Below are 144,179 nucleotides of genomic sequence, written 5' to 3'. Positions count from 1 at the left end.
TGAATGAGGATCTTGCTACCTCAGCTTCAAGGTTATGGTATCCTTTCTCAGTTTGTTGTACTCTGAGTTCCCTGGATTTGAGGACTTACTACCTTCAGCAACGCTATGTTTTAATCACCATTAATTATTCTCACTCTTAATTTACCTTTGGAAAAGTATTTTAAGGAACTTACCTTGGCTTTTCCCCCAAAGCACTTCTATGGGAAGAACAATTCAGTTGCAGTTAGGAGAACTTCACTACAGAAGGAGAAGGTTTTTCTGAGATGATGAGCAAGTCTCAAGCATTGCATAAAAGTCCCCAGAATTCCTCCTACTTAGTCAGCCTCCTTTCTCTCCATGTCTCCAAAAGTAGATGCTCTTCCTCCTGCAGTTCTGATGCTGCAAGCTGAAGCAAGTTGCAAATAGTGAGAAACTATGCAGGATTAGCAAACATCAAACTTGTGATAGATTACAGTTTCCAATCATAATGATAAATAAGTTGCTAATAAGCTCTCAAATTTGCTCCATTATGAATATAGAGTAAATTCACCAACTGTAGTAAAGCTATTTTGGAAATACCTCACTGTAAATAAGACAAAGTTTTGACTCTTTCTTTTCTTGATTTCTTGATGACACCAGTAGAGAATGTCTTAGTGTGAGAATCTAAAAACCACACAGTATTTCTGCTCAGTATAAATGCAAAGTATTTCTTAAAAGCAAAATAAAGAATTTTAACAAGTAAATACTTGAGAGCTACGGTGAAAGTCACAGGCTTCACTTCTCATTTAAGCAGTAGTAACAAAAATCAGAATCTGGCTTGTGCTTATTAGCAAGGGGAGAAGCAGAGGCACTCATTTTAGTAGCAACTGCAAATACAAATTCTTTGAATTTTCATGGCCGAGTTCTGCAGATGAAAATAAGATCTGAAGATAATTTTAAATGACAAGTGTGAACATTAACAGTGACAATTATTTTTAATTTTCGTAATTTGCTATAACTAGACATAAGAAAAAGTTGTGTATATATTTTCCAAACACTCCACTATGCCCAAATCCTGCAATCTTACCTAGATAAGGTCTGGGCTAGTATGATTTATTTCACAATTTCATGCATTTAGGATTTGTATCACAAAAGTCTTACCAGTGCTGTTTATTCTTTTAAATATCCTCAACACATCAACAGGAACGCAGGGCATATCTTGGGTTGCATCATTAGCTTCAGTTTCAGGAATTACTAAAATCCCCTGAGCTACAATTTGTCATGATTCTCATTCTTGGGAAATCCTTTAAAAGAACTGTTAAAGTAATTAAGCTAGTGTCCTCGATTTAATCTTTAGGGCTGCTTAGCCAACATTGAGTCACCGAAGTCTTCTAGGTCAGACAGGAAAGGAATTGACGTCATTGCAAAACGCCGCTGCGTAAGTGTCCCTGAAAAAAATGGCAGCCAAGTGCACACAGTTGGATAATCAGATGCTGAGAATAACAGTCAGCTCAACAGGTGAGCTTAGGGAATTGGGCACTTCAGAGCTGAACCAAGTGTGTCTTTATGCAGATGATAAAATATCTGCGATGCACTTTCTCTGACATAACATATTTAGCAAACTTATCAAGATGTTTCCTCTGTCCAGAAAGTCAACCAGCCTATTAGGAGTGATAATTTGGCACAGAATATGCTCGAGGGACAAATACGATAAGGGATGTTTCATACAAAGGGGCTTCCACTACTAGCCAGTTATGTCAATCTGCAGCTAAAAACAGAGCAGCACAAAAATAAACTTTAACTCTTCACCCTGAGCAATTAAGCTGTTTTCTAACTAAATAAGCACAGCTTAAGCAGGCACCAGGAAAGACAGATACAGCTCTGCTGTAACACTTACTCTTTAAAAGTCAAAATCAAGCATTTAAGCAGAGGACTGCATTCTAGACATTTTCCCATTCCATAATTAACGTTTCCAAATTCCAGATGAACAGGACCAGAATCACATAGTTCAAAAAGAGACCCCAGTTTCCTTAGAACCTGAAGACCCTTCAAACCTGAACTGTTCCCGCTCAGACTAATTTTTAGAAAAGTCACAAACAGGAAGTGCATGTGCTGTTGTCCACAGGCAAATGAAGGGAGAATAAAGCTGTGTTTAGGCATACAGTAACCTTGAACCTTATCCCAGTGACTTATACCAGCCCCAGCACTAATCAGAAGACTTTGCTCATGACTAGCAAAAGACCAAAATCCTTGCAGTAATTTGAATGATTCAGAAATACATCCAGCTCTGGCTGTCCAAAATCCTTATCCCAATCCTCAATAAAGACTCCTTGCATCTCAGAAAAGCAGAAGTAAAAACAGCACATATTTGTTCTTTAAATGTTAATGGTTCTGGTCTTCAATTTATCTCCAACAGCTTTATCTATCTAACTATAAAGCTGCCCCTGTTGGAGCCATCCTAAACCTAAGCCCAGACCCAACCCAAAGCCCAGGTAACTCACGGCTGTCACAAAACTCTTCAAGCTGTTGTCCACCACAATTCCTCCTACAAGAACAGTGACACAGCATCCAGTAACAATCTCAATTCTTCAGCTTTCTTTTAGACAATATAAAATAACCAGAATTTAATCATGGCCCTACAGCATCTACCCACAACAAGGAAACTTCCCCTGTCAGTACCTAGAGGGGCTGTGACTCTAAGAAGACCTAGTACAAGCACACATCCATCTTCATGAGAAACTTTACCAAGCCCTTTCTTTAACCTAAGATTTTTAAATGTTATATTTTAAAACATTCCTTAAGTGATTCTCACTCATCAGACTGAACTTTCATGCTAGCTCTGCAGGGCTTGTGGGATCCAGCAGTGAACTGCCTTCACCTTTGTGGCACAGGGTTAGGGTATAATCATAGCAGAGTGTCTCTGTGTAGCTTGCAGCATAAACAATGATACAAAATGCATGCTTCAAAGCATATAGCTCTGCTAACTCTGCCATCCTCCTTCTAAATATAATCAGGGTACAGTCACACCTTGAGGTTAGAGTTTGTGTCCAGAACAGACCTGATTTCATTACCAGACCTGCACAGTTACAGTAGGATGAAGACTAAGCAAAAAAAAGGTGAATGAGTGCTGAGTTCTAGCAGAAACAAGCTTGCTGTGCTGTACCTTACGGTACAGTTAGAGTTGGGCACAACAAGAGATGAAAAGATTGCTTTATCACAGAATTTTACAATACCTGGAGCTCTATGATGAGGGCAGGCACCCAGAGAGATGCCTGAAATGGATAAGATGCAGACTGGTGTTGAAACAACCAGCACTGACAGGGTTGGGCTTAATGAGCTATAAAAGTGGGGCTAGAACTGGCTGAAGCAGAAGGTGGTATGCAAAGCCCAGCTAAGGCTGAAAGCAGTAGCAAATGGCCCTGGATTTCTTAATGTGGGTGGTGTCAATAATGTCACAAGCCTAAGTTAAGCACAGCATTGAAGAGAGAACTCTAAATCCAGGATAGTAGGAATTAAAAAAATAAAGAGATTGCAGGATCCTACAGAGACAGCCTACAATCATCTTAGATACAAATATAAACCATCCAGAATATATTTACTGTTAGGACTGAGACAGCAGATTGCCTATTGACCCACATGTATTTCCACAATTTACTGTCTGAATTTGTAACTAGCAACCATGCAGCTTTTATGGGATCCAGCAAAAAAAGCCCAGAACCAAAAGCCAGAAGCAAACAATTAGTAAAAGTCTTATTACTAGCCACATCATCCTGGGCCCTACCTCTCTCTCTAACACTTTTGTTTTAATTGTGCCACAGAGATTTCTAGCAGTAACATAACCAAGTGTGGAGCAATTAATGCTGGTCTCTCTAACTCTTTTCCTAGCTCTGCATGTTTTTCAAGATCCACCAACAAAGCCAGTTCTTCTTTCCCCCCTACTCTGAAGTAAAAATTCTTTCCCCAGACAAAATGCTGGCCTTGCCCATACAACAGTGACTCACTATCAAGAACCCAGTTGCCTCTGCCTGCCTTGGTCCTTATCTTCAGGGTGCCAGTCTTGCTTTTCATCCCCCAAAGCAGAAAGAGTTCACAAACTGGGATAGGGATTTTATGAGGAGGACTGAATAAGACCACAGATCACAGCAATGAAACATTTCCCACTTGATTTTGCCTCTCACCTAATTTCCATTCCTAGTTTCTGGTTCCTCTTCCCCTCCCCTCTGGCCCACCAGTGTTCTCCTCTTCTCTGCAGCATTCTCATCACACAATCCTGCTGCAGTGTGCATGGTGGAGTAGCCAGGTGAGTTATGCCACAGGATGCTTCAACACATGGGTTTGGCAGCAGCTGATTTGCTCCTTCCTTCACTTCTTTCTTCCCTTTCCCCACTTCTCCTTTCTGAGTGTTGGGAAACCACAGAGCAGCAGCTGCCTCTGCCACACGGCACCAGCAATTTGCCCAGGGGGTGCTCAGGATGGTCAGGACAGTCAGAACATCAAAATATACCCTCAGAGTCACATTTCTGTGGGAATGATGACTCTTTGTGGTAGTGCATAAGCAAGAGGGTCAGTGACCAGGGGAGCTTGGAGCCAGCTCTGGCAGCCCTGGTGACTCTAAGCAAATCTGGCTCCCAGGAAAACACAGAACTGGTTATTTAACTCTGCATGTCCCCACCATGCTGCACTGAGGATCTTTGGGAGGAGGGTGCAAAGCTGCTGAAGGGACAAGCATTTCTTGGCAGTGGAAGGCAGTGCTGGTTAAAAGAGAGGCTGGAAGTGCAGGAGCAGGATCCACAAGCAGTCACACACTGATATGCAGGGGTGACAGTTGGATAATGTGGGGGTTGTGTCAAGCCATAGAACAGAAGGGAGGACATACTCTGGAAATTTTGTATTTCCCTGTTAGGAAAACTTGATTAGGGGAATAATCAGGAACATAAGTGACTGACACTGGGGTTTCTGATCCAGACATCTTGAGCAACCATGGACAGGTTTCCCTACAACACATAGCAGCAGCCTTAAGTGATACAGAAGAAAAACCTTGATTTTCTAATGAGTGGTGAGATAATTAAGAAAACACTGCGAGGCACTCAGATAGAATTGCAGGGGATCCTCTAGCCATCAATCAGCTGATTCTATTTACCCAGTGTATGAGAATTCTATTTAACTATCCCAAAAAATAATATATACCTGCATCAGAATTTCCAACCAGAGAATTCCCCAAAGCTTTTGAAGCTTTGGTGAAGAAATTATTCAAAATACTTAAGGTTTTGTTTCAAACTGACAGCTGAAAAACAATGAATCATAAAGCACATGAAATATATGTCTCTAGTGATATTCCTCAGTACTACAAGTGATTCTTTTACAATACAGATATCTGATAAGTTGTTGTTTATGTGGACTTGATAATCCAAACCGACTTTTTTCTAGTTGCCTTTAATATCCAGCGCAGGATGAAAGCATTGTAAATTCCAGGCACAGTGAGTTCTGGCTCCCTCTTTTCCAGTTTGCACCAGGAAACTGCAAGGCAAAGATGGGTGAAGTGATAATAAAGGCATCCTTGAGAGTAGGTGCACAGAGCTGGTAAAGCCCAGCACAGAGAGCAGCTGAGATTTATGCTCAAAGCCTCAGTAACTCTCCTCCCTAACCTTTAGAAAATCAGGTCTGAAAACACTGTGTAAACAAACCAAACAAAAGAAATTCTAATGCAGATAACTTAGTCTCTAAGAATAAACAGACATTAGCACTTAGCCTCATCCTTCATTAGATGAAGCAGTATTCTTCCTACAGCTAGGTAAGAATGACATTTAAGGTGCATTAGTATTTGGCAGAAAAGATGTTCTAATTTTCTAGAATAATCTCCTAGATTTGGACAAAGAAGTGGCCAGAGTCCAAAGAGAAACAAGCCCTTTGTAATGAAGCTCATCGTAGGTCTGGAGAAAAATGTCCCATGGGGAGAGCCTGAGGGAGCTGGGATTGTTCAGCCTGGAGAAAAGGAGGCTGGGGGCCTGCTGGGGAAGGGAACAGACCATGACCTTATTGATCTTTACAATGACATGAAAGCAGGTTGTAGAGAAGAGGTTGTAGAGAACTTTTCCCAAGTAGCAGGAGGCAGGACAAGAGCAAATGGCCTCGGGCTGCACCAGGGGAAGTTTAGATTGGATATTAGGAAACATTTCTTCCCAGAAGGGCTTGTCAAACATTGGAACAGGCTGCCCAGGGGAGTGGTTGAGGCACCATCCCTAGAGGTGCTTCAGAGATGTGTAAATGTGGCACTTAGGGACATGGTTTAGTGGTGGACTTGCCTGTGAGGTTTACAAGAGGACCTACATGATTCTATAATTCTGTGTTTCGTTGATTTTGAGGCTTCCAAGCCAAGCCGACCAGCCAGGGTGTCTGACGCTGGCTCCCCCTTGGTGGCCGTGCATGTCAATCCACAGCCCCTGCGTCTGCCACCTCCCAGGCACCTGATTTACATGCCAATGGTTTCCACCCTCTCCAATCACAGATAATAAGGCTGTCTGGTGACAAAAAGTGATGGCCATTTAAAAGGCAGGCCTATATTTTTCACTATCAAGCCCATAAATATCCAATGTCATTTTAAAGCGCTGCAGAAGGGGAGGGATAAGTGGGAGTTATGCGAGGACTAGCAAGAGCTGTGAGATTTGGGCTGGTCTGCCTCTCTGCCACAGCACCTAAATTAGCAGGGAATGTGAGCAATGAGTGAGCTGCCAAGTGCCATGGGCGAAATTTCTTCTGATTTTGAGCTAAGATTCTCATTTCTGTATGTCTTAAAGGTAATAAATTTGCTTTCAGGAGATTCCACAGCTTCTACTTTTAATTTTCATCTTTTCTTTTGACTGTTAAATAAGGAACATAGGCAAATGCATTACTTCCTCCTCACTCTTGTACTTGATCAAAACCACGGTCATCCTGAAGAGCTTTTCAGATCATTCTGACTTGGCCAATCACACCAGCAATTACTTCTACTTCATAAGTTGCCCACCTTGAAATGCTAGCTTGCCATTCCTGCCTCAACCAATGTGCAAACTCTCTTCTTAGGGAAGCAAGAACGGGCTTGTCCAACAGACAAGAATGACCTCCTATGTTTAGCAGTCCTTTCTTTTTTCTCCTCTTTCTTTCCCCCATTAACGCTGCACTTTACAGTGGCAGACAGAAATCTGAATCATGACCTGCTTAGCTCCTGGGAAGAGTTTCTATCAGATGAGCTAAGTAGTGTTTACCTCTAATTAAAACCTTAACTACTAGGAGGGACTGTCTTGCCATGCTATGGATTTGCTCTTTGGAACTGCAGCATGTCAGCACTTCTCCAGAAAATATTTTTCCAGTTGAGAGCCTCCAGAGACTGCCATAAACAGCTATAATTTAGGCACATATTTTATACAAACATCTATTTTCAAATTTTTCTTTAGATCTTGGAAATGATTAAAGCTCTTCTAAATTCAGCTCAACTAATGCACAAACATATTTTTGTACTTTTTGAAGCCCTGAAATTTCCTTTTTTCAATTGATGATATTTTAAACATTTACATATTTTCAAATGGTCACTTTTGTTCAGGTGATTGTAGGAGCCACTGGCAAAATTTGAAAGAGCAGGCAAGCTTATAAAAGCAACTGTTTACAAGGCAGTTCCCATTTAAGAATTAAAGCAGAACAGGGTGTTTCTGGGGAAAAACTTTGCCATTTTTTTTGTCCCTGCCATTTCCTGTCATACTAGAGGAGTGCCTCTCACTATGGAAGGCCTCTGCTTGGCTGGCAGAGCACATTATGTATGGTCAGGATACTGCATCCTGGATTGTCATACCTTTCCCAGACCTGCCAGCTTGGCTGCCAGCCTGAGGTAATAGGAGGTGCTCAACCAATTGCTAACAACAAGCAGTACTTTTGGGTCTTTGCTGGCTGGTAGATGAAGGACAGTATGTGCTGGAAATTGCATTTCTTATTCAAAAGGAGAAACTGTCCAAGCAGGGAATAGAAGGTAGGCACAGAAGGCAATTAGGCAGAATCAGGTTTCGCTCACAGTCCTCCAGGTTTCTAACTTTTCCTCAATGTTATTTCAGTGTCACCTGAAGCATCTGACACTGACAATTTCAAATGGTACTAATTAGCAATACCATTGATTCAGGAACCCATAAGAATCCCAGCTTTACAGCAGAGGGTAGGTAAGCCTGTCAAAGACCTAAATAAAGTAGATGAATGAATGCAACCGTCTGTCACATGTGCATTGTGTGTAACAAAGGTAAATTTAAGTTGAGCTAAGGATGTTTTAAGAGCAAGTGTGCAAAGCTGAGCTTCTGAATAGGCATTATGTCCTATCAAGGACTCATTGTTTAGCAGATCCTATATCTAACAATGCTCATTGTGAAGGCTCCAAAGATCAGTGCATTAAATACCAGTTTTTCAGACCCTTTCACATTTTCAGTGTCTTCCAGTGCTCCAACCACTCGGATCTTCCTGCTACACTCACACCTGTATGTGGTCTATTGGCTGTCTCTACGCTGTTCTGGGAATGGGAGAAATGCCTCAGATCAATGGGTTCAATTCTTCAAGAATTTTATTTTGCCCCTTTCCAAACGAATCCTCTTTTTGGAATACTGGAAAGCAACTGCACGCAAGAAAAACAAACTCTGGATTTCACGAATAGTTCCATCTGGATTGTTATTTCCGACAGAGAACAGGAGTTACAGCACTGTGTAAGGCCATGGGCTAGCATGCATTTACAAGTTCTGACTCTGTGTGTGCAGCTGGAGGGGGATATGGCCTTTTGTAGGAGGAGAAATTCCGGTTCATTATGCTGCGTCTAGGAAGTGGCTTTATGCAATGCTGTCAGGAGCCCAGGGGGACAAGAAATGCTTCCCTACTGACAACCTCAGCACGTGAAAGTGCTGTGATCTGACTACCAAAAATGAGTGGAAGGCTGGTGGCAGAATCAACATCGGAGTAGCATTGTGGTGCAGCAGTGCTGGCTGAGGAGAGATCTGCAGAGAAGGTGAGACCTAGCTCTGGATTTGTAAAACCAGTGTCATGAATGCCAGCCAACATTTAATTGTTGATAATTCCAACAGTTCATGGGACAGGTCTCTGACACAAGTGGTAATGATGGGGTGTGGGTAGCTCTCCCAGCCATTAAAGGGTGATGAAAATAAGGACCTGCATTTTCTTTCTGGCACAGCCTCCAGCTAGGAACCCATTGGGGTCAGGCTGGAGGAGGAAGACAAAGTGAAGGGTGGGTAAAGGATGTGTGTAAGGGGAGGAGGTCTTTGTAACCACGGCTTACAGATGTCAGGGGCATGCCTTTGTGCCTCTGGCAGCTCTCTACATCTCTGCACAAGAACAGGGAGTCTTCTGGGTTTCAAAGATAGCTGAAACTACTCCTTCTTTTGCTGGCAAAGGTGAAAGATTACTATAAATGTCCCTCACCCTTGAAAAGTAATAGTTAATAAATGCCATACAGAAAGATTTCTCTGGGTTTGTCTCCCAGACTAGCTGTTTTCAGGTTTGAATCCCAGATCTTACAAATATGAATCCCTGCTCCATCTTTGTGTCACATCATACTGATGCATTAGGGCAGGCAACTAGCCACCAGCACCATAGCAAGAGGAAACAATGCAATCCAGTTTTGTCAATGGATAGCAAACCAGCTTGCTGGCAGTTTGAACTTACTCAGTTCAGCTGGGTCTCTGAGCAGCTCAGGCTGCATTCAGTATCCCTTTCACAATAAAGTTATCCTTTCAATCAAAGCCTATACATTTTACACACACCTGATGCTCCTCTAGAATAGCTGAAAACTAGTGACTTAAATATAGCAAAATCTTGCATGTGTTAGACTTGCTGTTTTCAAGCATCTTCAGAGACTAAGGGCAGCCAGGGTCTGGTCTACATAAGGATAAGATGAAGTTCAAAAGGCACATCTGTAAAGCACTATAAGTCAGTGCAGAATGTGCCCACATAGCAGTGAAATCAGCCATGTTAAAGCACAATTAAGGTTGCTTAATTTTCTTCACCTTTATGTTCTACTGCTCTTGTCACTATGTTTGGTTAATTAATTTACAAAGCTCCTCCCATTCGGAAAAAAATTCCCATTCCAGAAAATCAGTGTAGCAGAGTTACTGTCAATTCCCCTTATCCCCACACCAAGCAGCCTTACATTAATGTGAAGAAGGAAAAAAAGAAAACATCTGAGCTTGTCTGAGTTTGAACATAACAATCCCCAGCATTCAAAGGTTTACAAACAGATTTTACTTCCAGATTATAACTGGTGAGTGATTTGTCTCATATATTGACCCCAGGGTGAAGTAGCATTTAAGCTCAGCACCAGTTTTGAACTGCAATTTAAAATTAAATGTCAATCCTTCCGAGCTGCTCAGCTCTGCAAGTCACCTGTGGGTTTTCCAGCATGAGTCAGATTAGAATGGTTCTGACTGTGATTTAAATTTTGTCAGCACAGAAATGCTTTCCACTATGTCTTCCTGCAGCAGTCAGTGGCCCTGAATTTCTGGTACTCTCATTCTTTCCCTCAAAATTGTAGAGTTTTTATCTGATTAGCTCTAAGTGATCTCGATAACTATTCAGATCTAGTTATTTCTTGAATCCATTGCTTGGAGATCAAACATTACATCCCAAGAACTCTATCCTGTTCCAAATGAAGCCAAGGAAAAAAACTTCCATTGACTTCAGTGTGTTCAGGATAAGGCCATAAATCTTTGAAAACTGAGTGTCCAATTTTCAAATTAAAACATAATGAACTTAATAATCACAGATATAAAGACTTGCATGCATCTTGCATGAGATTCTGTAGCTGGGTTACAAATACTACAAGAACTTTGATGCTCTGAGGGAGAGTCATTTTCTGGGAGCTCCCATCATTATCTATCAGGCCAGTACACAAAACACACAATGGAAGTGATACTGCCCCCGATGGCAAACAATGTCTTTGGAAAGCTTCAAACAATTTCTTTGTAAACAACTGATCAGGGTAATTACATTTTCTAATCTGAAACTGTGCTGTGACATTGTTTCAGGTAACACATGAATCATGCTAAAGGGTTTTCCTCTGCTAGCGCTGGTTACCTTATCTAAGCAAGCTCCAGCCTAAGGATGGAGGCCTAAGCCTGATGAAGTATTGTAGTGGCACTGCAGGTAGTGGCTCCAGCACCTGCCCCCAGGACTCCTCCAATCCACTGCTACTGTTGGGCAGACAGCTCTCCGGGGCATTGGAAAACCTGAGGAAACCGTGTTGCTGTGCCTAATGTCTCATAATCCCAACTCATTTTCTTTAAAAGATGAGGTGTTAGATGGGACAACTTTGCTGCATATCTGAATGATGCTGAGTCCAGGTGAGAGAGCTGCAGCTCCACTTAGCAGAAGGCAAACACGGCTTTGATGACTTTGCACTTGCTAATGAGCACAAATGACCTAAAGCACAATGAGTTTGTCTCCCACAGCCTCTCCGCCAAGTTGCGATGTAATAACGAGGCTGTCAAACCCTCACCACTTCATGGGATTGTGTTAAGAAACTAGTCCAAGTATATTACACAAATCATGTGTAATCTTGCAGAAGAAGCAGCCCTAACTTTCCCACTTGTTTGGTTTTGTTTTCAACAGCAGTTTCAAAAAACAAACGTGCAGCATGGCCTGCCCCTGCAGTATTCTTTTATTCTTCAATCTCTTGCCATAGATGCGATCTGTACACTGCCTAATTTTTGTTATCATTTCCTTGGATATCTACCAGCTATGATTGTCATGATTAAATCAGTATTAACTTAATTACAAAGGGCTTTACTCAAGATAAACAGCAAAGAAGTGATCCAGAACAGTGAGAACTGCACTGCTGAGTGAGAGCGTCTGGCAAAGGCTTTTCAGACGCTCCAAGCCATCTTTTTTTCCTCACATAAGTTTTTGTTTTGTTTTGCTTTTTAAACCAGATGTGTTGTTTTTGTCAAATCCCAGAAATTAGATCAGTCTGTCACCTCTGAGTCTGACCCCTGAGCCTTGTCAGTGCCTTTGGCCATCTTTGCTGCTGTCAGAAGCTACATTCTCAATTTCACTCCAAAGCTGATGCCATGAGTCAGGCACTGAGGCTTTCTAGAGTTTCCTCCTCACAGTGTCATGAACAAAGGACAGTTGGATTTCCTGCCCTTCCCACATTTATCTCCTGTTCCATGGTATTTCCATTCTGCAGGATGAACACATGGTCATTCAAATAATTATGATGGAGGGAACTATTGCATCTTTGCTTGCCTCTCTTTTGACCACGCAAAAATTTAGTTATAATTTAAACACTGAATCTGTCCCAGGTGAATTCTGCAGCAGAGCTCTCACAGATATTAGTATGATTATCAGCCCTTTTCTAATTAGGATAGTGTTCATGTATTGCTGATAAAAGAGATGACAATCTAACTTTTTTAAAGTCTTCAAAAAATCTCAAATATTTTTTGAGAATACTTTTGAGAATAGAAAATATACCTAATCACATATGAGGAGGCAGCAAGGAAACAATTTGGGATTTCAAATGAAAAGCTGAGAGTTTAACACAAATTATAGAAGATTTGCTTAAAAGTTTAGGATGCAAATTAAGCTTTTAAGAGATTGTGGACTATATATTCAGCTGTTTGATACACAGTTTGTGGGTAACTACTATCTATTGGCCAGGGACAAACCTGGCAGAATTGCCATCAGGTGTGCAAATGTCCTGGTTTTCCTCAAAGCCTTGCCTTCTCAAAAGACTCCTTTAACATTCTTCTGAATATTATCACCAGAATAGGAGACATGGAATGCAGTATAAAATTCAGTCCTCTGAGGTTCTTTTTCTGCCACTTGTGATAAAAAACCAAACTCCCAGATAATGAATGTTTCTACATTTTTTACGTGCATGTGCTCAGAAATTTCTCTTGCTTTCCAGGAGGAGAAAAAGCTGCTATTACACTCCTTCTCACTTTCAAGAGCAGAAATAGGGTCCTGTTTATGACGTAACATACACCACAGAGTCATAGAATGGTTTGGATTGAAAGGCACCTTCAATATCTTCTAGTCCCTCCTCCCCCTGCCATGGGCAGGGACATTTTTCACTAGACCAGGTTGCTCAAAGCCTCATCCAGCCTGGCCTTGAACCCTTCCAGGGATGGGCCACTGGCATTTCCATAGAAGAAAGGTCAGGGTGAACTAACTGATACCTTCTGGTGGCAATGTCTCATATGCTAATTTCTTGTATGCCAATTCTTATATGATATTCCTCAGGTTTTGGTTGGGTTTTCCTTTTTTTTGTATTTATTCTGTAAATTTTTCCTAACTACTCAATATTTTCTCCAGGTGATTGAAAATAGCTTAATTAGGTTTGTGTCCTTTCTGTTCATTGGTTTTTTTCTTCATTTTGTTGAGTGAGACTATCACAATCTCCTCTGCTGCTTTTTGGCCTAACACAGGGTAGTCGAACGCACTACAAGAAGTGTGCTCCTCTGAGGGAGTTAGACCTACCCTCATCTGTGAAGGACCTGAAAAATCCTGTCTCAGACTATGTATAGAGAGTGAAAAGTGTTTTAAAGCATGAAGATTTTGTGATGCAGAGCCAAATTTATGGGGTGCAAGCCAGTTACTTGTCCATTGGCTTCTGACAGAAGTCAGAAAGTTAAAGCTCAAAGACAGACAGGAAAGATCTTGTGAAGGAAAGGATGATGGATTTGCTGATATACACCTTATATCCTTTCTGGCTGACAAAAACTTCATAAAATTCGTCAGAACAGATGCAAGGTCCCTCACATGGGACCGAAGAAGCCCCTGCAGCAGTGCAAACTGGAGATTGCCTGAGAGGGCAGAGCAGGACCTGAGGTGGAGAACCTGCAGAAGATGAGTCGGCAGTGCGCCCTTGAGGCAAGGAAAGCTAAAACACGCCAGGCTGCCTCAGCAGAGAGCAGCCAAGAGCTGCTCCCTTCCACTGAGGCCACCTTTGGGTGCTCTGTCGTGCCCACTCTTGGGATTCCCAGTAAAAGGCATAAACGTGTCAGACCAAGCCCAGTGGAGGAGCACCAAGGCTGTGGGACACGATGTGCAAGGAGGGCTCGGGAAATCGAGGTTGCCAGCCTGGAGAAGGAAAGGCTGGGGGTGGAGAGGACTCTGAATATGACTCTGATCCTCAGCTGCTTAAAGGACAAGAGGGAGTCAGACTTGTCTCAGAGACGTGCAGGCAAAGGGCAATAAGCAATGCCCCCAACTTGCATCCAGGGAAATTTTCAGCATGGATAAGAAGAAAAATAATTATGGTAAGAGTTGTTAAACCCAGCTAGAGAGGTGGGGGAATCTCCACCCTCAGATACTTTCAAAACCTGATGAGGCAAGGCCATGAATAACCTCATCTGGCTTCTAAATCAGCCTTGTCAGGAGCAAAGGGTGGGACTGGATGACCTTCAAGGGTCCTTTCCAATCTAAATTATTCTGCGATTCTATAAATAAGGTGGAGGTTGCAAGAAAAGGGAGCTAAATCAGATTGAGGAGGGGCATGAGTCTTTCCTGTGTTGAGAGGAGAGAACAAGCCTGCAGGCTGTTGCTACTACTGACCTCTTCAAGAGCTGGGTGATTTTCAATCACTCCTGGATGCAGTGGAGCGTGTGTTCCTGGCACAGCACTTGCATTGAGACATTCCCGAGTTTCTCTAAGCAGTGGCCTTATCTGGGTGGAGTGCTGTCAGTCAGGCATTTTTTCCTTCAATTTTGCCTCACCCCTTGCCATCACAGTGTGTTAAACAGAGGCTGTTAAAGGGACTCACCAAACTTCCACGCTCCAGGAACAGGAATGTGATTTTTGCAATAATTTTAATATTGTTTAATATAATTTCTAGGGAAATAATTTCTGCCTTTGAGGAAAGAAGTGTTGCTCTAGTAAAATGACCAATGACACACAAATCTCACTTCTAATCTCAATTAGAACACTGGTCAGCAAGAAGAAATAAATAGACTTGCATTGAAAGTATTTTCCTCTCTTTCTATTAGCTAAGAATGATTTTAATTATTCAGATGACTTCAGGAAGTCAAAGGTTATAGTATCAGTATTTTATGTCTTGGGTAGTTAAAATGGTGGAATGTGTACACTAATTTTCAATTAAAAAAAAGTTCTCACACATGCCTTAGAAAAGCTTTATTCCTTCATCACCCCACACATACAAACCCACATATGTCTATTGACTCAAAAAGTTGTATACTAATTTAAAAAAAATTAGTTTGATTTTCAGACTAGTTAGTTGGAGACAGCAATAATTCTCCTTTGCTAATATCCACCCAAAACACTAATCAAGCTGCCAAAAAATAGTGTTGGGGTTTGGATTTTCTTTCTGTAAACAAGGACATGTAAACCAATCAGCAACCTTGCACATGCAAGCAATTCTAATAATGTGATTTCTCTCGTGTTTGAGTTGTTCTCTGTTGATGTTTCATAGGATTAGGGCCTATGAGGAGAGTTACAACATATGGTAACAATAATAAGAAAAAGTCATTATGCATAAATTCAATAGATTTTTTTCCTACATGTTTCATGAGCAATGTGTCAGTCCATTCTTTCAAGATTACAAATTTTTGCATTTCAAAGATGCTTTTAGTTTTTATTTCTCAATCATTTTGTGTTATTGTCACATTTCCTTATATTCAGAATTTGACATTGACATGTCACAGTTAGTAATTTTCACATCTAGGCAAAATGACAAAAGAAACATCTATGCTATGAAGTTGCCATCAGGCCTGAGAACAGGCTCGGGATTGGAAACTCCATTTTCCTGGTCCTCATTCAGAATTCCATCCCATTGCCTTTTTGCCCAGGTGGAGCTCCAACTCCAAACCCCCATACATGATGAACCAGACTCAAGAAATCCCCCAAGGTCTGTAACATCACACCTGATCTGTCCAGCCTGTGGGAAGGGAAGCTCAGATCACATCCCAGGGTAAGTGTGATCCACCTTTTCCTCAGCACACCACATCTGGACCCAAGCCTGCTGTGACCATGGGTGTGTGCTGCTCAAGGAAAGAGCCTGGCAGTGAAAAAGCCTCAAGATAGTCCAAATCTCAAAATGTGCCCTGTGTTTAGCAGATGACCATTTAATGATCTTCATTAAAATATTTTATACTCAATCTTTTTTGTTTTTAGCTTGATTTTGGGTCATGTGTCTAACTAGTCCTTACATATAGTGAAATGCCAGCTCTTTAAAATACACTAAGGTGAGCACTTTCAGATAGAAAATTCTCTTCCTCATTTTCAAGGGGACCCAACATTTAGCAATTTTTTAGCCATTAAACCAGAGATCTCAAAAGTCATGCAAAATCTACCTGAGATCAGATGTGGAAAGGAAGGGCTGATGATGGTAGCTCACATACCCCTAGCTCTTGTCCAAGTAGTCCAACAAATCACAAAGATTTTAGTACATGCTGCCACATCCCAGACCCTTTACAATGCATGGCAAAACTCCCAGTGATTTCAATAGGAGTAGGCTTTAAGGCAAAGTTGGCAAGCTTGGGGAAAAATAAAGCAAAAGTATTTTTAAATCTTCATGTTAGAACAACAACAAAAAAGCATCTTAGAGGGTCTATATCAAAAGTGAAAACTGAGGCTGGAACTTAATTCCAGCTTCATGCGTACTTCTAACCTTTATGCCAGTATAGTGACCAGTTTCTTTAAATACAATAGAAACTCTGTCACTTTGAAGATAAGCCCTCACAGTTAGCTTAAAACAATAATTCAGCACTTTCTTTCCTGTTTCTAGATTTATTTTAAGTATTAGTATAAAATGTCAGAGTCTGATAGCAGCCAGATCAGTTTGTATAAAAAATCGACTGCCTGTTTGTAGTATATTACAGGCTATATTTGACACAGGAAAGCACTTAATCATGAATGCTATCAGCACACCACACCCATCTTTGTAAGTGCCTTATAAGCTAGATTTATCACCATGAACTCGGACTGGATAGAGACAAGTAGTAACGAATAATGCAACCCCCCTCTGCAGAGGTAGAGTTAAAGGTGTATTAGCCACAAGATGACCATCAGACTACAGTTTGGAGGCTGTGCTACAATCTATCAATGTCACAGAGGCATCAGGAGAAACTTTGGCTTGATGTCCAGAGCATTATTTCCACTGGAGTCATCAGGCTCAGATAAGCAGATAAAAGTGAGATGAATCTGCCTCAAATACATGATCACACAGGTTTTGCCCATTTGGGTATTTTAAATCTCTCAGCTCGTTGTGTTTGCACAGCACAACTGATCATCCTTAAAAATTTTGAATTAAAACCAGAAACACCTTTGCCATGTGTTAAATTTGATTTTATTTTACTTGCCTAACTTTGTGTCTCTATTGTAGATTTTGAGCTAAAATATGCCACTTCTTGGATGTGTGGACTTCAGAAACATGCTGAAAAATGTACATGGTATGGAGGAGTGAGGACCTTTCTTCTTTTCTCTGTTGGCTCATGCAGAGAACACTGCTCCCCTCCAGAGAGGCTGTCCCTGTAGCTGCCCACTCTGGGTTCTGCGCCTGTCACTGTGCAAAGCTTTTCCAAGCCCACGTATGGAGTCACCAGTGGAGAGGGAGCTGAGCCAGGGAGGCCAAACAAACTTCAGCCATTCCCCCAGCTCACTTCTGCCCTTCTGGTCTCTCCAGCTCCTGACAGCAGCACTTCCCAGAGAAGGGAAAGATCTGGCTGGCTGTAGGGACTGCCTCTCCCTTGTGCTGCCTGTGACCCCCTGCCCACCTCTTTCCTGCAGCCACTATGCCTCACACCAGCCAGCCCACAGGGAAAGGAAGGCAGAGAGTGCAGCAGGAGGTCCATGGGGCTAGACCAGAGATGTCCTTCTCTCCTTTTGACCAAGAAATCAAAATCTTTGCTAGCAAAACAAGCAAAAAGTGCTTCCTAAAGCCCTCAGCATTTGCAAAAGCCAGCTGGAGAGCAAGATGTGACAGTCACTGGAGGATGTGTTGTGGCATTCACATTTTTAATGCACAGTCACTACTAAATATAGCCAAAAAGAAGCCCCTTTGCCTGTTAATGCCATTTGCTCTCAGCAGCCCAGTTAGGATACAGTTTTATAATCTGAGTCCTTAGATATTGTCTTGATTAAACAAGAGGAATTTTGGCTGGGGTTTACTAACATATTAGTTAAACCTAGCTCAATCTCTTTTTGTTATACAGGGAAAGAAAGACTTTTGCCTTCTGTATCCTCTCAATTTAAACAATACTCACTGGAGTAGTGCTAAACCCTCAAATGTGCTACAAGTTAATACATCTATGGACTGTTAATAATTTATGGATCTCCTGAACAGAGAAGGTACTGAAGTTACTGATGTGTGTGCTTGTATCTATTTCGGCAGTTCAAGAGAAATATTCATAAACATTAATGACAATATTACTTAGGTAGAGCACTATTTGTGTAACAATCTGGAGAAAACACTCTGGAGTTTCCAAGGGTTGGTTTTCTACCTCATCCGACAGATGCCACCTCCTTCACCAGATGGTGCCCAGGTGCAGTGCTGAGGGATTTTTCCACGGAGACTCAGAGGGCAGCATGCCAACTGCTGTGCTGAATCACCAACACTTCCCAAAGCGCCCACGAGATCCCAGGTGGCCCAGCCTTGCCAGCCTGGGATGAGGTAATATGGCTGCAAATGAAATAAAGACAGAAACCATTAAGTTGAATTTAAAGAGATACGGCAGAGTGACATACTTTGGTTTTCAATAGATAAAGATAATTTTCATCCAGTGACCATGCAGAACAGACACTCATTCACTGAATAACTTCTTTTTGGATGCTGCTAATATTTTTTAAATTAAATTAATAGTCCCATAAGATATGTATTCAACTGCATAATGCTGTACCTGAAAGGAATAATTTGGTACACCTACTGAAAACTTAAAGCACTGAAAAACAAGATGACATTAGGAAGTGTGTCCTTTACTTCATCACTCCAGCCCTAGCTTTTTAGCTGAATCTGCCAGCCAGCACTCTAGACTTCCAATTTATTCATTACAGGTAGTGACCCACAGTTACCAGATCTAAGGTGAAAACAATGTACAAGAAAGAAAAGATCTATTAATGAGATACCATTGGTATTCAGAGCCTTAAATTACACGAAACATTAAATTAGCAAAGGAAAATCAGGAATAGGAAGATGTATAGAGCAACCAAGATCCCAAATCAGCTCATTCCAGGTAGGTGAGACTAACAAGTAGATTCAGAAAGACCTACTGAATTTCTGCATTCTAAATTCTGAAAAGTATCATGGTTAAAATGAAAATAATCTCAGAGAAAGCTCAAATAGAAGTTAAATACAAGGATTATAAAATCACAGTACCACAGAATGATTTGGGTTGCGAGGGACCCTAAAGATCACCTCTTTCCTGCCCTTCTGCCATTGACATCTTCCACTAGACCAGATCACTCAGAGCTCCATCCAACCTGGCCATGAGCACTTCAAGAAATAGGGCACCCACAACTGCTCTGGGCAACCTGTCCCAGTGCCTCACCACACTCACAGCAAAGAATTTCTTTCCAATGTAATTTAAACCTATGCTCTTTCAGTTTGAAAACATTGCCCCTTGTCCTGTCAGTAAAGTCTCTTGCAAAAAGCCTTTCTATTTATATCTTTCTTGTAGGTTTCCTTTAGGTACTGGAAGCTTTCAAGTTGGAGGGTTCCATGACAGACCTCAACCTTCCAGTAATCCGTGAGTTTCCTCAAAATACTGTTTAATAAAAGAATTAATGTAAGATGCATTATACTTTAAAGTAGATGAAAACAATATGCAGAAAAATAACAGAATATAAAGGCATGGAAAAGTTGAGCGTGGAAAAGCTTAAATTTGCTACCAAACTAATGGCAAATGAATGGATATCAAATTAAATGGCAAAGACCTATATGTTTCATACAGGTAGCACTAGAAAGAAGTATTAATCAATCTTAGCACATTAAATTGCTGAGCCAGCTGTTTCCTCATGGATTCCTATGCCTGCCATCCTGCCTGTGAGCTGCTCTTCAGGATTCCCTGGACAGATTTATCCTTATGGGTACTGCTGTGACCTACAATCAAAGACACAGGTACAGAAACAGAAAATAAATTATTATGTCTAATAATCACTTCTAAAGATATATAAATTTATTAGCCCTCTTGGAGATTTTCTTTTTTGTTTTACTTGAAATGAGCTTGCATCACCTATTTGTCTATTCTCTTTTGGTGTACAAAATGGATCAAATGGAAAAAATGCCTCTATTTTTGTTATGGCTTTGAAGTTCTCTGGAGAAACAGATTTCAGCTGGAAAGAGGTTTTACAACACCGATGCTGGGGAAACCAGGGCCCTGAAATGAAGACCCAAGACATTCTGAATCTATGTTTGCATGCTGCTGTTCTTATCTACCATGTCCTTGCCAGATAATATTGCAAAGACCCCTGTCCCAAGCACTTAGTGTACAATTCAAGGAGTGAAGCAATCATGAAGGCCCTGAAGGAGGAACAGAAGGAAGTCAGAAGACATCCCCATGGAACAGGCCCACAATGGTCCAAAGGTCCAAAACCCACGATGAGCCAAATCCATGTCCCTACCTCAGTGCTGATGCTCTGTTGCCCTGCTCAGTGCCACAGACTCTGGTGCTCACTCCAGACTGTGACACACCTCTATGGGCTGCCCCAGGGTGTGCCCAAGGAATCTGTTCTGTGTGTGAAGGTGCCCACCACCCACAACAGCAACTCCTTCCTTCTGTAGCTCTGGCACGCACACTTTACCCAGCCAACATTTTAAAGCTCGCCCAGCAGGAGCAATGCACTGACCTGCGGGTGAAGGCCATGATCACTCAGCTGGTGGCTCTCAGCAGCCCACAGCTGCAAGAAGGAAAATGCTGGAAGAGTTTCCTCTCCAAAGTCACCCCTCTAGGCTTCCTTCCCCTTGGAAACCTGGAGGTGGTGGCTGCTGCTCATCAGATCACACATATCTTCCACACTGCCTTCTCATGGAAACAGCCTGTGCTCTAGGGAACAAACATACCCACGGGCATCTCCACAGAGGCCCAACAAGGAGAGCTGGCTGGATGCACGCTGCACTCTGCAGCTGTGACCTGTCTGGGCTGGGGGACAGCTGTTTTGGGTTTGAATGCACAGCTCCTTTCAGCCTTTCCCTTGTGCTGGCCTGTTCACCCAGCCCTGAGCTCAGCACTGCACCCATTAGTGGGGGCATTAGAGGTGCCAACACTCCCAGCTTCTATTTCTCTAATAAGGACCTGCAGCTGGATGTGGTGCTTGGGGCCATGCTTTTGCTGGAGCTGGACAAATACAGAGAAAATGAGAGATGGTGTCTAACCCCAAAAAGCAGTGATGTGCCTCACAGAAGTTTTGGGCATTGTGCTGGCAGCCTCCATGCAGAAGAAATACTCTCCACATAGTGGTCTCCGTGGTGTCCTGGAATGTGATGCAGCACTTCTAGCACAGGGCAAGCAGTAGAGAGGGAAAAATCAAGTACACCTGACTATGAGAATTTTAAAGGTGGAAGTAGATCCTTTCACAGCTAAACAAGGAGCTCAACTCTCTTGGCCAGCATCAAAATGCTTGAATAAAAAAATGGCTTATAGATCCATCATAGGGTACCTAACTCTGCTAGTATTAAGAACTGGCCACCCCAGAACCCCACAGGTACATGGCCAAGAAATTTAGTATTCCAATTGTCAGTGCAATGTTAGCAAAGGCAGAGGTGGCTCCTAATGGGCTGACATTGCCCCAGCTGCAGAAATCATGCAATCACTTAGGTTGGAAGGCCCTGAAGATCGAGTGAAACCATTTATTTAACGCTACTACATCTACCACTAAATTCTTCCTTTTGATTTCTCAGCATTCACTACAGTATTATTATTAGTTCAGCTTAGTCACAGAGCCTTCCAGGGACAAACAAACCCAAATTCCTGATGTTAAAAAACAAATAAACAAAAGAAACACAAGCAGAGAGGGGAAAAAGTCAGGAGGAAAATGTGTCCTTTGTGCACTGCAGCGCAGTCAAAGCAAAACACACCCATGCTCCCCCCTACTTTGCAGTTCACTGTTAATTTGTGTTGTGTCCAACAACTGAGAGCTGTCTCACTGCTGGACTGGACACAGGGATGTGCCAGAGATTCCCTCTTGCTCCCATGGGTGGGATGTGAAGAATTCCTCTCTTCATAGCTGACATTCCTGCTGCACTGAGACAATAACGAACAATCCTTGTCCAAACAATTCTAGATAGACACTGTGATTTTTTTTCTAATTATATAAATGTGAGAATGCCCATTGGATATGAAGCTTCCTGGCCAAAACCTGTATTAAAAACAGAATATCCCATGCTAACCACCTGCAGTTAAGTGACATACTTGAGGTATTCTTATCCTGCCTTCCCAAGATTAATTATTCAAGACTGGGGAGAGGATTCAAATTCACACATAGCTATTCAAATAAATTTTACTCCTGGGAGATGCAGGAGTCAGTAATATGGTCAACTGCTCATTTCCCCTAACAGCAACTGGCACAAGCACTAAAGTCAGTGGTGGTGTGTATTGTATCTGAGCATAAGCCAGATGCTTTATCATAAAGCCATAACACTTTATCAGTAGCTTTAGAATAAAGTGTCATTCTGTCTGACATGTTTGGGCTGCAGGGATGGGGTGGAAACAGAAGGGTTTGTGGTTGTTTGGGGTCTTTTTTAGGTTATTAGTTGGAAATACAAGCATGAGTCAGAACTGAATATGGGTCACAAACTGCCAAAGTGCAGTTTCTGATCTGAAGACATTACTGTAGCTAGTTAAAAGCAAATGTCACTGTTATCACTGTCATCAGCCTTAGGTGAGGTTCTGGTGGAACCCAGTGCAGACAAGTAGAGGAAGGAGATGACTCTGATCTTCACTTCAGGTTCTGTGTGTTAACAACCCACAAAAATGGAGATGTTTATGTTTGTGGTTCCAGAGCAAACCAAAATGAAAGAGAAGTCTTAACTGCAAAATTAGGGCTGGGAGGTTGGACAAATTTCCCACTGCCTTGCCAGGCTGAGGTTGTCGATATCAGTGATTAATGTCCATCTGGGTTCTGAGGCTGTTTTTAATCAGGGCAGCATCAGAGCTCTGCATGCACCAAAGGAGCACTGGGCTGTCAGACCTGTTTCCTTGTGTGAAGTTGTCACCCCTGATTAGGTTATGCCTTACTACACTCCAAAGATCTCAGATTCTCCTTGTCCCTTTGCTCACATGAAGCTTGCTCCTTTTCTGTGCAGATTGCCCCAACAGAAAACCCTTTATTCTCTCAAGATTAACTAAAAGTATTAGTTTTTCACTATGTGAGGTTTATATATTTTATTCAGTTTTTAAAATCTTGATCATTTTTCTTTGCCCTGGAATCTTATGGAGGACATTTGGAATGACAACATAGCAGATCCAATGTAGCTTGTACTCTGTACAGAGAAAGGTTATTTTGCCATTCAAAAGCAGACCTTTTGAAAACAACAGAATTAATTGCTTAAAAAAAGTAAAAAATTTTAAGTCAATCTAGTGATACTGTAGCCCATGTGAGTGAGAAATTCTGGCTCCTCTACAGAGCTACTCCTTTATGGAGCAGACAGAGCTCAGTTGATCACAATATACTCTTGAAATATTCCTTAAATTCATGGACTCATATCTCAGGGCCACTTTACATTGATTCAGCCTTTCTGATTTTACGTACTCAAAATCCAACAGCTTCAGTCCCTCCACAAGGTCTTGGTTTTTATAGTGCAAAGCAGGAGTAATTTGAAACTGCAGAAATGTTTACTGGTAATCAGACCACTAATTTTTCATGCAGTTTATCCAATTCCTGTAGAAGAGACAAGACTCTCCAAAAATTGACTCTGCATACAACCACTTGTCCACAAAGTAATTTGGATTCTGGATGACTGGAAATACATCACCAGATGTTTTGCAGAGATATGAGTTCTATCTTCTGCAAGAAACTATAGGCTGAGTATCCATGGAATAAGCTTTGGGAGCTATTTTGCTATAAAAGCAGATATTTATTTATAAGTGCACACTTACAGACACTAGAACATGTAAGAGTGTTTTGGTGCACAGTGCAAGCTGATTTTCACAGAACAGAGATCACTTGTGTTCAGAGTCTTTCTAGGCAAATCACTGGCTTTCAGCCAAGTAAATTTCTTCAACACAAGAAAAAATGAAATCACTTACTGGAACGAACCTACTGATTCATTTTTGGTCACTTTCACCACTCAGTCCAATGTCCAGGCACAAATGACTCCTTTTCCTGAGCTGGTCAGGACTTTGAGATGCCAGACAAAGCCAGATTCTGCAGAGCTGTGTGGGAAGGGGAAGCCTTCAGCCTACAATCCTTAAATGAGGAGCTCACTGGGAAGTGGGGCTGGACTGAGAGGCACTGCATGAGAGGATCTTTACTTATCTAACCTCTTATCAAAATACAAAACTTCGGATACAATGTACAAACACACACCAAAGATAAACTCATTTTTAAAGTAACATTTACTTACCTAATATTTAAAAAATCCAAAACTTTGTTCATTTGTTCATTTTTTGGGTTTTTTTTTCCTTTTTTTTTTAAGAAAAAAAATCAAAGGCTGGAGTGCAATGTAAGCAGTAGTGATATACAATACAATAAGCACACATACTTTACAGAAAACTTGGATATAGCTTTTAAAAGCACAGCAATTACAGCTTTACACCCCATAGAGACATGACTGTCATACCATGGACTGAGATAGGTTTGAGCCATTTGGTTTTTCCAGTCATGATTTCAAGAGTCCACATATAAAATCTCTGCCTTGTCTCACTGTGTAAAGAAAAAAAGGCTTCTCTGGTATTTTTGCTGTTCTTCAGCCTCCTTTCTAGTAAATTTCCTAGTAATGTTACACCAAGTATGAATTTGATGTGGTAAGCAAACCTCTATAAAAGAAAAACTTTGCATTGTTCATTTTATTTGGATTCAGAATTAGGTAGCTAAGGTGTTGCAAACAATTCTATTTGGCCACTAAAATTACATTATACTGATAACAACTGCCCATCAACATGCAAATGTAAAATAAGTGCCACCTCTGTTTTTTCTTAAACACAGAATAATTCATATTAAGTTCTTCTAGCGACCATGTGTAATAGGGAGAAGGGATTCATGGCTAGACACCACTTAAATTTCTTGCAGTTTCTTGCCTCTGTATGTTCACATTTAATTTTGAGGCCTTAGCTAACACTGTTTTGACTAAAAATCATCTAGCATTTTCTATCTAAGTAAAAACCCCTTTACATTAAAACATGGTGCATTTAAGACCGTAAGATCTTGTCTCTTTTATTTAAAATTTTTTGCTTTTATCCCTCTTCAAAAACATAGAAAACATTATTGCTGCAAATATCTCAAAACTACATGGGGTTTTATTTGTAGATTGTAGAATTTTTTTTGTAGATTGTAGGTTTGCAGATTTTGTGAGCTCCTTCATCGCTAACTTTTTCATGAGCCTGCAAGCAGGAGCAGGTCAGGCAAGGTTCCAGCTGCTTTATCCACAGCACTGTCTTTCTAATGGAATTGTGGAGCAATGCATCAGCAAGAGAGCTAAGAAAACCTAGATTTCTTTGTTGAGGCTCTGATGCACTCATTTCATGTTGACAGTAGCTTTAATGCTGGGTGTTTCTCCAAATACCTTCCATCACTTGACCCTCTTAAATAGATGGTGGTGGGTCTGTGGGAGTGAGCAGCTCCTACATACACTTTCTCTCCACAGTTAAAAGTCCAGCAAACAAGGAACAGTCATGGTATGACTCAGTGCTGATTCCAGGTTGCTCCATAGATGGGATCACAGAAGGAAGCATCAGTGGTGTTTCACTAGGGAGGCACTGATTACCCTGTTGATAATGATGATCTGACCACTACTTTAGGGAAAAACAGATAAATCCTGTTTTGAAATGGAAATCAAAGTCTTGTGATCACCTGAACATTTCTTCAGCATCCACCTTCTCCCTTTGCAAGATGATTTTTTTCACATATCCCCTTTAGATAAGCATTTTACAGACAGCTTTACCTGCATTTTGTTTTAGAACCATGTCATGCTCGTTGCTCCCCCTTTTCTGGTGCATGTGTGTGTGCTTTTGTTACTTGTATTGTATAAGGTGCCTTGGGATATTCGCATCCTGTGCATTGTGTGGCATTGTGTTGAATAGGAGGTACAGAAATTAAAAGCAGGTCTCCTCCTACCCACATATGCCTTTTCTTTGCAGGTTTTCCTGGAAGTTTTGTGCGGGGAGGGAAGGGAAGAGGTAAAATATGGCTTGGCTGAGGCTGCCGGATGCTGAATCAGCTGTGATTGCCTCACGTTTTCCTTTCTTTTAAAATAAGGGGTACAGTTTTCAAAAATGCCCATCTGACTTCTCTACAGGCCCTACCCAGCCCATCACTTCTCAGTAAATCAGTTTTAGAAAATGGTGCATGTGCCTCTAAATCACATGGGACTCTGGATAACATCTCTTATAATGCCTTTCTCCTAGGTCTGGAAATAGGATGCTCTGGGGTTATAAGGACCTGGTGCAGCTGCTGCAGGTTACCACAGTGCTCATTATCAGCCACACATAATTTTACCCTCCCAGAAGTGTTCTTTGCAAAACACAGGTCAGGCAGCCATACTCGTTAACTCAAAAAAATGCACCACCACCTAAATCCCAAACCACACAACATCTTAAAGCATAATTTTGTTCCGCTGCACTGCTCTGGTTAAAGGAGCCAATGCCTGAAGTGCTGGAAGCTTGCTGCTTGCACCTGCACACACTGGCACACACTGCCCTGATGAGGCTTCTCAGCCTTGGTGTGGTGATGCAAAAGTCAATGAACAGGGAAGAACTGCAGAAGAACCAAACAAGGAGCATGGCATCAAAATCCTAAAAGCTCCAGAGATGGCCCTTTTCAGAGGGTTTACGCATCCTGGGGTTGCAGACAGATGAAATTAGGCATTGATTAGAGGTTAATAGCAGCTCTCTGGAGGTGCGTCATCCCTTTTTAGCAGGGGTCACTATTTTGTTTTCACAGTAGTTTTATCATCATAAAGAAGGGAGGAGTATGATGTCTTTTAGTTACAGGCTGAGCAGCCCCACAGCATCCAACCACATGCATGGTGTTCATCTTTTCCAAGGCTGCTTCCCTGCTGTGCACTATCTCACACAGATAAAAGTTCATTCAGTCTTGCTTGCTGCTGGACTGAATGCTTGAAACCCTGGCAAAAGAGCAGAGGAAAATGGAGTGTTAAGGAAGGTTGTGCCCTCCAAGTTGTGCAAGAAAAAGGACTGGCACCTGCCAAGCAATGCCTTTGTACTCAAAGGTGACAAAAGTAATTGTCAATTGCTTTTTTCCCTTTTTTTTCCTCCTTTGTAGAAATGGGTATATATTAACCTGATAGCATTGGAGGTCTTGAGAGCTGGTTTTATATGCTTTCCTAGAGGTTATTAATTCTTCCTACACTGTTCCCAGTTAGATGGGGTACCTTATAATATAACTTCCTCATTAACATCAAGAGCTGTGATTATACAGTTGTGTTACCAAGGGCTTCAAAGACACGAAGCCTAAATATAATCTTGCAGTACCTTGTTACAATACAAAGCACATCCTCTAATACATTTTTTTTTGTTTGCATAAAATGCAGCACAATAATGGTTCACTCGACCTTTGCCCCTTTGTATAGTTCATTTTAACATTGTTTGAGGAGCCCAGAGTTTGCATTTTGCAGGGCACAGGTGCTCTGCCCCGCGCTGGAGGCTGAGGCTCAGCCGGGCGGCGCGGTGCACCGCTGCTCCCCGCCAGCAGCAGGACTCAGGGGATTGCTTTTGTGGTCCACCAGGAATTTCCTGTGATAGAATATCAGAAACCTACTGGTGACTAGTAGGAGGTGACTTCACAGGGCAAAAGTTCTCTCCCTACAATAAACATTCTCAGCACCACTGCGGAGATTTCCTACGCAGACCTGACAGCCGCCAGCGGCTTGTCATCCCGACGGAGAGCGGCTCAGGGAAGGGATCCTGGCTGCCTGCAAGCATTTGACACTGCAGAAGAGAAGCTGCACCCCCACTGCCATTTTATTAATGACTCTTGAGAACAGGGAGAAATCAAACTACCCATGCTATTTTAAAAAATGCCCAGAATATTGAATGAAAGGACTTTTACAAATATACAAATCCACAGTGAAAGACAGAATATACTGGTATCTATATAAATGTACAGTCCATACATACCATATATCTTGGTGTCTGCAGGTACCATACTGTCATATATGGTATATATGGGCACATGCTGTCCATATATACCATATATACTGGTACCTCTATGTACCATGGCACACATGTGGTCAGAAAATTAACACAACAATTAGGTAAACCCTGTACTCCTTCCATACAGGGCTGCTGGGGGAAAAAAAATCACAGGGATATACATCCACCAGATCCCTTGCAGGGCACTGTCATTTGGAGGATCCAAGTAGTAAATCTGAGCCTGACACAATTCCCTTGGCTAGCACTACTAAAAGGACTGTCAGGGGCACTAGATTTGTTTGGCTGGCTGAAATATCGTGCAACTGGGCAGACTGCAGTGAAGTTTAGGGACTGAAATAGCTTTGGGGAAACAATACATTAATTTCCTGTGGAAAATACATCTATTAAAATGGAGACTAGCCTTGGTTGAGTCCAAGCTGGTAAAAAAGTGTGCTGTAAAGCCTAGAAGAAAATATATCTCAGTGATGGCTTGGAAATAAGAAAGTGCTGAAAAGTAATATTATCCTCAGAATCAGAACCCTGTGCAAAGGTCCACCTTGGGAGAGGAGTGAGATGGAGCTAAGACTTCCAGAAGGTTTTTTTAAGCTGTCTCACCAACTTCTCTACATGCTTGAGCACTTAGGAACAAAGCCTGTGGCCGTGGTCTTCATTACACACTTTCTGAGGTTTCCAGTCCACAAAAATTTGACAAAATTTGGACAAAAAATTTGGACAAAAAAATTTGGCTCAAAGCAATGCTGATTTATTTTACTTCTGAAATCTCATAATCAGCTGGTGGCCATTTTCACAGGTGAATCTTCATAAGGGCTGGATAGAAGTTACCCATCCCACACCTCACTTGACCCTGCAACTTTACATCAGTAAGAAGGAAGGAAAAAAAGGCAGTAAGAAATCTGTAGGATTTCTCAGCAGGACTGGGGATGTTTGATGCTGCACTCCTTGCGTGCTGTTCCTGAAGTACTTTTGCATTCATTGGGATTTCACAGAAATCACTGCTCAGCCTGGTCAGAGTAGGCAGAAGTGTGAGCCCTGTGGGGTCAGCCCTTCAGCTCTTTTAAGCACTGCAGTGGGGAGGGACCAAGCCCTGATTTTAAGAGTTTTTTCTTCTATATGATCAGATAAACTTTTCTTTTTCCCCCAGCCATGTACAAACTATAAACCAGGAGCTATATTCCCATGACAGCTCTGACCATTCCCTCTTGGAGGGATTACTTTGAAGAAATAACATCCACCTTATCCCAGGGTCCGTCAATAATGTGCTGGGAGACAAGACCAGTGAACTCACCGAACTTCTAGTGGCAAATAGATGTTTGTGCTGAAGGAAGACTAAATCCATCTGTCAGGTGCTTTTTTTTTTTTTTTTTTTTTTTTTGTGATCAAGGCTGATATTTTTAGTCTCAGTGATTGGATTTCCAGCCAGTCACTATGTACTCAGGAGGAAGAAACCAGTTTGGTTAGCTTTTTTTCTGTTTCTCAGCAAGTAGAACACTGTATTCTATTTCTGTGGACCGTGACATCCCATGGCACATTAAAAGCCTTATTCAAACCACAAGACAGCCATATTTTACACTCAGCAGGAGATTGTAGGAAGAAGTATGAGGCCAGGGTTGTTCTGACTCTAGACAGTTTGTCTAAGTGGGAATTAGGAAGAAAGTTTAGGACATTCTCTACCAGTTCATGTGATCCTGAAATAAATAAGGAGAAGATTGCCTCAGTAGGGAATTCCTTTATATTACAAGAAACTCTGCATAAATGATGATTTTTATTCTGAAGGAGTTGAATCTGCTCTTGTGCTTTTGTTCTAAGTCTCATCCATTGTGAAAGTATCACAAAACCTGTGGAAACATCAAGGACAGTTCTGAAATAAGCAGGATTTAATTTTCTGGTCTGCACCTGAACAAAGCAATTGAACAGTAAGATCTCAGCTTAGTTCATAAACCAGATTCATGATATCTGGGAACTCATTTTCTAACCTGGGCCATATTTCATGTGCTGATCCATAGTTTTACCTCAAAATCTTAAGAGATTAATCAGATAGCTGGAGAGCTCAAGAAGTCCTTTATTAGCCTGCTCAGCATTTTATTCTGATTGATCTTTTCAAAGAGATGATTACAGGAATTTCAGGAATCATTTCTGCCTTCTGAAACAATAATCTGCATTTACTGAACTCTTCATCAAAACTCTCAGGTATCATTCATCATATATATGCAGAGTAATCATACTTCCTATGGCTACTCAGTCTATTAGACTGGAGAGGGGTTTTACATATATATCAAGAGGGGTCTTGACATATACCAGCAGCAGAAATACACTGCTTTTACTTTTTGTCATCCTCAAATTGGCAATTTTGTTCTTGGGTCCACAGAATAGCGCACTGCCAGATTTTAGGGTGAAAATTATCCTTTTCTGTAGGATATTTAGAGTATCATGCTATAAACAGGGACTGCACATCACAAAACAGGTTTTCCACACTTTGGTTATGGAAATGAATATGAAAATTATGTGTATTTGTGTTGTACCTGATTTTCCAAGGCCACTTGTTCCCATATTTGACTGCTTGGTGGTGTTTTCCCACCCAGAAAATTAGGTCTCAGCATACCTTCAATTCTTTAATTTGCAAGTCAGAGGAATAAATTTACTCCCACCAAACAGTAACTTCACAAGCAGGTGAGTGGGGCTGTTTGGAGAGTGATGTGGCTTAATGTAATTCTAAGCCTTTTGGAATGTGGTCCAAACACATTATGCTTAATGAATACTCCCCATCACCGTTTGAATCTATTAAGAGAAAGAAAAGGTGTCTTTACAAGAGAGCTTTGCTTTTTTTGTATTGTAACGCTTCTTTCCTGGCAATCTTAAAGGATTCACTACCACTTCATTTTTTCAGTGTAGTAAGATTATTCATCTTACCCTTGCTGACTTACAGATATCCTCGAGGACTGAAGCTGTAAACACCAGGAAATGTAAAGGTAATATAATGGCATCTTTCCCATTTACTAACCACTATCTTTCGAAACTGTCCTTCCCCCCAAAGCTGCTGCTTCATTAATCTCCACGCGTGACTGAAAGCGTTAAAAGCTTTCACGGGTAATTCGTTACCAAAAAAAGACTTCTGGGGGACATTTCCCACGTTTTAAAGAGCTCGCTCTGCTGTGGTGCTAAACACATTTTGAGGTGTTCCCGCTCCGGAGCCCCCCCGAGACCCGAATGAGCCGGGTTTGGCGCGGGGCTGGCGGGACGCGGAGCGGGGGAGCCCGGGGGAACAGCGCCCCCCAGCGGCCGCCGAGCCGCCCTCCTGCTCCCCGGGGCTGGGACGTTCAATTGGGGGAGGAAAGAAACCCAAACGAACACGCTCCAGCCTTGATTACAATTTCTCGCAAGGCGGTGGAGGTGATGGGTGTACCTCTCACTGCGTGCATCTCGTTGCCGATGGCCGCCGGTACTGCTGCACTCGCAAAGCCCTGCAGATCACCACCGCCACTGGCAGGGCTGTTCCAAGTAAATTCAACTCAAATTCAGCCCTGGGAATTCAATCTTTTCACGCTGCTTTGTGCCTGTCTCCACTCTGCACATTTTTTTCACTTGCCATTTCCAAACAAGAGCAACAGATCTTGTTAATCAGCGTCAGAAAGAAACGCACTTGACCACCTTATCCACCAGTGGCACAAGCCCCACAGTGAAGAACAGCACGTCTGCAAACTGGAGACTGCTGCAGCCTCCCCCACTCCTGGCCCTTGTGGGTCTGGGAGACACCCAGCCCAGCCCCAGCCCTCACAGGGCAGCTGGCTGCTCCCCATCACTGGTGCTGGTGTTTCACCATAAACTTATTTTGATGGCTAGATCCCCTTGGCAAATGCCAGCAATCACCAGCCGGTCTCTTTCTCGAGCAGTGGGACATGCTGACCCTGCTAGCCCCATGCACAGCTCACTTAGCTCCCTTCTTGCCTCCCACCGGCTCACCCAGGCAGGTGCATTCTCCCAGTTCCAGCCAGAGAGGAAAAGAAGCCGGTTCCTCTCATAAAGTAGACTATTGGCATCAAAAGAAAGATATTTTTTAGGCAATTTGAAATCAGTCTAATCTGCAACACCAGTTTAAGCAAAACATTATTCTTTATGATTGTCTGAGTGATGAATAAAAGTAACCACCAAGTCTTGCATGGCATGAGTTAAGAAAAAGGAGGAATGCTCCCTTCACAGAAATTTAGGAAATTATCTTGTTAAGGACAATCTTCTAGGCTGATAGCAGCTACCAATTAGAACTTTCATTCTCTATATTGATTTGTGCTTTATCTCTATCTGTTCTGACACTGACCAACAAAATGTCTCACTTGTTTAGAAGTGGCATGTGAAAAAAACAACACAGCAGCATATAAGTGGAGGCAAAACTGGAATAAGGCAGCGCGTGAAAATTCAACTTACAGAGCTGAATTTGTGTTAAATACACTTACAAAATTTTCAAAACTTTTAGGACTGTTGATATGAAATGACAAGGTTACAGTTCTAAATTTTCTCACATTAAAGGGTGTTTGTTAAGTCTGTATAAATCAGCAAAGCTGAAAGAATAGTTCTTACTCCTGTTACAAGCAGTATTATGACTTCAGCAGCTGTAAAATACTTGGGGGGGGAAAAATGTTTGTTTTACTTTTGATGGAATATTTTGGGGATCTGATTTCATCCTTCCCCTCTCCAGTCAGTACCTGTGTGTATCCTTCCAACAGCACGAAGGGCAGCAGACATGTGCCCTCACCTGTGGCTTAGGAGCAGCACCCTGCTAATGCCTGGATTCTCCAGCTGAAATCTGGGAGCCTGTTTGCTGTCTGGTGAAGTAGTGTCTGATGAGAGGAAAATAACTCACTTTTAAGCCCCAATCTGTGGGGACACGTGAGATTCCACTCCCAGTCTTCCACTTGTCTTCATGGGGCTTGTGGGACCTTCCCCTCTTTAACACTTCTACTCTTCCATAAAGCAGAGCTGAGACAGTTCAAGAGGTTTCAAAAGAAAGGTTGAGGGAGCCACATGCATGCACAAACAGGCAAGTGTGTCCTGCTGCACAACATTTTTCCTTAGGAAATCAGATTAAAACACAGGAAAACTTGGCTCTATCATTCCCTGAACCCAACTAAGGGAATCAGCTTCTGACTGTAAGTGGATATTATAAGAAGCTATCGTGTTCTAGGAATGCCAGCTGGCATTATTGTTACCTCCCAAAGCATATTTCCCCTCCTTCCCAGGCAGGCCTGCAGCTGAGAACCCTGATATCTAGTGAAGTCGTGGCAAAGCAAACATGGCCAGTTCTTGCCCTGTCTGTGCCTTCCAAACTTTGTGAGCAATGGAAAACTAGTTATCAACCTCCCAGAAATGCTATAGACTGCCAGGCATCCAGATCAAAGCTTTAATTGAAAACTCTTTAAGACTATATACAAGGATGGTGTATTTTTGGCCACCAGGCTGCAGTTTGATTAAATCAGTGATTTGATTTAATTGATTATGATTCCTACCAGAACAAAGTAGTAGCCAGGGAGTAGCTTGCTGATTGGATTTTGATTATCAGTCAAGGGGAAGCAAAGTATAGTATTTTCATGGTAAATAAGGGGACACATTTGTTTTCAGATTGGATGGGAAAAACCCACAAAGATATGTAATCTAACTGATCTGAACAAATTAGTACAGATAGGTTAATCAGAATAGAAACGTGCCATGAGTCAGGACGACCTACGTCCTGCAGGACTCAGTCATTTCTCTCATTTCTTTCCATGTCATAACAACTTTTTCTTTAATAATAGATCTGTGACCTATTTCTTTTAGTGAGCACTTTCTGTTCATGTTAATAATTTGAATAAGCTGATCATAAAAAAAATAGTTGATCATACATACAAAAAAATTCATTCATTCTCCAATTACCATAAAAGTTCACATGATGTCTTTATTTAGACTAATTGATAAGCTTTTATAGGAAAGTGGAATTAGGAGTTTTCAAAACTTCCTGTTTCAAAAAGGAGTCAATAACATTCTAGGCAGAAATTACCACAAACTGCTGACTACTTCCGATAAAGAGTATTAGTGAACAGAGATACAAAACAGTTTTTTAGTGTAAAATTATATATTTCCTGGAGTTTAAAAAAAAAAAAAAAAAACAAAAAAAAACAAAAAATAACCCAACAAACAATCTCAACACCATAAATTCTTCTGCCTAAGGTTCCATCAATTGGTATTCTTAGAACATAGCTGTGTGAAATACAAGGGAATGCACAGTGGGGATACATCCTGAGTCACTGGAAGAAAAATTAAGATCAAATAGGTACATTGAGCTTTAACTTTCATTTAACTGCAACTTCAGCTGTGAATGAAATTAGGAAATGCTATTGTACTTCATATTTGCAAGTGTATGATGAGTTCAATAGCATTATCAATTAAATATAGAAAAAATCCAAGTGAAGTGGTGGTAAAGCTTATTATATGAAAGGGAAATATAAGTGGCCTGACTCCTTGTATAGTCAGAAGTAGCATTAAATCTCTGGCAATTTTGGATACAATACAATCAGAAGAGCCACAGAGCTACCTGCTTTACTTGTTGGTTCCTACAGGACTGCATGCAGACTTCTGACAAAGGCATGTGAGTCTGAAAGACCATTCTCTGCTTTAGCATGATGGCAGGTGGGCTTATGAGCATGCAGAACTGGCCAGTGACTGTCCTGGCTGGGTTTGACGCTGCACAAAGAAAGAAAAGTCAATTCTTCCCCTATTGCCATGTGGCAGCTGATAGTGCAGGTGAGTTCTGTCAGAGAACTCTTCCACAACCCTGTGTTAGGACAGGAGGCAGGTCAACCCTTCAGCTCCCAACCTGGCCAACAAAGCATTTCAACGCAGAGATCCAGGGCAGGAAGGACACAGGCTACTCTCCATCCAGCCCACAGCAGTGGAGAGGACATGGGAGCACCTGCCTGGCTCACAGGGCTCTCTGTGTGCCACCATCTCCAGGCTGAACAGTGCTGGAGGTCACCACATGAAATAGGTGTCGGGGGAGTTTTGAGCACAGCAGATTGCTCTGAGTGATTTCCCTTGTGTCTGGTTAAACCTCAGCCAGCAGCCAAGCCCCACACAGCCACTCACTCACTGCCCCAACCAGTGGGACTGGGGAAAGGTCTGGAAGGGTAAAAAAGAACTCACAGCTTGAGACAAAGACTTCAACAGGGAAAGCAAAAGCCATACACAGAAGCAAAACAAAACAAGGAATTGATTCAGTGCTTCCCATGGGCAGGCAGGTGTTCAGCCATCCCCAGCAAAACAGGGCCCCATCACATGTAACAGTGACTTGGGAAGACAAATGGCATCACTGTAAATGCCTCCCCACTTCCTATTTCTTCCTCCACTTTCTGTACTGAACATGATGCCACATGGTCTGGAATATTCCTCTGGCCAGCTGAGGATTCCCCCTGGCTGTGTCTCCTCCCACCCTCCCATGCACCCTCAGGCTCCTCACCAGTGTGGCAGCACAAACAGCAGAAAAGGGAATAACAAAAACATCTCTGCACTATCAGCTCTGTGTTCAGCACAAACCCAAAACAGATCCTCATACCAGGCACTGTGAAGAAAATCAACTCTATCCCAACCAAAACCAGCACACCTTGGCTCTGCGGGCACATGTTCCCATGTCTGCACTGCTGAAGCTCCACACCAAATGCTATTTTGGAGCAGACTTGGAGCTGGATGTACCCTTGGCCACCTGCTGCTTTGGTGGTACTGTCACGAGTGCAAGAGCACAACTGACAAAGACTGAGGCTCTGAGTAGGTTTTCCAGAGGTGATGCTTGCCAATACATAGTGATGGAGCTTTAATAGATGCCCCACATTTTTTGTGGCTGCTAATTTAATACTTTGCTCTGAACAAAGGCAGGAATCCTGTACTTGGGGTCTGAAATAATGAAAACAATTGGGTTAGTCTGATTAAATTAACAAAACTTCCATTACCTACCAAAAGAAAAAAAAAAGAAAAAAAAAGGTAATTTTTGTATAAATAATTTGTTATAGACTCAAGGATCGCATTTTCACATTTAAAGCCTTCCGGTCTTCAGAGTCCCCAGAATTTCTCTTTCGACATGAATAATTTGAAGTCTATTACATAGCCCTGGTCAAAGCCATGTTTACTTGTTCTGTGGCTCTTGTTCAGATTATTTAATTAATTAATTAAAATTAAATTTAGAAGTCAGGTTTTGTGAATTTTAAAAATAATAATTCAAAGTACCTATGCAAATAAACAACCCTATAATTTTGTTTGCGATAGACACAAAAGATGGCTGCAAGCACAAATAAAAAACCACAAATTTCACCTCAGACAAACAGTACTGGGTGAATGGTTTTGAGATGTGGAATTGGACCACCAGTTTTCAGAGAGGCAAAAAATCTTCAGGGTATGTATGTGTTCTATAACGTTTGCTATTCTCATTCCTGGTGCCACAGCACTCTGAAGGAGAATTTGCCTTGGGAACATGCTAGCCTTCTCTCCAGAGGCTCCTATCCTATCAACAATAGTTAGCAGAGGAAAAATCAGTAGATTTTAAAATACAGAACCTTTATTTTTTCATGGGCTAATTAGAAACATGCCACAGATACAGAATCAGAGCTAGAATAAAGTTCTGAGTGAGATATAAAAGATTATCTGAAGTAAAAAAGCTTGCCTTTTCCGTTCAACAACACAGAGCTTGTGCAAGTTCCCAGTTATTTCATTCAGGAAGAATCAAAGTTTCCTTTCAGGCACAGAAAAACATTTAGCTCTGACTCTTTGTGTAGTCATACACAGTGCTAGTCGCAAACACAACCTTATTTCCAAGACTTCGTTTAAATGACAAGAGACATTTAAAAGATAAAATATTCCTGCAATCTCAAGGACTGCTCCAAGAAGGCTCTTTTAGGGCTTCAGTACAGGCATTAGTGTGAAATCCATTAGCATGGACAACCACTGAGATCTTCTACAGTCTACTTTTGGAGTCAACATGACTCCTTTTGTTCAGGTTGGGGGGCTGGTTTCCTAAATTGGTATGTCTACTCCTTTTGGTAAAGGTTAAGAGCAAATCTCATCAATATGTTATGCTCCTGAAATGCTAATCTACATAACCAAAGAAAGCATTCTGTAAGAGTCTTTTAGCTGGATTTTACTCTTCCCCTTTCATATCCCAGACCTCAGAGCATTTCCAGCAGGATCTGCAGTGATGATGGAACAGGTAGTGCTTTCCCAGCACATTTGTGGATTGTGCCATCCAATTTCCACAATTGTGGATTGTGCCATCCACAATTAGGTGGCAGCCTAATTGTAAGATGCTACCTCTGGCCAGCAGGCATCTGCAGGAAGAAAATTCTGCAACTCAGAATACGTTTGATTTTGGATTCTTTACCACAGGATGAGCAAGAATAGTATAAATTCTGCAGTCAGCCATGCTTTTATTAAGGAAACGTCAAGAAACAAGATGTTCTGAAGTTACTGTTGATTGCAATCAGCCACCTCAGTTTGCTCAGCACAGCTGGCACGAACAGCTCCCAGGGGAACTACACACAAAATCCTCCACAATATCAGGTGTGAACAAGCCTGCAAGCTAGCTGAACTCCATCTTCAGAAGAGTATACTAGAAACAATGAAAACAGAAGCCAAAAATGACGATGAAATAAACTAACTATTCACTTTGAAGTTTTCACCTTCCAGACCTAGGTAAGAGTGAATAGTGACAGAACCAGAACACAGGGAATTCCCATAGGAATAAACACGTCTGGTCACTAGGTGTCAGCCTTGCCTCTACCAGGACACTGGACCTTCTCCTCCCTGTCCCCACTAAGCAGATGCAACTCCCAGCACCGCAAATGACCGTAGTAGGCTCGTAATTGGGGCAGAGGAGCAGGTGGAGAAGGATGTTTGTGCGGGGTGCCTGTGTAATATCGTATTTGTTCCCTTCAGGTTTGGATGCTGGAAACAAAGACAGGTTTCATGCTGAGGAGATGTGACTTGATGTCACCTGCAGAGACAGCAGGGAAATTATGTTCTCTAACAATGAAAATATCAGCAGGCTACTAGCAATGAATGAGTAAGTGTTTTGCAAGCCTCACAGTATTTACTGTTTATCCTAGAGCACCAGCTTCTGGAATATTGCCATCACATGAAAATGCTGGCTCCCACTTCTTAAATTTGCTTCTAGTCTTGCTGGATACAGGAACAATACTTGGAAACAAGATTCCTGCAGAGCTGAACACCCTAAGGACAACAAAGAAAACCTAAAATGTATATTCTTTGAATAATTTCTTGACTACTTACAGTTCATAACAGTATAGTCAGCAGAAACAAAGCATAATTAAACGTGCAGCAGAGTTCAGTGGTGTTGCAGAATACATATTTCTGACTCTGGAATCTTTTCAGGTAGATTTTCATACCTTGATTCTCAAGCCTCCAAAATTATTTCTTCTTTGGCCCCAGCCTGCCATAGTACCATAGGTGCATATCAGTATCCATGGTGGGCTGATGCCATTGCAGTTTCCCAATATGCCATAAGCAAAGGCATCCAGCTCAGTCAAGAACAGCAGCTGGAATTGGAACAACATTAAGTTTTCACAAGATGCAGCAGAAATTACCTGACAGGTTTTTACCTCCCATTTTCTTCTTAAGTTCTCTTAATGGACAGATAAGCTTTCCCACATCAAAGACAAAATTAGAACACCCCAGTGCTTCAACTCCCTCAGAGACATACAAATGAATGCACAAAAACAGACCCAGGTAGAACTTTACTACACAATCACATCCTCACTATGGTAATTCATTTCATGATCATCCTACAGTAAATATCTGCTTTTAATTATGAACTTGGAATGGCTGGAGCCTTCCAAAAACAACAATAAAAACAAAGCCCAACAGCAAAGTCACATTTAGCTCAGAAATTTTACCTAGAAGTCAGGGCAGCAGCAACATCACATCACCCAAGTCCAACACAAAACCAGTAGAATTGCCTGTGCACAAAAACCAAGCACATCACTACCAAATCTGTCTCTTATACAAACATCACAAGCTGTCCCAGTAGCTGCAGGGGGTACCTTGAGATATACTGGATGCATCTTCTCAGATAGCAGTGAGACAACATCTGTGTTTAAGCATCTCAGTCACCTTCTCCAGCCATTACAAGCAGCACATGTGAAGCAGACGCCTCAAAATAGGCACCATCCTGCTCTCCCATTTTTTTCATTCACAAATGAAGGTGAGTTTAATTTCTGTTCTTTCCTTATGGAGTAAACATATACATTAGGACTACACAAACATCAGCATGTATCACACAAGGTTGAAGAAGGCGGGCAAATTTTGAAATTTTGAGCAGAAACATCAGTGGAGGGCTGGGAACTGGGAGTCATCCACCTTGAAACACCTTGAATGTCAGAGACTTCCAGGGAGGATGTCACCAATTTCTGTATCCTGGAGAAGCTGCTCTCTCCAATAGTTTAAAAATAACACTGTCTGATTGCCAGCATCTCACTTCTTGTGGCACCAAGAGATCCTCTAGACTGCTTTTTTCACTAAGTAATTTTAAGAGCGTGCTTATTTTCAAAGATAAATACAACCAAGTAGATTAGGTTTCACAAGTTCCCAATGGCAAAGCTCAGCAACACACACTGGCAATATGTTGATCTTGTGGAGGAATTCTGACCATTAACTTCAAGCATCTTGGGTCACTGAAAAAAAAGAGTAGGATTCAGCTCCAGATGCTGAAGTTTTGGGTGCATATGAGAGTGCTATGTTACAACTCCTGTCACAGTCAGTGGAGTGTAGGGTGTCACTCCACTGCTTAGATGTCTGCCCCAAGCTGAACATGGCTTTTCTCTAGGCTCTAGACAATGATTGTATCAATCACATTACTCCAAAAGCAGCAAGACTCCTATGAGAGGAGTTTGAAGTACTGTTTACATGTGAGTAATGTAAATTTAGACCTGCATTAATATTGAAACTAACACAATACCTCACTATAATAACTGCATAAGGAACTTGGATGCCAATTTTTGCAGCACTGAGCCACAGCTACATCCAACTAAAAAAGGCATCTTCCTTGCCAGACACCAAGTGAATTTATTTTCTTAATTTAAGGTACTCTGCACAGGGAGCAAACTACACCAGCCTCACAAAAACCCCTAGAGAACTACTTTGCCATAAATTTACATATCAACTTATTTTTCATAGGCCACTCTATGTCCACAAACTCCTAGCTCTCATTACCAGCCCAAGGAATGAAAATGGCAGATTTTCAGGCTAAATATGGACTAATCTGCCCACATTTATGGATTAAAGCCCAGACAGGACAATGGTACCCTGAGACAGAATGAATCTTACAGAGGCTGAAGAAAAGTCTGTAGGACTTTTCCTACAGAGAGGATAAGGAGACAGATTTGGTCATTTGTCCATTGAATGCAAAATTGTCTATCCTTTCATACTGGTATCTAGTGTGTGCAATTCTGATTTAAGTGCACAGGCACTATTCTATGAATGTTCATTGACTGATAAAGACTAAATCTATTGCTCAAAGGGCCCTACAAGTTGCTTGGCATGTGGCTTGGAATCTACAAGGTTAACAAGTAAACAACATTTCTGTTGACATTTTTAACAACAAAAGCAACACCAGTCCAGGAAACTCAAGCCAATCCCCCCCAACCCCCCCATATAAACAGATGCAGGAATGATCAACACTTTTCCTGCTCCAGAGGCACATAAAACAACCAGATTTTCAAACCCAGAGTGGGCCAGACAGGATGACACTGTGAGAATGATTGAGCCCTGTAGTTCCCACCACTCCAACGGGAAAGGTAAGGAGAGACCTTGGGAAGATGCAGATGCTTCAGAGGGAATATTAAGCACAGGAGACAGAATACATCTGAGGATAGTTTGCTTCCACTGAGAAACCATCCTTCTTTAGACAATACTGTATATTTCTACTACAAAAGACCAAGAGGAGCCACCTGGGTGGCAGATAAAGGAGCTTAAAATGTGCATAATTTTCCTCTAATGGGCAAGAACCCTGTCACATTTGGACCTCTCTGTTCATAGAGAAAACCATAACCTTAAACCGTGCAGATTGTGAGCTACATAAAATTATTCCTGACTGATAATATTTTTAGAAAATTTTAAAATATACTGTTCCATATAGAATATTAAACTGGACATTTTGGATATACACAGCATCTTTCATGTTTTAGATATACATAATGGTTAAATATTTAAAATATGGGACCTGTGCAACAGTTTCAAATTGCTTGAAAAACTTGTGTTAAGAAGTGCAAAATTAGTTTTGCATTAAGCCTTTAAGGTTTTAGTATAGAAAATAATAGAAAATAGAAATAATAGTAGAAAATAATTAAACAATAATGAGAAGGTACCTTCCTAATTGATCACTTTTATATGACTTCCTGGAGGACTAACATCAATTATGCTTCTATGTCAAAACAATGCTGGCACACTGCCAGCGAAGATTCAGATCACAGCCACTGATTTATACTATTCCTTTTTGGAAATCAGTGGATTGTACAGTCAACTTTTGACAGTTAAACACAAATTTTATATGAAGTATAATGAAGCCAGGTTATCACTGTTATACATATGAGAGAAAGGAAAACACATATTTTAATCCACTTTGAGTCGGCAGTCAGCCACCTGCAAGTATAGCATTGCCTGGCTGCAATCAACAGAATCTGTTCCCAAAAAACACAAGATTTCTAATTATCACAGGATGAAACAACAAGGTATGTACATGTTTACAGACCTTTATTTAGATTGCAGTCTCACATCAGTAATCAGTTTCATCAAGTAGTCATTCAGAAGTATGATGTAGCTGATAAAAATTGACATGGCTTTCAGCATTTTGTGACACAAAAGTTCCTTTCCTCAGCTACCCTATAACACTTTTCCACCTACAGTAGATTGAGTACTTCTTGCTGTGTCACACCTTGTTGCACATGAAAAAGTCCTGTCAAAATAGGATATCCAAGACAATCCTTTATCATATGAGCATGAAAACATGGTCCATATGCCTAAGTAATGAGAATGGTTTAGATGCCAGCATTGGCTTAGTCTTACCCCATTAAGCCTGACATATAAACAAGAGTCCTTTGGGACACTATTTATTATGGATTTATTAGAAACCTTGTCAATAACTTACTTGTGCTTTTGATAATTCTGTATTTGGTTGCTAGGAGACTTGTGTTCCTGATGAGATAAAATGAACAGGAAATCCTCTATAGCTTTGTGACTTTTTACACTAGTAAATAAAAATGCAAACAACTGATACAAAATACTGGCTACTGTTAACAGAAGTGAGAAAAAAAGACAAGCATTGCACATCTTAAATAAAGGAACATATAGCCCCTTTTTGCCCTCTCCAACTAAAAGATGATAAAAGATCACCTTTATAAAGTAGAATGACCGGATTTTGTGGAACGTGGCTGTTTTGGCTCCAAGGTATTTGTAGTGCTGTAGTATCAGAGCCAGGATACAGCTGCCTTCTGACTAAGACATCGTCCACTGAATAAGTGCTATCCAATCCCTCAACGTCACCAGACATCTGTTTCCTGTTTTCATTCTTTCTTTCACTGTTATCGTTTTATCCAAGTTACCCTTTCACCTGAAAACCATTTAGAAACCTACAGAAACCAGCGTGTGCACGCGTGTGTGTATCAAAGAAGTTGATTCAGAAAAAAACTTGCTGAGAGCAATTTGTTCATTTTAATACAAAGAGCAGAAATGGAAACAAACTTGCCTTCCCCCGTCTTCTCCTCCCCAAAATACACAATGATACATAAACACTTTTGTCTTCTGGTCTTCACTAATATGAGTAACTTCCTTCTTCACTTCCAGTTAAGTAGCTTTCCTGTTGAGTACCACCACCTCCACAAAATACAATTGTGAATTGATTCATAAAAACAGAAACATTATGGCACAAATAAGGGAAGGCAATAAATACTCTTCCCCCTCTCCAGCTCCTTCCCAAATGGAGGCAGTAGTAATATTGTTATTGTAAAGTTATTGTAATAACAAAAACTTGAAAAAAAAAAAGAAAAATAAAAAAGTATTGCTTGTCATTTAAGGTTCCAAACCAACAATCATCAGGATGCAGAACAGGATACATCTAAAGTGAGAAAGTTATTTACTTCACATTCAAGTTAACACCAACTGTACTTTTTTTGGCACACAGTATTATTCCTAACGTGCCAAAAAAGTGTTCGACACCTAATAAAATACAAATGTTAATGCCACTAAACCAAAATTCCTGCTATTCATAGTCCAATTTTATATTGCTGTTGTTTTGCTACGTTTCACCTATACTTAAACCCCAGGTCAGGGGAACGACCATTACTGATAGCATTTAACACACATTAACAAGGAACAATAGAAGTTGAAGAGTAGGTTGTCAAAATTTAGTGACTTTTTAGTCTCTTGATTTCAGATTATTTAATCAGAATGAGAAGACTTCTTTTATTTTGTTCTGTGATTACAGAGGGTCACATTAGTTGATAAGGCAGGTTGTCGAGTGAAGGAAAAATCCAGGCTGGTTGACAAACACCAACAAAAATTCATCCGCTTTATTTTATTTTCTGAAAGAAAAAGAAGATTTTTTTCTTAAATCCTCCCCCATTGAGGTATACCAGGAAACTACAGATGTTACACAGGAGAAAGAGGTGATTCTAGCACACAGAGGACTTTTCCTACGACATGGGACAGTTTGGCAGCTACAGGAAACTCTACGTAGCATTTCCAAAGGCACATCAAAATTGGAAAGCAAAACGACATCTCATGTTCTGTTCTCCTGAACTGTTTCCTGCATTGTTATAATCAAATTATAATTATTTTAAAGCCAAATTCAGCTTCCATTAAACCACATAATTATGAAGCAGCTCATTAACTTCCAAGGGGCCAGAGCACATTCTGATACATCATCTTGGTCTCCCCTCTCATCCTTCTTTACTGTCTGGCTCACTGTCTCAAATGCCCAGTCCACACAATGCCCAGTGCTTCCACACAAAACCTACAATACTCTTGCACAGTAATAATGCAGTATTCTGGAGAGACTGATAAAACAAACCTTTGCTGAAAAATATTTTTCAAGACTTAATCAAATTGGTGTGATTAAAATGCTGTCTCCCATAAACACAATTTGCTCATAACTTTTCACAGCATTTAAATTAATTTGTCCACTGTCACACATGCAATCTGTGATCAATCTGAAAATTGAATTCTGACTGTGTACTTCATCCATCACATCCCCATTCTTCATAATCTGCTGTCACTGTCATCCTTTGACTCTGGGTTCTGCTATGCATTTTTATTAATAAGATTACATTTGTGTCAGGACAAGTTTTAAATTCTGCCTAATAAAGGCCATTGAATTAAGACAGCTATCTTCCTCCCCAGTCCCAAATTTAGATAGAAGGTTATGTTGAATTGCATACTCTGTCTCAATTGCATATGAAGACATCAAAGAAAAATCAAGATCTCTCAAGCTTTAGTGCTATTGATGGCAATGGCAAAATCCAAAATATAGCTCTGGAATGGAAGAGGTTAATCTTTAGTACTTTTTTATTTCTGGTTCTTTTTACTTTTCCCCAACCAAAAATACCTCTTAAAGGTTCTAGAAAATGTATCTTGAATAGCTCTATCTAAAAATTTTATGCAATACTACTGTAAAACTAATTTTGGTTTTGTAGAGTCATGTTTCCGATTTTAAACTGAGAGGGGGAAATATAAACTAATTATTAGGTCAAATGACTCTTTGGAATTATCCTCTGAAACAAATGCAACACTGAAACCTTTTGTCTGAAAAAAAAAAAAAACAAACTGGCAAACCACTGGAAGAGAAAGTGCCCAGACCCACACTTTATGTCAGACTCCATATTGTTTTCAAATGTTAAGACTTCTGATACACTCTATTATGACAATAAAAAAGTTGAGAGCTACACCAGAAGATTACATGAAGAAAAAAATGTTTTTTCTAGTATAATAGGAGTCTTAAAACAAACAAACACACACCACTTCTACCCATTATTTCATACCCAGATGTTTCCTGTACACCTGCAATTGTGTCCAGTCCTGAATTCATGAGCTGTAGTATTTCAACAGATTCTCATCAGTTGGTTTCAGAATTTTTTTGTCTGCCAGGTTTACGATCCATCCTGGAGCAAGACCAAAAAATATCTGTCTAGGATCCTTGCGTGCACTTAACATCTTAAAGAGTTCATCCTTGGTTATGTCTGGTAAGACATAGCCATATTTCTTGGCAAGTTCCAGCCTGGCTTCTGCCACCTTGGATGGATCTGCCAGGTAGCCCCGATTCCTGGGATCTGTGTAGTAACGGACGAGGTCTTCAGGTGGGAGCATTCGCTTTGGGATAGGTTTGCCACGCAGGAAAAATACCACTGGCTTGATTAAAATTTCTGTGGGCAAACATGAGACAAGATTAGGGATTGCACTTCATAACACAGACTTAAAGACATTAAATTACATCTTCTTATTCTGTACTAAATTAGTTACTACACTCACATCAAAAAGGACCAAGGAAAAATTGAATCTCAAGAGTATTCTTGTTCAGAATGAGATAGTGGTTGGCAAGTTTCACTTAACCACACAAAAAACTCTGTTTTAATTCCAGTCTGGACGAGTTGCTACTTCTAACACATTTACATTTCCCAGCTACTACTTGGGAAAGATAACCACAACTGAACTTATTTAAATTATTATTTCCCAGTTTGAAGCAATGCATTTGCATGGTTATTTACACAGTGTACCAACTAATGTCAAATTTAGTGCTTCTATGAGTATTTTACATAAAGTATCGATGTCACATGCACCTATTTAGTCTTTTGTTAGGGATTATCTTCTCTTCCTCAAATTTTACTGATTTTGGCAAATTATATTCCAGAACCTTTTAACCTTATTATTTTTATTATTTTGTGGAACAAAAAAAAAATCCCAGAACTTATATCACTCCAGGGTAACATATTTTGCACACTTAAAAATGTCTATTCCTCTTCTCAGCCTCATTCACACATGAAAGCTGCGTTATTGTCAATAAAAACTGCATGAATGAATGTTAGGCAGGATGCAGCCTCAAGCAAAGCAAAGCCTCATTCTTCAGTGAAAGTGTTCTGAAAACAATAGCCATTTTAACTGGAATGATTCTGAGCTTCTGTAACTTACTTCCTCACTTTAAGTGGAAAAGTATTTTAAATTAAAAATATAAACATCCACAGTGTTTTTTTAATCTATTTTTTCCTGAGTTTTCTTAGTGCTATTAAACATGGGAAACTGAAGACAAAAATCCAGCAAAAGAGTATTTTTAGTTCCTCTATTTACAAAGCTATTCAGATTTCCTTAACTGGTTGATTGGTATACAATTACTAACACTGCAAGGGCTAAACAGGTGAATGGTTAAAAAGGGCAAAACTGAGGATGCATTATCATTCCTCATTGGGGGCTAGAACTAGATGATCTTTAAGGTCCCTCCCAACCCAAAGTATTCTATGATTCTATAAATATACATGTAACTGGTTTTGCAGCTTAGAAGTTGATGATTTTCTACTAAGAACTGTGTTTGAAAGTTTGATTTGGATCATTTAATCTTTGCACATCCAAAAATAAAAAAAAGGCAGAAATTAAAAGAAGTTCTTACCCAAGCTCCTTGGGTCATAGAACGATGTTGTTACTACGCCTCCATTTTTTTCTATGGCTGCAATTGCTAATTCAGATGCTCTCTGCACTTCAATATTTACCTTTGCTGCAAAAATATCAGCACCCTGTAAATTTCAACAGATATTACAGTAACATTAAAATGAGTATTTTAAGAAACACATTTATTCTTCTCTGAAAACTCATAAGGAACATTAAATCCTGCAAAAATATTATGAATTGTCTGTTCCATGCACAAAGTTAAGCAACCAAGTTGCTCTCAGTCACTTGGGCTGAATAAAAAAACCTTTCAATTTCCAAAATAGTCATACATTTTTTTAAGTACATTTCAGTTTTCTATTGTAAAATACTTCTTCAGCTTTTTGTTACTGCAAAAATCAGAGTTGCTCCTTAACTCTGATTTCTGCAGTCCCCTGGCTATGAAGAAATCCTCCAGAGTTATTTCTTTTTTGCTGACACACAGTGCCCTCTAGTGGATTTATGATCCACAAAAGTCCCACAGCAAACTAATTTGGAGAATCCAAGACGCTTCCAAACTATGGGAATGGCAACTTGAAAGGCTGAAGTACCAAGTGTGCTGTCTGCATACCTCCTCCACCAGCTGGACACCGTAATCCCTCTTGAGAGGCTGCACTGTCACACCCCTGGCGTTGGTGAGCTGAGTTAGGTCAATCGGCTGCGAGGGGTCCACTCTGCCCAAGTCAATCAGGTACTGCAGCCTCTGAAGGCTCAGCGGTTGGTACTGACGTCTGAGGCTGGGGACAGAAAGACAAAAAAAAACCAAACAACCCAAAAAAAAAACAATGAGAAATTTACCAAACTGAAGTTTTTATAGCAACTGGTCAACTGAGATATTCTGGTTTTTACCTACTCCTAAACCAAAAAACTACTAAGACATTACAGTGTCAACACTTCTTGGCAAACCAACAAGACTGTAAATAATGACCACTTTCAAAGTGAATCCACCTTGGGTGCTTCGCTGATAGACAAAAAAACCAAAGAACTCCTCCCATACAAACACAGTCAAAGACTACCAGCAAAATTCTGTACATGCACAGCTTACATACAAGATTTTCTGATCCATTACCACTATACCCAACATCTCAGAAAGTATTGAAAGGAATCTCCCTCAAAACACAATCAAGAAAGAGAAATATTGAGGAAATATGCACTAACCCACATTCCCCAAAGGCAGCTGGAATCTCTTGCCAACAGCCAATGCCTTCAGCAGAACCTGCTTTTGTTTTTTCTAAAGTTCTAACTTCACCTAGTACACCTGGTACAAACCAATCCCTAGCACAGTTTTCCAAAGCCAGAGTCTATTCCTGTCTATGCACACCACTTGTGCTGATACCCAAAACTTCCTCCTACAATCCATTCGATGGCTGCTATTGGAAGGCTCTGGGTGGCAGCTCACAAACTGGGAAGCAGCTGATCTCTGCTACTGGCAAGCCAGTACAAAGTACAAGGAACAAGAATTTGTGCTGTCACACAGCCCCTCACAGAGAAGGGCTCAAGAAGTGGAGGCAGAAGGAGGAGTGAGGTGAAGATAAACATTGTTCAGCCTGCTCCCTCCACCCCAACAGTGTCACTCCAGTGCACTTACAGTGCTCACCACAGGAACATTTACAGCAGCCTGACACTGAATTTTTGCAAACAACATTGAAACTACAGAGTACTTTTCTTCTGTTTTCACATGCTGTCAGATGTTGTTAAAAACAGCCAGCTCCTAATAATTTCTTGTCACTGCAGAAGGCTGGAATTTTGCTGTTGGTCATTAATGAACTTTTGACCACTATTACCGTAAGAAGCTGAGTGTCTGCATTCTGCAGCATTTCCTTTGCAGGACTGTGGATTTACACTCTGCCCTCAGTTATTGAAAGTGCTTCTTGTTTACTCTTGTAATAATTTAGCAAACAGGAGGAAATAATAGTACCTGGAAATAGAATTTGAGTCACATCTCAAAACTATTAACATTCAGAGGAAACCCTTAAACTGGGACAAGTCTGTAAGTTCTACTGCATGCATTAAGAATGGAAATATAAAAGTGCTCAGTCATTTGATGAAGTGGTATCAGGAAATGGAACATTAAATCAAGTCTAACAATTCACAAATACACATTAGTCTTTTCATCCTTGAACTGTCTATTTGCTGAAGCAGACTTTTGTTATTACTGCCTGTAACAGCATTGTATGGACACAGAAGTTTGCAAGACCAGATCAAAAAGCGAACAAAATGGTTGCTGCCCAGGTAACACAAATGCTATCTGATGAAATAAACCCAGCTTTCAAAAAAATTTTATTATTTCAATCAATTTTTTTTTAATTATCAATATAAGTGAAGGAAATTTGGAAATACCTCTGACACACCCCTCTCCAGGGAAGAACTGTGACTGGAGAAAAGACACGCTAGAAGAATAACCTCAAACATTAAAAAAGGTGGAATAAGGACATGACACAAACAGGTACAATGTGAAAAAAGAACAGAAGTATTAAACAAGGCAAAATGCCCAAGAAGAGAAATGGTGAAAGGTGATTTAACGCCTCATCCAGCAGTTTTGGTATTAAAGAGCTTGTTAGGATCCTAGATGTAACAGGCACGGCACAGACAGACACACACCACAGTGTCAGAGGGCTGAAAGAGTAGAACCAGGAAGAGAAGCAGAATTGTTTGGCTGGCAGCAGATCAGAGCTTCTGGTGAATACAGTGAGGAGACACAACAAAGCAAGGCTTGGATTACACCTCCATGTCCAGCATCCTCACTCCAGTCACTGGGATTGTTCCCATTCAGTTCACGGGGTTATGAAGCAAAAAGAAAAACAAGCAGGAATGAAGGAGTTTCAGGGGAGAAATGAAAGAGTTCCAGTTTCAGCTGGAAGAGGAAAGGTAGTCTGTTACACGTAAAGGATTATGAGGAGAAGCACGTAAACAAGCAGATGTGCAAAACAGGAAATAATTAATTAAAATAATAATCTCACAAGAAATGGGAGATTCTTCTGGTAAAGTAGCGAACAACCTGAGAGGAATTTGGGAAGCTGAACTTTTTCAGTTAGGCCTGTATTGGCATCCTGAATTCTTGCTTCAGGGGAAAGATCAAGAAATGCAAACAATGATTAATTTCCAAGTACATGTTTAGACACTTACCTATGTCCCTCATTAAATCCATATTTTGGTATGGCCAAGTAAAATGGAGTCTGGCCACCCTCAAAGCCCAGTCGGGGCCGATTCCCTCTTTGCCTTTCTCCTTTGTGCCCTCGGCCACACTTCCGACCCCCGTACCTTCCACGGCCACGTCTTCTCTCCTTCAAAACAACCAATGGTACATTTAGAACACTATTGCAGAGACTAGTACCTACAAAACATTCGTTTCAGAGACATAAACAATTGAGAAAATGCTGATTCTTGAGGAAAAAATAAGTTATAGATATTTTCTAAGTGGAAAAATAGAAAAGCAGTCAATGTGATTTTTGCAGAGCACAGCTTTTAGGCTGGCATCACAAATAGTCTCGGGACAAATCAGCTTCCTTTGGTGGCAGGGATGGTCGAGTCTGGCACAAAACTGCACTTGAATTCCATACTATTCAGGAGTTTTCAGCACTTTCAGGAGAGTGCTGCTGGCTGTTCCCTTCTCTGTTCCTATGGTTTCAGCCTTTGAACCTCATGTCCCTGTTCACTAATGTTCCCCCCAAACTACGAGAGTTTCTCCCCCGTTTCTTTTCGTAATTTCTCTACCACTTTATAAGGACACAGCTCACAGGTTTGTTTTCGAGAAATAACAACAACAACGATAGCTGACATCACACTCCTTTTCTCTGTAGGCGTTCTACCCTCCCATTTCCAAACACATTACTCCATCCCATAAACACCTGGAGTTTGAAGCCTTTTACTGTTCCCCTCCAGCCCCAGCAATGCCCTGAGGTTCAGCCAGCACCACTCATCAGGCAGCTCTGTGGGCATGGGCACGCATCGGCCCCAAGGCACGCAAAGGGCGAGCGGCGGGCCAGCACACACACACAAATACACACAGAGACGCACATATATACACACACAGACACATACACACATATATACATACACATACACACAGAGACACACACACACAGACACACGGCAGTGCCATCCGCTCCTCAGCCTCTCCACGCCTGCTCTGGCCATGCGGCTCTCCCGGCCGTGCCAGCACGATCTCCTCCTGACAGCCCAGGGGCAAACCACGACGGGGCGCGCCAGCTGCCGGGGCACAGTGCCGGCGGGCCGCAGGCACTCACCCGCTTTTTGGCGCCGGGGTTGGGCCTTAGGTTGGCCAGGCTGACCCTGGGCAGCGAGCGCAGCAGCTCCAGGCCCCGGCTCACGCCGCTCCCGCTCATGGCCGCTCCCTGCCAAGGGCGCCCGCGGGGAGCGCGCCCGGCCGCGCCGCTTTACGGCAGCGCCGCAAACCGCGGCTGCCGCGCCTTCGCAGCGGTGTCGCGCAGGCGGGGGCGGCGGGCCCGGTGTCCTGGCGGTGCCGGAGCTCGGAATTCCCATGGTTGGGAACAGGGCGCTCCTGGCGTTTTGTCACTGCTGTTTTATTACTGGGACCTCAGCCGAGTGTCCCCAAGCCGAGTCTCTAAAACCATCAGGCATCTAAACGCGGCTGGCCTTGCTCAGCTGCCCCCCGTGCAGGTACTGGCGTGTCCATTGCGGGGGAGACTCCCGGGGCGTCACCCTAGGAGCAGCCATCGCCCACCAGTGGGATCGGGGAAAGAACTGGAAGGATAAAAGGTAGAAAACTCGTGGGTTAAGATAAAGACATTAATAGGGAAAGCAAAAGCTGCGCATCCACGCAAAGCAAAAGAAGGGATTAATTCACTTTTTACCATGGCTAGGCAGGTGGTCAGCCATCTCCAGGAGAGCAGAGCCTCACCATGTGTAATGGGTACGTGGGAAGACAAATACCATCACCCAAAACATCCCCCCTCCTTCTTCCCCCCACTTTATGTACTGAGCGTGATGCCATAAGGTCTGGAATATCCCTTTGGTGATTGAGGTCACCTGTCCTGGCTGTGTTTCCTCCCATACATTCCCAGTCTTCTCATGAGCATGGCAACGTGAAAAGCAGAGGAGGCCTTGGCTCTGTGTAAGCCCTGCTGAGCAATAGCAAAAACATCTCTATATTATCTTTCCTGTGTTAAGCACAAATCCAAATCTGAGCCCCTCACTGAACATTGGGAAGAAAATTACTGTAGTCAACACTGAGACAAAGACATTCCTAGTACTGCTGCAGTACTTGATCGCCGCTATTATTTCAGTCCTTTAACTTTAAATGTGCACCTAGTTTATGGAAAACCATACAGCCGCGTCCATCAGTATATTGGTCTGGTGGGAAGGGTGTGTGCAGGCTCAGTGCAGTGAAGAACTGAATTGTAGAAGCTGCCACTGTGGAGTTACAGAGCAGAAAGGACAGCTCCCATTGTGAAAGCTGATAATCCTCAGTGCAATATCCTGCTTTCCATCCTGAAACTTCTGTTTGACAGCACCTTCTTCCATGTTCAATGTCTGCTTCAGACTGGAGAAGGGATCAGGCAGCAGCTCTGCCAGCACTGAGAATAAATGGAGGTAAAATGACAATCATGCTGCAGAAATCTGTGAGTTTCAGTATGAAATCTATGTAGATTCTTACCCCCTTCAAAAAAACTAAGAAAAATTACATTGTAACAATACACAAGATGCTGGCATGGACAACCATTTTATCTAAGCCCATTTTAGCCTCTAGGGCAGGGAAAATGACATAGTTTAAAGCATGCTTTGCCTTGTAAAACTCTCTCGCTCTAAACAGAAATTTCAAATCAGGTAGAAAAGTATAATACCCGAGATAGATATCTCACTCTGAAGGGACAGCCAATGTACCATTTTTGAAAGGTTCACAGCTCAGATGTTTCCAGCAATTTGGCATTCCTGTTTCAGTTTCTTGAACACTTGTCTGTGCCCAGCAGACAATGCCCCATGCCCAATCCATGCAGAGCTCACCTTTCCCCAGTGCCCCTGGGGCCATGCTAGCAGCAACCAGGAATTCAAGTAAGATCACTCCAGCTCTGCTGACTAAAATACTAAAATCTTGTTCTGTTTATTAGCAGACTATTAATTCTTAGGCTGGAAGTTCAGCAGCAGCTCACCTAATGGAAGTGACATTTACATGGTAAATAGCAGAGTAGTGAGGAAAATCAAAATTTTTTTCATGTCCCAAAAAGATGATCTAGAGCAAGAGTCAGGTTCAGCATACTTAATAAGCACCCGACATCATGTGCAGCTCCTAATCTTTGAAGAATTTTTAAAGCATAAACTGTATTTTCTTGAATTGGGTACAGTACATGAGGCGGGAGCACACGCTAAACTAGAAACAAATCAAATCACAAAAAGTTACCTGTGAAAATAATCAAATTTTAGAAATAAGGGATGCCCTGGCATGAATATATGTATCAAAGCAGCCTAACAATCATGGCAAAAGAGGATGTGCATTCAATGTTACACAGCTGGCATAAAGGCTCCTCCAATAAGTTTTATGCAGCCAGTGCTGGTGATGTTGATGAGCAAAAGCTTTGTGAAAAATTGTCCCTGTTTGGGATGGAACACAGCAGTGGGAAGGATGTGAAAGAAGCATAGTGTGTGTTCAGCCACTGTTAGAGCTGCCAAACAAGCATCCACGGCAGCCACTTACCACCCGGCAAACACAATGAGCATATTGATTTTCTGGGAGTAAATATCTGACAGAGATGTATGGAAGAGAAGACAAAGAACAAAGTATTCCCTTCTGATAGAAATGTGTTTGCTATACATATTCAGAGTCGGTCTAAGTGTTTGGAATGGACTGGAATGAGCCAGTAACTCCAACCAGAGTGCCTGAATAGCCTAACACATCTCAAGATGAGTAAGAATCAGTGACTTGGGAGCTGTAAGCCGAGAGGTTTAATTCGGCGGTGAAGGTATCTGACCCGATGAGTACAGACGAGCCCCATCTCGCCGTGCTGTTTGCTATATTTGTGCTGCTTTTCCTGCCATCCCGTGACTTAGCCTTTTCTATTTCACCTATTTAAGAATACCGTAATTTCCTCCTTCCCCCGGGCCTTACAGCTCAGCGCCAGGCGCCCGCCCGCCCGCGCCCCTCCCACCGGCTCCGCCGCCTCCCGCGTCGCCTCCCGCCGCTGGCCCGTGTCCCGCCGGCCGCCCCGCAGCCCGGTGCATGTGCGGCAACAACATGTCGGCTCCTCTGCCCGCCATCGTCCCGGCCGCCAGGAAGGCCACGGCCGCCGTGAGTGTGGCGGGGCGCGGGCCGGGAGCGCGGGCAGGCAGCGCCGCCGCCCCGCTTTGTTGGCGCGGGGGCCGCGGGCGGGCGGGGGGCGAGGGGCGGCCGCGCCCCCGCTGAGGGGGATGGCGGGCGGGCCGGCCCGGGCGGGTCGCTCCCGTTCCTTGCCTTGTCGTGCAGAGGCGGGCCGGGGTCGGCACCTGGAAGGGCAGCGGTGCCCGCGGGGAGCGGCCGCTGATGGCGGCGGGGCCGGGAGGGGAAGTGAGCGAAGCGGAGTTTTCTTGGGAGAAAGTGGTGCCGCGCTCCGAACCGCGCCTGACCTTGGGTGGGCGCCTGGGGCTCGTGTGCCTGTTCAGCGATCCTAACCCTCTGCCTTTGTTGTCTTTTTTTTTTTTTTTTTTTTTTTTTTTTTTTTTTTTTTTTGTGTGTGTTGTTGCTGTTTTATTTCCTTCAGGTCATTTTTCTTCACGGATTAGGAGATACCGGGTGTGTACTCTGATCTATTGCATACTCAGTAGCTATTATACTTTCAAATGTAACCTGCATATTTTAAGCACGTGAGCAGTTAAAATTTACTTAAGCTTCTTACTTTGCCCTTTACTGAATGCAGCGGCCAACAGCAGGTAAAACTTCACGTGTCCTGCAATGATGGTGACAACTATTTAATTAAAATTTTCCACCAAGTCCTTGGAAACTTTACTCACCTAATTTGGTCTAAATGTGATTTCTCTTTTGTCCCTGAGTCAAACTTTGTAGAAAAAGAAGAGTGTGATTTTCTGATCATTTGCTTTCCTGAGAGTGGGTTTCTGGTTATTCCTGTGTTTGTCTAAATTTAGAGTTCTTTTTTATTCCAGACTTGTGGATTGTTGGTTTGCCAATAGCTGCTGTTAGTCCGTGGTTTCTTCATCAATCTGTCATACTTACACTAAAATCCAGACCTCTTTGATCTATATAAGCAAACTCCAAAGTAGTCACCTAATAGCTACAGATTTTTGTCTCTGAAATATGGTCTTCAGACTCCAAAAAAACGCCCCCTAAATAAAATGTGTAATGCCCTGTTGCCTTGTTCCTGTTATTTCCATGTTTGAGTAGAAATGGAAAGAGTAGGGAATTTCTGGGAGGCATTCTAGCTCTGGTGTAATGTTTCCTTTTGAAGCTTGTGTGTGCCCAGAAATAAGCATGCATTCATTAAAGCCATTGAATTAACAAGTTAAGAGAGTGTTGAAGCCTTTTTAGTGGAAGACTTTAAAGGAATTGGCACTTAGATACTGAAAATAAATAGCATGAATGCTTTGTCTATTTTGCTCCCTTGTGGCTAAAATTACATAATATTTTTTTAAGAACTCTTTTTTTTTTGTTACCTGGAACTTGAATGTTGCATCTAGGTTGAAACTTGCTATGTTATTTTTTCCAAAGTACTAACTAAAATTAGCTGTCAGAATGAAAACTTGCATAACCTGGGCATTTAGTAAGTTAAAAAAGAGTCAAGTCCATGCACTTGGCAGTATTCTACAAGTGGAGTTTTTGCTCTGATGTGTTGTGCTGGCACAACACCTTGTTTGCATTACCCCTCTTCCTTTCTGCTGGTGGGAGGCAGCTGAGGCAGCAGCACTGCCTGCATCTTGGCACCAAATGTTCAGCAAGTGATTGCAGAATCTTTTGAGCTTTTGGAATTTGAGTCCTTGCAAATTGGCTCGGTGTTTGTTTTGGCAGGGGGTAAAAAATAGAGACTTTCTCTTTAACCTAAGTTATATTCCCTAGACAAGGTGGCATTTCCATTTCAGTGTCAGAGCTAAGGCACAGCCTCAATCTTGCAAATGCAGTGAGCATACTGGAACGTCTGCATTTGACAAGACATGACACCTCTGTGGAAATACAGTGATTTAGGTGTATTTCTTCTAGTCTGTTGCAGATTAGATTAGATACACTGCCTTTGACATACTGTTGTTTGTGGGTTTTTTAAGTAAAAGCTGTAGGAGTGACCCAAAAAATTGCCTGAAGCAAACCTATTAAGAATTTTATAACTTCCCCCAGTTTAAACTGACCTGTTCCGCTTCACATGAATTTCTAAATTGATCACTTCCATTTGCCAGCTGCATTTTTCTTACTCTGGAAAGTGTTTAACAGAGGTTACATGCTTTTTCTGTCTTAGCTCCTGTATAAATGGCACTTAAATATTGGTACATACTTGTCAAAATCTGAACAAAAGGTGCCATATTGTTCTAAGGAGTCTGCTTTAGTATGTACACAATGTTGCTTTTCAAATTTGTCAACTTCATAATTGGCTAAAATATGTCCCTAAATTCTTATGTAACTATTTTTTCTCAGTGGTATTTCTCCTTTAGACTCTTATTCAACCCTCTGTGATACTGCAAATATTGTGCAAATCATATTTCCTGCAATTTGTTAATAATATGTCTAAAAGTACTGATAAGAAGTAGGCTGAGGTACAATCAGTGCTTCAAATGTCAGTGTGTTGGAATTGCCTTCAACTTCAGGTTACATTAATACATTAATTAACTTTCTTCAGGATGGTATTAAAACTAAACCAATCATGCCTTTATGGCTGGTCTGCTGTTGGTCTGATTAGTTCAACTGTATCACTGACGGATTTGTTAGAGGTGTTCTCTGCTTAGAACCAAATTCCCAGTATCTAATTTAATGGGTGAGTTAGGAATACTAAATGATGAGGAAAAATCAGGAAATACAGGTGAAATGAGTGTTCTGGAAAGCCAAGTGCAGGCATGTGCAGTGGCTGTGCATGGGTTCAGATGTGGGTCAAGGTCAGTTCCTGTCCAGATGAGGCCTGGAGTGAGTGTTGACCTTATGCTCTCCAGTGTTCTGGTTTGGAGGAAGCTCATTAACTCACCTGCTGTGCAGATCTTGTTCTGTTATGGACATTCATATGCTGTATCTGTTTGAGATCAAAAAGCCACTGCAGTCTGGGGTGTTGTCCAGGACTGCCTGAATCCAAGAGCATTCAAGCTGAGCTGGAGTTAATAGGGCTGATTGATGGGGCTGGATCCATGTGGAGTTAGCTTAGGTGTTGGTTTGCTACTGTCCCACGTCAAGAAATGTGGTTCCCAGAATGCCAAGCTGGCTGTCAGAGAAGCTGTCTGAGCTCTGCAGGAGCAGCAAAGCAGCCTCTGTGCTGCCTGGAAGCAGGATACCTGTGTGCATCTGTTCTGGCACACAAATTAATAAAGCCAGACAGATACAGAGTGGGCTTTGCCTGGAGCCAAAGTGATATTTCTGTAGCTGCAACACAACTATGACAACCAAATTAGATCAAGTCTTCCTGACTATACATATGCCACAAGCATTCAAGGGCCAAACAAACCTTCTGACTTTAGTACTACATTCATAGTACACTGTGGCTGATGTAAATATTTTCTAAAAGTGTGTTGATATTGATCTAATTCAGCATGTTTCATACTTGGTCTGTGCTGATGCACCAGTTCAGAAATAAGCCAAAACCTAAAAGCAGTTGAAAATGTTTTTGTTAACAGGCACGGATGGTCAGAAGCACTTGCTGGTATCAAAAGCCCCCATGTGAAGTACATCTGCCCACACGCGTAAGTTTGTAACTTTCTTGTTTTACCTTTTTCTGTAGAGACATCATCTGTTAAAACACTTGTGCAGATGTCAGAGAGGCACCTCAGAAGTGAGATAACATCAGGCTATCTCTGCATTTTGGTTTTTTATATAAAAGCCCATTCTAAAATAGTGTTGATGCTATTAAGTGTTTTTTGTTTTCAGGAAATTATGTGTGATTTACTTTGGGGTAAAACTTCATTTTTATTTGTACTTTGGTTCGGGTACTTATTCAGGCTGAAAACGTACTTGTAAAGTTTTAGGTACAAAGTTATAGTATTTTGACTTTTTTCCCATTGGATTGAGTTGTTTGCTAGTTTCTTTTTTCCTCCCAACAATCTTTTGTCAAAAACAGTTTTATCAAGGATTTTTTTTTGTATTTTGCTTACCATTACACTCAATTTGCATTAGCCAGCTGTACTTAAGCTTGGGTATGTGTATAGTAGATTGAAACTTGTTGTAGGTTACAAAGAAATTTAAAGATTGGCAGGATAGTGATATTTTCAGCAAATAATTCAATTGAGCTGTCTTTGTGTGCAATTTGAGAAGTGAAATACTTCTAAGTATCATCAGGCACCAGTAAATAAGGCGGTAAGATCTATCTACTATTGGCTTGGTGGTAGAAAAACTAGTAAAGTATAATCTTAATTTATTTTAACACAAAACTTAGATTGTCTCTTGCTTCAGTGGTCTTGGCAGACGTGGAGCAGAGATGATAGGGAGAGAAGGAAGCAATGTTTTGGTGTATTGCTGAGCTGTGGTTTATTTATTTGTTTTACCACATGCCCCAGCTTTGCTGAACCATTCAAAAGGAGCTTAGCAAGATCTGCTGTTTTCTTTGCTTGCCCTTTGTCTTCTTTCAATCCTTCCCCACAGAACTTATGCTGCTCAGTTGCTATAGATTAAAACTCAAGCCAGGTATGATCCATCCTGCAGCTGCCTTGCTGTGGCTGAAGAGATGGCACAGGGCTGGGAGGGAGCCCAGCAGTGAGGGCACTGCCCAAGCAGATTCAGCTGCTGACAGAAACATGCATGGCCAGGCTCCACCATGTGCTGCTTTTGGCTGCTTCCTTTGGCTGGTGATGCTGCTGTAGAAGGTGCCTTAATCCACTGAACTTGTGAATGGAACTGTGATAAATCTTAATTACAAATAAGTCAATGATATATGTATATTAAAAATGTATATGAAATATATGCACTCATACGCACACACATTTAAAGCAGCCCATTAATGTTTTGCTTGCTCTCCATAGAGAGTGGTAATTCAACCCTGAATATTAAATGTGTTTGGGCTGGCAGGTTTCAAGTGAGTTTCTTCAGCAGATGCTGCAAAACAGCTCATGTTAATTACTGCTTAAAAGTAAGACAGAGGATATGCAATTCCATGATGTTACTGCATCTACATTATTGAATTTCAGTATATATCTTATGTCAAGAGTGTTCATTCTCATTTCTAGGCCAGTTATGCCTGTTTCTTTGAACATGAACATGTCTATGCCATCATGGTAAGTATTTGTTCAATGCAGATGGTTCTAATCAAATTATATCTGGGGCTATGAACTCATTGTTCTTAATTTAAAATCATGAGCAACCTGAGTATCTGGTTTTAATCATATGAAAGTGTAAACCTTTTTACTTTAGATATTTTCTTATAAAAGAACAGAACTAAAAGGGCTGTCATGAGTACATTCTAGTTATCATTTTGTATCTATGGTAGAGATTATTCCTCAGGACTAATCTGTATATCTTAGAACAAAACCCCATTTTTATTCTACAGATAGGGTCTGTAGTATGCATTGTGTCTGAATTCCTAGTCAGTAGAAGCAGAGACTTGGAGTGGAAATATTATTGCTACTAGTGAGTAATATTTGGTGGGTCAGTAGGATATGTAGAAACTGTTCTTTAGAACATTCATTTCTGAATAGAGAGCAAGAAGAACTTGGTTTCAATGATCTGAAACCAGTCTTCAGTTTTATTGGATTTTGGGCTTTCCCCCTTCCCCCCAGAGTAACTTGTGTTTGTTTTTCTTGTATTTCTTCAAACCATATTTTAATTTCTACATGCAGCAAAATTCCTGCTAATATTTTTTGAGCAAATATCAAAACTGTGCTGCTTAATCTGCAGTAAGTTACAGAAGATGTCAAAACTCAGAACAGCCTTGTTGACTAGATCTAGTCTTTTAAGCCACGTTCACAGATTGTGCACTGTTTCTTGTGATCTATGGGTAGTTGGCAATAAACAATATGACAGCTAACATTTTTGTCTGGAAAACATCCAGATTTCATTATTTGTGTATTAAAGAAGCGGAATGGATGCTCTAATGAGTAATGCTCTTGTTGATGTTTCTGTAAGGTTTGATATCATTGGACTTTCTCCAGATTCACAGGAAGATGAAGCTGGGATCAAGCAGGCGGCGGAGAATGGTATACTTAGGAGTATTTTTTATGTCTTTAAAGTACTTCCAGGTATTCTTGAAAATTAACTATCAGTCTGAAACAGGTTTTCTAAAGCTAATATTTTTTTAGGGAAAAGAATATTTGTATATGGTATTATCACTGACCAAAGTTTAGCTAGATTAATTGTTTATTGTTTGTTTGTTTTTTAACTTTATTAGTAAGTAGAGTAATTCACCAATATAAACACTTCATACTCTGAAATAGGGGAACAAGTGTAGGTTTTTTTAAAGAGCTTTTGGGTAGTGCAGCAGGTCAGAGCAGTATTGGCATCCAGTTGTGTTGCTTTTAGTTGGAAGAGGATGCCATCTTCCCAAAACTGGAGCTTTTGCAAAACCTATTTGCATGTTTTTCTCTTTGGAAATGATACAGTGGCACTGACATTTCTGACTGTGCTTTAGATCTTCTGGTAGTTTTAATATATAGAAGCCTAAATTTTCCTTTCACTAGCTTTCTCTTGATGCCAGGAAGAATGCATTTTTCCTCTTCTGGACTTTCTAGAGAATGGAGTGGATTTTAACAGCTGGTCTTTATTTATGTTGCAGTTAAAGCACTGATAGATCAAGAAGTAAAAAATGGAATTCCTTCTAATAGAATTATTCTGGGAGGCTTTTCTCAGGTAAGGTATGGTTGGAAAGAGCCATTGTCTTTTTTCTAGGGAAGTAACCTAGCTTTATTAACTTCAGAAACCCAGACACTTAAATTGAAGTCAGCTGATGTTAGATGCCTCTAAAATTTTAAGGGGCCAATTTTGCTTTGCTTTAACAAATGAAGTTTTTTGGTTTTTCTGCAAATAATTACTGTTCTCTGGAAAATGAACATACATGTGGAAAAAAGGTACTAAAATAAATTGTCTGTTTAAAATCTTTATGCACGTAACCTAAATAGTTTTGCTTGAAAATTTTGGTAATATTTTTAATTGAATTTGGTAAATATTTAGTGGTCTGTATTTATTTGGGAAATCTTTTCCTTTACACTTGTAGGGCATCTGTCGTAGGTAGGTTAGTTGATTAACTGGTCCATACATCAACTCCCCCAGTCTGCATGCAAATGAATTAAATATTAAAGTAGTGATAATACTGTTGTGATAAAATTATTGCAGTGCAAAAATGTTGTGAGTCTTTGGTTTTGGGGGGTTTTTGACAAGTGTTAGTTACAGTAAATTTGCTGGCTTACCTCTGAATTGACCACATGGACTTGGAAGGGAGGAGAAAAAGCAAAAGAAACATTGTACATAAGTACTGGTTTTAGTTGTTGGCTCTAAAGGAGAATAGATTGCAATAGGAAAAGAGTTTTAAAGGAGAAATCAGGGATTTTGAAGCAAACATTAAAAAGAACTTTACTGTCATTATTCTAATAATATTTGTATCTATTTTAGGGAGGTGCTTTATCACTGTATACAGCTCTTACAACACATCAGAAATTAGCAGGTGTCGTAGCCCTCAGCTGCTGGCTTCCTCTACGGGCTTCTTTTCCTCAGGTATTTGTTTCTTTCCTGAAATGATTTGCAATTGGGGAATGAGTATCTCTGAAGATTGAATCTTGTGCAAGAATTAGTGGTCATCATTATTACCAGATGACTGTTGTTTGATAATTTAGAAGTTTTTAAAATAGGGTCTTAAAATTTTAGATTTTGTTAAGTAAGGAAAATGAAGAAACACTCAGTAGCTATTTTTGCTTAAAATGACAGTACTAGAAAATTTAAAGGACAGAACAAATTTTCCTTGAAGGTTAATTTTCTGTCTGCCATTTGTTCCATTGCAAGGCACTGTCTTATTAGAGACTGAGTGTTTGAGCAAAGTTTCAAGTTTTTTACTTGGCCAGAAATTATGACTTTCTGTTACAAAAGTTTTTGTCAAAATTTTATTTGCATGTCTTTGAGCTTAATGTGTTGTCAGGTACAGAGCTTACTTCATAAGGAGCTGCTTGCAGGCCATACATTGTACTATTTCCCCATAGAATTCAATTTGCTTGTGATGTCACCGGGTATAGTGCCATGTTTTTTTTATTTCAAAGGTGTTAGCCTTATCTCCACTTAGTGTCTCTTTCTTCTCTTCTCCTGGCTAATTCCACCCCTCCTAGGGCCCTATCAGTGGTGTCAACAAGGATATTGCTGTTCTTCAGTGCCATGGAGACTGTGACCCCCTGGTTCCTGTAATGTTTGGTTCCCTCACTGTTGAGAAGCTGAAGACTATGATAAATCCAGCCAATGTAACCTTCAAGACTTACTCTGGCATGATGCATAGTTCATCTCTTGAGGTAATTTTCTAAATCCACCCTGTTTTAGCTGGTTATAGTCAATTCTTTTTCCTTCAAAACTAATATTTATAGGCTTTTTGTGGGGAGGTGAGTTTTTGTTTGTTCTCTTTGTTTTGTTTCTTTTTTTTTTTTTTAATACATGCTTCATGCTATTTATTTTGATGTATACTGAATTCTGGGCTAAAAAGCATCCAAAGGAGAAGTTTGTATGACAGGTGAGAACTTCCTCGTAAGATGGTGTTTAGGGCACTAGGCAACTTGGTCTATAAAATGCTCTTTTTCCCAAATTTTTATTATTTGCTTAGTTTAAAAACCTAATTAGAATTAAAAGACAAATTCTCATAGCATAAATCCAAGATGGTGTTTTGGAGAGAAGAATCCTGGTAGTTCTGAGGAGGGAGACATCGAAGGAGTAGGGAGGGAGGTCTGACACTATGGAAGAGGCAGCCTCAGAGCCTGCATTAATGGTTCTGGCTCAGCAGACAGCTGAGCTGATGTAAGAACTTCCTGCTGCCAGAAAGGGGTGGACTACTTCTGCTCCTGACCTCGTGGCCCTCACTTCCTCCTTGTACCGGCTCTGGGACGGATCAGAAACTTCCTTGAATCATTTGAATTTGCTAAAATGTCAAAAGCTGCAGCCTTCAGTGTTTGCAGCCACAGGGAGCTGGAGCTTCAGAACTCAACTAAGTGATGAGAGCAAGAAATCAAAGAGGAAGCAAAGAACAGATTTGCCAGCAGCAGTAACATTGTTAATTTAGATTGTTGCATCTTGTGGGAACTGTAACTTTGAACAACCTCTTTGTAACATTTACAGAGTAGTGCTGCATTTAGCCTGTAATATTGCTGAGCTGTTACACAAATATATTTGTTCTTTCTTACAACAGTGACTTAATTAAAAAAAAAGATTACCATGGATTAGTTTCTCAGTCTTGTTTGCTGTATTTCTTTTCCTTAAGAAAGGAAGCATGCTAAAAATGAAACTGGATAGTTAGGTGGAGGAGTTGCTGGCTTTCCATGCTGCTGCTAACTTGTAAAAGTTTAAAGTATCAAGGAAGCTATGGCCTTAGCTACACAGTCAACCTGGTGCTATCAAGATCACTTAATATGTAGCTTGCCTGTTCAGCTCCAGAGGAAGAGAAAAAGTAGTCTTTGCTTTTTTTCTTGTATTTTAGCCTCTGCTAAGTGCATATCAGCACTGTGAAGTTATCAGCCTGACTTGTGTGCAGAGTGGTAATTAAGTAACTGATTGCTCAATATCTCTAGCCCAGCTGCTCATTATAACTCAAATGTTAAAGCATGATTTAATGTAGCTGATTACGTAGTGGTAGAGGACTTCAACTAATACAGACTTTTATCTTTAAACAGGAAATGATGGATGTAAAACAGTTCATAGACAAACATCTACCTCCCATAGACTGAATTTATCTGTGAGAAGCCTTCTATATAAACACACCAGCATCAACTGTGGTAGAGTGTTAAATCTTTTCATATGCCTGATAGGAAACATTATTTCTATACCTGCAGTGTTACTACTGTGTTGCAAATTTATACTTACAATGAAGATTAAATAATGCACATGTACAAGAAATGATAATCTTTTTAGTATTTTTCAGCCATTGCTGGGAAGGATGTGAATGAGGGAACTAGGTAACAATGACAGAATGTAACTGTTTTAAAATGTTGGATTATTTGTTTTTTCTTGATTGCAGAATTTCAAATTATTTGTACAAGTAATAAAAATCTAAATTTAAGTGAGCAACATAGATGTGACCTGTTAAGTTTTACTTGAAATGTGATTTGTTCTTTCTTCCTTCATTGCAAACATATGGCATTTCTTTTATGTAATGAATGCATAAAGAACACAACATAAAACAGAGTGGGCATGAAGTACAGAACATGTAATGTAGTGGGCCTATGATGGTAGAATAAATGCTACCAGGGATAAAGCTTAAGGATTATATGTTAATTGTTTAACAGATAAGGAGGGTAGTTCTATAATGGCTAGAAGTCAGCAAAGGTATTTCTTATATTTAAACCACCTCAATTTTGAAATGTTCATATAGATAAATACTGTAGAAATTCTAAAGGGACACATTCCTTATTAGACTGTTGTTTGTCTTATTGTCTTTTTTCTTTTAAACTCATTGCAAATGTTGACTTGGAACAGAATTCTGAAAAAGTGCATAGGAATTATTTGAGTTTTGTTAAAAAAAATTCTTGTTTTCATATTGAATATTCATCTGATGCTTCATTTGTAGTTTTAATTTGTTTATGTATTTCACATGAACAACTACAGAATATTGTTTTGATTTTTTTTCTCTGTACTTTGGAGAAAATAACTGAAAATAGTGCATGTATGTAGTTCTGTGTATTGTTGAACTCTCATCTGTAACACACACTTATTTGAATTATTTTTTGCTAGAAATATAAGTGCAATTGGGATATAACTAACATAAACTTTAAAGTGATACTTTTAGATAATACCATATAATACCTTCTCTTATTACATGTTGAGACTTGATTTTTTTTCTGAATTGGAACAAAGCATTTTCTTTTAAAATCTATCCTTCTACATTTCCCCAGATCAATATAGCCTAGGAATATAAAGACCTATCCTGGGAAAAAAGGAGTAAATTTACAAGATACAGAATGTTTCTTCTTTCAGAACCTTAAAACTGTAGAATGCACTGGTTTGCAGGAGTTGATGCACACTCAATAGGTTTTTTTCAGTTCAGACCCATAATTTATTGCTGGGAGCAGCTGTTCTGTAGCATTCAGAGGCTGTCACCACACTAGGAATGTTTAAAACAATGCACTACACTTTTTACTGCATAATGTGCTGCATAACAATGTTCTATCCTGTAATATGCTTTCAGTCAAAGAATATTTCTATTTTGGATGTATCTGTCATGTCAGCACTGCGCTGCACACCTGAGTTTAAGGTACTTTTCCTCTCCCAGGGGTCCTCTTACAGTGTATGTGGATTTACATCAGGTATCTGCCAGTACAAATACACACATGAGGAATTGCACCTTTATATCTCTCCTCTAGCATTGCTGCTGCCAGAGATCTGACCTGTTTACCTAGTCTGAATAACCAGTTTTCAGTGCTTTTTTTTTTTTTTTTTTTAATGTTGCACTTCATTTTTAGGAAGCTGCTTCTTTTCTAATCCAGTTTCTCTGGATTATTAAACATCTCTTAATATGTAAAATTGAAAAAGAGTTTTTTTCCTAAATGGTAATGAAACAGTTTTAGATATTCCATCTGTGTAGTTAAGAGGGCATTTTTATTAACTTTGAAGTTTAATTAGTAATTTCTCTCAGTCGCTCTCTTCTATAGATCTGCCAATTTGTCTTTCAGTTAATTTAGTTCACAGAAGAAACCATAATATTCTTACTGTAGTTGTGCCAAAGTTCTCTTGAGAAAACATTATGTCCTAGCTTGGAGTCATTCCCAAATTGCATTGGCTGATTTTGCAATTCTACTAAATTGCAGTCTTGGTAAGCAAACTATATGTTATTTCTCCTAGTTTTTAGATTTCTTTTCATTCTCCTATTGCCTAAATAATTCCCCAAGCATTGGTGTATTTCCAAAGTTCTTGCACAAACTTCTAATTTTTCCTTCATTGTTTTCATGTTCTGTTTGTAGATTTGTTGTTAACTCTGTTCATCTGTCTTAACTTCTAATTGACTGTGTGCTCATTTCACATATTTTTCCTTCTTCAAGAATTAGTTTTAAAAAGTATTTCCAAGATGTTAAAATGTGATTTGCCCTAGTTTCTTTCTGTGTTAGCTCCATAACACTTTCTTCAAGTTGATTAACTGTGTTTACAGTTTGTGGTCACCTTCTAGTACTTAAATACTCTAATCCAAGTTAGCTTCAACTGTCACTGTCATGATGCTTTCAGATGTTTTTCTAGAAATGCTTTTTATGTGTTAACTTTGTTCAAACACTCAGCTATCATAACATGAATCTTTTTCATATTGTTGTTTTGCTGCTTGCTATATCTACAAAGAGCTGTGTTACCAAAGTCTGTATAAGGAAATGTTTTGACTTACTTTGAATTTCTGTATTCTAGGAAGACTACTCCTCCTTTTTTTTAATTCAGGAGTGCATGTTTATATTGTGTTTGGGAGTTCTTAAAGAGCCCAGAAGCTAGAGGAAACTTCAAGTCTGCGTGTCCTCCCATATTACACTGTGTATGTTGAGCTCCTGTCTTTTATAACTTCCCAGCTGGTTTGAAAGCTTTGTGTATGATCTTGCAGCTGAACATCTTCACTACCTGAAGTGATTTGATGCTGGGATTGTTGTTATAATGCATGTACTTGAGGCTGAATAATAGCTCAGTCTGATGGGGGAGTTTTCATAGTGTTCTATTAAAATGGAGAAGTTGGACTGTCAGTGTTCTAAATATTAATGTCCTATCCTTTTAAACTACAATTTGAAACTTTCCAATACTGTCTATTCTTTGTAATGAGAGACTTTCCACCAAAGAAGATGGTGTCTATCAAACCTGTGAAAGCATTGGTAAGAAAATACCTTGCTTGCAGATCAGTTTGTTTCAATGGGTATCTAACTCCTTAATGTGTTCTTAATTCACAATGGTACTTAAATTGGACTGCAGTTTTGTGCTGTCAGAAGTCTGACTTCTTGTTGGAATATATTGCCCACTTTTGAATAAAGATGTTGAATTGCATATTATAAGCCAAATTTTCCAGCTATTCTTGAGGTAAAACTTTACTTGGGTCTGTACTGTGGGGAGGGCTGTGTGATTTGGTCTCTTTGTCCTATCTTGTATAATTACAACACAGTAGATTGGTAAAAGTACTGTACACTGTAACTGGTATTAGAACTGTTAATTAAAACATGTTCTCTCTAGTGGTGTATACTGCACTTCATTGAAATCATTTGGATGCATCTTTTATGTAGAGTCTTATTTGGGTTGATGGATATGACTGAGGGCAAACTGTAAGATGTTAATGAAGCCATATGTAAAAGACCTGTCTCTTGAATTTTACAAACAAATCCTGAACACTTATTCCTTGTGTTAAGACATATAAGCCATTTATATTTACTATAAACCTCTAAAATGTAATTTATTTTACTAATTTGATTTATTATAAGAAATCTTACTTTGGAAATTATTTCTGTACTAGGGAAAATGTAAGAGCTCTCAATTTTTAATCATTGTGAAATAAATTTCAGTTGGTATTTGGGCAAGTACTAAAGATTTTTTCCATACCTACCTGAAGGAAGTTGAGCTTTTATGTGCTGTGAAACGGGCACTCTAGAGGCTCCTTGGAAATGTATTGTATGGTAATGTATACATACTATAATACAGAAGAACAATGATTTGTCTTTACTGAGAAAAAAAAATCACTTACCAAGTTAGGTTTTGCTACTTTGTTGAAAGAGTCCTAAGTATGATTGGAGGGTGGTTTTCAAATTCTGGGTTAATTTTATTTTAACTTGTTTTCTTGGAATTTGCAATAATTTTGAAAGATCAAAGAAATTAAGTTATTTTCTAGTAAAGTTATTCTGGGACACTGAAGAGCCCAAGTCTTCTCACTCTGGATTGCTGCACCATTCTCTGGATGTTCTGAGTTGTTGGAAAGGCTTTGAAGTTGATCAAGGTTTGGCATACACACCACTTTGTTAGAGAGACAATTTTCAGGTCAGGGGTTACATGTGCTATTTAGTTTAATACTTGAGGGCAATCAGTGCTATACATAGTGCAGGGCACTGTAAAGAAAAAGTGGGATTATCTGGGAAGAGAGGGAATGGATGTATGTGTGGTAAGGGCAGACTTCCCCCTTGAAGCAGCTTAAAGCAACTTAAAGGCCACTTGTCTCCCCAGACTGCAATGTCCAAAAGTCAGAGTGGAGTACAATGAGGAATTTCATAAATGTATGGGAATGTGTGGTGGATGCAGTGCTCTATGTGAATAGGTTGTGGCAAATCAAGAGTCTAAGAATAGCCAGTAACAATAAAGATGCAGTATTACACATAGCAATCTGCCAGTTTTTTTAAAAAACATTTTGAGTAATGTTCAGTTTCTATTTACTTTCAGCCCTGGCATCCCTGATAAGGTAATTGTGAGGAGAAAAATTGCCTAAAACTAGCATAGTAAAAACCCCCAAAACAAGACAATGAAATGTATTAAACTTTCTCAAATATAGTATGAGAGCAGTGGTGTAAGTGAAGAACGTGACTCAAGAAATTTTCAGAATGTCTGTTGGTTAAATTGAGAATGTGGTTCTTTGAAGATTAATAGCTGTAGAACAGATTCCCCCTTCTTGCCCTGCTCTCCCCTTTTTTTCCTTCCTTTTCATTGCTTGCCACTCTCATCTTACCACATTTGCCTTTGGGATAACAGATTTTATTAATTCTCTTTGAGTTGAGCAGGTACCTTTGATGTAGCTGATTAAAGTTGATTTAAACAAAGTACTTGTGTAATTTAATGGACGGCCACAAAGTGAACCAGTAGATAATGGTTTTCTTTTAGGACCAATTACTAGAAAAGAGCAACCCATTGCCTCCTTTTTTATCTGAAAAACTAGTAAAACTTTAAAACTTCCAGCCAGTTTGCAGAGGTGTAGTGAACTTGCTTCAGGCATCTAAGTGGGAGGTTTAGCTTGTGCTTGTGAGGAGAAAATAGACTTCCCTCATCTAAGGTTTGTTTTAAAGAGCCACTTCTCTGCACTAACAGATGGAGCAGATGGAGTCTGAATGTTCCTCAGCTGGGAATATAAACAAACTCTTAAAGTAGTTTGTGCTTGAAATAATTAGCTAGCTGCGTTGTAGTATTTGAAATTATCAGAGAGGATCTTTAAAAGGATTAAATATTTTAAGTCTATATTGAAAAAAATTGAGAAAGTTGCCACAGAATAGAGAAGTCTAACAAACTTAAAAACTCTAGAAACTAAAATAGAGGTTAAAAAATTAAATTTTTTTTAATATTTGAATGCCTGCTGTTTCTGCTTCTAAGTTGAAAAAAGTGAAGACATTTTGAAAAAGTAAATAAAAAACCCCCAATCCATCTGTTGTATACTTATAGACAATTAATCAATTTATTGATATTTCAGAAGTTTTTGAACAAAATCTTGTTATGAGAAATTGGGATTTCCATTTGCTATAGCTCCCCTTATTTGTCTGTGATTGGACTCATCTCCTCTTCCTCTGCAAAGGTTGGTGACCACTTGGCTGATTCAGACCAGCTGAGATTCTGCAAGATCTAAGACATTGCACCCAGGGCTCAGATAAAGAGGAGAGGGTTAATAGCCATGACATGGTTACATAAAACCTTTTGCAATGCTGTGAATGTTATATATTGCACAGCTGTGTTACTACCCAATTAGAGGAGCTTTTTCCATACAGAATATCACTCCTGAAAATGTAGGATTTTAAGTGCCTTGATAGCAGTTCAGAGATTCTTTACTTCAAATTCTGCAGTAGTGAATGTGCTACTGTGTTGCCCCTCCTGCCCCAAATTTCTGAAGATGCTATCTCATATCAAAAGAGACTAGTTAGTAAAAATTGACATTATTTCTTAAGTTCACTCTTTTTGGAAGAGTTATCTCTACCTGCTAAGTCTTGGTATTGCAGAAGGCCCCATGGTCCAGCAAATGATAGTAGGACACAGGCTTTCTGCATGAGCAGGTGTGCAAAACTCTTTAGAAAATGTTGCAAGAGAAAAGTGAGGATATGCCGTAACAGGTAAGTGCAGTGCAATGAACAGTGTGTTATTTCTTCTGTCTAATGTGTTAATTTAGGAGAATGATGCTAAACAGACAGGAAAAAGTCAGTTAGGTTGTTTTCCCTCTCCTACTCCTCTTTGGACTTGGAGTGACATGTTATAGAAGAGACTGGTGCTGTACAAAGCTGCTTGGTTTAGAACCAGCTAGAAGAGAACAAGCATGAGGAGTGCTGTGTGTTCCTTTTCAATAAAGACTTGCTGTCCCCAGGGTGGTGGAGCCGCTGGTTTAAAGAATTTGGTTAGTACTGGTTCAGTTAATTTGTACTGTTCTGGTATTGTAGCATACAATATAAATAATGTGAGCTGTATTATGTTTTCTTTCAATGCATCTACTTGCAAAAAATAAAAAGGGTATGCATTGCCGTCTGATTATTCTTTGATTTCCCTACTGAAATATTTCTTTGATGCCACTTTTTAAAGATTAGAGGTTAAGTAAGTATGATGTGCTTTGCCTTTTATAAGTGCTCTCAGGAGATTTAATTTATAATTTTCAATTTCTCAACTGATACATTTTGGATGTTAATAGATTTCATCTGCATTTTGAACTCTTTCCATGCATTTCCAGTGAAGTAGATGTTGAATTGTATTTTTAAAAGAAATTTTAGAAAAATCTGACTTTATTCCAGAGTTTAAATGCATTTAAACTTGCCAAAGTGGCTGATTTGATATTTCTAGTTTTGTGGTTGTATTGTCCCTGACCTAACTTGCACCTACTGTAGAACATGTACAAGCTTGTTGATCCTGTAGTGTAGCAATAGCTCTGAGCTGCCAACACCCTGTGTGTTGTTTTTATCATTTATGTGATTGTGAGGAACAATGATGTTAAACTTCATTGAGGTTAGCATCAGGGTAAATACCAGTGTTTGATTTTTACAGGTACTAGGTAACTAAATCTAGACAAAATGGAATTAAACCTGAAATGGCTCAATCCCTCAAATGTTGTGAGAAGCTGCATTCTTTTATTTTTGTCTTCCCAAAATCTGCTCCTGAATGAAAAGGTATTCTTTTCCTTAAACAATATTTTCTTTGTTCTTGTGGGGTTTTTTTACCCCCTGTTGGGCAGAACAAAAACAAAAAAGCAGCAGATAAAGTTTCTGTATGCTTGTCCAGTTCATGGCCCAGATCTAACCTGGGGGAAGATCCTGTGTAGGTCCCAAATAATATTAATTGCTTCTAATATGTGCAGGCCTTAGGGTTGACCATGGTGTCCATTGAGCAGGATGCAGAAGTGCCCAAAACCCACCTGTTTCTATTTGGCTTCAAAACACAGGACAGTCTTGCTGCCCAGTGCATGACAGAAAGTGTGTTGGTGGTTTTTGCTATAATGGCTTCCTTGAGTGCTGTTGGAGGAAAAGGTCTGCCTTGCCTGTTCTCCAAAATGTCCGTATTTTACAGCCCTTGGTTCACAACTGGGGCAGCCACAGCATTCGACTGCTCATTAATAATGGATTTGAGAGACTGTGTAAGCACCTCCTGGATCTTAGGAAGGGATAATCTTCCTGTAACCTTCAGATGTGCCATTTTTGTGAAGTAAACACCCCTGTTTACTTCACAAAAACGAACAGCAAAAATGATTTCATGATGCTGTTCTCAATCACAAATCACAGTAAACAAGGCACCTAGCTCAGCTGATGAACAGAATTCCATTGGTAATGATGTTTAATATTTGTATGTCAAACTTTATAAATGTGGTATGTCCCGCTGGAACACACACAAGATGTAAACTAGACCTAAGACTCAGAAGCACAGTAGCACCTCACATTGTGATGCTTGGCCAATGCCAAAATTTATTTCCAGCTCTGTTGTACTGCCTCGGAACGTGTATCTTCCAAACTTCACCCTGAAGCTGCAATTTGAAACCCTCACTCCATTTTATATAAAAGTAACTATTAAAAAGATGTATGCATAAAAACCTTTTCTGTCAGAAGGGACAGGGGCTTTTCCCCGTCCGTTTGACGCTGGTAAAAATGAAGTGTCTGCTGTAATTCTGCACCTCCTGCCAGCCGAGGAAAAGCTGGGTCGTAGGGAGGGGATTCCGGGCGGCGTGGTTCGCTCTGTGTCCGCAGGTACGAACAGGGGCAGCGCTGGCAGCATTGCTGGGAGATGGGGAGGGTCACAGAATCGCAGGGTCACAGACTATCGTGAATTGGAAAGGATACACTAGGTCCGACTCCCGGCCCCGCACAGGACACTGAAGAATGACACCATGGGCCTGAAGAGCGTTGTCCAAACGCTTCTTGCGCTCGGTGTGACTCGGTGCAGCGCCCAGTGAAGGCTGCCTGAGGCCAGACACATCTCACCGCGTTTTGCTGCGTTTGGGGCTGTTTCGGGCCGCGCGGTGCGCGGGCGGCCGCAGCCCCGCCCCGCTCTCGGCGAGCGGCAGCGCTGCCTGCCTCCCGCGGCCGGCGCTCGACGCGCGCTGCCTGGCGCCGCCCGGGCCGCCGCCGCCATGGCCACGGAGGACGAGATCATCCGCATCGCCAAGAAGATGGACAAGATGGTGCAGAAGAAGAACGCGGTGAGCGCCGGGACGGGACGGGGCGGGAGGCGGGTCGGTGGCGGCGCCGCGGGCCCCGGCGCGGCTCCGGCCGGCGCCGCGCTCCCTCCTTCCCGCGGGCGCGGGGCCTGTCCCTTCCCGCCGCCGCGCTGCCCGGCGGCCTCGGCGCTTCCCTTGGCACTTCCCTCGGCGCTTCCCTCGGCGCTTCCCGCGCCGCCCCGCGGGGCCGCGGCGCCTCCCCCGGCACCGCCTGAGGAGGGGGCACGGCAGCCGGTCCTGCTCCCCGCGGGGCGGCCCCACCGCCTTCGCCGCAGCGCTTTGGGCCGAGAGGAGGTTCCCGCCCGGGCACCGGCCCTGGCTGGGAGCGGCTGCGCGCTCGCTTCCTGCTGGCTGGAACCGCGGTGCTGGCCTCGGCGGGGAAGGGAAACCTGTCAGCCCCTGGAACCCTGCGGAGATGGCCCCTGTGCGTGGGGTGTTGTCGATTATAGGCGTGAGAGCTGGAGTTTTGGGTGGGATGTAAAAACTCAGATGTGAGTGAAGAGCCCAAAGCCAGCTGCGGCAGGGCCAGAGTTGAGTGGGTAAACTTCAAAAAGAATAATGTAAGCCTTTTTTCTTCTTCTTCTTTTTTTTTTTTTCTTTTTAACCTTCAACACTTCTAATTGTGTTTATTAATCTGGAGAATAACTCGTGCCTCAGAACGGATGAAGAATGTAGTTAGGCAGGATTCAGGTGGCTTAGCTCAAGTGTTATTGTCATGTATGCCCTTCATAAAGAACTGAGGTAACATATGGTGGTTATACGGTGCCTGCAAACACATCAAAGTAAGTAAAACCAGAGTGTAGAGCAACAACCAGATAACTGATCCTGGTTATACATAAAATAGCATGAAAGTAAGTTGTCAGCTCTGTTTACTATTTCTTTGTCAGGTGGGTACATTGTTATTCTCTGGAAATTTGTGCTTGTATATGTGCTTGTTGTTCTTCCTGCAAGAAACTATTATATACATAATATTAAAAGGTTTTTTCCTAAATGTAATGATAGTGCATTAAAAGCTTAGTAACAGTAATAGTTGAGAACTCAACACTGCAATTCTACTTTATGGAAGTAATTTTGTTATTGCTTAACACTGGAGAGTATAAAGAGCATTATTAATAATATTTGCATATTTATGGAAATACTGACTGTATTAAACCAAGGAGATTTGTTTAGTTCAGAATACAAACAAATTCATTGTAAGTACACACAAGCCATGCTTCAATCTGTGGTGTTCCATAATATGGCATGGTTTAACTGATATATTTGAACTCTCAAATGATACATTGTGGCAGCAAGACCCTTGTCTAGAAGAAAGAATGTTTTATGACTGGCATTTATTAATTCCATTATTTTTCCCTCTTTATTTTTATTTCTGTTCTCCATGCATTTAAGCACAAAAGCATTTGCTGTCTCACTTTCTTTAAAACTGAAGTAGTGGCTCTTTCCTACAAGGTGTTGAAAAGGTGAAGACTTACTGCCTGAAATGCTTTAATATCATGGTCACGGGACTGATAAAGGGCAGCCAGCTCCATTTTATTTGTAAAACTTCTGATAACAGAAAGAAAATGACCTCCCACAGGCAGCATGAAAATGACTGTTGTTCCTGGGGAGCACCATACCAGGGACGCTGCAGGTGACCACAGGGTATTTCTCTGTGATCTGAGAGGCTTAGGAGTTGGGATGAAATTCCTAACAGCAGCTGGGAACATATATTCTACATTCTAGCATGTGTAACATGATTAACTTTCAGAGCTCTGGGGAGCGCTGTGGTGACTCTGGGGTCAGCGTAGGTGTGAGGTGGCTGGGCACAGGTGGCACAGAGCTGGAGCTGGCTGGAGCCAGAGCTGGAGCTTGGTGTTCACCTCTGTCCAGCCGTGAGAGCAGGGAGCGGGGGAGCACCAGAGGCTTTAGTGCTGTGCTGGAACCCGGCTCCTTCAGTCAGGCTCCTTGCTGCACAGAGCGGCTCCTTTGTTGGGCTGATGTTTTCTCAATGAGCTGCGCCGTGGCCAGGAGTGGGGATCTGATGCTTTGTCCAAAGCACGTGTGTGTGTGGCATGATAAAAACCCTTAGCGGCATCATCAAAGGAGAGGATGTGCTTCAGTATTCCAACCAGGAGATGTCTCTGTGTTTTTCTAAGTCTTTGTCATTTACAAGGTATTTCTTTATTGCACAAAGTGATTTCCTACCTAATTCTGCCCTGTAGTTAAAATGCTAACTTTAGCAAAATTATTAAGGTCATCTCTATGAAGAGGTACTTTATTCTCTCACAGAGATGAAGGAGAATTGATAAATGCATTCTTACACAAGTACCCACTGAATAATGATACTCTTGACAGCCCCTTGTGTTCCTTTCTCCATTTCTACTCATTAAGAACAGGTATTTGGTCTGTGTCTTTGAATGAGAATGATTTGATGAGACACATTAATAATAAAAGAAAGAAAAAAAAGCTTTGATACTTGCTCTCTCTGAAGCTGTCAAGAGTCAGATGACAAGAAATGTTTGTCTCTCATACAGAAGGTGACTCTGGCTTGTGGCAAAACACTCTGTGACATGTCTTTTGATGAGGTAAAAGGGCAGGCCATGCAGACACTCTTTCTGAGTCAGACTCTTGGTGATTTGCCTTGACTAAGGATTTAATTGCAGCTGTGCACTTTTCATAACTATTTTAGTGAAATTATATATTTCACTAGAAATATATCAAAATATATCAATATATTCCACAAAAATATATCATAATGCACAGTGCATTAAATACTAAATCATTATTTTCTCCTTCTTTTGTTTTGAAGGAGGAAGTAATGATTTAGCATTTAATGCACTGTGCCATATGCATTTCTGCCATTGTTTAAAATTGAAATAGATACCACTCCTCCTTCAGAACTGTGATTGGATTAAAACCTGTAGTACCTTCCTTTGAGCTTCTGTTGTATGTAAGTACACCTTTCTTTCATTAAGCTGCTTAATGAATAGCTATTAAAACTAAGGCTGCACCCATGGATAAAAAAAAATCAAGAATGCTTGAGTAAATTTAGAGAAGAAAATAAAATTGTCTGTGTTATAAAATGTATACTCCTTTAAGTAGAACAAAATTATGACTGGTTAGTTCTGCTGTCTTCAAAAATGTGCTTCATTTTCTATTGCCTGAAGCTCAGCTTTTAAAACATGACTATAGAATAGCATTCTGTGCTGTTGTGGTCTGACCAACTGAAAGAAGCGGAGAGGAGTAATCTACTGAGTCTGAATCTACTGATTTCTGTTGAGTAACAAGGTAAATTGAAAGCCAACCAGCTTAGGAGAATGGGACATAGCCTTTCATTTTCTATAAAATTATAGAAATGCCTTTAAAAGAGGGTTTATAACAATGGTCTTAATGATTGGGGGGTTTTTTGAACACAGAGGTCTTACATTAGGAGAAAAGTAATTACAAGTTATGCTGTGCAACTTCCACACTAGTTTTGAGATACAGAGAGCATTTTACTTTATGCTAAGAAAAGTGATTATGCAAAGCTATTTAGTTTAAAACCAATTTAAATTAAATTTTAAAGCATCTAATTAATGGTGCACATATTGGTTATAATTGGTTAGAGAAGTGAAGGCTTAGAAAGGATTAGTGCATTATCAATTTTGGTAATTTGGTACAGAAACCGGCATAAAATATAGATAGCATCTGTTAAACTGCTGGTTTTTGGTTGGATTTAGCTTTTTTGTTTTTTGTTTGTGGGGGTTTTGGTGTTTTTTTTTTTTTTTTTTTGTTCTTGTTTGTTTGTGGGATTTTTGTTTGTTTGCTTGATTTTTTGTTTGTTTTCTGTTTTTGGTTTTGTTTTTTTTTTAATTTGCTGCATGTCAACCTGCTATGTATCAAGTTGCTAGTATTGGAAAACATTTACTCTGGGAATAATAAATTTGTTTTCACACGTGCAGTTAGGAAGGGATATACCAGGCAAAGGAATTTTGACTGGGCTGTATTTCTAAGATGAGATGAAGAGAATGCTACTTTGCATTACAGTGATACTTTCATATTGAATTTGCAGACTATAATCAGCTGTGTTAATTTTAAAATTACACGCTGTGTACAGTGTGCTAATGACTTAATTAGTTTGGAGGTAAGTTTTATTGGATTATATTTTTTGAAATGGCACATTGACTTGTGTCATGAGTTTTGTTTTGGCTAAGAAAATGTTCTTGAATTTGATTTTGTTTTATAGTAGTGAAGATAATTAATTTGCTTTATTTGAATCTGTGTTTGCCCAGAAGAAACCACGCTTATGGCTGTTGAGAGAAAGATATGGTTTAGCATGCCAACTCAATTTAGCACCTGAAAACATTGTGACATTTCTCAGTCTTGCATCATTGCTGCTAAAATTCTGTGGTTAAGACTGGAGAAGTTTTGTATAACATGAATAAAAGTTAAATGGAACTTTTACTATCACAGGAAAATACTAAAACTTTAGCTTTATATGTTAATTGAATTTATGTGAGGTGGGATTTGGTGAAATGTTTGGGTTTGGAGGTTTCTTTGGTCAGAAGTGTTTGAAAAACAAAGGTTGTAGCCAACATTTGAAGGTGTCCAAAGCTGAGGGTTTTTAAATGTGACACCGAAGTTCCACTTCCATCTTTCTCAACCTCCTGGTGACTATTTATCTTTAGTGGTTAAAGTGTAAGACTGCAGTTGCAGCAGAATATTTTAAGTTTCCTTGCAACAGGTGTTATAGTAGAAGTCGATTAGGGAGAATTTGAAAAGCAAGCAAAATGCACAATAAAATAGGATGAGTTAAGAGGTAAGGAAAGAAGAGTGAATTAAATTCCACAGATTTGCAAATGGAAATTTTGTGGGATTTATTTCCAAACCTTATGAATTAAAAAAAAAAAAAAAAAAAGAAAAAAAGAAAAGGTAATGAACTGAGCCTGAGTGAACTGAAGGGCCTCTTGGATGCCAGGTAGTTGTTGCCTCCCTTCTGTTCATAGCTTCCAGGTTCAGCACCACGTGCACTTGAATAACAGCCAACTCATCTCAGCCTTTGGGAGGTTTGTGTGGGCTGACAGCCCATGTGCACAGTCAGAAGTGGATGGTGCAGAGCTTTGCTGAAGTAGAGCTGGTAAATCATCAAGGTTGGAGAGGTTAAAGAGAATTACAGAGCTCACAATTATGCAAACTTTTTTAAAGTAGGGCCTGTAATGCTAAAGAATGAATTGTTAAAGTAGCTGGGTATAGACTTTGTTAACATCTAATAGTGCAATCTCTGAACTTGAATCATCTATCTAGAGAGCTGCTTACACAGAAGTAGTTAGTACCTTTCCTAACAGTCTTAGCAGGGGAAAAAGAAAAACCCAAGATGTGAGGCTTTACCACATCACCACAAATACAGTTAGGAATGATGTCTGTGTATGTTTTTATATATATGTGCATTATTGATGGACTGGGCAGAGCTTCTCAGCTCAGAGTTCTTGTGCTAAAACTGATGTGGTTGTTCTGAACTGAAACTTGCTGCTGTTGTCTGGATTGTTTCTGATGCTGTTAAGCAAAGCACCCTTGAAGATGTGTATTGGTTAAGTAGTAATTGACAGAATGCTTTGATTGTCATTTGAGTTACATGGGGTAAAACTCCCCTAGTCTTGAGTGAATACTTTGATTTCCAAGTTAAGGCCTGTTAATGCTTAGAGTTTGTGAAGTGGACCATTCCTTATTCTAGTTCTGTGGATAAATTGAGTACTCCTGGTTTGAACCCAGTGTGTGACCCTGAAGGCAGACAAGATTATATTATTGATATTTTATTTGGAGTTCCTGATTGCTACAAAGTTGACTTTTTTATTTTCTTTCTTTTTTTTAGGCTGGAGCCCTTGATTTGTTGAAGGAGCTTAAGAATATTCCCATGACCCTTGAGTTACTACAGGTATGATTTTCTTGTTGTTGTTGTTGTGTTGCAAATGTTAACTCCCTAATGAAGAAGGTGGAGCCAGAAGATTTGAAAGGGGGTTACCCTATTTAAATAGATTCCTAAATTCAAAGTCCTTGGAAGCATCAGTTTTGCTACATGGTAATCTAGCCTCACTTCACCTGATGTAGCACACTTATTTTAAGTATTTTCTTCCAGTAGCAGACTCTTAAAGCTTATCTTACTGAATAAGTTGAGAGTTGTAAATTTTGTCATGGACAAGGGAGAAGAGCTGCTTACAAGTTTATCAGACATGGAATCTTACCAGACATTTTCACTCTAACACAAGTGAGTGTGTTTCCTTCCTCTTGGAGGAGAATGCACCTGATTATATCTGGTACCATCTTTTCTTATGTAGGTAGTTCTGGTTTTGCCTTGTAAGTGAGGAGAAGCATAGTTGATACATTTTAGGCAAGTTGTATTTGACACACACTCCATGTTTCCCCTCCCTTGTTCTGAGTAATGTATTTCTTAAGGTAATTATACTCCTCTTTTACTCTTCTGGGCTGGAGTGATGGAGGGGTACAGTCTAGCCCAGTTGTATGGATACTCTCACTAATGTTACTTAGATTTACACCTTTAACAATATTTTATATATTATTTGTAAATTCTTTCAAAAAATAAACTTGGTCATCTTTACTTACATGTCAAGTTTCAGAGCTTTTCATGTAATTAATGAAAAGTGATTCAGTGAGCAACTTTTGTTCCAAACTAGCCAGACATTCCCTATCTGAGAAAATTTTACAATTTCAGTTAAATCCGAGACCTGATTTGCTGTAGTAGCCACTTAAATTGTAGGAGAGTGAAAAGTAACTTTTTTCTACGGGGGAATTAATGGTCACAGATAAAAAATTAGCTTTAAGGTTCAAATTTTAAAGGTGTCAGAAGCAATAACATTTTTGATTCATGCATCTTATATACTTGCAGGATGTACTTAGTAAGTTATTACTAATACTACTTCTGACAGAAAATGGGATTTTTAAGGTGTCACTTTTATGCATGAATACTGGTACAACTCTGATGCTTTGTCTCCTGTGTTCAACTTTCTTCTTTAGAAAGAAAACAAACTCAAAACCCCCTAGAAAAAATACCCCACACAAAACAAGAACAAAACCCAGAAAACCCCTCTGTTTAACCTGATTTTTTGGAATTTCTTTGTGCAGGTCCTAATGCAAATTATATCTTGCATTAAGTATAATAACATTGTTTTGCCTTTGGAGTTAAAAATTTCTGTGCAATAGCTCTGGAATTTCAAGTACTTTGGGATACTCTTGCATAGTGCATTGCCTGTACCTTAGTTAGGAAGCTTTTCATAAATATCTGTTGCTGTATTCAAAACAGTTCCCCTGCATAAGATTGCATTTAGCAACATATTTGGGCTCAAATTTACTTTTTTTTTTTCCTTGAGGGTTTGCTAAAATATTAAGTCTGACATAAACTTTCTCTGTTGGCCTCCTGAATTTGCTTAAGCAATGGTGGGCTTGGAGCGAGAGCTGAAATGCGAAGAAATCGTACTCGCTGCTCTGGTGGTGGATCATGAGTGTGCCAGTGTCAGCAAGGGTGATGATCATGAGATAGTGGAGGCACTGTCTTCCTCTGTGCAGATCAAGACTTCTGACAATTGTGTTTGAATTGATGAAATGAAGAATAAAAGTGAAAAGTGTGCTTCCATACCCATTTTTAAGAAACTTTGAAAGCTGGCTACATTTAGAAAAGCTCTGCTAGCTCTGTTATTCCTGTGTAATAAGAGAAGTGATGATTTTTTGTGTAATACCACTGCTACCTCAGCCTGAAATAATGAGGTCCTCTGATAAGTTTCACAGGTATGTGCAGTAGGAAGGTGCATGTTAGTAGTCTGGACTTGTAGTGGTGTCTTTTGTCTTTCTTGCCACATTTATTTTCACAGAAAGCTGAAGTGATTACAGGCAATAATACCACTGTGTCACATCTGATGAGTTTTATGTAAGCAAGCTGATCCTTGCTCAGCTAGGCAGGGAGCCAGTAGGCTTCCTCTCACAGTTTATCCAGTGGTCTGACTTGCAAATCTGTTTAGCAGCTTCAGAGCATTAAAGGCATCGTGTCCCTGGTGCTAATTGTGGTTAGTGCAGAGCTAAATAGTGAGTGACACAGTCAGGCTTTATTTTCACAAACAGGTTTTACAGGAAGTTACACACGCCTGTGCAGAACTAGGCTGTGATGTGCAGCCCTTGTTAATGGCTTTAGGACAGTTCACTGGCAAGAAATCCAGGGGTGGTTATTCTTCAGTGGTTGGTTTGGCTCTGCTTTGGTCTGAGTGCTCAGCAGTTCTCTATCCTCACACACAGTTCAAAGTTGGAAGCAGGTCTGCTTCCTTTGGTGGTTGCTCTCCCTCCCCATCTGTGTTCCTTAAACTTTTGCATTTGTTCTGGTTTAGAGAGCGCCGGCTGCCCCCGTGTGCTCTGCTTTGTGTTCAGTCACAGGTTACTTGTGCTCAATACTGCTTGCACCTACTGAGGGCTGCTGGCCAAAGCTTCAGTGCTTCAGGGTGAAAACAGCTGTCTTAGCTGTCTTTGACTGTCTTTACTCTGAAAGCAGATGAAAAGTGCTCTAGAATTTAAAGTGGGGAAGAATGAAAATACTGGAGTTTTGCACTTAACAGTGGCAACATACAGGACGACTAAGGAAATTTCAAATACTGTCAGCTGGTTTTGGTTTGTCACTAAACATAGTAATTTTGAGAATATAACACTGATCTTTTGTGACTATCTGTGCCAGTTAGAAGGCAGATCAATTAGTAGATCATTACTTCCTCTCTTCAGGTAGACCCAATCCAGTGCTCTATAAAAGCAAACAAATGAGTTGTTTTTATGTGCTGCTTTAAGAAAGCTGGCAGTTCAGAAAGGTCTCATAAACTGTCCCTCTTGTGTGATCAGAAGAAGAAATTTTTCTGGTTAGTTCTGAGTTTGACTTGAATTTTTGGATTTTACTTAACTAAGTCTGTAGGTTGGTGTGTTTTCCCTTCGCTGATGAGCATAGGCTGTCGTTGTGCCCAGCTATTAATGGACGGTTGGGTTTTTTAGTAGATACATTTTTCTCATCCAGATGTGGTGTTTTATGGATTTTCAAGGACATGTTATTTTTTTACTGTCTGAACATATTGTTGAGATTTAAGTGTTCAAAATATCAAGAAAATGGGCAGTACCATTAATGTGGGTGAGCAGAGTCCATCTTGGAGCATTTTAGTTACAGGTGAGTAACTCTTTGTTTTCTTTCATTCAAAATGCATGTTTAGAGCTGATGCTTAGGCCTGAGGTTATTTAATGTGTTTCCTTGGCTGACATAGCTATGGATTATTTTAGTATGTTTCCAGTCATTTAGCACATCCATGGTGCCTCAGAAAGTGTTGTTTGTGTTGTAAGAAGTAATTTACAGGAACAAATAATTTCCATTTTTAGCAAGCCACAAAGATTTAAATTTTCCTTTTAAGAAGAAGGAAGTTAATGATGATCTACTGCAAAAGTGAGTAGAGTAACTTATATTTAGTGAGTCCTGTAAATGGCAATGCAACAAAACTGAACATCTTAACAGCAAATAAAAAAAAATTAGTTATCAGTCAGAATACAAAAATATAAGAATTTAACAATATAAATAAGGATTTTATTATCTCCTCTTGTGAAGCTAAAAAGGTGGAAATTTTCTGCTTGTTACATGTGCACATTAGCCATAAATCTTCTAAAATGTTACTGTTTTATGCCCTTATCTTCTGAGTCTTGAAAGGCGTGAGTTGTAACTTACTCTCATGTTCGCTCTGTAGGTGGCAGTAGTGGCAAAGGCTTAAAGCTTGTCACCGTCCTGGCCTTTTCAGAAATCTAGGATAGCTCATTCTTTAAAATCTTAAACATAGAGAGTACTGCTTCTGTCTAAAGTCAGAACTCTCTGTGCTAATGATTCTAATCAATCTCAATATCACCAACATTTTTAGGTACCTAAACCATGCTTGCTCCCAGCTGGGTATTACAGCTTTTTACACAGCCACTAAATGGGAATTCTGAGAGTGTGATGTCAGTCAAGAAGTCAGCAAGCTTCTTATAGTGCTGAAATATAACCACAGTCCTTAACCCTTGTGCCCACAATAACTGCCCACCCCTCCCCAAATTTTTGTGATGAAGACAGATGGTAATAGTGTTGTATTTCTTTTTAAAATGTCCATGTTATTGAAATAATTTTTCTAAAGGCTTGCAGTATTTTATCCTGAGAATCACAAGAAAAAAGGAAACAAACCTACCACAAAAGAAAAAGAAAAAAGATACTGCAAAAATTAATGTCAAAGTACAAATTTATATATATTTATTTGTTAAATTGTTTTCCTGTCACTTGTGATAATGTATATTTCCATTTCTTTTGCAGTCTACCAGAATTGGAATGTCAGTTAATGCAATACGCAAGCAAAGCACAGATGAAGAGGTTACATCTTTAGCAAAATCTCTTATCAAGTCTTGGAAGAAGCTGTTAGGTATGGCAACAGAAACATCCCTGTTCTTGCATGTTTTAGCTCTGTGCAGCCTTGGTGCTCATCATTGGCACTGCCTTGCTTTAGACATATTTGTGCTTTTGTGTGAATGTTGAAACTTCCTGTGCTGGTGTAATTGGTTTTTTAGTCTTTGACTGTCCCCAAGCCATTACTGTGAGAGTGTGTGCAGAGAAACAGTTAATGTATTTTATTGGGGCTGGCAGGCAGCAGGAAATCAGCTTCTCTGATGTGATTAATTTCTGAAGTCTCATTGCCTGCAGTTGAGCTGGAGTGCCTGTACTGAGCACTAACAAACTTCTTGACTGTTTTCTTCATCAAATATAACAAGTACTCTGAAGAACTGGTGCAAAATCTCATGTGAGAGTGTGGAGGCTTTGATGTTTGGTTATGAAGAGAAAAAGACATTAAAATGTTAAAATCTCATAGAACTTACAGGTAGTGAGGAACAGAGCTGCACTTTCTAAAACTAAAACCTTAATGATTTTAAACAGCTTACTAATTAGCAACCTAACACTTTTTCTTTAATTTCCCTTAAAGCAATTAATAAGCTTAAAACCTTTCTGTTAGGGTTTTATTCAAGGGTATTTGATAGTACTTAATATATCTGAAAACACGTAAATCTCAGAATATGTGCAGATATTTTTTTCATACACTGTGGTGCACTCTGTTTTGTTTCTTTGTACATAAGCTTAGGTAAATTAAGATTTTTTTAAGCTTAAATTTTAAAATAGAAAAGAATTTATTTAATGATTTAAATATTTACCATTCTGTCTGGAAAAATATGCCAAATACCAGGAGAGTGTAATTCCCCTACCGTTTGAACTCAGCTTCATTTTTATCAGTTGTGAAGTGTTTTATCAGATACATTATTACTGTCTTGTAAATGATATAGAAAATACTCTGACTTTCTAGAAATGGACAACTTGTCAGAACCTTAAACTTTGATGCTCTAGTAAGAAAAAACAGTCTCTACAGCAAACTTTTTAAAGCTACCTTAAAGACTTTTAACTTACCTAATAATAATGTTAGTTTTAGTAGTTAAAATTAGATAATACTATACATGCTGATAAAACACCTTAAAATTCATTATGACCTTAATAATAAAAGTAAATGCATATACAGGATCTTAGTGTAGGATCTGATCAGAGATAACTGGTAAATAGTGAAAGTAACACACTTTTTATTTTTAAAATTAAATCTGGAAGCCCAGCTTTATTAAATCAGTATATAAAAGTAGTAAGGTATATAAGCGGAGAAATTGACTTGTCTATTAGCATCAGTTACTCTAAAGACTTCTAAAAGTAGCTGCTGGATTGAGTGATTTAGCTCTCAATTATTAAAAGTTGTTAGTCTAAGTTTTAAAAACAAAACCCTATCAGTATTTGGTGAAAGTTTTTTTTTTTTTTCTTGAAAGTTCAAATTTTTAGAACTGCCACTTAGCTTAGACAGCATAGTAGAGGAGATACTCTCATTTCCAGCAGAATTCTCACTGGGATTCTGCTCAGATGCCCCTCTCCTAGGGGAGGGGGAGATCTGCCTGATTATTGCTGTTGTTTGACCTAAGGATTTGCCATTTTTTTGTTGAGACACTAAAAATAATTGTCTCATTTTTTTGATGCTTGAGTTCCTTAAGTCATTCAAAATTGTCTTAATACATTGTGACTTAAAGTTTACTGGTGTTCAAACATTGTGAAACTTGGGGAGTGTCACTCCTGCCTGGAGGGTTTCCATGCTGGAGTAGTCTGGGTAAGGATGTGATGCCTGAAGGTCACAGCAGGTCAGTCTGGCTGTAGGCTGCTGTGCAAAGGAGAGCTCCTGACTTCCCTTCTGCCTCTTTGCTCCCTCCTGTGTTACAACTAGTGCTGGAGTGGCTCTACAGAAGACCAGAGCTGGGAACTGACCAGTTGGAAACTAATTGTTTTGTTCATTTCTTCAGGCTTGAAATTTCAACTATGACTTTTTGGTCCAGTCTGTTTGCAGTTGCTGTTTCCTGCACAGGGATTGTAGCAGTAACAAACAGCTGGGGCAAGTGGACCTTCCCCTTTTGTAGCTTACTAGATTCAAATTGTTTTAACACAGTTGGGAGACTCTAACTAAGGCATTTTGCATGAGGTGAAGTCAAACATGTGAGGAGCTGGAAAGCAAATAAGAAATATTTGGCATTTATCAGAGCTGAGTATTTCTTGAGGCAGTGGGTATGTGACCTTTGTTCATAAGGTAATTTTTGTTACACAGCAGAGATTATTATGTGTCATTATTGTGCCAGTTCTAGTATAATTGTGGTAATGCACTTACTACATAAAATCAAGTGAATCCTGAAAATACAACACTGCTTACATTCAAAACTTCGGTAGTTAATTTTTCCTTGGTTGTAATGTAGATCTTATAATAAAGCATAGTAAGGCAAATGTTTTGCCTTTTTTATCACTGCTCACTACTCATTAGAACATAAAGTTTCATAACTGTGAAAGATAGGGTATAAGTATGGGTGGGAATCTTACAAAGTACTCTTATTCTGTTTTATCATTAGTTTTGACTTTCTTGGAAGAATGCGCAATACCGTATGTTGAGCTGCTTGAGAAATCAGTTTCGATTCTGCTGTTTATAGTGCATGTAAAATGGTATGGAGCAAAGATGGCAGCAGAAGCGGACAGCTGTTAATCGTACCAAGCATTGTACTCAGAGCTCTGAAGTCTTTGTGAGTTATTTTTATAAATGACATTTTGAATTTAGGCAAGAATTGTTCACTGTTCAGGCTGCATGTAATGTTTCATAGTTCAATGGTATCAGAATTTAGTTTTTAGGAATGCATGGGATACATGAGTACAAATCAAAGTGAGTTGTGAATCACCAGATCTTTGTGGCTTGACTTGAGCCTTCCCAGATTTTTTTCTCCAAGCGTTTTTTGGAGGGTTCAGAAGCTGTGCAGCAGAGGGCTTGTGACCATCTGAAGTGACTCACTGGGTGAGCCACAGTGCAAGGTCCCTTTCAGATACTTTCTGAAAGTTAAACTATACTGCAGAGATGGTGACAATTTGCATAAGGAGCTAAATTCAGCTCTCAGAATAAAATGCTGCTCAGTTATAACATGGGATTTACCAATAATGATTGTTTTGCCAAGTAGCTGAATATACAGAGAGTATGCTGTGCAGATAATGAATCTATGCACACTGAATATACAGAGTATGCTGTGCAGGTAATGAATCTATTCACACTCATTTAGGTTGTCAGGAGTGTTTCTTATGTTAGAAAAGCAACAAAAATTCCTTAAGGAGTATAACCCTCATAATAAATAATTACTTGCTGAAATGAAGAGTATACAGTGAAAAAGAATGTCTAGTCATGTAGGTAAAATTTCCTCCAGTAACTTTATATACTGAACTGAAAATGCAGAAGCATGGCACAATATTCTTAACATCAGGTGATAATCTGTTGCCAGTATTGAAAACTTTAAGGGAGGCCACAAACATTTTGAAATGCCTGTTTCAAAGAAGGGCATGCCTGAATAATTTTATTTTAAAAGAGTGTTTAAGTGTTAATAACACCAATCAGGCATCACGGAAGTATTTTACTAAGATTACTTTGCTCACAAAATCTCTTGTTATTTCAAACCTGGATTTGATTCTCCTGGAGCCAGCAGGTGCAGTCTAGGACTATTTTACAGGTATGTTAATGCTGTCATAAGTGTTGTTCAAGGACATCTCAAAGCCTACTGGCTTTGTTAAAAAAAAAAAAAAAAAAGCTCCTGGCAAAGCAAGTTCTTAAATTAGAGTCTAATAGCATTTACAAATATTATTTACTTTTGATAAGAGTACGTATCTTTATAAGACATCAAGCAGAATCAAGTGCAAAAACAATTTCAATAGTTTCATTTTCATATTGATTATAAGCTGTAGAAATCACCTCTTGTGAATTGTATATTTGGAACTGTTCGTGTACTGTTAGTAGGTCTGTAATTTGTTAAGCTAATAAATGGAGAGATAACAACACACAATGCATTATAGAAGAAAAACACATAGTGAATATGTCCATTTGTCATGGTCTTTTGACACTGATGATAAAAAAAATCTTTAGCAAACAGTTCATAATTTTGTTGTTTATTTATGGACTTCTGGATATTCCTTCTTCCAGAGCTACTACTGAAAAGAGACTTTTACTGATCTTATCTTCATGCCTTACTACGTCTTGTAGAGGAATTGCTGACAAGTGTAGCTGCTTGTGCATCTCAAGACTATTTGGTCAGAATCTGGAAAATGGAACCTAAATAATTATTGCATGTCAAGGTCATTGTTGAATTAATAATTATGTAATTTGGTACCTGTTCTCTTATCTCTTTCTTTTCACTTATTTAAACTGAATTCTCAGAAAAATTTCCAAGTTCTGGTAGTGATTCCTGAGTAGGCAACACACAATATCCCGCTAAATTAAATTTTCATGTGCTTCCAGGTAATAACTAGCCCCCTTTCATTAATGTTTCTGGGGAAATTTTTTACTTTAATATTTTTCTTAATCTGAAGTTAGATTTATAAATTAATAACATTTCATCTTTATATTTTCTGGTTTTTTTCTTTTTACTAGCAAATGTCTAGCGTTGGCTCGTAACATAGTTAAAAAAATCTAGGAGAAAGCTATTAATGGCTTCTAACATTCAGATTAATTATGTTATCTGGCTGTATCTTTAAAATTTCTGGTTTGATAACACAAACACTGGTATGTCTTTTTTGACCCTGGAGAGATTTTTCACTGGAGAAGCTTCAGATATCTTTCAAATTAATTACAAGTCCCAGGTAGAAACTGCAGTGCCATTGTTAAACTTTGAATGTCTTACTCCAATGACTAATAGTCTATTCTTGTTACTACCATGTTCTTTGTATTTTAAAGAAGAGGTATTAATATAAATTAGCTTCTCTTATAAAAAACCAAAGCTTTGAGATTTTTTATGGGTGCCTGAAGATGCAGTAGCTAAAACTGCGAAGTTACATTTTTCAGTCCTAAAATTAGTGACAATTCCCACTTGTTTCTGAAGACAAATTTGGTAAGTTTGAATAGCTGTATGGAGTTGCAAAAAGGAACTGCACAACTGGTAGTTCATAGTGTATAAATATTTATAATGTTCTGTAGACTTCCTGAGGTGAATCGCATTGGAATTTTTAAAGACATTTCACAGAAGGGCCATTTTTTTCCACCTTACTTTGTTAAAGTTTCTGTGGTTGTTCATAGTTCCCATTAGATGTCATCCTTCCTCTATATTAGAGTCTGGTCATTGAATGTAAAATAAGCTAATTAGTAGGGACTTTTAATTTGTCAGGGATAATTTTTCTATCCCCAGAGGATAGATTAAATGCTGCCTAGCAGGCTGTTAATTGCACTCAGTTCTTTTGTCAATACAGTATTTCAGTAAAACAAGATATCCTCATCACTGTGTGAGTTTAAAGATGGAAAGCATCTCTTCTAGTGCTTTCCAATGTATGAGCCATAAAGTGACTTAAACACTTAGGATAATATTAACTTTATTTTCAGCTTTTTGAAACTAGATTAAGCAAAAACTCTTAAGTGATTAAAGAAGCTCCAGTTTTGAAGACATACTTTCTAAAGATGTCCAGTGTCAGCTGCTCAAGTCTGACCTTGATTTGAGACATCCTTGCATAGACTGCAGCTTAGGAGGAGCTGTGCTTTTATCTGTGTGCCTTGTGTGCATCCTGCCCTCCATAAGGGAAAGAAGCCGTTGGGGTATTGGCAGGTGTTGGCAAGTGCCTGCCCTTGGTGAAATGGTGCTGGGCTAAATGGAAGTGTTTGATAAAAGAGATCTGGGTGCCAGCTATACAACTGTAGTGTGTGTGCATAGTAAGCAGGAGATACACAAGTCAGACCTGAATTTGACAACTTGTGTGCTAGAAAAAAATGTGTGGGTAAATGGGCTGAAGCACAGCTCTTGCTTTGCAGGACTTGAGCTGTACTTCAAGATACCTGTTTGATCTACTGGTTTGTCTTAAAGCCTCTGACAAAAATGAACATGTATTTAAAATGTTATGAAGTTAAATAAGATTGTATGCTATTTGGAACATCTTTAAAGATTATATCATGTAATCAGTTGTTGCCATAGAGAGAGCGAGTATGCATGTTAAAAATGGGAGTTGTTTTCTTTCTCTTAGTGCACTTCAGTTGTCATAGCAGAGAATTCATGTGATCCATTCAGCTTATAGTCTTTGCTTTCTTAGTGAAATTCTTTTTATAAACAGAAGTTGTTAAATTGGTCTCTTTATTAGGATTTTTTAAATAGCATTTTCAGCTTATTAAAGACGATCACCGAGTGCATCATCTGTGTTTAATTATCTTTTTTTTCCTAAGTGAAATTTCTCACAGATTGAGTACAACATTGCAAACAATGGGTGAGCTCTTGAAGGCTGGAGAAATACTCTGGAGAAGTATCTGTGTGCATCTCCTTATAGGTGCAGCTGGAGACAGGATAGTAGATTGGTGCCTGGTCTGATCCAGTACTGCTGTCTCTGCTCTCCTTTTATGATGATTTTTTTTAACAAAGTGGTACTTCTTTGGATAAATTCCTTAACTCACAGGTTAAGGAAAGGATCAAAATCATGTTCAGTTTATTGTTCCTATAAAAATAAAGCCAGTACAGTTATTTTATGCACTATAAAAATAAAATTTAAAAGATTGATATTTGAAGAGACCCAGATTTGTGTTATGTACAACCAAGTTCCTCTGAGAAGCACAGGGATGGGGGTTCCTCTGGAAATAAGGACACTTTTAGATGCTTAAACAAGGATTTACATGCTTAGTTCAGGACATCTTTGTTGGCAAGACTGAGCCTTAACAGATTTCCCTCCTTTTCTTGTCCTGTTTTTAATTAATTTTAAAGTTTGTAATATATGCTTCTTCCAGTAATACAGTCTACGAATTTAGAAGTGTAATAGCAGCTTTATAAGGGCTGGGGAAAAGGAATTCACGAAATCTGTCAATCAGTGATGCCAATCTCACTAGGCTTCCTCTGTAGGCAGTAGAGAGCCACCCTTTCTAGAGAGTAAATCAAAGCAGGCACTCAATTTAGCCACTCTGAAATCCTCTTTACAATGGAAGGGTGTATGCATTTTTGCTGTGCTGGAGTTAAATGTTGTGATTGCTCTTTTCTATAAAGACTTTTGTCCTTATTCTTTATAAAATTGTAGTGAAACATAATCTGTATAGGAATGGCAGATTCAAATATATTTAAATACTGAGGCAAGTAATTTAAGAGCTATCACAGAAAATACTATCTGTGTGTCCGGAAAACTCCTTTGAAAATATGAAAGTGACGTTATATTTTGCCAACTATGGTCTCTTCCACAATATAGTTAAAAAGAATGGCATGTATGTAGTAGGAACTTAATTATATAAAGCATGGAAGACAAATTCCAGAGACGTGATACAATACCTGGGAAGTTACTGTCTACCTAATGCAGGAACGTTGGAAAAAATGAATCGTAAATGTCTATGTTTCCATCATGTCTTCACTGCCAGTTTAAGCAGATGCTGGACTTGACTCAAAGCATCTGAAGTGTTGTCATGTTTTCCATTTCCTGCATTGGGAGGGTGTTGGGAAGTGGAAGGCTGTACTGCAAGAGAAGGTCAAAGCAGAGAGTGGGAGATGATAGCATTTCTAACTGATTCAGGAAAAATCATGATATTTTATCACTGCTTTAAATCAGTTACTATTTCTGGGTAGAAGAGAGTTTCTCATGTTTTGTATTTCCAGATGGACCTTCAACTGATAAAGATTCTGAAGAAAAGAAGAAGGAGCCTGCATCTTCCTCACAAAACAGCCCTGATGCCAGAGAAGAAAGGTGCTTAATTCTCAATGGCTGTGCAGATAGTCTCACTCAGTATAAATTAACATTAAACTATTTGGTCTGAATTGGTAATGTTAGAGACAGCTGCTGTGTTCTTTTCTGAAAGATAGAGTTGTACAAGAAACAGTGTGTTGTTGGGGAAGTAAACTGTGCTGCAGTAGACATGAAAAAAAAAACCCAACAAACACAGGTCAAGATGTGGCCAGACAAGTTTTGTTTATCCATCTGTTGGGTCTGTCAAATACTCTGCCCTCTCTTGGTACTAGCACCCAGCTTTGAGAATTGTAAAACAACTTTCTCTTTCTCTGCTTTGTGGTAATTGCATATGCTTCTTTTGTGTGTTAGCTCTTAAATTTAATAAACATTCTGTACTTTTTTTGGTAAACACAGAGTATGTTACCAGAAAAAGAAGCCTGCATTAATGTCACTGCAGGAGCTAAAAAACATTTACAAAAGAGTATTTGCAAGCCCATTTCTTCTCTACATTTCTGACTTCAGTGATCTCTTTTCAGCAGCCATTTTAAAATTGAAGTTTAACCTCTAACTGTATGTCCAGATGGGAGATGAAAAGTTGGTTTACAGTTTGCAAAACTACATAAATTGTGGGGGGTTTTTTGTGACCATGGCACCCCTTCAGTACAGTAAGCAGATTGAGTGCAAGGCATGCAGAGTGAATGTTGGTGTGATGTATCGTCACTGTTTCTTAAAGTAAAGGTCTGTGGGAGGAAAAAAGGTTTCATGTTAATGTAAAGAACTGAGAATTAAAGCTTCTGTGCCATATAATGGAATGAAATACCTACTGTGTCTCTATTGTGTGAAATACCCTAGTGAATAGTCTAAAGACACTTTAAAAATTGTATTGACTCTAGAGCTATAAATAACTTTTTTAAAAGGTGGCTTGTGTTCTTATTTTGGAATACCATCAAATGGATGTAGCAAAAGACCCGTATTTTGCCCAGAAACAAAGTTATTTGAAGGGGGAAAAAACGAAAAAACATTAATATTGGTTTTCATTTTGCCTTTTTTTAGCAGTTCAAGTAGCAATTCCAGCAGCAGGAAGGAGGAGGGTAGTGCTCCCTCAAATTCTTTCATCCCTTCTTTTCCCCGGGCTCCAAGCACTTCAGACTCTGTACGAGTGAAATGTAGAGAAATGCTCTCTGCAGCTCTCAGAACAGGAGGTGAGCTTTGTAGACTATATTTTCAAGTTTAACTATTTCCTTCCTTTCTATTTCTGTCTTTCCCACTCTACTTTTTCTCCTACCCTGTAGGGAAGAATAAACCCTGCTTGCATCCATTTGTGTGTGTAGACCCATAAACCAGTTCACCCAAGGTGCAAGTAATGAGTAACTTTCATGGCATGGGGATGCTTCAAAATGCATTTTTGTTGCTGCTAATTCATGACATTTTGTGGCTCAGTTCATCTGATACATTGCCAACAGGGGATCTTGTTTTCAGGAATGTTATTGCCTCCTTAATGCTTCATTTGAATCTTCTTGTAGAGGCTGCTGTTTTTTTTGTCTCAGTCTTTTTGACAGAGAGGTGTGACTACATGCAAGGCTGCCTTACACCAGAGGTCCTGGGAACCTTCAGATTTTAGTTTTTGAAAGCTCTCTTTCTATTTTGATTTATTCTTGACATTTCATTAAGCTGGCTTGCAATAATAGAGTCTTGCATTGCTCTTAACCTCATGCCTTTTGGGTATCTGTAAATTCCTTGACTGTTCTGGGATTTTTTCTTTTTATCACTCATATACACTCAGGTGTCTTTAAACTGACAAATTAAATTATTTGCTAGATAAGGAGCAAACTGAAAGCTGGACTTTTCAGAATTACCTGATTTTTTTCTGGTGCATCCTTATCTTTGTCAAAATTATAACCCAGCTCCTGTTTCTCTGTTCTTAGCTTAGTGTAACTTGGCCCAGTGTAAGTAGACTTCTGAATCATCTGTGCTTACTCTCTTCACTCTTTTATTCTTTCTTTTGATTCATAGAAATTCAGGTATAGACAATAAGCAAGGCTGACTAAAGACCATAGATTAGTTGTCATCTGGATATATAGTTCATGGACTTCTTTTGGGACCAGACAGTCACATATAGCATCTTAGCATTCATAATTCTATGTAGTCTTCATTTTAAATAGTTTTCCAGAAATCTTTTTTGCTGTGTTGCTTTCTACAGTGCATGTAAACTGATGATCCATGAGTTTAAAAAATAAGGTTATTTTATTGTTTTATGACCTTTGGTATGAGGTCAAAGGATAAATTATGTTAGGGTTACTCACTGAAATATAACCATGTTGAAATGAGGCAAACATTATATGCAATTTGTTTTTAAGCTGTTTTGGAAAGGTAGATGTCTTTGTGGGGAAGCATTTTGGTCAGAAACAGTAAACAGTTATCTTGAGACATTTTAGTTCAAGTGTTTTACTGCCTTCAAGACTGCTGTGGTCTATTTCTTCTGATTTATGTCTTTTATGACACATCTCTGCTTTGCATTTAAAAAAAATCTAATACGATTGTTTGTTATTTAATTACCATGTTTCTAATGAAATCTTTCTCTTCCATGCATGCAAAACATCTATTTGCTTATTCTGGTATTGTATGGACCAAAACAATTGATTAAACACAATATAAAATGTTTCCATTTTATAATAGTTAGTTCTGTGCACAGGCTGCGGAGATGGGAGAGATGCCAAGCCATTGGAATATTTTAGATTTTTCTGTGTAACAATGGATTTGTTCCTATTTGTGCTTGCAACTAGGTACCAGAAGTTTTTTGGTTTTTAAAAGTTTTTGACTCTTTTAAACTTATTTTCTCCTTCTTTTGCTTACTTGTGTTCTTCCAAGTAATAAATTTTGAAAGGTTAAGTACATAGTAAATTAAAATTACGTATAGAACAAGAAGACTCACTGCAAGTGTTTTATAATTTGCTGAGTTTCAGTGTTCTGGAATTGTAGGAATCTCAAGGATATAGAGTCAGGTTGCTAATATTTTATCATTTGTTTTCCTCAGATGATTACATTGCTATTGGTGCTGATGAAGAAGAGCTGGGTTCTCAAATTGAAGAAGATATCCTTTGTTGTATATGTCTGCTCTAGAGTGGGAGTATTTGTGAAAAACACAGTAATTTTCAAATTAATTAACTTGATCTATATATTGAGTGTTTTTATATTTCATATAAAACAAAAGTGGTAACTGGGTTCAACACATCAGTACATAAATTTAGTGTTCAAAAAATCAGCCCAACCTAAATGATTTGCCTTAAAATATGTAGGAATGCATGTAGGTGAGTGTGTGTGGGTTCTTTTCAGCTCAATATGTTTTCCTTGTAGCAGCAATATTATATCTTACTGAAGCATTCTTACATAAAATGCTGGGCTCTTCTATGCTATTTTAAAATATTTTCTTGTTAACAGTCTTAAAAATTTTCTAGTGTCTTTGTTTAATTTTCTACAAGTTTATTTCTAAATGAATTCACGGTTCTCAAAAGATGGTTCTGGTACCATTGTTTGAATCATTCCAGAACAGAGGTCTGGGCTTCTTTTTTTAACAAAAAAATTTGTGTGAGTGACCTGTCATCGTTTGAATATTTCATTCAGAAATTAATTAATTCTCAGGATGAAATCAAGAAACTGGACATAAAGTTATGGGGGACTTTTCACAATTACAGTTGAGGTCCTGCTACCCAAAAATTCATATTTCACTGACTCTGTACTAAACTATGATTAGGCTTCTGAAGGTTGTGAATTCTGCTGTGTTGAACAGGAAAGTAGCTGTTGGTTGGGGTGGGGGAGGACTTTATGGGCAATGGAGAAGTGCATTGGTTTAGAGCTTGCCCCCCAGAATGAATCCTTTCTAATGCTCTGTTTTACTTGTTAATGTTTTACTCTATTTGACTTATCCATGTTTTGCTCCTTAAATCCAAAGCACCTATTTTTCAAGAATTAAAAAATACTGATATGAAATACAAAAATAGGGTACGAAGTAGGATAGCGAATCTCAAGGATGCAAAGAACCCTAACCTAAGGAAAAATGTATTATGTGGAAACATTCCTCCTGACAAATTTGCTAAAATGACAGCAGAGGTAAGTAAAGCACAGGTCTTGAAATATTCCCCTCTTGGGCTTACATCCTGGCCTGTATTTATTAAGCATAAAAGTAATTTGTGTAAGCTGGCGTACTTCTGAACGACTGTGGCTTTTTTGTGGGTTGCAGAATCTGAATTACAGGGCTGGGTTGGGGTAGAGGGCATGAAAGTGTCTTTAAAAGTCAAAATAGATCTAAAAATTCAAATGAAAAATGAGATTTTATGGGAGAGAAAAATGAAAGCACATCTTGTTAAACATCTTTTTTCAGTTCTGTAGTTCTGCTTCTATGCGTTAGATTCTGCCCCCTCAAATGAAAATATAAAGGAGTGTCTTGGAGACTGAGAGAAATTAGTTGTGGTCAACTAATGAAAATTAAAATTGTGACTTAACTTTATTCCAAAAGAAAGTTGTGCTGGGCTTTTTGGGTGGTTGATTTTTTTAACTATAGCTTTACATAAAGGTTAGGCCCAACAGAGGCTGGTGAAAGAATGTGTAAGAAAAGCAAGTTGTACCTTCAGTATGTGTTTTGATTTTCTTTGTTCTACATATTTAGAACAAACTTATATTTTGTCCTGTCCAGTGCACATTCTTTGTTTGATTGATGTTTAGGATTGAAATGTCAAATGGCTAAAACCCACATAAGTGTTAAGATTACTTCTTAACAGTAGTGAAAGAGCATTGGTACAAGATTTTCATTCCACATCTACATGGAATGGTGAATAAAATTGTATTGAAGAAAAATGTAACAAATTGGTTTTGCTGTGCACACTTGATTACTAGACCTTGTGGAGATCTTCTGCACTAAAACTATTTTAAAGGAAAAAGAAAATGGGCAATTCTGAACTCTTTGCTTAGTGTTTAGAAACGAAGTTAATATGATTTTTGGTGACATATGGTAAATTATGGCTCTACTGTATTTATCAGTACAAATATAGAAGTCACAAAAAAGTAAATTTTTTCCTGTAATAAATGTTTCATAGGTCAATGAGATATTTATCCAAGGATCTAACCTAGCATCTTTTTTGCCTCTTTGGAGGACTTCTAAGTCTTCTACCTTGCCTCACTTACATTTCTGAACTTCAGAAGTGTATTTGCATAGAAATGTTTCTAGATGCTTGATGTAGTACTTTTTTTTTCCTATCTGTGTTAAAAAAGAGAACATTTTTAACTTCTTGTAGCTTCTGTGCTGTTAAATAGCCCAGCTTAAGTCTTGTAAAATTAAAAATGTGTAGAATCACATTGCCCTTCAACAGAGTTGTTGTTCATGGATTCTAAATAAAAAATTGTATTGGCTTGCACAGTGGTAACTTGTTTTAAAGCTAAAACTCTCTAGTAAACTCTGTCTTGCTCTTTGTCATTTGTAGGAAATGGCAAGTGATGAGCTGAAGGAAATGCGCAAAAATCTGACCAAAGAAGCTATCAGAGAGCACCAGATGGCTAAAACAGGAGGTACCCAAACTGATCTGTTTACATGTGGCAAGTGCAAAAAGAAGAACTGTACATACACCCAGGTGCGTGGTTATTCCGACTCTTGGTTTTCCTTTTTCAAACCTTAAGTCCTATATAAAGATTGTCAGAGGAAAAAAAAATGGAATTGCAAAATGAACTTCCAGCAAAATGTTGATAAATTACAAAATGTGAAAGTAGCTGGATCTACTTAGTTGTGCTTATGTAAAGCAAGTTTCTTATATTTATTTGCCAGAAACTTTATGTAGATCCAAGCTGAGTATCTGTATAGACTGAAACTTGAGTTTCTTTGCAATGCTGAATTCTTGATAATTCTCAATGCATCATATTTGGAAGGGTTTTATGCGGAGGAGAGATACTTAGAGGGACTAAGTAGCAGAAAATTATATGTATATATATGTACATGTATATTTATATATGTATTTAATGTACCATTTGACTAACACAAGACCCTGATTTGCAGTCATTCCTACAGCCACAGAAAGGGTGCTTTAATTGGCTTAACTGTGCTTCAGGGAATGTCATTTTCATCACAGCTGCATTTATATTTTGTACTGTTCATCAGATGCTTTAAATAGCAAGTTGGTTTTCAGTCATAAGACTTTTAAGCCTTTGCATTGGTAAATGTATGTGAAGCTGTACTGACCATTGTACTTTTAGTGCAGAATCTTCTCCTAGAAATACATGCACAGTTTCAGTGCAGAAATTGGTATTTTAGTGCTACTAAATCTCTCAAAATCCAAGTTTATCATGGCTTTATAGCGAGGCAAAAAGCCCAGTTTCAGTTGATACATAAAGTTAACTTGTATTTCTATGCAAATTTGTTTCCTTAATGTTAAACTTTGATTTAAACAGTTACATTGAACACACACTAACAAAAATTGAAGATACTAATTTTCCTTTTCCGCTCTGGCTCTTGCCTTTGCCAAAGGTTCAAACCCGCAGTGCTGATGAACCCATGACAACGTTTGTTGTCTGTAATGAATGTGGAAACAGATGGAAGGTAAGACTGTTAGACTGCTCTGCATATCTGATAGCAGGCAGCCAGCCTCTGTGCTTAATTTGGGTTTACAGTAAATGTGACAAACCACTTTCTGTTGACTTTTGGTTACTTCTTAACCCATTAATGATATTACATCTTGAGATTGCGAAGTAGCTTTAAAATAGAAATGTATTTTTGACTGAAGGTATGAGATCTCTCTAGAAGGTTGATGGCAAAGGGGGAGAGAAGACAGGACTTAGGCCTTGCAACATTTAGTTACAATACTGCTTTGCCGTGGGAAGTGGTGACAAGCTAAGTCACCGTTTTCTCTTTCTTCACCCAAAGTTCTTTTAACTGGTTTTAAGCCGTGCTTTGGTGAGTGTAACAGGCCCTTTTTAGACCTTTTGTTGTTATTGTTTTTTCTGGTTTTTTGCTATTCTGAAAAGAAGAAGCAATAGAAAAGAGAGATGGCTGCTGCTGTATTCCTGTGCCAGGATAAGTGTAGGGCAGTGATAACTCAATAGAATCTTTTTTTTAAGTTTGGGAAACAGGAATTTATACAGCTTCTGAGAAACATTGGTAGTTCAATAAAACAGAGAAAGACTGAAATTAAGTCTTGTAAAATGTACAGTTTAAGGTGTGATCACATGCCATAGGAAGCATGATAACCTCATTCTGTGATTTTTCTATGTTAAGAATGCTACAGCTCTGCAGGGCCATGCCATGGTGTACGTTAAGATTTCCACATAAAAAAATATTTTATGTATCTTGGTTTACATAGCTTATTGCTGAATATTGTTCATATATAGGCTCTGAGATATCTAAATAATATATATAAAGCTTAGAAATAATTTGACGGAATTGTTTGCAGTAACTGGAAAAGTATATTTGTCCTTAAAACCTTATGTGAGGTTGCAGTTACAGAAGTGTCTGTGTACAGATGCCTGAAGGAATGGTTAAAATATAAGTGCTTTAATTAGTAATTTCCATATCCTAAGTATGGTGTTGTATTTCTGTTTATTCTTGTAGAGGTTTAGAAGTAAGATGTATAAAGATCTCATGAAGCATTATTTTCTTTTGACAGTTCTGTTAGAAGAAGAAATTGTCAAGACATCTGGACCAGTATGAACGAGGATTTTGTAATTAGCTTTAAAAACTAGACTAAGCATTTAGCTTCCTGCAAATGAGAGGGTTTTTTGGTTTTTCTTTTCTTTTTATTTCAAAGCAGCATACATGCCTCAAGTTAGCCTTTGTTTTGACACAACCATCATTTCTTTAAATGCCTTCCTATAGCTGGTAGTCAGTAGGGTCAGGTTGCTCAATTGTATGGTGAATTTTAAAATATTTTTTCATTTTTATAAGTAAGTTGACATTAAACTTTTACCAGTTAAACATTTTGGTAATTGTCTTGTTTTTTTCTAACTATGTGAATAATGTACTGTATTTTTTGTGGTCTGAAATATACACGCTCCTCCTGTGTGTATTTTGCCTCTCCACATGTGCTCGGTTGTAAGAATGAAAATTGTTTCTCTCTGCTCTGTTCACTTTGCTTTGCAAGCAGAAAAAGTATATAAGTTCCTCATAACATTAAGCTCAGTTGTTAACTAATACAATTTAATTAACTCTTTACTTTGTGTGCTCTTTGTGGACTAGGACTAAATTTGCAGTCATGGGGTTTGAATATTTGTTAGTGGAAATGATGACCTCTTTTGCAATGGTTGGTTAAGCTTGTTTATGTAACCAGCTTTGATCAATGCAATATATTTTATTGCCCAAAGCATGTCTTTTACCTTTTATCAGCAGGCATTATTTCTAAGAATGTCCTAAAATAGTGGTTAAATCTGAGTGTTCAGTCTTGCTTAATGTGCTTGACAACCAACTTGGGCTTAGACTTTGTAAATAAGCAAAGGCATTGTGTTGTAGGCTATCCGAATAACACCAGCTAAGCAATTCATTACATTAAACTGGCTGGGGAGATAATACTATACTCCCTTCATTTAAATGGCATTGATTTTGTTCATGAAATGATTTTTTGAAATGTAGGGTATCTGGTGTCCATCATAGACCTGCAAGTGGGAATAAATTATTAAAATTATGATCTTTTCCATATGAGAAATTATATAAATGCTGCATTTTTAGATTTTGCTTTTTAGCAGTGCATGTTTAGGATTATTTGCAAATGTGTTTTCAAGAAAAAACATATCAACATCTTTAGAAGAGATTAAATTCATTAAATCTAATTTTATATTACTTAATTTGTTAGAGTTTGGGGCTGAGGAGGTCTATTTTGGCACTGTATAAATTATCCATGAGGGAATGGGAAGAGTATGCGCAGCTTCTGGAAAATAAATTCCTTGAATGTAAAGGAAAACCAAGTTTTTCTATGTTGAATGTTTTTTGTGTGATAGTGGCAACTGTAACAAATGAGTTGGAAACAGTATGATGACACTTGAACTTTGGGAGACAAGAACTGTTTGGTTAATACTTGATACAGAAGCTTTTCCAGTCAGCTTATGCAAGGAAGTGTGGCTTTTCTGCTGAAGGATACAAATTATTAAAATAGAAGAAGTTTTGTTACAGACGATTTTTTAAAGCAGAAAATTGCTTAGCATTTAAGGTTTCTTGAATAGATTTTTATATATAAACATTTTAACTCAACTTATGCTAATGCTTTTTAGAAAATATTTTTTTCTACTAGCAGCATAGGTTAATTTTTAACCTGTATGTAGGTCCATTGGCAGGATTGCTTCCTAAGAGTTACTGAAAGATGTAATTTTTTTTTTTCAAGTTGTTGAGGACAACAAACAAATTAAAGTTGTTTACTATCAATTAGAGTGCTTTGTTTGGGGACCTTTCTAAAAGAACAAGTCTAAAAACTTGTGTTAAAAACGACAGCAAATTTGGTGCCAAGTAGACCTAAATTTCTGCAGCTGTTTACAGCATACATATGCAGGGCAGGCAGTGGTTGGTTTGCATAAGCTTCCTCACACTGTGTGTCCTTTAATCTTAGTGTCTGATTGTGACACTTAAAGAAATATCTTTTGAGAAATTGTAGTAATTGTTTTTCTCTAGTCACCAGATTATATCTGGACTATATTAAAAGAACCAGAACTGTGGTAGCACTTTCTGTGATGCAGGTATATCCAAGTGGGAGTTGAAATAAAATGTGATTTCACCTGATGATACCTGAGCAGCAGCCTTCATCCTTCTCTCTTCTGCCCCCATGGTAAAAAGAACTGTTTCTTTTGCCCAGTGAAGGATGGAGTGCAACAGCTAGATTCAAAAATGCATCTAATGCATCTGTTCTATTCATGCTTTGTTTTGGTTACCCAAATCCAAAAATAAAACTTTCCAGTACTGATCTTTGGATGGACCTCTGTTCAACAGTTGCTGCAGTTTTCAGAGCTGTCTGAAATTGCCCTCCTGTATCAAAGAGGATGCAAAGGTGGGGCTGGGACTGTCTCATTTCTCCATGGCTAGCTTTGTCTACTGGGCTGCAGTTGTGCCATGACTGACCCAGTACTCTGGGGTATTTCATGCACTGAAACATGCCAGCAGAACTGGTGATCAATCTCTCCATCTAAGAATAGCAGGTTTGGTTATTACCTTTATGGACACCTGAATCCTCTCAGATGGAGCAGAGTTGGCCTGCAATTTAAGGTAGCTTGTACACAATTCCAATAGAGAGAAAGAGGAGACCACATTCCTTCTGAAGTGTGTGTGTGTGTTTATGTGTGTGTCTTGTTTAAGGATCTACTCTTCTGTAAGCAAGGCTAGAGGATCCTGCTGCTCAGAAAACACAACTTCTGCATCCTTCATTAGAAGACATTTTCTCATATATAATACATTTGCTCATATATTCTGTTATCCTGTTCAGGAGAAAGTATGAGTTTTAAACTGTCTTGTACTGAATTGTTCTTTTTGACTATCACTGAGCAGAAGGGAAACATCTGCCCAGTGATCTTGGCTTTTGTGGACCCGAGGAAGGGCCTGGTTTTTATCTGGAGTTCAGGATTCCACTTGTGATCACATACATTAATTTTAAATTGAAACTCACAACCCTTTCCAGGCTGGACAGGACTTAATTCATCAACATGAAGTCTTCATTCTGTAAAATGTGGTTGTATTACCTTTCAAACACATGCCTCTGGAAATAGATCTTGAAATATTAGTTATTCATATAAACAAACCTGAGGAGTTTTACTTCTTTTAAGCACGATTTTTTACAGCTGTATGATAGCTTCTGTTTCACTAGATCATCACTACTCTTGAATTCTGTTCCCATTTCAAAGAGTTTGGGATTAATTTAGATACAATCTTAGTATAAAAAAATTTTTCATAATGTCATTGAAACAATACTCATACCTTTTATAGCAGAAGACACATGTTCTTAAAAATTGCTTACAGCAGAGTTGTTTAAAAATTACTTAACATTATGATGTGATGGCCTTTCTCATCACTTTATCTTTTTTCTGATATCCTTTGTAATCCAGAACTGCTTAAGTACATGAACTGCTTAAGTACATGATGCTTCTGGGATGAATTTTAATCTAACTTTTTATGGTAGAGCCCTTCAGAATATTTTTTTTCTCCATTTGTGCTGTGCTAATGACTATGGAATTTAAAGGTCACTGTAAAGCACAGTATGTTGGCTGAAGGAGCCCATGCAATTTTAATAGTGCTTAGCAGGCTGGTGAAAAGAGCAGTCTTTAACAGTGTGCATGTTCTGTGGGAGTTACTGCTTTATGATGTGCAGACATTGAAGGAAGAATGCCAGTGGACTGGAAAGTTGTTACAGCTTAATGATATCCTGCAGTTTGATAAATGCCAAGGCAAACCAACTGTGCTCATTTTCAACCTAGGATAAATTGATTTTGTGATAATTTCTTACATGATTAAATAATGTCTTATGTCAATATGATTATTTTCTCTTGCTGCTCATGTAGCTACTTGTCTATGGTAACTTTTCCTTTTCAGTGCACTTTTCTTTTGCCCTGAGAAGTTTATGCACCATGAGCAGGTATATAGCAATGAAATGTAATTAAAAATTGGTTGTCTGTGTGGGTGGGTTTTTGTTTTCATCTTCCCCCTCCCCCCCTCCTTGCCTCCATGCCATTAATTAATCCAGCATTAACCAGCCTCAAAATAACAAGATATTTAAGGGAGTGGGTTATTTGGGTTTTTAGGAGATATTCTCAGCATGTCTAGGTATCGGCATTCTGCTCCTGGTGGTGGGTATAAGGCTAGGCCTAAAGCACAGCATTAAGATTTGGTAAGATATTTCAGGAAAGAATGCACATTGCAAATGTCAACATATTGTTATCCAGAAGTAAAATGAAAATTATCTAGAGAATGTTCATTGCTTAGAAGTTGTGGCACATGGAAAATAAGCTTAGAAATTATTACTTTCTTTTTTTAATTATTTAGTGTTAGCCATAAAACTGCCCAAACCAATATAGTTTTCTCTGCCCTTTAACTTCATTACATCTTTTTTTCTTCATTTCCTTGCAGAATAATAGAATATATAGTTTGATATGGACTATGAGCATTCAGTCTGTCTTCCAGCTTTTAATGAAGTATCTTTGCAGGGAAGAGAGATAACTTAAAAGAAATTAAATCCTCCATTTTGTGAGATGACATGCTTTGAAAGTTTGTTTTTTTTTTTTTTTGGTGTGTACATATGATCTTTCCAACTAGCTGAATTTGACCTAGGTAAACTTTATTTGTCAACTCAGAGGTTTAGAGCACTCCTGCCCACTCTGATTGAAACAAATACAGTATCATCTGTTTGACTGCAGGCTCTTCATGAGTGCTGCCTTTTGAAGATACCTGGTTGGTTTTGTTGAAGTTACTGCTTACATTGTAATATTTTACATAAACTGAAATGGTATTGGTAGTGCTCGGGGTGTGTTAAATAGAAATTCAGCTGAGGTAAGCAGTATTGATAGGGTAAGCAGTGGTGAACATTAACTGAACTGTCTTTAGTGGTGCATGGAAGGGTTTCCTCTTAATTTACTCACCCAGCACTGTGCTACAGCAGGCAAAAGAACTTTGCTTTGCTCTGTTTTTCTTTGTTTACTTTTTTGTGCTGACATGTTGAATACTGTTTTGTTGTCGGAAGGAAATAATGAAAACTGGTTATAGAATCATAAATGATGTGGGTTGGAAGGTACCTTAATCTTGTGCCATCCCCACTGGCAGGAACACTTTCCTCTAGACCAGGTTGCCCATCTAGCCTGGCTTGAACCAGCCCATAGCATTGATAAATTACCATGTACCAGCTCTTCTCCTGTGGTGCGATGTACTGAAAAAATCAAATCATCATGTGCTTCAAAATATAGTAAGGGGACAGCATGTCACCTGCCAAGTGCATTAAGGAAAAAATTAAATTGATCTCTTAAATTCTATTTTGTTCTTCCCGTTTCTTTTTTTTTTTTTTTTTTTTTTTTTTGAGAAAGTTCCCATTTTGTATTTCCCATAGTGCTGGAATCAGGCAAAGAGTAGGTTTTGGAAAGGCTACAGTACACATCACTGAACTCTGTCTGTCTGGTACCCCTCTCTGGGGGTATTTTTTTTGTGTCTTTCTGTTTCCCATATGCCTTTTTCCAACCTGTACGTGTCATTTGGCTCATTTAAATAAATACACAGGGAAAAATACAATTCAGTGGAAATCCACTATAAACTCCAGATTTTAATGTAGTGGAATTGTAGTGAATCATGTGGTTTAAAAGAAAGAAGACATTAGAGTAACAGATGTACAGATAGTTTATGTGGATTCAACTTACTTTCTTCCTAGTGTTTCCTGTGATTACTGGTTTTGAGATATGACCAGGAATTAAGTGTAATGCTTTGGGCATACTGTAAATAACCATGGTTTGTAACTGGATAGAGCTGGTGCTGTATCAGAACACAAGTTCCATCTTCCTGCTTTTATTAAATAAATTGTGTGTATATCTGTAATGGAAACCTTACAAGATCTGTCAGGGAATGGGAGCATTTCATATTTACAAACCCAAGCTGGTTGAAACTGTCATCATCTTGGTAACAAATAGTGAAGGGTTTTACAAACACCTACTGAGGGAAGAGAAAAATATGTGAGAGTTCTTGTGCTTTATTTTGGAATCTGAATGCCCAGACTTGTCTTCCTCTGAAATAAATAATTTTAACTTTATGAACATCAACAAAGGGAACTTAATGCTTTCAGCAGATTCTAGTACTAAAATAACAATTCTTCAGCAAAAGATTTTTTTTTTTATAAGCAGCATTATTTCAACCAATAACTTTCATGAACTTGAGATTGCCATGCCAGTTTCCATTAGTGCACCATGTGTGCATTAAAGATACCAAAACAAGTGGAGTGTACCTATGCCAGGTGTGATGGCAGTGCCTAGAGTAACACAGTATTGACAGTAATATTTTTACTTTGGTCACAGTGTGGATGGGGCAACTGGTTTCATTTTCAAGAAAATTCTAACACTCAAAAATCAGTTGTAGTTTCATGCTCAGTTGGTATTTGTACCTCAGACATAAGGTATAAATTTGTGTCTGCTGTGTTTGAAAAAATACTGCATTTTTTGAACAAGGTTTCTTCATTCTCTTCATTTCCTTTTGCAAAGTAATACTGAATTTAATCAGAAACTGCACTTAGTTGATTGTGTCAGAGCTTTGTGCGGATTTAAATTCTTCAGTCTGTAGTAAAACTTGCCTGAGTTATTTTCAGGTAAATATCTGATTAATTCTAAATTCCCTGTGGATTTCTGTAGCCCAGAGTCCTGTCTATTTTAAAATAAATACATTTAAGAAAAAATTCTATGCTTCAATGGATTTTTCAGACAAGGACTGAAGCAAGTCCTTATAAATAGCAGAGTTCATAAACCGTGGGTAAGAGTCTCTGTGCATTAAGGTATAAATTTGAAGCTGTGCGTCATCAAAGGTGTGTTGTGAGGGTTCCAGCATATTTCGATTAATAACTTCTCTTACTCTGGAGTCCAGACTGACCTGTGTATTAAAATAGAAAGTCATGTAAATAATAGTGAATAATACAGGTGGGGTCTTATTTTTCATTCATTGGTTGAAAAAGCCATCTTTTTTAAGCATTTCAGCTGGTGTCCTACAAGACTGTAAAAATTGCTAAATAAACTTCTGCAAAAAATGATTCTGTTAAAATTTGAGTGGAGTAATATCTTGAGTATGGGTAATGTCCTCACTGAGGTACCTTATTGGAACAAGGCTGTCTGCAATCCCATTATTACTGAGACCGATGGGTTATTTCCAGACCAACTTCCTGCTCTGTAGTAGAGAGCATTTATAATTTTTTGTGACAGTTCATTTCCTGGAGAGTTGGTTCTGTTATAAAGAGACTGAGTTTGGAGTAAGAGTATGACGCAGGTGGACAGTGTAGCCTGGGAAGCTGTTTCTTAATCAAATTGCTGTTAAAAAGCAGAGTGAGTTGATGTGAACCACAGGTAGGGCTATATAATGATTCCATACAACATACAGTAATGTAATTTTTTTTTTTTCTGCAGGTCCTATGTGTCTGTCGAGAGACATTAGTATTGCAGGAACAGACTGGGTAGATTTAAACAGCATTTTTATAAGTACATAAGTATAGCTGGCAGAAAAAAAAAATTAAATTGCAATTTTGCAAGGATGTTGAAAGGTTTCAAATTCTAGCCTGCTTGGCAGGATTATATTCAAACTGTACTGAGGTGTCTTTGAAACTTGACATATTTGCTAACAGCAAAATAGTTTTGAAAATTTTGGGGAAGTAATTGTGTTTGTTCTATGCCATATTTTGTCAGCTGCTCTGTGAGAAATTTGTCTTTGAAAATGACACTATTTGTGGTTACTGTGCTTTTGGAGAAATGTATACACCCTCCTCTGAGTGTAAGGAGAAAAGAAACTGATTTGTCCAACAAATAAAGTTTGAGTTGGGCAAGGTGAATGTGATCAGCCATATATTTGTGCCTCAAACTAAAAATTCCACATAAGCATGGCAGGGTAGCATAGGAAGAACTTCCTTACAACCAATGAAAGTTTTGACCATCTCACCTCAATGGTGGGTGCCTTCTTCCCCTAAATATCTACATGATGACAGTGGAATGTGGGGGGCGGGGGACGATTCTTCCTAAGTATTGCTGTTGCTTTAAACACATTTTAGAACTAACTGTGCAAAGAAACATCAAAGAATGTATTAAGGAAAGCAATATACCTCCTTTGGAGAGAGGATAGAAATATAATCTTCATAAATTAGTCTTGCTTTTTCTTCAATGACGCTTTTGTTGGATTCTTGTTTTAGTTCCTCACAGGCCATCCAGAAAAGCATGTTTTCCTCGCTGAATTCTGTTCGCAGAAATTCACGAAAAGCATTTCTGCCAGCTGGAGTGAGCATCAACTTGTCAAATGATTGAGCCCAGGCATTTACTTCTTCAAGAGTGGGAGCAGGGCTTAAGGAGGAAGAAGAGCAAGAGGAGAGAAATGAATGATTGTTACTGAAGCTGTTTGCAGCTGGCAGGAGGCATCTGCCCTCACAATGGAACAAAATTGTGAGGTTCATGGGGTTCTGATTCCTCGTTGCAGCCACCCAAGTGCAAACTCGTGTAAACACATTTATAAGATGTTTTTTGAAAGTGTGCTTATCAAAAGCTCAGATGCAGGTGATTGCCTCTGCTTTCATGCAGAAATTGCTAGTGCTCAGAGTAATTGTAACAAAGAAGTACCCGTGTAACAGCTGGACATTTTTTCTATCCCTAATATTCCTTGTTAAATTATGGTTAAAAATTGAATGAAAATACATATAAAGAAGCAATGATTTAAACCCTTTGAAAGGCACCCACCTGTATGTTACCATTTTGCAGGTGCTTTTACCTGTTTGAGCATTTCTGAAGAAACTGTTGCCTGACTTTTGGGAGGATTAAAGCTCCAGTATATTATTTCTGTTAGGCTGAACACTGTTGGTTAAGCTCATTGCATACTTGCTGGGTGAAACAGGGTGTATTTTTAAATTATTTCAGGAAAAAGGGAAAAATTCAGTTTACAATGCTGGTTTTAATTTGTCATGGGAGTGGGGATGTGCTTACATGCTGCATATGAATGGAGTAAAATATTATAGATCAGACCTTTGTTTCATTAGGAGGTAAAAAAACAGGTGACTTTCAAATTGGGTGTAAATGACAAGTAGATAATAGTTATTTTCATATTTCAGGTAAACTATTGCAATTACTTAGTATGGCTTGTTGGGTTTGTTTCATTTTAGCTTGACAGAACACTTAATAAAGACCATACCTTTCCTCACAGTTTGGAATACCCTCTGCTTGGAGTTCATGAGATGTTCTCCTTGCTCTCTCTTCTTCTTGATTTCTAACAGTAAGACTGAAAAGTAGCAAACAAAGTTTTAGTCAACTTTGTAGAGAAAAACGCTGAACATTCACCAGACACTTTTCCTTCTATACTAAAAATAAAAATTCTAAAAGAACAGAAGCTAATGATAGGCACGTTACCCACAGTTACATTCTGACCTTATTTTTACAATTGTATAAACCTTGAGTGTAGCTGAAAGCTGTTTAGTATTCTATAATGCAAATTTTCTACAGAAGGAACATAGTTCCATAAAATATCTCAAGTTGAAGGGACCTGTAAGGATTGTCAGGTCCAATTCTATAGATATATATACACACACACAAGTGTGTATGGGATGCATGATGCATACCCTTTGTCACATACCAAATCTATTTATTCTCTGTTTTCGTAGTGTGTATGCTCAGTGCAATGCTTTTACTTAAGCTGGACCTGATGCACTGGTTTTATGTGAGTTAGGTTTCAAGGTAGGTGGGTTTGGATTTGTTTGTTAGCATTTTTTTTCTCCTCAGTTGTGATGAGGGCCAACACTCTGGTTTGGAATGGTGATACCATGAAAGGAAAGCCAGAGTTCAGAAGCAGGACACAAGATTTAAGTGAACTAAAGACTTCTCTGTGTGGTTTTGGAAGGGTAAGCACTTTCAGAGTTCAGATGTAGATACAGCCAGATTGTGAGGTGATTGATTGCATCTTAGCAAATTGCTAATATATGTGTCAAAATGTGAGATCTGGAGCACAAAGAGCAGGTCTATCATTGCTGAATACCATTTTGAGTATGTCTGAATGGAAACACTTGTTTGTAGCATTACAAAAACAAAGTTTGATGCAGTCACTAGTGATCACTGACAGTTTTTGATGTCCTGTAGCTGTGAACTCCTGCTTCTTTCATCAAATGTTAGTTAAGATAGCTCTAGTTCTTAAAAATTTCTTTTGTGGTTTTAGATGATTAATTTTCATTTGAAACTGGATTTGAAAATGGAATTTTTGGGGTTTTTTTGGGAGTGGGGACTACATTCAGTTCATCCAAGCTATGGTAGCTTAGTGAGAAATGCATATGCATACACACATGCTATCATGTAATCTGTAAAGCTACTTAAAATATGTCAAGAAGAAAAGGTCCCTGTGTTTTTTATATTTTGTATTGCCTGTTATTTATTTGAAACGGGTCCTCCAGCTGAAACAAGGCAACACAGTTGCTATAACTTCTAGGGAAATACCAAACTTAATTTCTTCCTTTGTATCTTACCTTTCTTTCATGCTAATGTTCTAAGTTTTGCTGCCTTAATCTCTAAGAATCTCATTTATCTCTAGGAAGGTTTTTGGTTAAACCAGTGGACTTTTCTGCCTATTTTGCATTCTAAACTCTTGGCCAACTCTTATTTGCAGCCTTATTGTTTACTGGGCATCTCCTTCTCTGTCTTTGTCTACCATTAGTCCATAATCTGCAGAGACCTACTTTTCTCTTTGCCACAGTGGTCCATGTGTGGAAGATATAGGAAAGCTTTTGTATTGCTGAGATGGAGAGCAGATAGTGCAAACACTTTTTTTCAGCAATATCTGAACCATATGTTCAAACCAATGAACTATGTCAACTTACCTTTAAAGAAAAAAAAAAGAGAAAAATGTAAGTAGTAATGCTAGTTCTTTTTTCTGTTAGGTTATATGGGTCTCAAACCTTTACTACCCTTTTTACCAGTGGTTCTGGCATTTTTTGAATATGTAAAGTGATATGTATTCTCACACACAGACAGGCAGTGATACTCTTATCAGAACTATTTTTGGATTGAGGGGACCCAACAGATCCAATAGAAAGGAATACAGCCTTATGGGATAATGCACAGAAAAGGAAAAAGACCAAAGAAATAACAAAAGCCTCCCTAAGAGAACATGCCATGCTTCAGAAAATTGCTTACAGGCAGGCTCTTTCCCTAGAAGTGTACAAGTAAACAATAAAGAGAGTAGTGCAGTACTGTATCCTCTCGGGATCTGGAAGAGTAACAGGCTGGAGGTTTGGGTTTGACTGCAGGAATGAACGCAGGCTCTGAGCATCCAGCTGAGAGACTCAGTTCATTCTAAATCTACTATTACAATATGCTGAATATTGGATGTTCAGCAGCTCAGCAGCATGACTCATGGAGACTGTTATTTTTATTCCTATTCATAATCTTTCTGTTCCAAGAGCTTAGGCTATTTTGAGGAAATGGTCTATGAATGGGGAACATAAATAGCTTAATTACGGTTTGTTTTGCATTTCTTGCTACTAGAAAACAATTGTTTCAAAAAAAATCAGAAATTATTTTAAAGCTGAAACAAGCTACTCTGTTTCTGAGCCTGTATTGGTTGCCCAGATGATTCTGAAATGCTAATAGGAATTATAAGCATCATGAAATCTGGGTACTTTCACAGACCTATTGAGTAAATTGCTTTCTTTGAATTGTTTGAATGGTGAGATACACAGAAAATGAGCATCCTGGAAAATATCAGGTAAAATCACAAAAAGAAAGTACTTTATCAACAATTTAAAAGGTAAAATGCAAATTTTATATACTATGACGTAGTATATAAATGTGTCTTATTTTTTCATTTAACTGAAAACCATTTTTGTGTAATGCAGCTCTGGACTGAGCCACTTGCAATTGCACTGGACAGCTGTTGAAATGGCATTGGAATTTGTGTGGGATGATTTAACATACATGCAATAGGACACAAACTGATCCTGTACAGGCAGAGTGTTAATATCTCTCTAAATTCTACCTTGGTTCACCTTTACGCACCTGCTGAAAAGCTTGGTAGGATCAGAGCCTGAGTTCTTGGCATCTCACAAAAAACCCCAAACCTCCAAGCAGCCTTTTGTCCTTGCAAAATATTCACTATTTGCATTAGGGAGGGCAGAATCCTGTGTGTCTTGGCTTCTGATGAGCTGAGTACCAACAGCAAGGAAATTATCAGTCTGTTCTTCCCTTGCCTTCTAATGGTGTTCTCCAAAGCATTTGCCACAAGATGCTATTGGAAAACAACACTAGTGGAATAGATTCCTAGCCCAGGCTGTAAGGTTATTTGTGACCTCTTTCCATCACCTCAGTGTCAGGTTTCCTTGCTCTGAAGTGTTTATGTGGTGGATAGTTAATCTCTAAGAAGGATGTACTTGCTGTCAGAATTTTGGCTAAACTCTATGGCTGTTTAAGACTTTTGTTTACTTGAATGCAAGTTCTACTCTTACCCATGAGGTAAAACTTTGCCCTAACCAGATACAGGGATTTTGAGTATGGGAAGATTGGCTTCAATTTAGAATGAAATCACTTGGATCTGAAGGAGCTGGTAAGAAAGTGAAGGTGAACACATTGTTAATTTAGGAATCAAGTGATTCCTCCTCTTTTGCTTTGATTGATAAATTCTCTTCCTTAACAGGAGTAGGACTTTTGTAGTGGGGTTTTTTCTGAATTTTTTTCTGCTTTGCTTCTTAACTTCAGCAAATACCCACACCCACAGTGTTTAAAGTTTCTGGTCCCAATGATTATCTTCATATGAGTTGCAGGTGCCATGAGTTGGCAATACTAATTAATGACAACAGATCCAGTTACCTCCAGGGGAAAAGAAATGTGCTGGGCACCTGCTTATTCATTTTTTGACCTAAAAATTCTTCCACCTTCCCTACCTCCATTTAACACCATTGGTGCTGATTGCCAAGGCCCAAATCTAAAAATAAACCTCTGACATATTCTGGTAATGCTTTCAGTTTTTAGTGGGAGCACTTGGTGAAGCTCAGTGCTGAGGTTAGCACAAAACAGACATTGCACAATATTGACAAAAAAAGAGCATTAGAGATACTGTACAGATATTTCTTTTAAAATCTGTTATTTCAATGGCAGGGGAAAGAAGGAGTATGCTGGAGTAGAGGGTTGTGTCTAGTGGTAGAGCACAGCAATCTCTTTGTGTCCCAGATCTGCAGAATTATACAATTTTTTTTCTTTGGCTTATGTTGCCCTGCGCAGGATCTACGTGTCCCTTCCCTGCTATTGTGTTCCCTAGAGGTTTGAATGAGAGGGGTTACCATGAGCAGCTGCAGCAGCAGCACCAGCAAAAGCAGCAGGCATTGGAGCCTCGGTTCCCCGTGCTGAGCTGGGCCTGTGCAGCCCCTGGGCTCTCCGGGGTCGCCGCCATCTGCCGTTTGCGGATCTCCGTCCTCTCCGATCCCATGGGCTGCAACCAACAAACAAAGGGGCGAGTGAGAAACATCTCTCTCTCTTTTCCTTTTTTGTTTGCTTTCAAAGTCCTACCCAGAAGTGCTGAAGGCCACAGCCTCAAGGGAACTAAAAAGCTAAGTCACTGATTTTCCCCCATGGAAGTTTTAAGGTGTTGAATCCTTTGGAAGATTCACTCATTTAAGTGCTGTGATGGAAGGCAAAGGGCTAATGAATTCTTCAGGTGCCTGGGAATGCTATGAGAGCAAAAGGTACAAGTGAGGGGTCCTGGAGAGTTAGAGCTCTTGGCACAGAGGTGTATCAGCCCAGGAGTTGAAAGGGTTTCCTGAGGTTTTGACTTGAAGGCCATCCTAAGGATAGTCATACAGAATAGAAGTAGTTAGGACCTCTCTTTCTTTTTTCTTTCTTTTTTCTTTCTTTTTTCTTTCTTTTTTCTTTCTTTTTTCTTTCTTTATTCTTTCTTTATTCTTTCTTTATTCTTTCTTTATTCTTTCTTTTTTCCCCCTGATTAGCCAACTCACAGGCTTCATGATCCTTGAGTGAGACACCTGAGCTCTCCTGAAAATCTGGCCTTTGGTGAATACTGAGGATGTCTTAAACCTGCTGGCTCCCTTTGTAGCAAAGGGTGAAGGGCCAATACTCATTTCTCCATTGATAGTCTCACAGCCACAGTTTTTAAAAACGTTTGTCTCTGTGCTCTGTGAAGGTGAGGAGGAAACACAAAACTAGATGTTAATAATTACATGGTTTTCACTGAGCCCCCCAGCTGAAGACAGCATGAAACAGTTTTTGGTGGATGCACTGGTTGGTTTTTTGCACAGTTGTAGGAAGACTTTTTGGAGACTGCATTTTGCAGACTGTGCAGATAAGTGTTGTTGATGAAATGACAAGTCCCCTTGAGGTCCCTGTTCGTTTCTGACCCATCTCTGAGCTTCACATTTGCTCTACAGCACTTAATAGTGCTCTCCCTGTTATGCTGAAAGTTGTGCCATATGTAAGTGACAGATGTCTTTGAGAGATGAAATGCTAGCTTGTACAAAGATTAGTATGGCTTTCTTAATCTTATTTGTATTTGATTTTTGGATACATAGCTAGTCATCCTCCTGTGTCACGACATCCCTTTGTGTGTAGGTTTGTTTCAGGTTGCTAAACTTTCTTTTGAGGCATGACAATTAGGGGAATTAAAATTAACTGCTACCAATTTTGAATTCTTTTTTTCATCTATAATATCAGACTTGAATCTAATAAGATAAATACTTGGGGGTTAAAAGCTTTTCTTTCTAAAATGTTCATCCAGGTTTAGGAAAAACTGCTGTTTTTACTCGAGAGGGAATGTACAGATGGTGTCATGAACCCAACAGAAGTGTCAGGAGAAGAAAGAATGTTTTTTTAGCAGAGTGCAGCATTACATTTTGCTGCACTTTGGCTACTGTGGTTTTTTCAATGTTGAATTTATTTCTGTCTTGTAGAGCTTAATAATTTTCGTATTTGTGAGAACCGCCCACTCTCCCAAGAGACAAATGCACGACACGGTAGCAGAAGATGCACCTGTGTAGCAGGAGGAATAAAATACAAGAACAACAATATAGACAGAAACTACAACCCATTTTAAAACTCTGAAGGCCCAATCTGACAAGCAATGCCTAAATGACCAGAAATAGAAAATCAGAAAAAATAACATAGCTTCCAACTGTCCCTCCCCAACTTTTCATGTTTCAAAATGTGAAAGGATCACTGAAATGTAGAATGTATTTGTAGATTCAGATTTCTTCCTGTCAGATTCAGATTCACATGAATGGAATGAATAAGTATTAATTTCCTTATGGATACCTGTACTTTTCTAAATGGAGCATTTTCACATTTCAATTAGAGAGTGATAGCATATAAAACATTTTTTGAAGGATCATATATCTAACAATATTTCAGGCTGCTTTGGACAGTAAACTATTTTTATTGATTAGAAAAATGTCACTTGGATTCAGCACACAGACATGTGCTGTTTATATAGCCTAATACATCCACTCTTAGTTCTGAGGTAATTTATGTTCACACATTCATATCTCTAATTCATATTAATAATGAGTTGGCCTGGGCTAAATATGATCCAGGGTCCATGTTACAGGGTGGCAAGGTAGAGAGCTGAGCAGTGGTGCAGGTTATTACAGAGTTGTAGAAACTCCTTTTGTGCACTTAATACTAAGTCCCATAGGACAAAACCGTGTCAGGCTGGTCACACAGAACAAGCAATAAGTGATCTATCTCAGCACTGTTTATCTCACTTCAAAAGAGCTTTATTTTATGTATGTAGGTATCTTTCTGCTGCTTCTAATATATCCAGAATTTCACTGTAGGACATGGAAACTTTCCATCACACTCTGCTGCTTCTTGCTGCATCCACCAGAGCTGCTTGCCAGGCAGTTGCTGGTTTGAGTTGTGCTGTGTGCAGGAATGGATAATAGGTTTATCAATTAATCCAGTGAATATTATTTGTAGGAATTAACAAAATTCATTGCTCCTTTAGAGTACAGCCCACATTAGCAACAATTTAAGCAATTGCTTTATTGATTTGTGGATCTGTGGGAGTTGAAGTGGTTATTATTTTGCCTTCAGTAGATTCAGGCTCTTTTGGGGCAAAAAAGAGAGGATATTTTTAGACCTCATAGTGAAAAGGTCTTCTATTCATGTAATTTTACAGTTGTTACTTTGGGACATCAGATTTCCAGACCACTCTGAAGGTGCTATGGGAATGAAAAAATTGTATAAGAACCCTCTGTACTGGGTGTTCTCTGCACTTTGAGACTGGAGTCTGCCTTCTCTGTCCCCACCATCTGGAACAGCAATGTGCCTTGTTTGAAAATGGGTTAGACAGAGCATTAGAAAACTGGAGAAGGACTGCTATCCTGTACATGTTTCCTGAGGAATCCAAAAATGCTTTTAGGCTACTGATGGAATGATGTAAGGCACCTGTAACCAAAGGACTTCAACCCTACCATCTCATGCTCTGTTTATACTCAGAGTGGGGATGGTTTCAGCCGATTGCTGAGCGTAACACAAATAGTCAGTAGGGTCTCATTTTGCTAACATTGACTCACTGTGAGGAATCAGGTCCTTGAATGGGACAGTCAGTGTCAGTGTCTAGATGGCAAGAGGGGGTTCTGTTGCACAGGTCCTCATAGTGGTGGTGTTGGCTGGGTCACATGAGGCTCTGGGACCTGCATTACTGCTCAGATCCTACACATTGCTGTCTCATGTGCCTTGGGACCGCTCCAGCACATGCATAATCCATCCCTGGTGATTGTCTGGAGCTACAAAGCATCTTCTACCTCCCTAAATTGTGTGCACGAGTCTATCCTGCATGATCATTTTTGCATCTGCAGGAAGTTTCTTCTGACTGTGGACAAGTAACTGGTCACATACAAGCCTCCTCTGACTACCTGCAGTCTGTGCAGAATTGGGTTGATTTTGTAGCTTTGGAGTTTCTGGATATCCTCCGCACTGGATTTTAATCAGCACACTGGAACATAAAGAAACTTTCCCAGGCAGTGGATCCTGCCTGGAATAATCCACAGAACCATCTAAATTCCACATGGACAGTGCCAATTACTCAAATACTTAAATGAGAACAGGGAGTAGAAGTGTGTCAGAGGTGATCAGCTTGTCTCCAGCTGGTTCATTGTTTCAAGCCAGTCCAATGTAGAATCTCTGCAGATGCCTAGGTGCAGAGTTTCTGGATCTCCCAAGGAAAGAGATGTCCTTCTCTATGTAATGATAACAACAAATTGAGTCCATTATGAAATTGTCCCTGAATGGCAATGAAATAAAAACAGAGGAAAATTAATGGCACATGTTCTTGCTTCTTATCCTGCTAGATAGCATCTATGAATATATAAAAATATATGTGCTCATATTATTGAATGCTAATAAGTAATTTAAAAAAAGAAGTCCAAGGATTTAGGCAAGCATCAGTGATGCTACTTTTGACAATAGTGGCAAAACCACTGTGTGCCTTAAGAGTAATGCTGAGGTGATGAGATAAGAACGTCTGTCATAACTTTTGCATAATTCCAAGGCATACCTATCTGACATTCAGATTATGAAGCATTTCTCCATGTAACCTTATAAACACTTATAACCTTATAAAGGAGTGTAAAGGTCAGGAGTGAAAATTATTTCCCTGATTAAAAACACCTCAGGTGATATTTGGCTTAGTTGTAACATTTATAGTATTTGCTAATTTCTCAGCAGAAGGGTGGGCTACCAAGAAAATAGCATTCCCAAAGGAGGTATATTTAAAATCTAAGCCACAAATGTCAATTTAAAAACCAAAACAAAACCTCAACCAAATAAAAAAAAAAAAGCCCCAAACCCAAGAATACGCAGAAGATTGTAGACAAAACTTTCTACTTTTATTCCCACTTTATGGTAAAACGCAATGTCATTTTTTCAGCTCAGAGTGCAAAGATTCTATTACTTAAACTTAATTACTGAGACCTAATGTTCCCTCCTTGTGTGCATCACCATCAGGCAGGTGTGCAAGCCTTTAGCTTGTTCTTGGGGCTGATTTGCACGGCCACAGTATGAAGCTTCCCCAGTAACTGCACAGCCTGGGAAGCCCTGTGCTGGAACACGAGCTGACAGCACTTGGAGTGAGGGCACAGATGTGGATCATATAGCCCAGTTACTTTTCAGTAAATGCTCAGGCCTGGTCCAAACTCCACTGAAGCAATGAAAGGCACCTCTTGGTGTCAGCAAGCTTTGGGTTACGTAGCTCTCACAGTTGCTGCTTTGATTTTGGATCCTCCTAGTGATGATAACCAGTGAGTTGGAAGAGATTCTGTTCTTATCTACTAATGTCATAAGAGGCTTGCAACTGGGGTCAAGTTCCAAATAAATCTCTAAATCTATTTTTTAACAATTCAGATATATTTGGGGCTGCAACAAACTCCCACTGAAGCCTGTGGCAGTTCACTGTCAGCTGAAATATGAACAGGAAACTTGATGCTCGTGCTTCTTCCTTTTCATTGACAAATGTGACAAGCAGGCTTTCTGCATTAAGCAGTGTGCTATTTTAGTCAGAAAAGAATTCTAATATATGTTAATGAACTCGCCCACACATATGCACATGCTTTAGGCATAGTTGTCAGATTGCCCACTTAGTAGGTTAAGAGCAAGAGCTCCTGGAAGTTACCTTGTATTTTTGGAGATTTGGCATATTGTAGTGGGGTGCCTGAAATGGATGAGAGTTTGTGACTGCAAGACAGAGGTTAGCAGAAAGGAGAGTGGCAGCACATGGAATAAACCTCTTTTTATGTCACTGCTCTGCCCAAGCCTGTTAAAGCCTTCAGTGGACAAAGTTGCAAGTAAAAGTGTTATCCTCTAACTAACAGCTCTGGGACACTTTCTTGTCAAATGTCCAGAAACTTAGTACCTTTGCTTGTTTTACTCAATTTATTTTTCCAGAGGAGCAGCAGCTCAGAGGAGCCAAGTTCATCTATCCAGCTTAAAGGATTGCTTTCCATTTCAAAAGGAATGGCTGAAAGGGTATCACATCCACACAGCAAGAGGTAAATGGTGCCTTGATCACCTGTCACAGGTATTTTTCTACCGATGCCTTAGATGTCTTCTGCTCCTCCTTCTTTGGTATTCACTTCGGCCCAGTTGGCCACCAGGAGGCACTCTCTGCAAAAACTTCCTGCACTAAAGGCTTTCTCTGAGTAAAATCTGACTTTCCTGTTAGAAACCTAGTTACTTGGGGCTTCAGTGGGATTTTTGTGGAGGCTTTGTTTGTGTTTCAGATGTATGTCTATATCTGCTCTGGGTAAAGAATTTCTTTAGTTTGGATTTTATCACAAGAGACTTCATTGAAAATGTTACTCTAACATGTAATTAGCAGGGTCACTGTCACTATTTCTCCTGTAATAAGGGAAAGACATTAAAAAGTTCTTTACTAGTTGCATAGAAAAAGCAACAAAAGTAATCTGTAGTTTTGGTCCAGCTGATTAAGTGGATGCTATGACAGTGGGGTACTATGAATGTAAGTATGGATATAACTTCATCCCATGCTGAGTCCTTCACAAACTAGGTCACTGCAAACTGCAATTAAGTTAAATCAGTGTCAGGATCTTCTAGTCTGCACAGCACAAGCTGTCAGCGTCCCTTGCCTTGTCCTCTGTGGCAGCTGGGGTTGGCCTCAGTGGATCTATGTCAGCCACACTGACTGATCAGTTCTCTTAGAAGAAAAACCAACAAAAACCCCCACAGACTTCTCCAGCGCTGGGATTTTTACCACTGCTTCAACCCTGCTTTTGCTGGCTCTGATGTCAGAGAAAGCACCTGCTTCTAGTTATTTTTATGCAGCTTGTTTTAAGAAACAATAACATTTTAAAAAATCACTCTTCCTAATATTTTACAAACCTCTCTACTATGCAGTGAAGCTGGTGCCTGCAGCAGTTTACTCTGCTCACTCCCATTATCTCCTCCTGAGCGCTTGGTTGCATTGTGCTTAATTATGAATGGCCTCCAAAAAGCCCCGTTTTACTGTACTATGAAGTGACTCACATCACACAGCAGCTCTGACAACTCGCACCGGGTACTGGAGGCACATGGCGCTGTGTTAGTCAGTGACTCATTTCACATTGTACTCGGTGCTGAGATCTGACTCACATCGAACTGTGTGAGAAGCTGACTGACATTGTGCTGGTCTGAAAGCTGGTTTGAATCGGGATGACTCACCCTGGAGTGCATTAAGCGGTGATTCACACACTGTTTCCTATTGATTCCGATTGTCGCGATTCACTTCGGATTGTACTACGCTGGCATCTGGCTGCTCCGCAGGGCAGGCTCTGTGATAGCAACCCTCTGCCTGGGGAGCTCGGCTGTAGTGCCAGCCTGCAGTGTCAGCCAGGAGGAGCAGTACCAAATGCTGAAGGAAGGTCAGAATTTGGCTTAGCTCACATTCACTTTGACCATGACATTTCCTGGGCTTCTTTGCTTCACCCAGCTTTGACAAGTCTTGAAAACAGCAAGTGAGGAGTAATGAACCTCTAGCTAAGAGTCCTCTTACTTCTGAATGCCAGGGGATCTCCAGAGTACTTCCAAGACTTACGGTCTCCTTTGTCACTTCTCTTAGTGACAAGAAGATGGGATGAATTTCTGGAAGTGACTGAGTACTGATAGTTGCTTAAATGCTTCAACTCCGTCAACATTTGACCTGAGCTCCAAGAGACACAGGGACCCTGCAGCCTGAAAACTCCTCCCCGGTACTTTAAGCTCAGTCCTCAGACATCACTACTCTGTTCTAAGCAAGGGGTAGAGAGTGTATAACCCCTTAGGTGATGCTTCCATGATTAAGTATTTGGGACCCAGAGTAAAGATATCAAAGTAAGTATTGATGAGAGGAGGAGATAAAAAACCAAAGAGGAAATAAAGTAACTGTTCTCTCACCTTTGAGCATTTTATAAAACACAGTGCTAGTTTTACACTCAGTTGGCTCTGAGTTTAGAGAGACACTCCCAATTTTAACATGACGTTCCTAATTTTAGGAACCACCACTAGGAATCTCCTAGTGGATAATGATTCCGGTGTTCTGTTTAGTCAAACTGGTGTTTATTGCTTCTGGTTCAGTAATAGAGCAGTGGTGTAGCCGCCTCCACAGCTCTGCAGAGCACTGGATTCGATGCTGACATTCTGTTTGTGCAACAGAGGTACAGGGAGACTCCTTGCCATTACATCATAGCAACAAGCATCATATGAAAAGTTTTCATTTTACATTTTTCAACAGCAAAAATGAATAATGGAACGGTTGCATAAAGCAAATTACACCACTATTAAATTATTGTGGGTTCTTACTGGAGTCTACAAGGATAATCTTATTTCACTTTCTGTATTTGTGTCCAATTTTCGTTACCTGCTTTTTCTTACTCACTGACATTACCTAATGACAGAGCTCGGGAAGAGCTCTTTCTCTTGACGAGGCAGGCTGGCCCTGGAAGTCTCTCTACGGAAACACTCGCCTGTTGCTGCTTCTCTCTCTAACTTGGCAGGGGAGCCCCGGGCCCCGAGAGCAGACGCTCTCCGAGCGGGACCCCCTTCGCGGCGGGCCGGGGGCTGCACGGCTGCTGCCGCATCCTCGTGAGACGGGGCAGAGGGGCCCTGAGCGGGGGCCGAGCCGGGCTGGTGCCTGCGCTGGGGCCGGGGAGGTGGCGGCCCCGGGGTGCGATCCTGCCCCGGGGAGGGATCCTGGGCCCGCTCCCGGGGCCGAGGTCAGCCGGGTGCCACCCGGGCTCTGCGCGGGGAGCTCCTGGGGAGGGACGTGGCGGGGAGAGCCCGAGCGCCGAGGGCTCCCGGCTCGCAGCTCCCGACCCTCCGGGAGAGCGGGGGAAACGCCTTTTGCGCCGAGTCCCCGCCGTTCCTCCCGGGGAGGGCGGCCGCAGCCGCCGTCCCGCCCTGGCCGCGGGGCCACCGTCCCGTCCCGTCCCGTTCCATCCCGTCCCATCCTGTCGGTCCCGTCCCGTCCGTCCCGCCGCACCCGGGGCGGCTCCAGCTGCAGCACGGGGGTCGCGGCTGCCCGCTCCTGCCCGCAGCTCGGGATGGATGGATGGGATGCCGTGCCCGGCTGCCGCCGAGCGGCACCGAGCGCTACTCACGGTGTCGGCAGCGGGGCCCGGCCGGGCGTCCTCCCACGCTTCCCCTCCGGTCCCGGCGGGCTGGGCGACCGGGAGCGGCGGCTCGCCGGCCCCACGCATGCGCCCGGCCCCGCGGGCTCCTCTCGGTGCGGCCGCGGGTGGGTTCGCTCGCCGTGCCCGCAGCCGCAGGGAGCGAGGCCGGCAGCCCGCGCTCCCCGTCCCGCCCCGGCACGGCACGGCACGGCACGGCCCGACGGCGTGGGCTGCCGCCGGATCGCCCCTGGCGAGGGGAACACCGGGGGCTGCTCCGGCTCAGGGCCGGTTTGCAAGGGGATTGAACAGGACAGCAGCGCCCGCTCGGCGGCGGCGGGCTGGGGAGGGCGCGGGGGAAGCCATGGGACGGGCGCCGCAGGGAGAAACGCCGGAGAGAACGGCGTGAGAGCGTGTGAGCGGGGAGTGTGTGTGCGCGTTTGTGTGTGTGCGTGTGTGTGCGCCGATGGGAGGGAGTGGGAAGGGCTTGGAGAGGCGGCGGTGCCGCCGCGGGGCTCGGCGCTGGTGCTTCTGTGCTCACAGATGCCTTAGAGGAGAGCCGGGCTTGTCAACCCGGCGCTGGAACACGCTCGCGTTTTAAGTAATTGCGTGTTGAGATACACGTTTTCCCTGCCCTAGCCGCCTCCCGCTTCCCAGCGGCGCAAGGCTCGCCGCCGAGGGGCAGGGGTGACACGGCTGCGGCAGCGCGGCTCCGGGCACCGCGTGTGCCGGGCTGGGCGCTCACCCCGCTCCCCGGAGGCGCCCGTAGGAACATCGCCACGTTTAGGGGATTCTCTCACCGATAAGGATCCGCCGCCTCCACCCCCCGGGCAGCCGTCTGCCGGAACAAGGGTTAACGGGACGACTGCGGCTTGCTAGTACCTGCCGGCCAGACCGACACTGTCTTCCCGTGAAACCAAGAGTGATCCGGTGCGTGAACGCTCTGCGCGTTCCCGGTTCCCGGAGCGCCCGGCTGCCGTCGGGGCTGTTCCCTTCCCGCCCGCACACCGGGCGCGGAGCAGGGCGGCCGCAGGAGCCGCCTCGCCGGAGCCAGCGGACCCGGGGGCGCTGGGGATGGCAGAGGGGACCAGCGGGGATGGCAGAGGGGACCAGCGGGCTGGGGATGGCAGGCGGGAGCAGCGGGCTCACTGTGGCGCCCGGGGCTTTGCCGCGGAGCTCGCCCGGCGCCCCCGAGCCTCCCACGCCGCTGGCGGCTGAGGGCACTTGGGCGGACAGCGGCTTCCCTGGTGCGGGGAGCAGGAGCAGGAGGAGCAGGAGGAGGAGGAGGAGGGGTGGACGCGGCCCCAGGAGCGGTACTCACGGCGCCGGGAGGCTCGGGGGCAGCGCGGGGCTGCGGCGGCGCGGCTCCGTGGCACGCCGGGCATCTCCGGCGCTCCGGGGGGAGGCGGCTGGGCGGCGGCGGCGGCGGGGCCGGGGCGGGGGCCGGCGGCGGCTCAGCCCAGCGGCCCCGCAGCAGGGCGGCGAGCGGGCAGCGCGCAGGGGCCCCGCTCCCGGCCAGCAGCGCCGCCAAGCCCGCCGGACACAAGCGGGGCTCCGGGGCGTCCCGACGGGGCGCCGAGACGAAGCGCTGGCAAGGCCGGCGGGCAGGGAGCTGCGGCCGCAGGAAGGGGCTGGAGAGCAGAGCTGACAGCGAGGCGAGGGCCCTGGCAGGCCTCGGAGTCTGCGGCGAGCGGGGGAGGTGTGGGAGCGGAGGGACGGGGCGGGAAGAGAGAGAGAGAGAGAAAGAGAGAGAAACACAAAGTGAGCATCACCGAGGGGGCAGGCGGGGGCCCGGCACAGCCAGCAGAGCCCCGCAGTGCTAAGATGAGGGTTGGAGTGCTGGCAGCAGTGAGCCCACAGCCTGCTGCCCTCGCACCCCCCTTGCCCCCATGTACACTCAGTCTTCTGAACTTTCCTCAGCCGGTCCCTCAGGCGAGGGCCGGAGGACAGCTCTCGTACCCAGCCAGCGCCCACTGGGGTTCGGGGCTGGCCACAGTGCCAGAGGAGCACGGAACGAATTTGGCCACTTACAACCTCCACCCAAAGAGCAGCTCCCAAGAAATGCCCACCCGAAAAGCCGACCGCGGAGCGCGGACGGAGCCGCCGCCGCCCGGAGCTGTCCGGGGTGCTGAGCCTGCCCGCGCCCTCCCGAGCTCCCCGGGCCCGCCCCGAGCTGCGAGCGCCCGGGCACCGGGACCCTGCCCTGCCCTGTGAGCGCCATTGTCCGGCAGGGAAGGAGCCGCCTGGATGGGCTCCTTCTCTGGATTTTTGCCCATTCCTACTCAGCATGGGCCCTGAGCAGGAACGGACAAAAATCACTGCTCTGCTTCCCTTTTCTCTAGCAATGATTTCTACCTATTTTTGTTTGGGGTTTCATGATTTCATCAAGGTTTAGACCACCCCAAAACGCTGTCCCTATTTCTGGCCTACAAACAGACATCAAAGAGACAGAGACTGAAGTATACTGAAGTATACACAGTGTGAAGAAAGCCCTTCCCACTGTGATGGTTCTCCCCTTGAGAGCCAAAGGCACTGCCCCAGCAATGGGAGAACATGAGTGCGGTGCCATTGATGCCAGGGAAGGTGCTCCTTAGAGCTGAAACCAGCGGGGAAAGCTGCCATTCCTACACTGAAGGAGAGCTTGCTGTTGCTTAGCAGCAGAGAGTTCCCCTAGGTCTGTTTGGAGAGGTGAACTACAGCAGAAACTGGACAATGTTTCCAGGAGAGCAGAAAAAATAGAAAGGTTGATTCCCACCCCACAACCCCACTCAGTATTCCTCCTGCCCAGTGGCAAGGAGCCCTTCTGCGAATCCCTGCCCTTTTGCTTGTGGCAGACAGCATAGAACTGATGTTGAACAGATTTCTGTGCCAAACTACAACTGCCAAGGCCCAGACAGGATTAAATGACACTGCCTCACTCCTTGGCAGAGAAAAGGGAACAAAGTCTCAGTAAGTGTACTGAGGTGGTCGTTTATGTGGCTTAAGACCAAGCTCAAAACACCCGCTAACACCATTGGCTTTTGAATTCCGCTCTTGCTCACTCTACCCGGACAGGCAGTCATTTCTCAGGACTGGTGAGTAAATGTGACTCTCCTAAGATCTCTCTAGACTACAGTCCCAAGTGGCATCCTAAATCTTAGCAGGAATGCTTGATCAAGTTCAGGCATAAAGTGCTGGCAGAATGTAACCCCTTTGGAAGGTATGTTCTTGCTCACCATCCTTTCCTTTGGTCTCAGGAGAGTCATGATCTGTTGTTCCTGCCAACAGGCAGGGGGTTTAGAATGAAGTGATCTTTAAGGCCCCTTCCAACCCAAACCATTCCATGGTTCTAGCTGACATCTTATTAAAGAAAGTTTTTTATTTTTTTTTCAGAATTCATGATGCATAGTGATGGTGGGTAGTACTATATAAAAATATGGTATTTATGCTCCCTAGCATAAATGATTTAGATAAAGAAAGCCACCTAAGCTAACTATTTTCCAGTGATTGGAGTTTGTAGGCAACTCTGTCTCACTCTGTAGGCAGGCACCTCTGCATCACTGCATGTGTACACAGCCACATGCTGGAACAGCTGAATGGTGTGGAGGCATAAAGTCCTCACAAAATTGTTAATGTAGTCTTCTTCTCCTCCTTTCCCCGTGAGTGATGGATGCAGGCTGATGTCCAGCTGCATGAGACAGAACTGCACAAACAAGGGCTTGCACTTTGCTGAAATGGGGTTTAGAGCTGAGAGAGCTGAGAGACCCAGACTGGAACCCTTTCTCGCCCTAAAGGAATGTGAACATGCATCTCTCATGCATGAAAGAAAATTCCCTCAGTCACTGGAGCAGCTTGCTCTGCATGTGTCTCTGTGACCTTACTCTTGGTCCCCTCTACTGCTCTACTTTGTTCAGGTTAATTCAACTTCACTGGGACAGAGGGAAAGCCAAATGTCAATCTAGCAAGGCTCAGGAGTACTTGACCTTGCACTTATTTCTGTTTCAAAAAATAAGTTATGGAAAATTGAGACCTTACATGTGAGCTTGTGCATGTGAGCTGTGCATTTAATAAAATTATCCCTTATAGTGGCGCTGTTTTTCTGTAACATACATGGTAAATAATAGACCAGGAGATCTGGTTTCAATGTTGGTATTATCTACCAGTATATCAGGCATTACAAAACCCACCTCCACACTTTACTTGAGTTTCCTGAATATTTCGCTTTACACTCATGAGCTCTTGATAAACTTTTAGGAGGAAATTCTATCCAGCATGCAGTTTTTAAAAATTCTAAATCAGAAAGGGATGGCTTTATATGAGGGTGCCTTTGCTATTTAGTATTGCCCCTTTGGATGTTTCTTAGACTCCACCCTCCCTCTTTCTGCAAACTTGTCCAGTTAACATGTTTTCCTAATTTTGCCTTGGTGTAAATGAAGAAATCTGTTACTTTTCTTATTTTATTTTATTTTATTTTATTTTATTTTATTTTATTTTATTTTATTTTATTTTATTTTATTTTATTTTATTTTATTTTATTTTATTATATTTTAATGAAAACTTATATGGTACTTTTTAAATTTGTTCTCACATTTTTCAGGAGAGGTGTTAAGAAAGATAATACAGAACATGTATCTGTAATTTAATAACATTGCATTCCAACATTCTTGCAGTCACACATCAATGGGTGACATAATGAACATTTCAGCTTTTATAGGGCCTGTTTTCCTTTAAGGTGTGAGGGCTGGTTGCTGTCTCATACCCGAACTTCTGCTCCCTGCCCAAGGAGAGGTCATACACATTTCTATGGCAGCTTTTGTGTTCTAGTCTATTTCAGTGTTTCCTGCTCCCTTAAATTGTTAAAAAGAGAGTTTCTAAACCATTGAATGGAGCTGATTCATAGGGAATTAGGGAGATTAGGGAGCAATTCAAACATAGAGTAAGAAGCCATTTTTTACCTTTTTCATTGACATTAAAGTGCACTTGTTACAAATAATTTTGAAGACTAATAGGCTTTTCTGGGAAAGGAGATATTTTCAGAAGGAGAATGAGTTTCCAGGGACTTCAGCTGAACTTCAATTTTCTTTATGTATCAGCATAAAGAAAATTGGGTAAGGCTTTCCCTTACCCCTTAATAAAAACTAAAAATGTAAAAAGAAAAATAAAATAAAAGATGCATTTAAATAACCATATTTTGAAGTGAACATAATACCAGTGATATTATGAGAAGCAGCTTTGCTGAAATTTTAAATATTTGTGTTTTTTCAACATCAGTTTCTTACAGACAAAGCCACTTTTTCTTTATGGATCTATCAGTAGTTGACTTCAAGTGGGAAATATATGTTCAAAGCTGATGGGAGGAAGAATAAACTGGCATCTTCAAACATGTAAGATCAACCATAGAGTAGTGTGGTCCCACAGAGCATTCACTAAATTATCCTACTTGCAGGGATGCTTGCTAGTATTTAATTTTTCATCAACATTGATAGTGGTGTGCTAATTAATCAGTAGAATTTATTTTGTGTAAGCCAAAGTGTGAAAGTCCCACTGTCATGTCATTCATGCAGTCACAGGGTGTCTCAGCCTTTTTGTGGAGGATTAGATTTCCTCAAGATCTGATGCTAAAACCTGAGATTGCATTACATTAGGGCTTGAAACATTATCAGAATGGTTAGATGTGATTTAGATCTCGGTGCAGTCAGAATTTCTTGCCGTTGGTGGCTCTGCTTAGTGCTTTGATAATTACTTCATCACTGTAAGGTCATTTTCTAGGGTGGTGTATTTTTCAGGGTTGTCCAGTCCCATATATAGGTTCTGACAAAACCCTTAACTTCAGTATTTATATCAGTCAGTGTCTGCTCCAAAGCTGCAGGAAGCCTCTGCCACCTCTGCTCACAACTCTGTTTCTTTCTCCTCCTACATATCACATCTTTGTTACTTCAAAGGCAGAGGAAACTTAAAGAGAAATAACATTTGAGATGGAATTCAATGTTAGAGCTAGGGATATGTTCTCCAGCAATACTGAATTGGCACTGAGTGCTGGGTTTCAGAGTGTCAGAGTCAGCTCAGTGATGGTTCCACTCCTCGTTCTGGCCCAGTCCAGCTGATGGGAGTGGGCTCTGGGGGGTTTGTGAGCCCTTGGACAGCCCTTGGCCTGCTCTGTGGCCCAACTCATGCTTAAAATCCTCGGTGATGCAGAGTTTCTGACAGATTTGCAGACTACACAGGAATGTGGTGGCTTGGGCAGAGAAGGTCTAATTAGAAACTGCAATGTGATACACACAAAAATGAAATCTTTGCTGAAGTGCAAGTGCACTAAGAAAAGCTGTCATTCATTTAATTTGTCATGTTTGGCAAATTGAATCTTCACAATATTCTCTGATCCTCTCACTTGATGTATGACATTAATTAATTAATTAAAAGTAGAATGCCACCCAAAATGCATACATTTTGCTTTAAACCGTGAGGTTAGCATACATCTCTAATTCTATCCTCTATTTTTCCCCCCATAAACCTTTGAATTATTTGGAATAATTGAAAACCCTTACAGGCTTGATTTAAAAAGAAAAATCTCTTCCATCACGAACATGTTCTGTTAGTGTATGTGCCAGTAATGTGATAGACCCTGTAGGAATTCTCTGGTCAAAATGTTGATCAGAAAAATATTTGCTTCTGCATACAAAAATTGTGAGTTCCCAGACGGTGGAAGTGGCTCAGGGACGCTCATTGCCAGCTTCCAGAAGGTGTCACTGTGCACCTACAATTTGAATGGGAAACCTCGACACTTAAGGGTTAGTGCCGAAGCACTATTCCTCCTTGTGCTATTAGGGCTCCTCTTCTCTGCCCATACGGAAATTAAATGATCCATTGGAGAATAATATTTCTCTTTTTTCATGATAGAAAGAGTAAAAATATCTCCACAGTATCACTGTCACTCAAGAGGTACCTATCCAACCAAGACCTGCAGAAGAATCTCTGATATTCTGGGTCACACAAAACCTAATTACTACACAGGATTCTTACTTGCAAAGTAATAAATATAGTTAAATTAAAGAAGGAATCAAAGCTGCCATGAATACAATTTTTTTGGGTCTTATAGAGCAGTTTATAGTTGCATTCCAGAGCTGATTCAGACAGGAAGATTCACAGGGTGATTTGCAACCAGTGTCCCTGAACAGATAGAGGTTTCAGAGTCTTTGAGTAGTTCAGAGTCTGAAAGCCTGGTTGCACAAGGTGGCTGCACAGTAACATTCCAGCTTGACTGTGATTTCTGCCATTAATTTTCATCAGGTTTTGGACCTTATAAAATATGGATCGATTGGAAAATTATGCAGCCATGTTAAAATACTGATGGGAGAAAATATAATGCACTTGTAGGACTGGTGGTGGAGAAGACGAAAGGAGAAGTACACTATAATTCCTTTGAAAAAGAAGAACAAAAGAATAAAGAGGAGGCAATGAGAGGCTGCTGAAGAGTATGAGGTTAAAGGGCAGCATCAATGAGAATGTTGCAGGATGGTGCTGCATGAATACAAAACTCTGTATTTGACTCATTGCAAACTAGATTGATCTGCTGACCAGGAGTATTTATCCAGCATCTTAAAAAGACATATGAATGATGATGAGAGGAAAAGGAGCTGTTTTGATAAGAATGACAGTGAGAAGAAGCTGTTAACATATTTTGAGAAAGGGAAGACTTCAGGTGTTATCCCAGTGGACCGATTTATCAGTGGTACCAAACAAATACTCTCTTAAAGAGGTCAGGTTATCCCTGTTGTGTAGAAGTGAGTGTGCCTGTGGAAGTGAATAGAAAGCTCTGGAGTTTCCTTTAACAATCTGTCACTAACATTTATTTCAGAGATGTCTTATGTGATTTTTGCCCCTATAGAAATATCTGCCTAGAATAGGGAGACTGTAATTACAGACAGCCCAAGTCACTGGCTCAGTGTTGTGCTTGCTTTAGGCTTGAAGCAGCATAACAAATGGTATCAGTTCCCAGGTCCCCGTTGGCACCACAGACACTGAGTTACAAGTTAAAGACAGAGGGCCTCAAGTAGACAAAGGAATAAAGAAACAAACAAAAAACTCCAAACAAACAAAACCCCAACAAATGAGCCAATAAGAACAACAACAAAAAACCCCAACAGAAAAACAACTCAGAGTTTCCGAGCTTTAGAGGGAGGCACTTGATGTGCTCCTGCAAAACCACATTTCTCCTGTTTGATGTACAGAGAGACTGACCCTCCATTCTGGAGGCTGGGCTATTCCTCTGGCCTCTCCAAGGCTGTCTATCATGTTTCCCCGAACTGCACTTTGCTCTGGATTCTAGAATTGTCCTGAGAGAGGGAGAACAGCACTCCAGATGGATTGAATTTTGGACATTCTTATTTTTGTGCCCCATCTTTGTGCATCACTGCTCAAATCAACTCAATGACAAGACCACACTTGAGGTTTGTTTCCCTCTGTTACACTACTGCTTTGAAAGACCATGTTCCCCTCCTGGGCAGACAAACTGTCTCTTCAAGCCTCCTTCCTGGAGTTCATTTCAAACATACTCCTGACCAAACACAGAAAATACATAGTGGGACTGAAATTGTCCTGTCTGCAATAGCCTAACCTCTTCCTCTGTTCTATAACACCTCTAACTTATTTCTCCTGATGATTTGGAAAGGTTGGTAAGAACCTGTTTAAAGTGTGCCTGTTTAGAACCCAGAAGGGATAAATGAGAAAGCATAGTTTTTTTGTGAATCTGAAACAATTTTACAACCAGAGCATGCCACTGTTTTCCAGGTAAATCATTCAGTAAGACACTATTCTTTTACTGAAACGAAAAGCATGCATTTACCTGCACAGAGTCTGTATGAGCAGAACAAATGCAGAGCAGCAAGAAAGACTAGTCTGCCATCAAAATCAGAATCAAGCATTTCAGTGAACATTGGCTTATGCTAGTTGGAAGAAATGTCCTTGGCTTTTAAGGACTGTGACTCACTTTGTCAGTCTTATGAGTGGAAAACTATTCCATGCTGAGCCATTCAGAAGGTCTGTATGAAAACTGAGAAACACCATTTAACCCTCTTATTTAGAGCCCATATTAAATATAAATGTTATACATGTTCCGTGCATTACCATGCAGAATTCTGGGTAATGTAAATCAGTAAATGGAGCAAGAATTTGCAAATGAAAAGGCAGGACAAAGGCTCAGAGAGGAGCAACTCAGCAGCTTCTGTGGCACAGTCTGAGCACCTCTGCAAATCTGAGCATGAGTTCCAAGTACCCAAAGGCACAAAGGGTGTGAGTGCCAAAGCTCATCTGGGGTACTAAACTACAGCATTAGCAAGGAATCCCTTAAACAAGATTTTCTTCCCTAAACAACTGTCTCATAAGAATCTGTGTGTTTGAACACATTGGTTTGGTAAAAAAATAAAGGAGCATAGATTTTACAAAATGAAGCACAGCAATGCAAGAAAATTAATACTTTAAAATATTGTAATCTGCCTGTCTCTCATAATAAATTGTTTTACAGTTGAAGAACAAATAATTTATCCTATTTTGGTCTAATCCTGACCCACTGTTTTTACTCTTAACTTGATTATTCTCAAAGGAAGCAGTGAAGTCACCAGAACAGTGAGAACTGTTTTCTTCTTTACTGAGTCCTAAAGTAAATCACACAAAATGTCATAGGAAAAATCACAGCTACTTCCTGAAATTAAGCTGTGTTCACAAGTGGAACCAAATAAATAACAAAACAATTTTGAGCCTTTCCCCTTTTTCTGTACGAGCTCCTCAGCATAGACCTGACATCTCTAGGCTCCTGAAAATAATTTCATCCTTCTCATGAGAGTAATTAAGTGTTTGCTACAATGATCCAGAAAAAAATTATGTGACATTTTGTGAGGCAATCAGCTGCTGCTTGGCAGGCATCACTGGGCAGCTCCTGATTTATTTTAGCCTGCTCTTACCTTTAACAGTTGATACAGTATTTTAGATTGGATTTTCTTTGGGACTTGACACTAAATGTATAATATTGAAGGCAATTAGCTTCCTGAGCTGTTTCCAGCCACATAAGGTGGTAGGATAAATACCTGTTAGCTTAAAGATCTCAACATCTAAATTCCTGGAAGTTTTGGAATCACCATTAGGACAGGGAGGGGCTTTGGCAAAGGCCAAGCCCTCCGAGACATCCAGAACTGCCAGTAAGCAGGCACAGGCTGCTGCAAGCCAGGCTTTACCTGCTCACAGATCCTTGCCATTTCCCAAGTAATTTCCCTTCAGCCCATGTTTTGGATGAGTCTGACGGAAAAATAATGTTCTGCCTGTCTCACTTTTAAATTTTAATGCTTGTGAAGAAATATACAACTACTTACATTGTACATAAACAAGGTGTTTTCATCCCCTGTGTGGGCTCTGGGCGAAGAGTTTTGGTCTCTGCCTTTCCTGGCTTGGCATGGCTTTGACCTTCTCAGAAGGATGCACCTATCTGTCAGCTAGCAACATGAAGCTTGGCTTTGAAAGTAAGGTATTTGTGATGGGATTCTGATCTCTTTTTGCATCTCTTTTTTGACTGAATATGCCTTAGGAAAAGATGCAAATAAATGGAAGTACAAAACTGTCCTAAGAAGGAGCTAGCAAATGTAGGACTAAGTATTAAAAGGCTTGAAATAAACATTTATTCTCCTGTGGAGCCTTTGAAATTTTTGTGGAAAGAAATTGCTGTGAAAAAGCATGTGTGGAAATAATGATTTTTGTGTCTTTGCATCACTCATGAGAAATGCATCTCAGGTAGCATGCAGTGTATACAAACAGGCAAGGAGGAGGAGTAAATTACTCTTCATGCTCACATATACACAGCAAGGAGTAATGAATTCAAACAGGGATATTTAGGCTGATCCTAGCAGTAAATGTCAGATGACACTTTCAAACTCCCACCCAGAACTGCCTCTGATAATCTTAGATCATAGAATGAGTTGGGTTGGAAGAGACCTAAAAACAATCCATTTCCAACCTCCCACACCCTATGAACAGGGACACCTGCCACGAGACCAAGTTTCCTAGAGCTCCATCCAGCCTGGCCTTGAACACTTCCAGGGATGGGGCATCCACACCTCTCTAGGCAACCTGTTCCAGTGCCTTACCACCCTCACAGTCAAGAATTTCTTCTCGGTGTCCAATCTAAACCCACTCTCTTTCAACTTCACCCCATTTCCCCTTGTCCTGTCACTCCATACCCTTGTAAAAAGTCCCTCTCCAGCTTTCTTGTGGGTTTCTTTTAGGTACTGAAAATCAGCACTAAGATCTCCCTGGAACCCTTTTTTTCTCCAGGCAGGGCAACCCCAACTCTCTCAGCTGCTTTTACAGGAGAGCTGTTCCAGCCCTCTGATTACCATGATACTGCACCCCACATCGTTCTCCTGGTCACTGGAAGGATTTGCTGATCTGGTACTTCAGGATTCCTCTGGCACTCAGAAATCCCTCAGAAATATGCAGAAAGGTATGTCATTTTAATTTTGTATTTTACTAAAAGTCATTTATTTTCATAAAGTTTGAGTCTGAGAGGCATATCATGGAGTAAAGGTAAATTCCTTCTGGCTCCCAGACACCCAAACTAGATGCCTTTTTAAGAAGGTCTCCATGGTCTTCCAGAGAAATGTTGATTTTCTCAGCATCCTTTATCTAAATTGTTAATTCTTGCTGGTGAGAGGATACAGTAAATCAATGTATTTGTAAACCTGAAGCTACCCATATCTCAAATGAGTTGATCTAGATTTAGGCTGAGTAGGTTATTTATTAATCAGCATGACATTTTGTTCCACTTAAAGAAGGTCATTGTAAATTAATAAAAACAATCTCGGTAATTCAGGTCAGTCTAGGATTGTTTTGCTGAAAATTTTTCAGAACTAGTGTAAAAGCACTTTGCCTTTTGGTTTTCATATTAATTAAATTCTTTCTGACAGCAATATCTTTATCAGCCCAGGAATCTGCATTTTGCCCATTTCAAAGGTGCATGTGTGAACAGGAAGCTTTAGGACTATTTCAATAGTAAAATATGTAAATCACTAAATTAGAAGAACACATTATTGAAAATTAGTACAAATTATCTATGAGGACTAGAAAATTTGCACACCATTAATATGCAAGTAATCCACCCATTAATGTGCAGTACCTTATTATTTTGACAACTTTTACAAAAGAATGGCCTCTGATTGCTGTCTATGCAGCTATTATTGGCTCATAGACAATGATGAGCAATACAGTCAGCTATTCTCTGAAAAATGTTTCTGGATGCAAAAAGGAAAAAAAGAATTTATGAATTAAAAGTATTATTATGCTATGTAATTACAGAAAAGTTTAAAAAGAAAGACTCTTTGAAGGGCTCTTTGTTTCTCAACAGAATAGTTGAGATTGGAAGGGGGTCTCTGCAGATTGTCTAGTTTTGCCTCCTGTTCCTCAGGCTTCCCAGATCTGTGCTGCGCAGGATTTGGAGTCCTCTGAGGACAGAGACTTCAAAACCTCTCTAAGCAACCTGTCCCACCACCCCCACAACTTTTTCTATCTGATAGAAGAATTCTTGCTTAAGCCACACTCTTCTGTTCTTACTTTCATGCTAAAGATTAAAAGATAATGTTGTAAAAGGAGTTATATTTAAGACTTTGAGCTGCCTGGAGTAGACTAGTATACTGTGGACACCTGGAGGAAATGTGGGAAGAAGAGCCCCAACCCAACCCTAAAGATCTCTCTCTGCAGGGCTGTGCAGGGGTAGCCAGCAAGTGGTGAAATGAGTGCCATGCACTGACAGGAGCCAGGCCAGTGGCTCACTGCATGTCTTCCAAGGCTAGCTCTGCTGCAGGGGGCCCCATTCACAGCACACTGTGCTCCTCCCCTGCCCCCAGCAGGACCCACAGTGCTGCACTGGCCTCTCCTGGCCAGCTGTTCCCAGTTCACACACTGGGCATGACGCCCTGTGGCATGGAATGGCCCTTTGGCCAGTTTGGGTCAGCTCTCCTGGCCCTGCTCCCTCCCAGTTTTTGTGCACCCACTCACCAACCCAACATGGAAATGGAAAAGCCCTTGACTTAGGGCAAGCAGTGCTTAGCAACATCTAAAACTTTACTTTGTTAGTAAAGTTAGTCTCACACTGAACCCAAAACACAGTTCTGCACCAGCTACTTGGAAGAAAATTAAGTTTATCCCAGCTGAAACCAAGACAACACTGCAGGTCTCATAAAGGTTGATAGTCTGTAAAAATGTGCAGGAGTAGCCCTTTCTTAACTAGTGTAAGCACTTCAGGGACAAGATATACTATTGTTATAAAGGATACATGTCCAGCAAACTAAATTAACCACCAGAGAACATCACAGAGGGATAATGCTCTCCAGCTCGTCCTAGAAATAACTTTGCCTTTAAAACTTATAACATAACTTATAATTTTATTTTATTATCTTAGTCTATAACTATTTGGCAAAATACCCATTGTTTTCCCTATCAAACAGTAGACTGTATCATCAAAGTTGTCAGTATGACTAGCTGCACATAACTTGGTGGTCCTAAATGCCCCATAATACTCCTATATCTCTCCCAGAATTCTGTCTCCCTTTGAAATCTTGCTCCTGAATAAAACAGTGTCAAACATGTCTCAAATTTTACATCTGCTGTGTGAAAATAACTATTTTGGCAGGGACAAAGAATGCTGGCTGCATCTGAAAGGGGTTCAATTCCTAGCCCTACAATTTGCATCCCCTGCCCATCTCAGACATAAGAAATAATGTGTGACTGTTCAATTATGTTTCAGCCTGTTTAACTATGTACAAGATCTGTTCAGAAGAACAGAAGTGTGTTCTTGGTTTGTTCTCAACACCCTCTGACAATCACAAGTTTTCAGACACACAAAAATGACTAAGAATGAAAAACATACTGTAAACATACTTGGTGGGGATTATATTGACTGAAAAGGGTGAGTATATTTACTAATGCCAGGACTTTTCATACTCTTACAAAAGATAAAGACAAACATCTGACTTCAGAGGGACTGTTAAGAGTAACAGCAATTAATGACTGCCAGCACTCATCAGCTGAAGACCCTGGATAAAAGCAGTGAAATTATTCAACTGGCACCAAAGTTTTGCAAATAACAACTTTTATGATTTTTGACCTTTCTGGAATTGGTTGCGAATTAATCCCTATTTTATCAAAGAAATTATGATTCACAGCAGTTGCCAAATAATTTAGGTGAGCTATGCATGGTCATGAGTGACTCACTTTACAAGCGGTTCATAGAATAATGTTGGACATCTCCAGCCCCAAAGGATTCCTGCAGAGCTAGATCAGCTAGAGCAAGGATAAAGGATGCCATACTTCCCTGGGCTGCTCCTTCAGACAGCATGCTCGAGGCCATTTCCATTTCTGCCTGGTCCCCCACACAGAATTTAAGTGGAGAGGACTTGGCAAGCAGGAAAGCCATGCTGGAACAACCATGCAGGTGTCACAGTGCCTCAGCTGCAGGTTATTGTTTAAGGAGGATTCATACTGGCTCTCTGCATCTCCCTGGCACATACCTCCTCACTTAACACTGTGCTGCCCTTCACCTCTCTGCTCCCTGCCCTGTGGAGGAAGGGAAGCCCTTACAGGTGAGGCAAGTGTCAGCGGAAGCTGGGAAGGATTCTGCTTCAATCCCTAGCAAGAACAGGGCTGCCTCCTCACAGGAGGAGAGCTGGAAGCAAAGGGATCCCACATCCCACTCCCACTACTCGAGCAAGGCAAACAGAACATAGAGACAAATTCAAGAAAGATCCAGATAATAAAAGTACCACAGCAAGGTGGAAGTCAACTCTCAGATCAGATTTATGATCAGGTCCCACAACCACCAGGCAAGCCCACCCTGACAGGTGAGAGCCAAGGCAGAGAGTCAGCCCAGGGTGGGAGGCTCCCCTGCATGGCTGTCACTTGGCTGGAGACCATCACCCCTTCGGGCTCAGCTCAAGGGAACAGCCCCTGTGGGCTAAACTTAACCAGCTGCTGCTCCATGGGTGAGGAGAGAGACCCCAGCTGAGGCTGGTCAGGGCCACGAACATTTCTAACATTTATCAATGCCCTCAGAGCCCTCACACTGCTTTCCTATCTGCACTTGCCCTGTCCCTTGCTGTCTGTAGGTGCATTATTCATGTAAACCCAACCAAATCTGGAGACTGCATGCTTAGAAACCACAGTTATGTTATAGAAGTGAAACAGGTTCTATCCAGGTGTAATCTGGACATGAACTACAATGTGGCAGCTCTCTGAGGAACATTCTCACCCTCTTCTGAAGAAAGAATAGCAATGAGCTCTGTGGAACAGGACTTTGGCTAAATTTTGTCCATAGGGGAAAGAAACTGAGATATATTTGAAACCTTGCACTATCTCCCTATGCAGTGCATCATATGATGCAAGGCATCATAATGTTTCAGGGGTGTTTTATTTTGTTTACTTGCTAAAAGCTCCTAGGGAGCACACATAAATGTGTCTGTGTTAGCTCTAGCTTAAGAAAGTCCTTGTATCTTTGTGTTGATAGTGGTAAAAAGCAGTTTATTCACTTTTGATTTTTAACACTTTTATAAATCAAGATGCCAACATGGCAGAGAGAAAGGCATTTTAAGCAATGTAAATGGAGATAAGAACAAACAACTCATTGAGTTAATTTAAATGTCATGAAGAGAATTTAAAAAGCCTTTAAGCTCTGCCTACCACTTTTCACAAACATTTCTCTTGTAATTCAGTTTCTCTTTGAAAGCACATTAAAGAATAAATAAACCTAATTCAAGTGTTCCCTTAAAATATTTAGGTTTGTTGTTGTTAGTGGTGTTGTTTTTGTTTTTGTTTTTTTTTTTTTAATTGAGAAAATTATTTGCTATTTTGGCTTTTTTACTCTTTGGCAAGTTGAATCAGATGCCAACCTGCTCTCAGAAGCAGTCACCAGTCACATTGAGAAGTATCAAATCCAAAATCTCATCTAAAGTGAAAAGGAGCATGGGAATTAATGAGAACTGTGGAATCAGTCTGATCAAGGACCCTGTCAGTCACACAAATTACAGGTCTAAGAACATAATCTCTCTGTAGCAACCAGTGTCACATATAGAAATGTTTTACCAAAAGAACCTGAACTTTCTGTACATTTCAATGTCACCAGCAGTTAATAAAAAGAATATAAAAGTTTGAATGTGATCTCCTTGATTCTGGAAGTGTAAATGACAAACTGGTCTGGAGCCTTACAAACCTGAAGTTATTTTCCTAAATACTCCTAGGAAATAATGTAAACCCTCTGTGCAGTGGTTCCCTATCGGTAAAAGAGAAAGGCATTTCCCACCCATGAGAGGTAAAGCCTGCAGTTTGCTTTAGTTCCCCAGCCTTAGTGTTGTACACACTTCTGGATGGGTAAGTTTTCTAACTTCCTATCACTAACACAATCCTTGTAGACCCATTAGCTACCAGTAGCATTGCTTACATTACATATGTGAAAGGATCATTTGCTGATATGGTTTATGAAATTTTGGAGACATGTTCCCCCCGAGAATGTAGCCTCATACCTGAGCTTCCACATCCCAGCAATTTCAACTCAGCTGAGCTCAGAAAGTGGCTACACAGCATCTCCTGGGCAGTCTCTGCAGGCTGTCTGCTACCAGGGATGAGAGCCACACCAGCAGAGCTGCAGCATTTAGAAGCAAAAGCACTAAATAAAGTAAATAGAACAGACAGCAAGCAGGAGAAGGGAAGCTGGCAGCAGTGCTGTTAAAGGAATTGTGGACAGTAGCTGGATCTGAACATTCCAGTGGCATTTATGTCCCTCTACAGATAAATCCTTTGCAGAATAGAGAAATAATAAGTTATCCTCTGTGAGGTCACTGACTCAGTCCTGTGCACCAAGTTCTCAGAGTCTCAGCAAATTACAAATTACAAATTCAGGCAATATCCACAAAAGCAATCAGCAAGCTGAAAGGAACAATTCACCTGCAGTGAATTAAAGGATGGATAAATAAGAAATGTCTGGGGATATGAGTTATGAAGAATTCAGAATCTGTGTTTCAGAAACTATGACTGTCAATGGTTAACTTCAAGAGCCATTGGACCTATGACAAAACCTCTTTCACCTTGAAGAGGGTCAAGAAGTCCCCAGGCTCATGTGCCAAATGGACAGAAAACAGAATGACATGAAATTCTGAACAGAGGGTACTTTGTTCATTATCAGAAACAGTCTTCTGATATCAGCAAACCAGGCTGAACATTTTCTCTCAGCAAAAGCAGTGAAAGCAATTTAGGATTTCTGATGAGTGCATTCCTATAACTCAAATGAAATGGCCTCTTACAAATTGTTATACTTTGGCTAAGGAAATGGGATGGAGAGATAAATTCTAGCTTTAACTTGAATATTTGTAAGGCAGACATGGAATTGGGAATGACTTCTTCCCCTGTCTTAACTTTTACCAACCCTGTCAACAAACTCAACTGGACGCCTTAGCCCCTCTCTATTCTGGCTTTAAGTCTGAAAAAAGACAACCTTTGTGATTCCAGGAGTGCAGGACTTTGCTATCATATTCTTTCCCCTATCATGCACAACTGTGCATCACTTTTGCCCCAAAGCTTTAATAAGATACAGTTTCTTGCATTTGTCTCTCTTGCTGTGATGCATAGGAACATGCATGCATGCCTAAATAAATAATAGCAGTTCACTCCTCAGGCAGCTTTCAGGCTTTTGACTAAATCTAGAAGACACATGACTGTTGTTTTTAATTAAGGAATACTCTATAGGTTCACTGAAGAGGGTTTACTGTAACTCCCTAGTAGATTTCAGTATTATGCAGTTTGATTTTTTTGGCATATCATCTTTTTCAGCTACCAATAAAAACAATCTGACATAGTACCGGTAAAATCAGCAAAACTCTTCAGTGTCTAAACACCATGAAGCAACATATTTTCCCTCACTCTTTTAGCAACAGATGAGCTTCACAAAGTATGAATTTTTTTTGTTAGATGGATGTGTTTATTATATTCTTTGAAAGGAGACAGTGGGAAGGCAGATCACCACCTCCATTGTCACTGTGGTTGCAACATGCTGAGGAACAGAGGACAGGGGAAGAGGCTCAGGAAAAAGGAAAACTGCATGAATAGTGATGTCTTGGTGATAAACAACCTATGGCTGCTGTTCATGACATCAATACTTCTTTCTCCTCTTTTCCAGATACACCATTTCACCCCCTCACATAGGACATTTGTATAACTAATCCTGCGTTTTTTTCTTACCTTGAAAATCCATTGTGCAGCTTTAATATCTGCTTCATCTTCTTTTTGGAGGTTGTCCTTTGTCTGACAATTGTCTGCATGGTAGCTGTGAGTCCTGAAGTAGAGCACAACTTGCCTCCACATCAAGAAATAAAAAGGCTGTTCCTGAATCAAATTTTACAATGATCTTTCTTGGAAAAGCACCACTTATATTTAATGATGAAATTAAACCAAATCCCAGACATTGGGCTGAATGACAACAACATAAAGATTGCTTGTCCTTACACTGATGTACAAATGTCCAGGCCTCTTGCAGCTTGCCAGTTCTTCCTGCAGCCTGGGGGAGTTCTGGAGACAAACAGGATTATCTGCCCTCAGATATCTGCAGTGTCTCATCCCTTCAGCATGTGCCAGCTTAGAGATTAGACTTACAACTTTGCAGGTTTTAGTAAATTGCAAAGGAGAAAGACAAGCACAGAGTGGTTGAACATGCCAGAGAAACAAGCTGGAACAACCATGAGACACTTTTTATCACCTCAGAGTGCATGTTTTTTTATTCACAACTTGAAAGAAGAAGGAACTCAGCACACAGTTCCACTCTGCAGGCAGCACCAAAAGGAGATATCTGTCTTAGGTCAGTGGTACCTGCCAATCACATGGTTTCCCTCAGTGGCTGAACAGATGGCCTGCTGCTAATCCTTGCAGCACTGGTGAAAACAGCACACGAGCTGCAGCCATGTCTCAGGATGCAGACACACTAAATATAAGGACTATGGCTCCAGGTAGATTATCAATAGATTATATCTCCCAGCTGTATAGAGGGCTGCCAAGTTTTTGCTAACACTCACTTGTTATTGTTTACATCTTTTTTTCAAACTAAAAAGTATGTCTAACCCAACATTTTTTTTTTCTACCAAGAGTCTAAAGGTTTGACAATTCAGCATTGTAGATACAAGGTAGATATAACATATCTGCCCACACAGCATCTCTTGTGAGAAGAGCTGCCTTGGTGACACTTCTGTCCTCTTTTCAGAGAAATCCAGTAAATGCTGAGGAGAAAAACTAAGAATAATGAGGCTTGACAACGGCAGTAGAAGTCATTGTAAAGTAGACTCTGTTACAGAAAGCTGTAGCATAAGCTCCAGTAAGTAACTTTTTTTTTCTTTTTCTGTCCTCTAGCCAGACTTACCATCAGTAGCACTGGGTAGTTCAGCATTTCATTTTTTCTCCAAAAAGCTACTGTTCTGACTTTACCTTTTTCTGAGAGGATGAAGGAGAAGAGCACTCTTTCTACACTTCCAGGTGTACAGACAAAAGCTGTTGGCACGAAGAAACAGACTGATGGTGAAAGGAGGAGATGCTGTAGGCTCAAAGAGTGCCTGGAGACTCTTCAGCTTTCAACAGAAAAGAGAATGTACATGAGGCAGAGACACGTGTCCCTACTCCCTAAATCATTACTATTTTAACCCCAGATGCATTATTTCTCAAGGCTACAAACAGTACTGCACAGCCCTTTCTGTTCCTGTTATGCATACCACTTCACTTCCAATTTTCTGGCACTACAGCGTTGTTCCATTATACTAGGGATAAAAACAGAAGATGCTTTTATTACAATAACATGTTAGTTTATATTTCTTTCAAAAAGACCACTCCTATTGCAGATAAGTTATGTGTGGTTCCTTCACTGAACTTGTAAAACCTAATTTCAAAGAGGTGGTGGAACAATCAGAAGGTTGCCTGTTGTAACATATGCACAACTGTAGCATATTAGCTTTGCCAGATCCTTTGGGCCAGAATCTGATTAATTTAAAAGAAAAATGATCCAAGTGATCCATGATCTATCAAATGATCTATGACCTAGAAATCAGATAAGTCTATATAGGCTGCAGGAAGCAGGTGTTACTTGTTAAAAAGGATACTCACAAAATAATATTTTCCCACCATGACGCACACAATAAAATGAAGATAAAATAGAGGAGAAAACAAAGACAGATGAAGTAGTAAAAATCAAGTTCACAATGGGCCAATCTTGCTATAGCTCCTCAGGACAAACATCTAATAAAGTATTCCACATCTTCTCATATTGAAAAATCACTTCTGTTTCCATGCAAGGAGGTCTCTTCAATGAGGCCTCTTCAACCTTCCACAATTAGACAGGAGAGAAAAAAAAAATTACTTGATAGTTTTGTGAATTAGGGACGTGTGCTCACTTTCCTAACCTTCTAAGCATGTTTTGCTTGGATAAACTTTCAAAGCATTTTCTCCTATACATGTTAAATATACATGTTGTGCAGACATGCAGGAGCCAGGTGACATACAGAGTGCTGAAAGGTTAAATGGCAGGTGTGCAAAACACTTCTGTAGTTTGGAGAATAAGTGGTAGACAATGACACATTGTTCTTATTACAAGAAAGAAAGGAGAACAGAAAAACACTCTCACGATCCAGCTGTCTGTAGTTTTAGTGTGAGGATGACTCATCTGCATTAATTTTCTAGTATTAAACTATTGAGCATTCTTATTCTTTGTGATCCAGGAAATTGATGACTTTTATTCCTGCATGTTGATGTGCTTTTCACTTTTCACTCTGTTTCACACATCAATAAAATCATCTAAACATAGCAACTTCTAGTGAAGCTGCATTGCCAGAAGTTAATGGACAAGCACTGATGTGACCAAAAATAGCTAAATGAGAATTGTTTTGCACACTTGACTTCTAAAGCATAGCTGCTTGCCAAAAAACAGGCACACAGAACTTTTACAGTCATTACCTTCAGCAAGATCCAGAGAATCAGCCAGCATAAATAAGGCACCATGGGATGCTCCAAGCTGATGACACAGGATGGGTTTGTGCTGCTTGCTGAGAATTGCCTTTTGCTGTCATAGTAGTGACAGGCGCACAAGACAGGTTCCTGTAAAAACTGTACAATTCTTTCCTATCTCAAAGCTTTCCCTTGCAATGCAATGAAGTTCCTTCACACAGACAGTGCCTCATGGGACTCACGCTGGTGCAAATTTTCAGATGTGCCCAAGTGTTTGGAGATGGGGGATAAAAGCACATGGGAATCTTGGCAGTTTACCCACCACCCTCTGCAAAGTCGTTCACAATTCTACTGGGCACTTGTCAAAGGAGTAACACTGTCACCAGCAAAGTTTCCACTACACTATTGTGTAATATATGTATAATTGTATATGACACTATTGTATCTGTCCTTCCTCAAACACTTCTAAGTGTGCTGAACAGAACAAATTCCAACCAGATGCTTTTTGCACTCTGTTGAAGATCTTCCTGTATTATAAAACTGCTAATTTCTTTCTACCCTCTGCTCTATGTGTCTCATTCAAGAGTTAGGAATTAACGCCCAGACTTTCCTTCTTAACCCAGGCGAGTGGTTGGATGGAGAACTACCCCTTACACACCTTGAAAAACATGAAGAGCCCTGCAGAGGTGTGAGACATGACTGTCCCTTACAGCTACAGTAAATTTGTGTTAACGCCTTTATTCCATTCCATGGCATAGAAGAATAGGAAAATTAAATATATATATATATATATATGTATATATATATATATTTAATATATTAAATATATTCAGGAACAATATATTGTTTGCAATCTCTAACATGGCACGTTGGGTTCACTACTTTGATTCCTCTGCTAGAAATTCTATTACCTTTAGACATCTGTAACTCTCATAGTTCCTTAAATACCCCCTGGAATCTATGTTAAAAAAAAAAAAAGTAACCACTATTATAACTATTTCTCTCCTCTTTGCACTTCTGCTAATTCAGCAGATAAATACTTTCAACCAGTTTACCTCACTCCAAGACTACAGAAAAGTTACAGGGAAATATTTTTTACTGTAGCCTCTCAACAGCCTGGGAAATGAATAGTAAAACCAGACTGAAGTTTATGATGAAGTCAACATGCCAAATCACACCTTTTAAAACTTTCCTACAGACAAGTGACTGTGTTGCTGTAGTATCAAAATTTTGACTGCAAATAGCAATCCATCTTATTTAAGCCAGACTCCAGGCTGAATGGATGGTGATAAACTCTTGCAGGTGGCAAAAAATAGTCTGCTATAAAGAAAAAAGACCACTGATGACCTGATGCATATTCTGAACAAGAGATTACATAGGGCACCAAAGTGAAACCATGAATTATTATTTTCTGCTTACAGTAAGGTCCTGAAACAATATTGAAAGCAGAAACAAGAAGTGAGAGAGCCACAACCCTGTGCATAACTGTACTCAGGTTCAGACAGAGCACTGTGGCACTCCTGGGTTAAGCCAGAAGTGTGCTAAAGGCCTGGGAGAAATATGCTGGGCAAAGAAGACTGCAGCATTTTGGATGATTTCCTTGAAACCGGTGATCCCTGGCAGAAGAAATGCCTTTGCATGTCTAAGCAAGAATTTGAGACGTTACCCTGTTAGACACAGGGCACATGGTGAGGAGCAGCTCTGTGCCTTAAAACTGACAGCTGGAAATGCACATTAAGGGCTGCTGATCCAGTTTCTAAGGGTTTACTTAAACTATTGGGCTGAGCTTGGAAGGGTGAAGATGGGAGAATACCATACTTGGCCTAGGTAAGAAATGCACATTCATCAGTGTTTTCAGTGCTGGGACAGTTTGGGGTCTGGGCAGAAGCATCATTGTGGACAACTGAGGCAGCTTCATGGAAGCAAAGCCTGATGTGCTGACTGTAGCTTGTAGGATCACTGTTCAGGCCTTTGAAGCCTTGTTGTGGTTTAACCCCAGCCACAAACAAGCACCATGCTATGCTCACTCACCTTCCCCCATGGAATGGAGAGAAATGGAAGAGCAAAAGGGACAAAACTCACGGTTTTAGGTAAAGACAGTTTAATAGGGAAAGCAAAAGTTGCTCATGCAAGCAAAGCAAAACAAGGAATTAATTCACCGTTTCCCTTTGGCATACAGGTGTTCAGCCATCCCCAGGAAAGTCAGGCTCCATCATGCATAACAGGTACTTGGGAAGACAAACAGTATCACTCAAAATATCTCCCCTTATTTCACCTTCTTCCCCCAGCTCTACATGCTGAGGATGATCCCATATGGTGTGGGATATCCCCTTGGTCAGCTGGGGTCACCTGTCCTGGC

At 40.3% G+C, this 144,179-nt stretch overlaps 4 protein-coding genes across 6 annotated transcripts; 2 read left to right on the top strand and 2 right to left on the bottom strand.

Moving 5' to 3' along the window:
* Positions 1–42,954: 42,954 nt before the first annotated feature.
* MRPL15 (mitochondrial ribosomal protein L15) lies at positions 42,955–51,342 on the bottom strand. The gene is made up of 5 exons (XM_058035733.1): positions 51,200–51,342; positions 50,079–50,236; positions 47,524–47,689; positions 46,918–47,041; positions 42,955–45,682 (listed from the first exon to the last, which is right to left on the bottom strand). The coding sequence occupies exons 1-5, from the start codon at positions 51,296–51,298 to the stop codon at positions 45,345–45,347; spliced, it is 885 nt and encodes a 294-aa protein (XP_057891716.1). The 5' UTR covers positions 51,299–51,342; the 3' UTR covers positions 42,955–45,344.
* A 2,752-nt stretch (positions 51,343–54,094) lies between these two features.
* On the top strand, positions 54,095–67,744 carry LYPLA1 (lysophospholipase 1). Its single transcript, XM_058031755.1, has 9 exons — positions 54,095–54,216; positions 54,665–54,696; positions 57,720–57,785; positions 59,262–59,309; positions 60,157–60,227; positions 60,803–60,876; positions 61,636–61,737; positions 62,340–62,516; positions 63,882–67,744. Exons 1-9 carry the CDS (start codon positions 54,148–54,150, stop codon positions 63,933–63,935), a joined length of 693 nt encoding a protein of 230 aa, XP_057887738.1. The 5' UTR covers positions 54,095–54,147; the 3' UTR covers positions 63,936–67,744.
* A 4,941-nt stretch (positions 67,745–72,685) lies between these two features.
* On the top strand, positions 72,686–100,990 carry TCEA1 (transcription elongation factor A1). Its single transcript, XM_058037026.1, has 10 exons — positions 72,686–72,790; positions 78,636–78,698; positions 83,127–83,232; positions 91,001–91,088; positions 92,124–92,272; positions 94,105–94,161; positions 95,023–95,177; positions 96,545–96,691; positions 97,579–97,650; positions 98,714–100,990. Exons 1-10 carry the CDS (start codon positions 72,722–72,724, stop codon positions 98,720–98,722), a joined length of 915 nt encoding a protein of 304 aa, XP_057893009.1. The 5' UTR covers positions 72,686–72,721; the 3' UTR covers positions 98,723–100,990.
* A 3,732-nt stretch (positions 100,991–104,722) lies between these two features.
* Positions 104,723–139,579, bottom strand: RGS20 (regulator of G protein signaling 20). 3 transcript variants are annotated; one of them, XM_058037055.1, is made up of 6 exons: positions 139,082–139,579; positions 136,741–136,743; positions 112,037–112,185; positions 107,914–108,000; positions 106,841–107,075; positions 104,723–105,627 (listed from the first exon to the last, which is right to left on the bottom strand). In XM_058037055.1, the coding sequence occupies exons 1-6, from the start codon at positions 139,202–139,204 to the stop codon at positions 105,439–105,441; spliced, it is 786 nt and encodes a 261-aa protein (XP_057893038.1). In that variant the 5' UTR covers positions 139,205–139,579; the 3' UTR covers positions 104,723–105,438. The 3 variants fall into 3 exon arrangements, with proteins under 3 accessions (XP_057893038.1, XP_057893029.1, XP_057893020.1); XM_058037046.1 differs by lacking the exons at positions 136,741–136,743; positions 139,082–139,579 and adding an exon at positions 122,163–122,233; XM_058037037.1 differs by lacking the exons at positions 136,741–136,743; positions 139,082–139,579 and adding an exon at positions 120,833–120,931.
* Positions 139,580–144,179: the final 4,600 nt, after the last annotated feature.

The sequence above is a fragment of the Melospiza georgiana genome, chromosome 1 (assembly GCF_028018845.1).
Source record: "Melospiza georgiana isolate bMelGeo1 chromosome 1, bMelGeo1.pri, whole genome shotgun sequence".
Classification (NCBI taxonomy): domain Eukaryota; kingdom Metazoa; phylum Chordata; class Aves; order Passeriformes; family Passerellidae; genus Melospiza; species Melospiza georgiana.
This window is presented reverse-complemented; position numbering and strand designations above follow the sequence as displayed.

Bases quoted from the DNA above. Each gene is read 5' to 3' on its own strand.
- LYPLA1 (XM_058031755.1), top strand. From the start codon at position 54,148: ATGTGCGGCAACAACATGTCGGCTCCTCTGCCCGCCATCGTCCCGGCC. The intron at 61,738-62,339 runs GTATTTGTTTCT...CACCCCTCCTAG, and splicing joins TACGGGCTTCTTTTCCTCAG to GGCCCTATCAGTGGTGTCAA. The intron at 62,517-63,881 runs GTAATTTTCTAA...ATCTTTAAACAG, and splicing joins TGCATAGTTCATCTCTTGAG to GAAATGATGGATGTAAAACA.
- TCEA1 (XM_058037026.1), top strand. From the start codon at position 72,722: ATGGCCACGGAGGACGAGATCATCCGCATCGCCAAGAAGATGGACAAG. The intron at 92,273-94,104 runs GTGAGCTTTGTA...TGTTTTCCTCAG, and splicing joins TGCAGCTCTCAGAACAGGAG to ATGATTACATTGCTATTGGT. The intron at 95,178-96,544 runs GTAAGTAAAGCA...TGTCATTTGTAG, and splicing joins TTGCTAAAATGACAGCAGAG to GAAATGGCAAGTGATGAGCT.
- RGS20 (XM_058037055.1), bottom strand. From the start codon at position 139,204: ATGTGGAGGCAAGTTGTGCTCTACTTCAGGACTCACAGCTACCATGCA. The intron at 107,076-107,913 runs GTATGGTCTTTA...TTCCTCCTTAAG, and splicing joins ATTCCAAACTGTGAGGAAAG to CCCTGCTCCCACTCTTGAAG. The intron at 105,628-106,840 runs GTATATTGCTTT...TTTAATACACAG, and splicing joins CTATCCTCTCTCCAAAGGAG to GTCAGTCTGGACTCCAGAGT.
- MRPL15 (XM_058035733.1), bottom strand. From the start codon at position 51,298: ATGAGCGGGAGCGGCGTGAGCCGGGGCCTGGAGCTGCTGCGCTCGCTG. The intron at 50,237-51,199 runs GTGAGTGCCTGC...GTTGTTTTGAAG, and splicing joins ACCCCGGCGCCAAAAAGCGG to GAGAGAAGACGTGGCCGTGG. The intron at 45,683-46,917 runs GTAAGAACTTCT...GTTTGCCCACAG, and splicing joins CTATGACCCAAGGAGCTTGG to AAATTTTAATCAAGCCAGTG.